At 42.1% G+C, this 121,896-nt stretch overlaps 2 protein-coding genes and 1 pseudogene across 4 annotated transcripts; 2 read left to right on the top strand and 1 right to left on the bottom strand.

Moving 5' to 3' along the window:
• The first annotated feature begins 258 nt into the window (after positions 1-258).
• LOC133126632 (arf-GAP with SH3 domain, ANK repeat and PH domain-containing protein 1-like) lies at positions 259-24,553 on the top strand (annotated as a pseudogene).
• Positions 24,554-25,143: 590 nt separating this feature from the next.
• Positions 25,144-27,807, bottom strand: eef1a1l3 (eukaryotic translation elongation factor 1 alpha 1, like 3). Its single transcript, XM_061237663.1, has 7 exons — positions 27,541-27,807; positions 27,213-27,392; positions 26,780-27,076; positions 26,486-26,636; positions 26,052-26,308; positions 25,728-25,962; positions 25,144-25,462 (listed from the first exon to the last, which is right to left on the bottom strand). Exons 1-7 carry the CDS (start codon positions 27,682-27,684, stop codon positions 25,347-25,349), a joined length of 1,380 nt encoding a protein of 459 aa, XP_061093647.1. The 5' UTR covers positions 27,685-27,807; the 3' UTR covers positions 25,144-25,346.
• An 858-nt stretch (positions 27,808-28,665) lies between these two features.
• On the top strand, positions 28,666-105,818 carry fam49bb (family with sequence similarity 49 member Bb). 3 transcript variants are annotated; one of them, XM_061237665.1, is made up of 13 exons: positions 28,666-28,803; positions 59,961-60,053; positions 64,824-64,864; positions 86,150-86,232; positions 88,947-89,068; positions 89,781-89,886; positions 95,625-95,761; positions 99,811-99,888; positions 102,046-102,162; positions 102,986-103,065; positions 103,896-104,022; positions 104,362-104,432; positions 105,018-105,818. In XM_061237665.1, the coding sequence occupies exons 4-13, from the start codon at positions 86,160-86,162 to the stop codon at positions 105,079-105,081; spliced, it is 975 nt and encodes a 324-aa protein (XP_061093649.1). In that variant the 5' UTR covers positions 28,666-28,803; positions 59,961-60,053; positions 64,824-64,864; positions 86,150-86,159; the 3' UTR covers positions 105,082-105,818. The 3 variants fall into 3 exon arrangements, with proteins under 3 accessions (XP_061093649.1, XP_061093648.1, XP_061093650.1); XM_061237664.1 differs by lacking the exon at positions 28,666-28,803 and adding an exon at positions 36,319-36,461; XM_061237666.1 differs by lacking the exons at positions 28,666-28,803; positions 59,961-60,053; positions 64,824-64,864; ... (1 more) ...; positions 88,947-89,068; positions 89,781-89,886 and adding an exon at positions 90,176-90,198.
• Positions 105,819-121,896: the final 16,078 nt, after the last annotated feature.

Below are 121,896 nucleotides of genomic sequence, written 5' to 3'. Positions count from 1 at the left end.
AAAATGGGATGTAAATGCCTTCAAATTACAAGTGACAGTATGCATTTTAACCAATTATTTAATTTCAAATCGAATGTGTGCAATGTACAGAGCCAAAAGAACAGAAATGGTACCATTGCTCAAATACTTACGGACTGCACTACAGGTGTATCCCTCTCTTTGCCCTCTGGGGCTCGGTATGGCAGATAGAAATCCGGAGGAAATGGATGTAGGCTTCCACTTCGCTGAGGGTCTGGCTGCCTGCCACAGGATATCACCATGACAACGTCAGGCCTAAACCGTGCGCCTGAGAGCCACTTGTCACATCGGCAGATTTCAGAGGGTGAGGGCAGTTAATGGAACGGCGGGTTTCCGAAAAATGTGGTTGCCATTGCGCAGTACTGAAGGAAATTATGTTACTGAAATTTGCATAGATTAATAATACAAAAGCTGTGATATCTGTTTTGATTTCAAAAGTCTCTGAATCACAATGGCCTTAACCTCGTGTTGCTAAGCATCCACTTCCAAGTCCATAAATGCACCATTTTATATGCATTATTTATTTGATTATCATATCCACTTAGTCACGGAGGTGTTGTGCTCTCAAATTCTCACTACCTTGCATGGCCTCAGTCAGAACTTTAACCTTGCTCCTTAAAACCCTAAATCTAAGTCCCCCGACTTCAGACTCCTCCGCTGACAAGTATGGCTGCTCATTATCTCTGAACCACATATTTTTCCTCTTACGGGCGTGCTTGCTACCACCTCGATGGCGTGTGCGAGGGGTTAACAATGCATTCCTTCCTAACCCATCCCTGTCAATCTCTCATCAGGGGGGCCTAGGGCCGGGTCCTCGACAACCTCTTGGAACTAATAACAAGTTCAAGGAGTCTGAATGTGGAGGCTGGAGCAGAGGCCTGTGGGTATTATTCTGATCCCTTCGGCCTCTGTAACTGCGGACAGGACTGGGCCGTAACCGCGGCTACGATCGTTCCTCTGTGTGTCCGCCTGCGTGTAGATGGATCTCGGTGCTGACCAACAGCAAGGAGGAGGCCCTGAACATGGCATTCCGCGGAGAGCAGAGCACCGGGAAGGACAGCCTGGAGGACCTGACCAAAGCTGTCATCGTTGACGTGCTGCGTACGCCTGGCAACGAGGTCTGCTGCGACTGTGGGGCTGCAGGTAGGCCGTCCGTGTATCGGCTGCTTTTGTGTATTTTGAGTGTGTTTACATACATTATGTGTGTGTGTGTGTGTGTGTGGTGGGGGGGGGGTGTATTTACATAGGCATAAAGCGGTATACAAGTTCTTTTAGATACCTCAGGAAGACATCAAATTAGAGCTCTGAGTGGCTAATCATTTCATCAGAATTACATTTCTTTTATCACTTCCTCTTTCACGTGGTGGTGCGGTGAAAGGAAGTGAAAGGACTTTAGCATCTGGCTGCCCTGAGTCAAACAGACCAAGCCACGTCAGCACGTTCGCGTTCTGCCCATCATGCAGCTCACGCGATCCTCCCGGCTGAAATGCAGAAACCCGGCAGGCAACGCGTGCCTCCCCCAAAGCCACCACCTCCCCCAGCCCCGCTCGCATAATCCCTGGAAAAGCCCTCTGTCAGCAGAAAAAAATGCCTGGTGGTGGTGCCGTCAGCTGATTGAGCAAGGTTTAGATACTGGGAGGAAACCTCTGCAGTGAAGCTCTATTCTGAGAAAACAACAACATTACACGACTGTGTTTTATTATTTATTTGACATACGCGTATTCTGGACCTTCTTTTTTTGACAGACACATACTCCAGACCTTCTACCGAGTTTCTGCATTGTACTGCCTGAGTAGCTGGCATACACGGTTGAAGCCACACTATAACAGTCTTAGCCAGGATTTGACCTGCATCATCCGTCCCGTGGGTACCGCATTTCAGGTATTGCGACCCTACACTGCAGTAGATAGGTCCCCCTTGCCTGACCCTATGGATGTATACAGCTGCAGCTGCATTTTCTGCATGTCATTGATTCTCCTATCTTTGGAGATATGACGTAGTGCCTGAATCATGCAACATACAACTTTGCTGTACCTGGGTACATCTGCTTGATCAGAACCTCTGCAGGCAACCAAATAGTTCCAGCCACATGTGCAAACTAAGGACATTTTTTCAAAACCAGTAACATGTCTCCTGTCTGCCTTGTAGCATTTAGAGTTCCAACAAGGAATCTACGTGGTATCAGTCAGTGATTGGTTTAGCATTTTTGATGTTTTGTGCAGTCTTAGGAAGCTCCTGATGAAAAAAAGATACCAGCTCAAATATTATGTGAATACAGAAAGTAAAAGGTCTGATTCTGTGCTTGCTGCTTATGAGTAGAGGCAGCCATGTTTTATGTGCCATCAAATCCGTGAGGCCCCCTAGTGGTGTATCACCTTCATGTAGGCGTGAGTCAGTTTCACACTTTGAGGATGTCAAGCATGTCAACAGTTCTGCCATCAAGGAAAATGTCAGTAGATTAGTAACTTGTTCTCAAATCTTGGAAATGTTATGTTTCCTTCATTTTTCACTTGGAATGTCATGAAAAGGCTCTGTTTTCCGTGATAAAATCCATGTCTGTTGTAAGCATAGTCTGAATTCATGAGTGTTCGTTTTTTCTGTTTGGATTTGGTTATGCTTCAACACTGTGGGTATAGTAGCATATGAGTTGCATACCAACATTTAAGATTTCTTTATATAAGTTAATATTTAAGCACAGTTTAGGTGTTGCAATACAAAACTGAAATTTGGTTAAGGAATCCAACTTACAAACTATAAGTGAAAAGCCAAGAAGGTTCTTGTGCCCTCTTGTGCCTGGAAAGCATATCTGCAATAATGAAATACTGTAGTGCTCATGGTAACACTCATTTTTGACTGTGTATTCCTTCTTGGCGGATTAGTCCTGGAAATATTATGTCACTGACACTGACCTCAACAGGTTCTCCTCACTGTCTGTATCTTTCTGTATTTTCAGATCCAAAATGGCTGTCCACAAATCTGGGAATTTTAACATGCATTGAGTGTTCAGGCATCCACAGGGAAATGGGGGTGCATATTTCACAAATCCAGTCCATGGAGCTAGATAAATTAGGGACTTCTGAACTCTTGGTGAGTTAAAATCCTGCCAGTTTCAAAATGAAATGCGATTATCTTGCCTTTTCTCAGCATTGAGGAATTAGCCTTATTTTGGCCATCTAGATTGATTCTTTCTTGAAATGTCTAAGTGAGCTCACACTTTTCGTTTTTCAATGCTTGCAACTTCAGAAAAACTCAAACCAAGTCATTTGTAATTAGATATTCATGTTTAACAATAATTGTGATGCACTGGTACATTTCAGAAATCCTCAGCTTTACATAACATTATGAATGACTTCAATTATGAATATCTATTTCCTTCTGTCAAATTTAAGTAATTGACTGTTGTTTCTGTGGCATGTTGGCTTGACTCTTTTCGTCTGTTTCCCTTTCAGCTGGCCAAGAATGTAGGAAACAGTAGTTTTAATGATATTATGGAAGGGAACCTACCTTATCCTTCTCCAAAGCCCACTCCATCAAGTGATATGTAAGTCCCTGACATGGCATAGCTTATATTTTATATCATATTTAAATTTTTATATTACAATTATATTTATATGAACTCTTTATAAGAGTTGAGACATTTGGTTTGAGAACACACAGATAATGTGCCTGCATGCCCTTGCTACCTGTGGAGTTGACGCCTCAGCGTCTGATCTGTTCTCTTAACAATGGTGTCACAACCCAATTAGGATAAGGCCTGCTGTCTCACACCACAGTGCAAATGAATGCAAATGTTCTGTCCCAACCCTGCCAACATTTTGAATCTTGCTTGAACATTACTGTGTTGTGTCAGTTAATGTGTGTTTATTACCATTTATACCGCTTGGGCACTGATAGGAAAATAAATGTAAGATGGCTGTGCCACATCACAGAGCTCATAAAATGTGTCCTGCTTCTATAGTAACCAGTACTTCCTGTTTGTGTGCACATTTAGCAGTACTGCTGTCGCTGCACAGATACTCAAATTGCCTACAGTTTACCATTTTCAGATAGCAGCTTCATACAGTCTGTTTAATTCTCAATAATGGAAGTGATATCAGGGCGGCACGGATGGTGCAGTGGGTAGCACTGCCGCCTCACAGCAAGGAGGTCCTAGGTTCGAATCCCCGTCGGCCGGGGCCTCTCTGTGCGGAGTTTGCATGTTCTCCCCGTGTCTGCGCGGGTTTCCTCCGGGTACTCCGGTTTCCTCCCACAGTCCAAAGACATGCAGGTTAGGCCAATTGGAGAGTCTAAATTGCCCGTAGGCATGAGTGTGTGAGTGAATGGTGCGTGTGCCCTGCGATGGACTGGCGACCTGTCCAGGGTGTATTCCTGCCTTTCGCCCAATGTATGCTGGGATAGGCTCCAGCCCCCCTGCGACCCTGATCAGGATAAGCGGGTTCAGATAATGGATTGATGGATGGATGGATGGAAGTGATATCAGTGTTTCATGTGTCCCTAGTATAAATATCAAAAAATGTGCCCATTGTTTTATTCAAAAAAATGGCGAGCTTGCTAAATTTAAAGTATTTCAGTACATTGGTGTGAAAACAAAGCAAATTGTATTCAAGCGTGTTTAGCTGGCATGGTTGACTGCATTCCATCTGTTTGGAGCAATTTTGAATTTAGTTTCTGCAGCACGTCAGATGTTCATTGCTTGATTTTGCGGTTCACTTTCACACTTTCACACCCAACCCCAGTCCAGTGGCACAGTTAATCTTGGCACCATTGTATGCACACATGGAGAAAGTAAATGGTGAAAATATTCTTGTTTGTTTTACAGTATTAACAGGCTTGAATAAGAACTGCTGCCACTTTCAGGTGTCTGACAAGGGAACAAATAGCAACATATGGGCCTTTTATTACATCTTTGCATAGCAATGTAACGTGATGCAAATACATGCTGTAATTCCATGTGATATATACAGTCCAAAAACATCACTGACCCACCACCAAATTTCACTGTGGGTATGACACACATCTCCTTTTATGCATCTCTGTTTCAATGCCAAACCTGCTGATGCTGTATATTATATAATAATGCCAATAATTATGGATCCTTGACTTTGGTTTTTATTTTTTATTTTTTATTGAGTTTATCTCCGTAATCATATTGTATTTTTTGTACATTGCCAGTCAGAGGATCCAATAATTCTGGAGGCCACTGTACGTAAATACTCTTCAACGAACAACTACAAATGAAGAAGTTATCCTTTCTGCTCCAAGGTTGCTTGCTTCAACCAGATTAACCCAGGCTGCCACCTTGTGGATTGGCAGTATACAACCTCAGATAGGGCTAAAATGAGCCGATAAAGGCACATATGGTATGTTAGCAAAGAGCTGCTTTGTCCTGAATCTATTCGAATCGGCTTCGATATTTAACAGGCCAGAGTGAGAGTTTTAGACCCATGACATGAGGTGGGTTCTTCTTAATGTATTGAAATTTTACTTGAGAACTGGCCATAGCTCACTGCCACCTTCGTCTCCACACAGGATGGCAAGGAAGGAGTTCATCAACGCCAAGTACGTGGACCACAAATTTGCCCGTAAGACCTGCACGTCTGCAGCCGCCAAGATGAGCGAGATGTATGAAGCTGTGAAGTCCAGGGACCTACTTGCACTAATCCAGGTCTATGCCGAGGGGGTGGAACTTATAGAGCCACTGCCCGAGACAGGCCAGGTAAGACATTGCCTTGGCCCCACCCCAAAACTAAGAGAGGAAGGGCTGGATATTGAAGAGTATGTGCTCATATTAAGTTGGGGGCTAAAGACGCAGACTCAAGTTGAGCCTGGGTAGATGTTGCAAGATCTGCAGGAATGAATGGAAGGTACACTGAAGTAAATGGTACTGTAGGAGCAGTGCTATTGTGTGGTACAATACAATAGTGGTTAAGGTACATGACCGCGACCTGCAAGGTCGGTGGCTTGATCCCTGGTGTAGCCACAATAAAGCTGCTGTTAGGCCCTTAACCCCACATTGCTCCAGGGGGGATTGTCTCCTGCTTAGTCTAATCAACTGTAAGTCGCTTTGGGTAAAAGCATCAACCAAATAACATGTAATGTAAGTGTGGTGTATTACAAGCTTGATGGCCTTTATAAGATAAGGGTGTTTAATATTTTGTTGTTCTAGAGTTTTTCGTTCAATCAGATAGGGGATGTCATGCAGGTTTGCACAGACAAACACAACCCCTCCTTACGCAAAGTATGTTCTTTTTGGCACGTATGGCACTCAAGAGTAACCACCGTAAAATCCCAAGAGTGTCATAAGGCACTCTCGATCTTATACCTCTTCAACCAATCAAAATGACTGCTATTGTTTTGAGCCCCTATTAAAACCATACTACATTTTCTACATTTTCTAAACCAAAGCCCAAACCCAGCTGTCATGCATACATGCCTGTAGGACACGTGAATATCAGAGGACAGTTTATTTTAGCGCGTGTGTGGGTTGAAGTGGTATAGCCAACATCATATTGCATTTGGTCTGTGTATTCCGCTATTGTACTTTTGTATGATATTGTACGTTTGTAAATAGTTTAATGTTTGTTCGCCTCCTATAATCCAACCCCGCGTCCATGTCGTACGAGGTGGTAACAGACAATTACAGGATCTTGACTTGCTATAGATAAGCCTGTAATTGTACTGGGTAAGGGGGCTCTGGTTAACCTAATTTTGAAATAAAGTACCATTTTAAATGTGGTGCAGGTTGGTTAGAAAGCATTCGTGTGAGTAATCCCTTTTGGATAGCTTTTTGGACACTTTGGGCGTGCTTTATAAAAACATACTCTCATATATGTGAATAAAACACATGTGAAGGTTAATTGTCTTTGTTTTAATAGAAAAAGAAGCTTTTCTGATCGTTCATGAGTCAAAAAGGGATTTTGTATTTGCAAGGATTTGGGGATACTTGAGGATATCTGGGTTCTGTTTTTGGAAAACTCATGCGGAATTTGAATGCCTGTCAATATCTTGACCAAATTCTGTACACATCATGTTGACATCAAGTTTGTACAGAAATATAAAGTAGCTCTGGGTTGGTGCTTGACTTAGAAATTGACATATTCAGTGCTAAACTAGAAAAACATAAGGTGTTTGGTAATTTTGTTGGATTTTTATGTATCTTTTGTGTACACTGTATGTACATGCTCTTCAGAAACCATTCTCAAATTTCTGAATGGTCTAAGCGTCTTAATTAATTAAAGTCTTCAACCGTGTGCATGCAGTAAAAAGTTGCGATATTGACACTTCTACAAAATAGGCGGAAATTGCCCTCTTAGGGGGGGGGGCAAAGTGGAAAGGGTTTACCCTAAATTACTCCGGGGAGATTGGCTCCACTAGACAAGTAACTGATTGTAAAGTGGAAACCTTGAAAGGAACTTTTTGTTAACCCTTTCAGTCCCAAGAGTGCCATATGGCACTGATGTGTAACTGCCGTTAAATCCCAAGAGTGCCATTTGTCACTCTCGACCTATATGTATATGACTGCAATACTTTTGTTTTAAGCCTCTGTTAAAACCATACAAAATGTTTTTTTTCTCAATTTTCTCGACCAAAGCCAAAACTCCTTGGGATTTGGGTGAAGACACTTGATATTGGGATTGGGACTGAAAGGGTTAAATGAAGCCTCTTTAGCTGAAGCAAGTAGATGCCATGATGCCCCTTTCTGCTGGCTGACACTGATTGATCATGTCTCCTCTTGATTTCCCCCTGTAGGAGCCAGGAGAGACGGCACTCCACTTTGCGGTGCGGATTTCAGACCAAACCTCACTTCACCTAGTGGACTTCCTTGTGCAGAACAGGTATGCGGATGGGCACATTTTCATTACACTACGCTAACTCATGCTGAGTAGTGCTTACTTTCCTCCTTCCTTACTATCTACGCGATCTAGGCTGTAGAGGCCGAGCCACACACCCCTTTTCTAATACATATTCGATAAACAACAGGGTTTGTTCTGTTTTTCTATTTTGATGGCTTATTATTATATTAGGGTTTTATTTTGAACACAATAACAGAATTGTCAGCACTGTGAGTGGTCAATTAAGCAGCAGGGGGCGCCAGAGTATGATGTGACAGCCAACTGAACCTTACCTAACCCTAGGTGACACTACCTACCGGCTAGCTTTGACGCTGAGTAGGGTGGGGAGAGGGAATACTGACCACAGCACCTCATAGATAAATTATATTATATATTATAAACTGTTTAACGATTAATGCAAAATTTTGCAACAATTGATATTTTTTGCATAATAAATGTAGTAGCGTTGTGTAGTTAATGTACTGTAATATCAGCATGAAAGAAAAATGAAAAATAATTAGCATTTTTGGTGAGCTAGTAATAATCATTACACCTTCCTGTTTGTATTAGTTCAAACCTGCATAATTCAGCAGTCTAATGTATCTTAATGTTTGTCATTTTCAGCTTGGCCATGTATTTATTTGTTCAGTATTTCTCTACATAAAATGATAATATGCAAATTTCAAACTATTTTATACAAGTCCTATAAAAGTGTAAATATCTCCAAAAATATTTACTGCACACACATGGTTGAAAACTTAAATTAAAGAAGAGGCTTGTACCATTCCTAAATTTGAACAAATTTATGTCAGAGCATGTACATACTGTACAGCGAGAGATACACTGAAATACCCAAAAAATACGAAAAGCCTTAAGTTTTTATAGTTTAGCACTGCATATTTCAATTTCAAATAAAAGGCTGATAAGCATCTAAACTGTTCTCACTAGCAAAGAGTCTTTTTAACAGTCTAGCATCATCGTTTTGCATTTTATTACGTCAAAGTTTTTTGTATTATATAAATATGAGCATTTCTTGGTTCACTTAGGTTTGCATTTTTTAGCAGCAGCATCCATCTTAGTGACAGACTAATTATCTCTCGTATTTGTATACTATTTGTTAGCTTTTCTTGGAGCGATTAACGTCATTCGAGTGTCCAAATTAATTTCCAGGTAGGGAAGTGCAGTACCATCATGTAGATTATGTATTGGAAACTTCACAGCGTTTTAAATTGTACTCAGAAAACGTGTCTATAATGAAGGAACTACAAATTGTGTATCTGTTTGTATTGCCTTTTTCAGGATTGTAATGTGTTTTCTTGAAACTTGAGCAATGAAACTTAATGAAACTTGAGCAAATCCAGGCCTCAACATCAGTATCCTACCCAAAGTTTTAATTTGCATCGAGTGATCACATCAATCACCAACAACGCTATGCAGTGTCACCTCCTGACCCTCTCCGTGCCTTGTTCTGTGCAGCGGCAATCTGGACAAGCAGACAGAGAAGGGGAACACGGCACTGCACTACTGCTGCATGTACGAGAAGCACGAATGCCTAAAGCTGCTTCTCAGGGGCAAGCCGGCAACTGACATCAGTGAGTACCTGGCCACTGGCCATCTCCACATCTCCACCCCTACCATTGGCACTCATCAACGGGACTACATTACATCGGACCTGGGGCTGGGTCAGATAAGTAATTGTTTTGGATTCCAATATTTTTTTATGCTTTACTGAGCTTGTCTGGTGTATTCCTACAGTATGACATACTCTCAAAAAGTGCAAACGCCCGCCATCTGGTCCTATGTGAATCCAAAACAATGACTGATATGATCCAGGTCTGCATTACTGTGCTTTATTTCGCAATGCTTTTAACCAAGGTGACGTACAGAGTGCATACTGAAGGTCATTGGAACAAATACAAACATAGATGAAGTGCAATTCTATCATCAAGTAACAGCCAGTATCCATAGCTATGAACGGTGATTACAAGTAGTGGTGTTGGTAGACTTATATGCATTCTATATATTCTATGTCCTTTGAGAAGTGTGGCCCCATCACTGCTTAGATTTTTTTTAGATAGCCATTGTGAGCCCACATTTAGCCCTACACTGTTGATTGGTTGCCACCTTGTGTTATTTCAGCCAATCTGAATGGAGAGACGGCGCTGGATGTAGCCAGGAGGCTGAGGAGCATTCAGTGTGAAGAACCAGTAAGTATCTTGTGTAATTTCAGGAAATGCAAACCAGTATATCTTTGTAAACATTTCAGTGTATATGTGTTTTTTTTCTTCTTTTTTTTTTTTTCTTCATTTAACATAATGTTAACAAATGCAGGGCAAACCTTAAGCGGATGCCAATACATCTACGGCAGGACTGCCCAACCTTGTTCCTGTAGGTTTTCGTTTCAATCCTAATGTGGCACACCGGAATTGAATAATTAGCAGTGAGATCTCTCGCTGCTGAATGAGGTGTGCTTTTTTAGGGTCGGAATGAAAACCTACAGGACGGTAGATCTCCAGGTACAGGGCTGGGCAGTCCTGATCTGTGCCATGATAAAGATTGTCCCCACTAGGCGGCAGCAGCTGCTATCGAATGCAATGTAGGTCTGTTCAAGCTGCTAAATCTGTCTAATTTTCACTGGCAGCAGTCTGCATGTGACACCTGAACGGTCATGTGATAATAAGAGTCACGCCATGTGCGAGTAATTACCAGGTTCTGCGCCGATTATTAAAGTGCTAATGTCTTGAACACGGTGTCCTTCAGTCTGTTCTGTGATTCCCTTAGGGCTCCCATGAGAGAAACAGGTATCGCTGCTCTGTGATTGCATGTAACATCATACAAATTATCTGGGGTGTATAACGGACATTTTGTCAATTCTGCTGATGTTGTTTGCTTCTCTCCAGCTAGCTTTAATGCAGCTTGCCCAAACATCTTATTTGTCAGCCGGCCATTTCACAGAGTCCAGCTCGCAGTTGAAAACTGTGAAGAAAGTAAAAAGATTTTTATTTTAATGAAAATAATGAAAACATTTTCGGTTTGGTTTCGAGCAGTGTCCCGGTTGACCGGAGTCTAATATGCCCATACCCTCCACACAACCCCACCTCACCCCATAAAGCTTGTGCAGGCAGCAGCCGGGAAGTTCAACCCTCACGTACACGTTTGACGATTGACGAGAGTGATGATGACCTGGACGACAAGGTGAGAGCAACGCTGCTCTGGCCACGCCCTATCGCGGAGCTCACACACGTTACATGACCTGCCCTAAGTAGTGCAGTGTCTCCACCCAAATGCTTAAGGTGGGAGTCAGTTTCTGTGCTGGTAGAGAAGCTACAGTGCCTTCAGAAAGTATTCAGATACCTTCACTTTTTGCACACTTTATTGTGTTGTAGATTTCATTTAAAATGGATAAAATTGCCATTTTTGCCCATACATCTATACTCAATATCCCATAATGATTAAGTGAAGACATAATAAAGTGTGCAAAAAGTGAAGAGGTCTGAATACTTTCTGAAGCCATTGTAGCAGCACTAGATAGTTGACCAGTTCATACCCAGCTAGACCAGCTCCATGACCAGCTTGGCCATGCCGGTTGACCAGCTTATACCCAGCTAGACTCCATTTTCAAGCTGGGCAAGCTGGCATAAATTTAAATTCCACATGCTTTCATTTTTAACTGCACGATCCTGAATTATCTAGATTATTAAATTATGTGCACAGCATTGCAATATAGTCATAAGACAAGCATTTGATTATCTGTGAATTTCCACTTTCAAAATATCCACCCTTTTCATACTATGGATTGGCATTTATGGAATGGGATTCAGTCAATTAAAAGCAGTCAGTAATTATATTTTAATCAGTTAATTGGTTTCTCTTGTAAAGGCATTGCACTTGCATTCTGAGTGGAAACTATCCACACCAACTCATTTGCAGGCCGTTGTAATTTGAACCGTTAAAGAGAATGGGATGCTGATGCACTTACAGTATAAAAAGGAACACAGTGTTTGTGTGTAAAATCTTGCCTGGTGAGAAATACACTTCATTGTGCTAATTTAATTCTGTCTGTGAGCTTTTTATTGTGCTGATACACAATGCTTGTGTCAGCCTTTTCATATCTGATCTGGTTTCTTACTGTACAATAAAGCACTATTCTCTGAAAGCTATAAGAGGTGCAAGTTTTACAATGGAGAAGTGTGGTCATGCCATTTGAATTATTTATTGTACTTCCCCTTGTTTCCTGCCTGATGCTGTACTGACTGACCTCCCTCAAATTCAAATCTCTCTCAGATTTAAACTCAAAATCCTTTATTGGCAGAAAGTACTACATTTGACCAAAGTACCAGTACATCATTGTACATAAACATGAAAGCAACTTAGTAATCAGTGAACAGTCTACCCTTTTGTTTGTTTGACTTCATTCATGCAAGGAGACAGCAGAGAGTCAAGTCAAGTCATCACTTATTTAAAGTGCATTTCACAGTCTCAACCCACTGTACATTTAAAAACATAAAAGACTGTAAAAGATAGCACATAGTGATTGGGCTACAGTTTACAGTAACAACAATAACAGAACAACAACATCAAGTCAAAGGGGGTCATAAGAGAGTGAGGGAAAAATGTTTTTAGTTTACATTAAATATTAACATAAATTGCGTGTAGAATTGATGGTGGAAGAGAGGGTAACACATAGAGATGGGATCCCCTGTCATACACGGCCTGGAACGCTCCACAAATCACGTCGCTAATAACCGTTCTCCCTCTCCTCCCCTTCCCTCCTCTCTCCCCCCTTTGGCGCCCAGCCCCATTAAGAAGGAGCGCTCCCCCCGCCCCCAGAGTTTCTGCCACTCCTCCAGCCTGTCGCCCCAGGAGAAGCTGTCCCTGCCCGGCTTCCTGGGGCAGCGGGACAAGCAGCGTCTCTCCTACAGCGCCTTCACCAACCAGATGTACAGCGTGTCCACCGACTCCCCCACCTCGCCCGTCATCGACGCCCCACCCCTGCCCCCCAGACACATCGGGAAAGGTAGCAGCGCCGAGTCACGGGCGCCCGCTTCTGCCCAAACCCCCGACGAGCGTGTACTTCAAATACCTGTAGTGTGCTCCCGGTCCTCACTCCTGGTCCTGGAGAGCCGCAGGGTGTGCTGGTTTTTGTCATTACTCAGTGAGAGATCTCATTGAGCTGCTAATTATTCAAATCCGGTGTGCCACATTAGGATTGAAACGAAAACCTACAGGAACAGGGTTGGGCAGTCCTGCCATAGATGCATTGGATCCGTTTAAGGTTTGCCATGCATATGTTAACATTATGTTAGATGAAGGGAAAAAAAAAACTAAAACAAAAACCACACATATACAATTGATTGATTAAAGCAGTTAGTTACGCAGTTAGCTCACCTCACCTGGTTTCTTGGGTCTGAATTGGCTGCTGATATTAAGGCGAAAACTAAAACCAGCACACTCTGCGAGTGTCCAGGACCACTGATCTAGTGTGTACTGTGTAGTGTGTGGATGCATGTACTCATGTATAGTGATGAGGTCTGCATTATAGGAGAGCGTATGATGTAGCACCTTGTATAATTACAGTTTTTCTCAGTACAGAATTGGCTGTGTTATAAGGTGATGTAATTATCAGAGAGTTTCATTAGCATTGTGAGAATGGTATGTGATAGCCCGGTAGGTCGTTTTTAGGAAGGGTGTGAACAGCTTGTGTTGGCTTGAAATAGACTGGAAATAGATTGAGGAATTTTAAGAAGTCAGTTGTTCTGTTTCAGTGGACCCAAAAGACTCTTGCTATTATAAGCCCGGTATGGTCTCCTGGAGTTGGGAGTACACACCCAAGAGAAGAAGATCATTTGCCAGAATCAACTAGAGGGTAGGAAAGGGGTATCTTAGCAACTTCACAAACAAGGATTTTCCAGGAAAGGTGGCTGTAGGCAAGCGCAACTGAAGCCATTGTTACAGTAGCTGATGCTTCTAAGAGTAAATACAGGCCCGTGAACATCATAAAGGTTTCCCAACCAAGTCTAGTCATATTATTAAACGCATGAATAAATGAACATCACAAAATAACTTCAGGGCCATATCTCCAGGCAAATCAGCAGAATCATAGAGGCTGAATCCTTTGGTGCTTTTCTTTTTAGATTTGCCTTCCTGTTTAAAGGCTAAAGAGAGCCCATGTGTGAAGCGAATGCTCTTTCACAGTCACTTTTCTCTCTCTCTCTATATATCTTCTTATTCAGTTTCTCTCATCTGCTTCCTCTCCATTCCCAGTACCCCTGTGGTGGTGCCGTTGACCCCTCTCTCCTGCTGAGCTTTCTATTACCTGCATCAGTGAGCACTACTTCCAACATGTGTGGTTTGGGGTTGCCTCTCTGTTAGCATTCAGCGGTAGGTAAATGCTAACAAGCTACAATTTGTCCATTTTAATGAAGGGGTGGTTCTGAGACTGCTGGTAATACTTACACACAGTTTTGTAAGTTCATAAGCTAGTCAGTTTTGCTTGAATGTGAGGTCAACTGCATTAAACCACAAGGCAATAATGAACCGGGAAATTTGAAAATGAGTAGATTGCTAGGTTAATAAAATCTATTTTAAAAAGCACTAAAACTATTTTTACCCGTTCCTCAAAATGTGAAGTTTGTCTATACCCAGCTGAAGTTTTATCAACCGGTTTCAATGGCAAATTATTATTTTCTTTCATCATTACAGGTATTTCTTTCAAACACTTAATTGTTTTGGATTCAATTACTTTTCTGTGCTTGAGTGATCTTGCCTGGTGCAAGCACTTGAGTATTTCATAGGTTCCAATACACCGGCGAAGGGTGGGTCAAATATGTAATTGTTTTGGATTCAAATACTTTCTAACATATTCTGGTCCTCGCACCAGGCAAGATCAATGGAGCACAGAAAAGTATTTGAATCCAAAACAATTACGTATTTGACCCAGGTCTAGTGGATACATGATTTTTTTTTACACTTACGCTTTCCCATTTTTTATCCCCAATTTGGAATGTCCGATCATCTGCGCTCATTGCCTCAACCTCCGCTATCGATTGAAAAGCACTTCACACACTGTGATAGTCAGTACACATTTATCATGAAGACTTGTGGGTCTCCAGCTGACCAGCAGGGGTCACTGGTGTATGGTGAGACACCATTATCTCCACCAACTGAAATTCACCCATCCCTGGATGATGTTTGAGCCAATTGTTTATCACCCTATGGGGCTTCTGTCAGCAAGGCCTGGTTTTGTTAACTCGCTGCGAGACACATCCATGCACTAGAATAGTGCCTTAATAGGAACATGTGAAAAGTGAATACTGGGATTTGGAGGAGTTGATTCAGACCACTATTTTAGTAAAGGTTGGAAGGAGGACACATAGTAATCTGCTGCTCTGGTTCTAGCAGTATTGTGTTAATATTTACTGAAAACTCACACAAATGTGAAACAGAAACAAAGCCTTCAGGTGATCTGAAAGCTGTGCATACCTGTGCATGTTGTTTCACAACATAATAAATCAAATTGAATTAATTGCACTTTTCTTAATAAAAGAATAAATACAAACATTTTAACTTGTAAAATGATTCCAATTCGAGTTGAACTAAGATATGTTTACTAACAGGGACCCCAAACAGTGCCATTCAGCAGTTCATAAAACAATATCTTGTCCAGCACAGCTAATGGGATAATCGAGACAAACCTTAAACAGAGAGCAGTCATGCTCTCTATGCTCCATACTTTCCTTTTGGCTTTGACAGAAACTCAGTGAACATGAATCTTCTGAACGCACAGTACTCTTGGCTGTCTCCAGGATAGCCGAGTACTGCTGATGAAACAAGATTGTAAATTGTACAGTGGCTTGTTGTATTGAGTTTGCTATGCTCAGTGACTGCACGTGATAAAGTAAATAAGTCCAAACGAGCTCAACATAAAAGATGGGGAGTTTGTATTGCTTAATGTCTTTAAAAAGTAAACGCAGTGTTAACAAATTAATTGGCAGAAAAAAGGTATAACAGCTCAATTTAAGTGTTAAATTGCATATATTTTACATTCATATGGTGCAGTCCATAAGTATTTGGACAGTGGTATAATTTATGTTCTTTTAGCTCTGTACTTCAGCACATTGCATTTGAAATGAAACAATGAATTTGAAGTCAAAGTGCAGACGCATTTAATTTGAGGATAATTACATACATCCATCCCTCCATACCTGTAGGAAGGACGCGTTTGAATACACCTGACACATCAGAAACAGCTGAGAAGCCAACTGTTTGATGACTTTTGGTCCCCTAAAATAAGGGAACAATGTATCAAAAAGGGTGCAATTCCTACATGCATCACCTTAATATGGATGTAAATACCCTCAAATTAATGGTGACAGTCTGTACTTTTTGTTTCATTTCAAATCCAATGTGCTGGAGTACAGAGCAACAAGAACAGAAATTGTACCACTGTCCAAATACTTACAGACTGCACTGTATTTTAAAAGACAAGACAAGATTCACCAGTCCCTATCCCATTCGTATCCTACATCTCTCACCTTATTGTAACCAATCAGGTGTTGCCCTGTCCTTGTCAATCATCTGCTTGTTATCTTCCACATCCCAGTGGTCCGCTGTTGTATTTTGTTACTGTCGATGCTGTTGTTCACCCGTGTGACACTGTCCTCACGCTTATCCCTGTGGCATATCCCCCCTTAACCCTGTACCACACCTCTATTTACAGATGAGGTCTGGATCTCACCCCTCCTAGAACACATCCAGGTGGAGCCATCCTGCCTGTCAGTCACTGCATGTCATATCTGTCATTCTTCTAGCTCCCTCCACTGGCCCTTCCTCCACCCTCCCCCTGGGGTCACAGCCCCCTGGGGGCTCTGCCCTGTCTAAGAAGCGGCCACCACCCCCTCCCTCCGGACACACTCGCACCCTGTCTGAACCGCCCTGCCCTCTACCTCTTGGCTCACAGAGTAAAGGTGGGATAACTCAGGGTGAGTCGGGCGGGAATAAGTAATAGAAAATAAAAAATCTGAGAAAAATGTAACTCCGAAAGAACTGTGAGGAAGCTTATGTTCTTCCTGGCCTTTGGCTGTTCAGAGATGAGCAGTTGCTATGGCAACTACAGTAAGCTATTTCCATCGTGGAAACCAGTGGGCTGTTTTTTTTTTTCTGCTCTGGTGCATACAGTAAACCCACCGATGAGTAATGGCCGGAGCCTTTCCTTGTCAATGGTCGCGTCCTACTGTACGTGCATGAGACTTACAGTATATAACGGCACGGAAACCTGGCTCTCGTTTGCTCCTCTCGGCAGAACTGGGAATGTTTATTTCATGCATCCGCAGTTTTAATAAGTAATTGTGTCGGCGTAAAGAATAGAAGTTCACATTGTGCTGTATTGCAAATACATAAAAATAATATATATATTTTAACTGATCAAATTTAAGACTGAGCCAAATCCAGAGGTTGCTAATTGGCTAATATGTGAACACATGGTCACTCATACTAGCTTGGTTGATAATGAAAAATTAAAAGAAAAGAAAATGATAACAAGTCAAACTTGCATTGTGTTTGGCAAAATAATTTGCAAAGCAATTACGAGGCAGTTGATTCGCCTTCACTCTTAAATTTTTATCAGTTTAAAAATAATTACCTGCTAATACCTCTCCCCATCTGGATCTCTCCATTTCCCTCGGGGATACCACACTCACGCCGTCACCCAGTGCAAGGAACCTCGGCGTGGTGATGGACAGCAGACTGTCCCTTTCCGAGAACATTGCGGTGGTGACCCGGTCTTGCAGGTTCTTCCTATACAACATACGGAGAATCCGCCCCTTTCTCACCCCCTACTCGACCCAGCTCCTGGTCCAAGCGATGGTTCTGTCCCGCCTGGACTACTGCAATTCCCTCTTGGCTGGCCTCCCAGCGTCTGCCATCAGACCCCTCCAACTCATCCAGAATGCAGCAGCTCGTCTGGTCTTCAACCTTCCCAAATACTCACACGTCACCCCCCTGCTTACTTCCCTCCACTGGCTGCCTGTCATGGCTCGCATCAAATTCAAAACATTGGTGCTAGCCTTCCAAGCAGTTAAAGGGTCTTCCCCAGCTTATCTGCAAAAAATCATCAGACCCTACACCCCTGCCAGACCTCTTCGTTCAGCCTCCACAGGCCGCTTGGCACCTCCCCCTCTCAGAACCTCCACCTCACGCTCACGACTACTGTCTGTTCTGGCTCCACGGTGGTGGAACGAACTCCCCGTTGAGGTCAGAACTATAGAATCCCTCCCCACCTTCAAGCGCAAGCTGAAGACACACCTCTTCAAACAGCACCTCTCCCCATCCCTCCCTACCTCCCTGTGAACCTTAATTGTTGTCTCTGTGACTTGTGTATCAGTATTTTAGTTGGCTAGGTAAGCAGTGTTTGGATAGTTAACTTTGGTGACTTTTGCTCTGTTTGTTTGTTTGTTCAAAAAAAAAAAAAAAAAAAAAAATGGCCCTTGTCCTTATCTTTGTTGTACAGGTAGCAGTTGAAATTGTACTTACCTCTAGGGTCTTTCAGCGAACTTATCCCTGGTTATGGGTATGCACTTTGTTGTACGTCGCTCTGGATAAGAGCGTCTGCCAAATGCCAATAATGTAATGTAATGTATGTAATCATTCACAATCTAGCAGCACAGTGTGTAGATGGGACTTAAATTCTTCATGGCATGCATAGTTATTTATGACATAATCATGCTAAAAAGGGTAAATAATCCCTGAAAAATGTAATGAAGACAAATGTACAACTTGTTATTTACTAAGGGATTGCAGCTGTAGTTGGAACAAAAACCAGCATACACATAGGTACCCAGGACCGAGTTTGGTCTGTAGTTTGGTGCACACAACAGGGTAATGGGGAAAATTTTGTGCCCGATCCACCCCCTTACAACCATTGTGTCGGGGCTTCCCGACCGCTTATTGCAACTGATTACCAGCCCAGATTATCCTGTAATGTAAGGTGTTTACAGACAGAATCGAAACTTTCCCGGTCTACTCAGTGTCTTCCCGATTTCTAATCTAAATATCAAACATATTCACAGAAAGAATCTGTGAAATCTGCTGTTGTGTGGGGTCTCCCACATTTTCAATATCGGTTAGGATTTTAAAAGTCCTGTAGTGTCCACTGGGCTTTAGCTGTCAGCATCTTGAAAGACAGTTCTTTACAACAGCAGGACTATTACCATTGCGGACTGGAATTGGTTTCCCTGATGTTTTTATTTTTTTATATACAATTCTACCTTCCACCATTTTGTATTTAGATGTTTTCTGATATATCCAAGCTATTTTTTGTTTACTTTGTGAAACCACAGCACACATTCCATTAGGAACCCAGCCTAATGCAGTACTTGCATATATACTAAGCTTTAAAAATGGCCTGATGCAGCCTGGCTTCATCCCTTATATTGATCTGGTGCTTACAGGGAGTGACTCGACTCCAGTCTCTGTGAACAGGACCTCATCTGCAGCAAACAGGTTCGAAGGCATTCTACATCAGCAAAGGTATACAAAACTCCCTGCCCTCTCTGTCTCTCAGGTCACACTTTGGAGACCTGGCAAATCTCTTGATTCTGCAAGGTGTTTGTAGTTGGCTGTACGTTGGGAAATACTATTTTCTTAGCAGAATTTTCCCTTGGTGATTCTTGTTTGCTTCATATGTTTTCAGCACTACTTCTAGTTCCAAAAAATCTACACTTGGTTCAAGGGTCCTTCCCAAACTACCTCAAAAAGGTAGGTCCCAGCTAGCGAGAGTTCTATCGTCATCTGAAACGCTATCAGTAGGGCAATGTTCCCCTCTTCACCTTGAATGGTGCTTCTTATTACATCTCGTTGTATGGCTTACAGCAAGGCTCATCAAATCCGGCCCTTGCATTCCAAATCCAGCCATGGCTTTCTTGTCTCCAGGGTAACTGAACACACCTGAACTGTCTTCACACCTGAATCCCATGTAAAGGAAGGGTGTAAAACCAACAGTTCTCTGCCATGAAGGACCATGTTTTTATGATCCTTGCCATACAGCAAATGTCTATAATAGGAGTGAAGCTCATTTTGGGTGGGAAAAAGATTTTACGATATGGCTGTTAAATACAAATATCTTCACAGTGCTTTTCCTTATTCCTGTTCCTTTGTGGCACTACAGAAGATTGACACCATTCATCACCCCTCTATAGACAAGCCCAGTCAGCCCCTTGAGTTGTTCGAGAAGTCTCCCCAGACTACTGAGACTCCTCACAAGGCTCCACTTCCAGAAAAGCCCTACCCGGTGGAATTACGACCAAAGCCCCAGGCCTCAGACTTGCCCCCAAAGCCGGGAGAATTGCCTTCGAAACCCCAGCTGTCTGACCTTCCCCCGAAACCCCAACTCACCGACCTTCCGCCCAAGCCTCAAATCAAGGACCTCCCGCCTAAGCCCCAACTCTCAGACATTCCTCCTAAACCACCGGTGACCGACCCTGTCCAGAGGCCGCCCTCCGGTGAGGTGACGCCAAAACTGCAGCGCCCCGACACATTAGCCTCCAACCAGCAGGGGGAACTGGTGCCCAAACAGCCCAGTGAGGACACCAATGGCACCCCACCCAGTGCCACTGAGATGCCTGTTCCACTGCCCCGGAAGATCAATACAGTGAGTAGCAGTGACTGCCTCAAGTCTGTTTTGAGGAAGATGCAAAGCATGGACCTATTTCACCTGAAGAGCTACAATTGGTTAGGTTCCCCAGTCCTATTCAAATGGTTAATACTCACAGAACAGGAGAAATTACTAATTGAAACAATGGCATAAACAATGGCGTATTTGTCATCAGCAGGTTTTTAAATTTTCGAGATCAGGGGGTATCCAATCTTATCTGAAAAAGGCCGATGTGGGTGAAAGTGTTTGTGTTAGTCCAGCACTACTACACCTGGTTCTACTTAACAAGGTCTGGATTGAAGACCATGATTGGATAATTAGTTGAATCAGGTGTCATAATAGTGGGCCAAAACAAAACCATTATACCCATAACCCATGACTGGACACCCCTGGCGTGTATATCACAAAGCAGGACTAGTGAATTACTGGATAAGTTCTCAGAACAGCTGTTTTTACTTCAGAACTTATCCAGCTAACTTAGTAGTCCATTTGTGATATACCCCCCAGGCCTAGATGAACCCCTACAGATAAGATCCATTATTATGTTTTTACTATTGTGTTATGTTCTGTGAGCATGGGTGGTCTGACATGGAACATTTATTTTTCTAACTATTAGGGATGAGCAGTACTTTAAAAGATATTAGTGAGCATAAGTTTCCCATTTGTCAGCCTGGTCTTTCTTATCGAATTTCACATGAACGACAGTTATAAATGGTCCCGTAACACAGTACAAGAGCAGAGGTGGAAAGTCTCGGGTAGTAATTCTGATTCTTCCAGCCATGGACTGGACTTCCAGCCAGCTGATTTCGTGATTTAGTTCTATCTCCTTGCTGAAGAGTTGTGTTAACTAGCAAATACAGGTGATTGGAACAAAATGCAGGGGACTTTCTGAACCCAGATTTTCCACATCTGTAAAAGAGCTGGGCGTTTGTGCATTCACCCAGGGGAAGAACAAAGTGAGACGGGTGAAGACCATCTATGACTGCCAGGCGGACAACGACGACGAGCTCACTTTCGTGGAGGGGGAGGTGATCATCGTCATGGGAGAGGAGGACCAGGAGTGGTGGGTAAGTTTGTCGCCATGGCAACCGTTTCTGTGACTACCATCAGCTTCTGTGCGGCGTGGGATTTCCGAGGCGTTTTCTACAGCAGAAACGTACATTGATTATCCCCAAAATAAATAAAAAACGATCTAGAAATTGGGCCTGTGTGCTCTTGTACTGTCCCAAAGAATAGTTTTCCAGAGTGCAAAAAATGTGTGAAACATGTGAAATCGCATGGGCTTGCAGCATTATCAGTCAGGTTTCCCTCACATGATACATACAGTATCTACTCATTTTCGTTGCAGTTGAAGTCACATTCTAGATTTAGTTAGTCCAGCCTGTTAGTCTAGTGATTTACTGATCAAAAGTCCTTTTCACATTTCTTTTCTGTCGCAGATTGGACACATTGAAGGGCACCCGGAGAGAAAGGGGGTGTTCCCCATGTCTTTTGTGCACATTCTGTCTGACTGATTGGAGGACGGACAGGCGTGAGGCCCCCCTCCTTCCTGCACAAGCTCCGCCCCTCTGGCCTCATGCGACAGTGAGGACACTGCCTCTGTACATAGCTACTGTTACAGCCAGAATCTAAATGGACACAAATCAAGGAAGAGCCCTATGTCGGTTCATCTCAGCTTAGGGATGAATTACATATGTATTGTAAATAAACGGTGTTATCCTGCCTTTACCAGTATTATAATAGCCGTGGAACCTGGCACGTCTTACTGGGTTTGCTGTAGCTATCCTCGGAGTCTAGCACTTAACATCTCAGTCTAAGCTGCCACTGTATGTATGCATATATACATTGTATGTACATATGTATGTATATATGTGCACACTTCAGTACATATACATACATGTATGTGTGCATACACATGTGTTTTTACAGTGCTGTGAAAAAGTGTTTACCCCCTTCCTGATTTCCAATTATTACATATTTGTCACGCGGAATTGTTTCAGATCTTTAGATAAAATGTAATATTAGGCAAAGGGAACCTGAAAATGTGTTTTTTTACTTACTATTTCATTTGTTTAATGAAAAGGGTTATCAAACACCCAAATCATCCCTGTGAAAAATGAAACTGGTTGCACCACCTTCCAAAATTTTAATATCAGTCTTTCTCATCTCCGAGATTTCTAGCCCACACTTGTCTGAAGAACTGCGTCAATATAGGTAGGTTTTTGAGCATAAAGCACTCGTTTCAGGTCCTACCACAACACAGACTTTGGCAAAGCCATTTCTGAGGATCTGGGGCTCCACCAAACCACAGTGAGAGCCATCACCCATTAGCCATTATTGAAAACTTAAAGAGGATGCTCAGTGTGACAAATATGCGATAATAGAGGAAATCAGGAAAGAGGGAATACCTTTTCACGGCACTGTACATACAGTTACCTCTGGTGATTTATCCTAAGGCAAACTTGTTCAAATCATATCTGTATTAGCTTAAATGTTTATTGGTGTTATCACCTCTTCTATTCCTGGAAACATTGCAAGATCAGGAGAGTTAACTGCACAAGGAATAGATTATTTAATCAATCCTCACTTCTCTCCCTGTGGAGGACGCACAGAAAAGACAATGCAACAACTTTTAGTTTTTTACTTCGTACAATTGCACGTCCAAGGATGAAATATATATTCATTGAACGGATTCCTAAAACTTGCTTGCTTACCGTTAGAAGAGTTGTAGTTCGGTATCTGTATGTTCCAATGGCAGGCGACAGCAATCAACCTTAATCTGATGGGTGTCCTTCAAGCATCAAGCTTCAAAGGGTCTCCCCAGAGATTGCTAATAGTTTTTTTTCTCATAATCACACCCCATACCTGTAGCAGTAGTGGTGCTGTTCCTTTTAAGTGTCTACATAATTTTGTTTGCAGATGTTTTTATAATTTTTTTAATTGTCAAAACTGGGACCATAACCCAAGGAAACAACTGCTGTCTCCTGGTAGTATGAGTGGGGGATTTACTTGGTACGTTCCACTGGGGTCCCTCCTGACAGAACGAATGAAGGCATGGGACACCTCACCTCCCCCCAACTTATCATGCAGTCTTGGACCAGTCCTTGGGACCATCCCCACCTGCTAGATGCTTGAAGCTATACTTGTATATTCATAAAACACAGGCATTGAGAAAAACACAATCCCAGCATGCAGTCTACTCAAGGTTCAAGACTTTCTTTGTGATATATCAAACTGGAATTATTTTTATGTTTTTAATTTCTCCTAGAAGTGTCAGGAGTGACTGATGAAGGTATTAACATGAACCAAACTCTCATTGTTCCTCATTAGCCATTGTGTTTTGTTTAACAGTGCAGGGAGTAGAGGAATTTACGTTAGATATTAAGTCTTTAATGTATTAAGACAGTGTATTACTATATGAATGCTTCCTGTATGTAGTATATTTAAAGTTCATGGTCAGATACATTGATTTTGGTTCATATGCACCATATGATATGCATACATACAGTCACACATATACACGTGTGTATCTGTGTGTATGTAAATCCAAGTATCGGAAATCATTTTTATGTAGGGTGTAATTTGTCCAGTAGTCGTAACAAGAGCTTGACAGCATACTTTCAGTAAACAAATAAAGAGTAATGCATTTCAATACTTCTGCTCGTAATTCTCTGATTGAGTTTGTGTACATGTTTAAATTTGGCCTACATTGATAGTTAATGACGAGAACAAGAGTGCAATTGTAGTTTAGTGAATATTTATTTCATCCAGAATTTGAAGCAGCCAAGGGGAGAGGATGTGTTGACCTGGTCACCGGTTTCAATGTAAGTCTGTACAAAAAGTGATCTGTTACATGCCTCTGAACATGCTTATAAATGGCATTGCCGTTCCTATTTTTACATATTTAATTGTGAGAAATAACTGGACTTAGATGTAAACCTTAATTTTTTATTTTCCATTCCTTCACCCACCCCAGTTCCTGTGTATTAGTTCTGTCTGAAGTCAGGAGTTCCACCCAATCATTCCATTTTTATTAAAGGTATTACATTGGAAATGCAGCAGTCTCATTTGTTGGCGTTTGAATGGGATTTGATTCCATGCAGTATTGCACAACTTGTTTTAGAGCCTTGATTGGAACAGTTTCAGTTGGTATAGCCACACACATTGTAGAAATACTTTCCCCAAAGTTAAGTGGTGCACTACTGGAACAAAGGATTCATAACATTTATGTAGTGGGCAATTTCATACTAAGCACATTTCCATTCATTGAAGTTAATCGCTACACAAACAAGATTCAGTACATTAGGTCATCCCCAAACAGCCCATAAAGTATTGCCCCATCCTGAATACATAAGAGCACAATCTTTGGATTCTATTAATTTAATAGACTTTTCCCACTTTTACGGTTCACATTAGTCAACTCATGAGCCAAGACTGAGAAGGTTCTGTGTTCTGTGAGCATTTGAGCTTCCAAGGTGAATGGGCTCCAAGCACATTTCAATTTAGCTTTTTCAGACCATGTGTTTTTGTATAACTTTGTATACATTTAGTGCCCTATAGACATGACACCAACTCTAATTCTCAGCTCACAAACTACCCAAAGAAGCAGTGTTTGAGTCAACAATCCAAGAGAAGGACAGCACATTAGTTTTGCACAACTTTTATTCCATGAAGCTTTCAGCATAACATTTCACCAACTGAGCAGTAAATCGGGACCTTTGGAAAAATAGTAAACAAAAAAAAAAAAAAAACAGTGCTTTCTTATGAAGCTGTCCAACACCAACAAAGGTTAACTTAAATTTTTCTGTTAGGCATTCTAGATTGCTGTGCAACATTATACAAGCAGTTCATTTTAGGCTTTGGGCTTTCTGTGCAGTCTTCTTTGGGCATTGATCAGTTTTATCCACGGATTTGATGACACCAACTGCTACGGTCTGCTTCAAGTCCCGGGCAGCAAAGCGTCCTGAGGGAGGCGCAAGAGCATAGGATTAATGGGGCGAACAGGATGCACAATCAGGTTTGTAAAACTGAAAACCCCCATCAAATCCATGTTTTGTCCAGAGCTCAACTGAAAATGCAGCTTAGCAATGACAAGCATAGGCGAGGTTGGATTAGGAGCACAAGGAGTCAAGCCTGACCAAATTGCTTTTGCATTTCACAGTACAATAGGATACAACCTACTAGGTCAGGTTTCCACAAGCAGTGCAGTTAATGGGGTCGGAACTCACCTAAAGGAGGGTAGTTGAAGAAGCTCTCCACACACAAGGGCTTTTTGGGGGTCAGTTTGACTGTAGCAGCATCCCCAGACACCAAGCACTGGGGCCGGTCCTCCAGCTTCTTCCCTGTCCGGCGGTCAATCTTCTCCCTCAGCTCAGCAAAACGGCAGGTGATGTGAGCAGTGTGGCAGTCCAGCACCGGGGAGTAACCAGCCTTGATCATGCCAGGGTGGTTAAGAATGATCACCTGGAATGATTCAACATCAATGATTTAGGACAGTCAAATAGTGTAGCCATCTTAAGTACCTTCTACCATTGAGCAGAATACAAGCTTACCTGGGCAATAAAGCTGGCAACATCCGAGGGAGGGTCATGCTGGGCATTACCTGCCACATCCCCACGTCGCAGATTTTTAACTGCCACGTTCTTTATGTTGAAGCCGATGTTATGCCCCGGCAGAGCAGTCTGGAGACCCTGGTGGTGCATCTCAATGGACTTGACCTCAGCAGTGAGCTTAGCCGGAGAGAAGGTCAAAAGCATGCCAGGCTTCAGCACACCAGTCTCAATCTTCCCCACAGGAACAGTGCCCACACCTGCATTTGGAACAGCAGAAAATCAAATGCAACAGATCATTGAACCATAACCACCCCTCCCCACCCACCCACTTACAGCAGTCTGTCACAAGTGACAATTTTAAAATGGGTTCAATGTCCATACTTTCCATTCCAGAAAATCTCTTCCCTAGAGTTCCAGAGAAAAGAGGGTCTCACCTCCAATCTTGTAAACGTCTTGCAGGGGCAGACGGAGGGGCTTGTTTACAGTCCGTACAGGGGGAGAAATGGAGTCCAGGACCTCCAGCAATGTTCTACCATTTGCATTCCCTTCCCTTCTTTTGATTTTCCACCCTTTGAACCAGGGCATCTATGGATGGGAGGGACAAGGTATTCCCGTGCAATTATGCTTTGAATAGAAAGTACAATGGCAAAGTGAGACTACTTGCATCAATCGAGCGCCTGGAACCTGGGCAAACTACGTTAGTCCTAAAAGTTTCTTTGCAAGCATACCTTAGGAGAAGGAGCCAGCATATTTTCACCGCTCCAGCCAGACACTGGGACGAACGGAACAGCCGTGGGATCATAGCCGATTTTCTTAATGAAAACGGTCACATTACGGACAACCTCATCGAAGCGCTTCTGGCTGTAAGGTGGTTCCGTCACATCCATCTTGTTGACGCAAACGATTATCTGCTTGACCCCAAGCGTGTAGGCCAGCAGGGCATGCTCTCTAGTCTGCCCATTCCTCGAGATTCCCGCTTCGAATTCTCCCTTTGCCGCAGACACCACCAGTAGTGCGGCATCAGCCTGTGAACAAACCAGAGCTAGAACATGGGGCAGTGCATCAACCAACCATGACCTGCAATTGTAGAAAGTCAAACGAATGTGAGCACAATTAGCCCACGTGTCCCTGCAGTTTGTCGCAAACCAAGTAATTACACACCTGTGACGTCCCCGTGATCATGTTCTTTATAAAGTCCCTATGTCCTGGCGCGTCAATGATGGTAATTGAGAACTTGTGCGTGTTGAACTTCAACAGGGATATGTCGATTGTAATCCCACGCTCCCGCTCTGCTTTTAGTTTATCCAGAATCCAGGCAAATTTGAAAGAACTCTTACCCATCTGTTTAAAAACAAAAAGAAATACAGTATTAGCACACCAACTGGCAAACTACGCTTAACTAGCCACTTCGAACGAAGTTAAGCGCACATTTTTTTTCCCCAAACGGATTTGCGCCACCAGACAGTTCTCGAACGGGTAGGCTACTTACCTGTGCTGCAGCCTTCTCAAATTTCTCGATGGTTCTTGGATCCACGCCACCACATTTATAAACGAGGTGACCTGTTGTCGTGGATTTGCCACTATCCACATGGCCAATTATTACTACGTTTATGTGTGTTCTTTCTGAAGGCATTTTTCAATAATATAGGTTCACGCGCTAAACGGCTACCACAAAAAAGATAATGTGTATGCTAGATGGGAGCTTTGAGACCGCAACAATTTTTCCTCTTTCGTTTTTGAAAAAGAATCAAGTGAGCGCTGCAAGACGCTTATAAAGTTTCAAACCAATTAATGAAAGGCGAGCATAGGCTATACCGGTTCCTTTGATTAAACTCCGGTGTACTAATCGCGATGCTCATTAGGGACAGTCTAATAAATACAAAATCATCTCTATTGCCTAGCATAATTAAACGAGCACACTTATCAATGAACTGGAACATTCCCTATTTAGGTTATGCTAAGTTATTTTAACTAGGGGAACACGCACTTCATTCGAATACACGTGCAGCCGCCCCAGATTTAATATTTTAATGACTGGGACACTTTGAGAACGGTGTAATTTTCGATCATCTTACAAAATATACTTTTTTTTTTAAAGATGATACATTCCTTCAGCATGCGGATAAGTGATGCAAAAGACAAAAGAGAAGGCTATTCTAAAATCCGTCTTATATTTGAATCACTGTGGTCTGTCATAGAAAAATCAAAATGGTTATTAATAGAAAAATAAGATGTAGCCGGTGTTGCAAACAGGACAGCCTACTATAGTCTACACAATGCAGCCAACTCCGTTGCTGATAGGCTACTTGCCAGCCACAATATCACTGCTTCTAATATTACATAACGGATTTTATTTGATAGTTCAGGTGTACCATGAAGTATAACGAACCGATCAAATATCACATAGGCCATGCCCGTTAATTCCATAGGCAGGTCATTCTTAGAAAAAAAGATAGGCTATAAACGGAGAAGGAAAGTAACGCTACGCCATATGTCTTATTTACATCCTTATTTACCAGCAATGTTAGCGCGTTTTCTTTCCACTTACGCACGGCATCTAGCTATTCCTTTTATAGTTATCGCCTGCTGAGCCTGAACCTGTCTAACACAATGACGCTTAGACTTGGCCAACCCGGAAACTGCAGACAGCTGAAAGAAGCACCACACCAAAGCTCTCTATTGCCAGCTTGCGTGATATCCACATAGCGGCTGCCTATTTCCATATCTGCTCGGAAAGATTCTAACACCCAAGGTACAGTATGCGGTCTTAATGTTGTTTTATTTTAGGATGGTATTTTTGAATTTCCCTTGTGTATTCCCAGATTCTGCATTACAATCAACCGTGCTAAATGTAATTTGCCTACTGCTAAACTACTGTATGGGAATAATGTATGTAGCCTATGTTATTAGACTGCGGGCTGATCCGTGATAACGGTATTATTTCACACCACACCGCTCCACGCCAAAGAATGATTGCCGAATTTGGAATTTCAGTCGAATTTGAATGTCATCCGCTCTGCATGCCCACTGTTTGCAATTATTTTTAAATAAAAGAAAAGGGCGCAGCATCTCCAGGTGCGCATGATTTCGTCTCCGCTTTCTAGCTTTTAGCTAATGTGTTATACTTCCCATGTAGCAGCCGTACTAGCCGTATGTATTCTCTGCTGCATGCAGCAACAGGCAATAGATTAAAGCTCAAAAGAACTTAATCTTAAAAATGTTGTGTCGCTCCATCTTTTTAAACTTGTAGAGATTACGTCGAGACTCCAGTAATTGGGGAAATGCGAGTAAAATATATATTCTAATGAATGTTAAATATAGCTACGTACTTTAAACAAACGCCTGCTTTTCTCGTGGCATGTCGATGCAGTATTAATTTCCTACACGTCGATTCATTTTCGATTGATTTATTATTATGTAAAAGTAGCCTATAGGACGTTTGATTTCGGCAGTAACCCGAGCACGTGAAGTATATCAAGTGAACCTACAGGTATTGATTAATCATTTGATCTTAGTTTACAGACGAAGTAACGTGTTTGCAACATTTGATTCTAGAACAGATAAAAGTTCAATTCTGGCATATCCTATCGTGCTGCAAATAATACGCCATTTTAAGTCCTGTAAGTTCAGGCATTTTCAAAAATGCAGTTTTTTTGGGGAAAAAACACTCCAATCAACGGAAATGCTGAATAGTATTGCAATGGCGTAAATGTCAGGGTAAATTATAAGGGCTATCGGTCCCAGAAGAGAAATTACCTGTCCATTACTGACTACAACCAAAGTAATTACCCTTTATAAAGGGCAATGTCGGCGAACAGTGCAGACCTGCTTAGTCATCATGGATTGATGTTGTTTTGCATTACAACCCCTTTTACAGAAAACGGGTGTAATGATAATCATTCTATATCTTCTGTCCATATGTTTTCCTTTTCAAATCCAAATGTGACCATAGATTAATTGCAGTGTGAACCTCTTGGTTGTATCTGCTTCTTATAAACTCTGTCTTGATTCCACATGTTGGTATTTTACTCTCCTCCGACTCAGAGAAAGTGAAACAATCAGAGCCTTGCAGATGTGAAATAGCCATGCGGTGTCAGTGCACTGTATTATTCATGTGTCCGCTTTGAGACAAAAAACAAACTGTTAATTGATGGCTTGGTAGAATTTGAATATGGGAAGATGTAAATGTGAAATTTTTCATTTTTCATCTGGGTTCAGATATACCCTGAGTCTTGTTTACCATAGGTTTAGTCTATGCAGGCACACACAGACACACACACACACACGCACACAGTCAGAGCGCATGTTTGATCATAGATTTCAGTGCATTTACACTCATTAAAGGGATAATTGCAAGGTAGTGCATCGTTTGCTAGTAATCAATCCTCAAAATGGGTGTTTCGTTGCTAAGAAATTGAGATTTCAGTGATGAAAGTAGCTGGTGAATAACTCTAGTAATGAAGCTTATCGTTCCACATGCGGGAAGCAGATTTTTCAGGAATGCAGAGATTAAACAATGCTGCTGCCGCTGTCGGCTGGAGAATACTGTGAGAGACACCAACGTGAAGGTACAGCATAGCCTGACTGTGGGAGGAAAACTGGGACACCAGTAAGGGCGTGTGACTATGACGCTAGGGTCCTCACATTGTGCGTAGAAATCATCTATCTAGTATATTCTGTATCGAAACCACCCTTTAGCTCATGAGCAGCACTATTAGGATTGGAGTATATGCCCATTATACCTGGCTAATCCTACTGTATATAGCCATTTTAGTTTTTGTTGTCCAGCAGCTTTGGAAACATAATAGGAGTGATGTAATATCTATAACATCAAGTAGAGCAGTTGTGAGATTAATTTATGTGTGTCAATTAATGCTTGTGAAAATTAACTCTGCTAGTTAAGCCCTGAGTATTATGTGTTGCAAATGTATACTATTTGACCTTGTCCTTTACTGTATTAATGTAGAATGGTAATGAACTAAAAACAGTAAGTAGTGTTATCACCATGCCCAAGCTGTTTCCAAAATCATCGCATATAGAATGAACAACAATTTGATCAATTTGATTAATTTTTCTGCTATCATCTCGATTATCACTCCATATTCACGCTGATTTACAGGGTTTCTATTCCGTCCAAATATTTTGTAATCAAACCATACAGCTGGGTTTTTACTGGTAGTTACAGCATGGTACCTGTTCAAAGTCTCTTCAGTATGTAGCTGTCTGTAGCCACCTCTTTGAGCTACTATGATATCCCCTTATTGCAATTATTACCATAGTGCATTGCAGCATTTCCCAGCTGGCCTCAATCTTTCATACTAGGGAAGCACTCTCATGTCACCTTGACTGTGGAGAACAGGGTATTTGGTTCACAAGCCTAACCAGAAAACATCACTTCCTGTTTAGCACTTCCTGTTCTTGCTTTGAGCTTTGCAGACATGCACCACGTTGCAGAAAGGAAAGAGATTTAATTTCACTTAAAATACAGAGCAGTGACACAGGTTGTAACACCTTCTTCCAAGGCTCTTCTTCCTTCCTTTTTTGGGATGATAACAAGCAAATTACTGCTATGTATGTGTCAATTGGCTTACCTCTGGATGACCATAAACTATCAAACTAATAATAATCTGTAATTAAGTAATATAACAATATGTAAAAAGCAACAGGATTTTTGACAATGTAAAAAGTATTTGTTGTTTTACCCTTTAGCCTATGTGTCGATGCAGTAGCAAATAAAAACTTAGGAGATATCTGTACAAAGAATCGTCAAACATGAAAAGTACTATTATCCTAACTATATAGAATCACTATAATGTCTGTTGGCCATTTGTATTTGTATGCCGGCCCTGGTTAATGGAAATAGTCCCTACTTTTTTACAGACTAGAAACTTCAACCTGGCATCCTACAACTCCCCTGGAACAGGGAAAATTACTGTCATATGCAGTGTCAATGAACTATGACCCTGGGGCTTCTCAGGGTTTTGACTAATGGCCTTTTTTTGGATTAAAGTGCAAGGTGGTGACAAGCATTTGTCATGAGAAATAGCAGCTCAGGTAATTTTGCCTCCATGAATCAGTGAAAAATGAAACTTGACATAACTTTATATTGAATTTATTTTTAGTAATGCTGCCTCTGGTTGTAGTGAATGGTTATTGAAGACTGCCAAAATGTAGTAACCTGGACACAAGTGTCCAGTAAAGGTTGGAGTAGAAGTGAGGAGTATTAGTCTGGACTTAAGTGTGGGACAGCTTGATCCATGTTGCAAGAGTGGCACTTAAGTTCATACTTTTGAATATGGAGCCTTAAGTCGATTCCCTTTGTAAAGTACACTCTCATTCCCACCCATATGAATTATTGAACCTGACTGGAGTAATTATTTGAATAAATAATTGGTGCACTGGCAATAAAGCAGTTGCTAAATGAAAGGTGTTAAATGAAAGGGCCAGTGTGACTTTAAGCAAAATACTATATAATACTATAACACTGCTGTCATTAAATGATTACTTGCTTTCATCATGATGCCACCTTTGACCATTTGTTCTTACTTTTTTACTACTAGTGAAAGTGAAACTATTTCTGCCTTCTAACCATAGCAATTTATCCTTCATAAATTTGGACCCAAAACCAAGATCAAATTGAAGTAATATCTCTTCTGAGCTGTGTGGTGGCAGTGCCAGAAACACTGGTTCAGCAGTTTCCCCTTGTTTTCTGATTCACCCTTCTGTTTGCCTTGTACGGTCTAAACGAATGAAACGCCAAACAAAAGTGACCTTTTCTATGCTGCCTCTTGGACACAGAACAAACATGTTTTGCCACCATACATGGGAGTTTCACACAAACACAGGGCATGCTGTCTCCATCGACACAGATGTTGTCAGCCACGCTTGGCCTTTGTTGCCTCAACCTACCAGTATCATTTTCTGTTGTTGATGGAAAAATACTCTTTTGAGAAAGTTCAGGCTACCTGTGACATCTACAGTCATAATACATGCTGGAGTTTTGTTTGTGAGGTTCAAAATCCTTTGAGTCTCCAGGCGTCAGTTAAGGCTTGTCTCTATGGAAGAGATTGATCAGATCAGTTTTACTGTGATGTAGGAAATAGAGGGTGAACATACCTTAAAGCCCCTCCTCCTTTAGCTTGGAACACCATCTGCAATATGGGAGCAGTTTCTGTGCTACAGAAGATATTATTCCCCACTCCTGTGTTCCCATGGTGAAAACGGCTTATATCCAAAGTACTTTCTAGCCTTGGGTGCCTTCAGTCACCCCCACCCACCACTGCCAGGAAGACATTAATTATGTACTGTTTTTAAGCCAGTCCCCAACTGAGGATGGTAAAATGGGATGATTTTGGTACGGCAATGTTGGCAGGAAAAATAAAGAGACATCAGTTCTTTTTTAAGCATAGTACTGATGCAAACAAACATCTATGCAAATGTTTATGTGGAGATTGCCAAACGATGTGCTGTGCTGCTTCCTGAAGTCAGATCATGAACGGCACAGTGAATCAGTGGACTGATTTTAATTGATATGTAGACGGACTAGGCAGCACGGATGGTGCAGTGGGTAGCACTGCCGCCTCACAGCAAGGAGGTCCTGGGTTCGAATCCCCGTCGGCCGGGGCCTCTCTGTGCGGAGTTTGCATGTTCTCCCCGTGTCTGCGTGGGTTTCCTCTGGGTACTCCGGTTTCCTCCCACAGTCCAAAGACATGCAGGTTAGGCTGATTGGAGAGTCTAAATTGCCCGTGTGTATGAGTGTATGAGTGTGTGAGTGAATGGTGTGTGTGCCCTGCGATGGACTGGCGACCTGTCCAGGGTGTATTCCTGCCTTTCGCCCAATGTATGCTGGGATAGGCTCCAGCCCCCCTGCGACCCTGTTGAGGATAAGCGGGTTCAGATAATGGATGGATGGATGTAGACGGACTATTACCTTGTTTATCTTTAGCCTTTCTCCTTCTCTGTCAAGTGCATTTTCTTCATAAGAATGTTGTTTGAGTTTCAGTGATGCACTATGCTGGCTAAGACTTTTGAGTCAAATAAAATGGAGCATGTGTGTCAAACATAAGAAATACGTATTAACCCTTTTTTAACCCTTTAAGGGGTAAGATCAATTATTAAGGCAGAGGTTGAGTCAACATGTCATTTTTTAATGATAGACAATGGTCTTGACAATGGTCTTGTAACAATGTTTTAATACATTATTGTACCTTTAAGATTCTATTGGTAGTGCAACAATCACTGCTGGTAATTGAGAGCAATGGAGTTCTAGATCACTGATGAAGAATTTTTTAAATATATTTAAGGCTTAACTAAACTGAAAATAACAACATGATACTAACGTTACAGGCTGCCATAACGTATAATGCATGTGCCACAGAAGTTATCTTGTATTTAAAAATTGGCACATCCTACGAGTGAAATCATCACTAAAGAATATGAGCTTTGTAGCTCCTGCTTTGACCAATCTTTAATTAGTAATGTAATCTTCAACAGCAAATCATATTTCAACCATTAAAGGTCAATACAGTTAGTGTAGGCCACGGGTGGGATCAGATTCCTGTGATGAGCTTAAAAGAAATGGTAATGATATCCTATCCTATGCAATTAAAAATGCAGAGCTTCATTTCCAGTAGCTTTTCAGTCTTGGGATGTCACACACATTTGAAGCAGATTCATCCTGCTGCCAAATTATATACAGAAGATCAAGTGCAACAGAAATAGTTTAAATTAAGTGGGAACATATCGGTACATACAAATAAGAGATCATGCATTCAGTACACACACACACACACACTGTGTTGTTTTCGTCCTTTCCCTCCTTCATCATATCTCTCTCTTTTGATGACAAAGAAAGTTTGAATTGTGAATTGACACAGTGAAAATGGAAAAGCCCTCAGTTCACCTGGGGTGAATTGAGTGCTTGGACTGATGCAGTGGAACACGGTACTGTTTAGGCTGGAGATGGGCCTTTTCATTTGTGTCAATCATAGTCCTTGAGGGGTGCAGTGTCTACTGAATTCTGTGGTTCCCTTTCAGCTAGTTTAGGCCTTGCAAACTATGTCCTCTTTAGCCAATCGGTAAAATAAATGCTCTTCTTAATCCTGAAACGCACTGAAAACCAGCAGACACCGTGGCACTCCCAAGATCTCAGTTCCAAATCCCTGACTTACAGTATATCACTGTCACAAATGCAAAGCACGGTTAGAATGAGATATCTGCAGTTATATAAAACATTAAATCAAAACAAATTATCTGTGCTAACCATAAGGTACTATACAGTTGGCTTTCCTATACAGTCAGTGATCTCTCAGAGATGCTTCCCCATCAGTGTTGGTTCTGTTTTGTGCTATATTAGCATGTTGGTTTATGTAGGTCAAGGGCATCAAACTGCACTGTTAGCAAAGACTGTGTTGACAAAACCCAGGAAGTGGCCTTTGCCCTTAGGTGGACCCTACTGCAGGCATCTCGAACACAGTAGACAGAGAACCACAAGACCCTGTTCAAGGATCTGTAAAGCCCCTGTTTAATCACACTGCAAAGTATCCCAGGAAGGAAGGTTGTACAAGTAGATAAATGATTGTCCTACATTTAATTGTCAGTTCTTTCAGAAAAATCACTATTATTTATAGTGGAATGGATCGTAACGTAACGTAGGCTACTTGTATACAAAGATAAACATACTTTACATAGGTTGGCCTATTTCCAATTTCAAAAAGAATTTTGAAAAAAAGTGTCACTTCAGTATGCTATTACAATCATTATCTTCATATCCATTCATCTGCTGATCAGGAATGACCTAAATTATTAAGATCTGTAGTCCTTAAATGCCTTTATTTCCTGTTGCATTTTGATTCAGTGAATGTTTCTGGTTGTCAGCCAGGTTATTTATAAAAAACGCAGACACTAAAGCCACGTAGGCCTGTATCAGCTATGAGCAAACTAGGTAGCCTTGTAAAGGAGTATATGCTTACCATTCATTCTCTGGCGTGGGTAGTAACCTTAGTGCCATGTTGGTTGTTCAAAACATTGATGATGTGGCTTGTGTGATCAAAATAACTTTGCCTGAAATTATGTTTGGCATCTTCCTTTTTGCACGGTTATATAATTCAACACCCACTCTGCGTGTGACTTCGTTTAAAATGCAATTTATGTTGGGTTAATACACAGGCGAAGCGTAAGTAGCTAGTCTAGCCTAAAATAAGCTCTTCTGTGAACTCCGCCCGCTTTAGGACCTGGAGAATTTTACTGTATGACTGAGCGGCGCTGTTGTTGGAAGTGGAAGTACTGTATCTCTGTCCGCATTTACGTTATTCGAGAAGGCGGACGTTGTAACGTTACATGGCTGTCTGAAATAGGAGGTGTAACCGCTATGTAATTAACGGAGATTTCCCAATCGTGCATTTGTATCAGGTAAAGACAAAACTGATCAATGTCTTACAATTGTAATGCTTCCGCTTTTTGTCAGGTCCGCTAAACTCTGGATCAGATAACTGAAAAGGGCAATTATAGCCAAGGGAGGTGCCTGAAGTCTCGGGTACATGTGCTTAGTAATGCTCCGATTCCTTATTCAACTCATTGTATTGGCAAATTAGCTTTCTATCGGGTAATTGCATTGTAGTAGCCTACAACTGGTTCAACAAATAATTTGCCGGTTCCTTGGGTGGCCATATAACTATTGCTCTGGTGGAAAAGGCAGTAAGCTAACTTAGTTAGCCCGGTACTTTATCGAGAAGGGAAGAGTTACTAGATCGCTGCTTTAGGTCGACCTGTTCCTCTATCCTAATTAGATTCAAGTCCGAATGGAATTCTGTTTTGGTGAGCAAAAGACTTCGGCAGCGGATTAGTCATATCGTCTAAGCTTTTTACTGCAGCCTATCGCCAGTTAGAAGCCTTAATTTGCAATACTTAGTTACAATCTATAGTATTTCATACTCACAAGCTGGAGTTGACTTTAACACCCAATAATTGTTAGAACGGACATGACATGCACGGAAATGTATTATCAAACGGTATTGATAAAACCGTAGCGACCGTCATTGCACTACGTCCAGGGTTTATGTCAGATGATCGTATTAAAAATGCAAGATACTAAATTACCTGGAAGCCTGTACGAATATGGCCTGTCCTGGATCAAAGCTACAATATTGGGCATGAAGACCTATTCGCGGTATTCACATGCTGTAGGGGAAACATTATGAACATGACCACAAAGACGCACCATCAAATAAATTAAATAGCCATCAAAGATTACGGCCAGATTAACCCTAGTCTAATACTAAATCAAAATTTCAATGGAGATTATCCATATAAAACCAATACAAAGTTTAGTCCATTAGTACGCTTAATTTGTGTCTGTGAAACTGTCCCCAAAATGTTTATTTGGGCAACCTTGAATGAACGACATGCTGTAGGCCTATCAATTAATTGTATATTGAAAACCATTAGTAAGAGATGCCCATACCCTCTCTGAAGGGACATGTTCCAATCCCTGGTTTTATCTGTTCACCCTCCCTAATAAAGTTTAAGATATGAGGAACAACTCAGAATATAACATTCAGAGCACTGATTTGCCAACATAGCCAAGGAGAGGACAGAAGTAAAGATAGAAAGTTACGAAGCATCTTGATTAATTTAGAGAAACAAATGGGTCATGTGCTTTGGAATATATTAGCGAGATAAGTGTTGTATTTATATTTGCATGAAGTGTCTAGATCAGTAGGCCTACTTGATTGGCTGGAATTAATAAACGGCCATTAAATGTAAGCAGTGTATTATTGAAGTAGCCTACAGCATTTTCCTTTCCAGTTATGTAGGATTGCCCTTTTTTAGTAATGGTGACGGATGGTAGGAAAAACGTTGAGGCCTGTTTTGATAGGTGGAGGTTTACAGTATGTCCAAGGAGGCAGACCGTATGATTCAATGGAATGTTCAGGCCCATGATTTGTGAAAGTGTGGTAGTGACTGTGTCCAGTGAGAAATGGCATTATTTGTGTGAACTAGATTTTGTGCAATGACTTATACTGCATAAGATCTGACCTGAATTTGATGCTGTTGTTGAAAGTTTTTTTTTCTTTTTTTCTTTTTTCTCCAGTCCACTTGCTCTTGTTGATTGCTGCTAGTTGGCTGTAGAGGCAGAGATTACAAATTAGCCCGCTCTATTTTTTTACTGCTACTTGGTTTTGCAGTATAGTGCTGAGTGGGCTTCAGTTTAATGTTGTGCAGTTAAACTAAACTCTTAACATTTCCCATTTTGGTATCAATCAATGTTTGTTTTTGCTTAGCTATGTATTGGTTTTTTTATGTTGCTTGTGCATTGAAACTGTGTAGGCACATGCAGTATATTAAAACACTCGCTTGTGATTTTAGAAATGTATGCCTTTTTTTTTTTTTTTTTTTTTTTTTTGCAGAGCCTGAACATTTTTCACATTCTTTATTTTTCTTGGGTGTAATAAGAAATTTCCAGAATTCCAAGAGTCCATGCTGACTATTCCCGGAAGGGACATCAGTTTTTAGTCCCCAATGTCTACAAAGGGCTGCACTCTCATGGAAGTAGTTGATTACTTCTTGACCTGGCTTGTAGTGTACTTTCACTTCACTTCAAGTGCAATGCTATGCAAATAGTAACTTGGCTAAATACTTTAGTTGCATCTTAGCCTGGAGCCTACAACACATGTTGAAACATGAAAGAGAAATTGGCCTACTTCCACAAGTTTGAGTGCAGGGGTTATGTTTATTGGGTGTTATCTTACAATCTGCACACGATTGTAAATGTTGTTACTTTTGTGCTTGACTGAATTGTTGACATTAGATAGGCTCATTATGAGCACTTGTGGAAAAGCAACTGAGATGCTGATGAAAGAACAACCTTGCCAGCGGCTTCATGGATGTGCATGTTGGCCTTTGAAAGTGAAGCATGCCTGCTATAGGTATGAAATGTGCTTGGCTTGAGCTTTGTCAGGAGAGACTGCAATAGCTCTTAAACACTGACCTCCATCTGGGGCCGTGGTTTACAGAATTCTTCTGCCCCTTCTCACATCCTGTCACCGATTTCTCCATGAAGTGGTGAGGAAGAAGATATACACCTCTCTGAGAAACCCTCTTGACCATCCTTTCTATGGTAGGGCATTTTACTCTCTGCAGACCCCCAAAATAAACAGACCGTGTTTACCATGTTGACACAGGGTCAGCAGGGTTTGATAAGGAGACAGTGCTCACCAATACAGGACTATTGCGCTGCCTCTGCGCAATTCTGCCACCTCAGTGGAAGGCTCTCTGAACTGTTAAGTTGAAATGGTACTGTATCGGCTAAATCATGGATTTTCCACATACACTGATTGGTGTTTTTATAAAGCTAATGTTGTGGGAAACAGTTTGGTGTCTTTGGGAGCTGAATAAAGATCTTGCAATACCATTTAAAAGTAAACCACAGGTAATTCAAGTTACGTGTGAGTCAGCAGCCAGCTGTACTACAAAGGTTAACCAGGTTTATTGGATGTACAGCGATAACGTCTGCAGGAACATTGTTGTCACCCCCATCTTGTGACTGTCTTTATTTGATGATTTCTTGTTTTTCTGTAAACCCTGGGTATATAGAGGGAAACGTGGAATTGTTTGAGGAGACTCGCTAACACGACCTCCTGCGCACCATTCATGTATAGCCATTCATATTTCACATTTCCAAATTGGCATTATATTTCTTCACTGCAGATTCTGTTAAATAAGTTGCATTCATTTTAAAGTGCAACCTCTTCACTCACGGGACATCAGTTAACAGACATACACAACATAGGATACCTGCACTCCATAGTCACTCGCCTATCCACTAGTGCCATCACAAGATGCACAATTGTATCATTGTAGGCTATCCAGGCCAGAGGCCTGATATCGATTGTGCAGACCCACACTATTGGCGGACATTTGCAGTTCCTTTTGTTTAACTGTTAGAACTGTTTAGCAGTTAAACTAATCTTTTTGGAGTCTGATACACAAGAAAACATTTAATTCATCCTGTTCCAGTAGCGCCTGGTAAGACTACTTGCGGTTCCTTCGCCTTTCAGATACGTTGGTGTATTTGGGGAGTTCTACACCACCCGCCTTCACAAAGTCAACAGTTTTGCTGACAATCAATTCCCACCAATTGCCATATGCTCACATAACACAATTGCAAGTGTCATTGAATGCTTCAGCCGAAGCAATGCCTCAAGCATCAAACAGCCCACACAAGCACATGTACTTGGTCTGTAGGCCTAATCTAGAGGCTGATGTATCATTCCAAAGGGATTGGTACACAGTAAGTATGATTATCGATATGATTTATGCAGGCAGGCTGTTGCAATGTGTTCAAGCTGGGCCATAGAGATGACAGATGAGCAGTGCTGCAATTTTAGCACAGGCAATTTTAGTAAATGTCACCAGAAGGAGATGAGCGATTAGCAACAGTTCTGGGAAGTATAGACTATGTACTTAGTGCAATTCTTATGACATTAATTCAGAGGTTAAATTAGCCACAATGTCTAGCTATTAGGAATTTGCTCAATTTTGCTGCCAGTTGCTCAATTATCTGTTGTAGTGTAAAATCATGATTGTGTTTTCCTGTGCTCCCAAAACAAATATATTGCAGCCATACCTCAGCCATTATGGCCGCATTAGTTTCAAAAATAACATCTGACCAGCACTTTCCAAAGTCAAGATTTTTGGCCTGATAAGAATTGAACGCTGGTTGTCATCAGTAAATAGCCATCAGTTTGCTCTGAGCTAGTCTGCAGCAGTTCACATAATTTTCACTACAATATTTTCCATGTAGGGCTTCTTCGCAATGTTTTCAGATAAGTCACTAAAAGACTACTCTGCCCAGTAGGCAACCTCATTTATTCAAAGCACATCAAAGATGTTTGTTGTAACTTGCTTTTTACATCAAATCTATGTTCAGAACATTACTGACTGTACAAAACATTGATTTGCTGAATAATCCCTTTGAGCATTAGCAAGAGTTCATAGTACTGTTAGCAGCTTTAATACTTGGCACCACCTTTCATGATTATAGAAATTCACCGTGTACTCAGGGAATACTCAGTTTGATCTGGAAGTGAACAACAGGCCTTTGGCCCTATAGGACCCTGGACGGAGAAGCAGGCCTGTTTTACAGATATGTTGGTACCATTCTTGTGTTTGGTAGCCTGAATGGTGGTTTTTCTTTTATTTCCCAATGTATCATATTGTGTTTCCTTCTTCTACTTTGTATTTTAATTGCTTCTGCCACTGTCAATTCTTTGCAGTCACACTGTTTCACCAGATGTTCACAGCAGATATTAATTCCAAAATGGCCTTCCTTCTGTGAGAAGGTGGCCAGTAGAAGAGAATAGTCTGTCCTCATCCTGATAAGTATTCCAGCAGTGTAGAATGTTTGTACTGTGTTTCATTGGTTATCCTGTGGAAACGCAGGGTCATGTTGTTGTGTCCTTTTATGGAGAGCACAAAGAGAAGTGCTGGTGGATTCATGGCATTAGACAGCCCTAGATATCCTTTGCTTCCCGTTTTGGTTTTGATCTTGGTGATTTTTTTTGGCCACTTTTTTACAATGTTTCATTTTCCAGGCATTCTATCAACCGGCATTCCAAACTATTGGCAAATTGTTGGACCGTCTTAGAAAACTGGGTATGAAAAAATAAAGAAATAAAAAATCCTCTGGTAAGCTTGAAAAGTTGATTAATGGATATCCATGTGTCGTAGTCATGAAACCATACTTAAAACCCATTCTTTCTTGGTGAACATATGGTTTAAATTCTACCCCTTCTTGAACTGATAATAGTGATAATTTTATAAGAACTATGAGTCAGAATATTTAATGTGATTGTTTATCCCCTGGACAGTTCATATGTTACTGCGAATGCATTCTACAAATTTTTACTGTTACTGTGAGCTTCCAAATGGGGTGGTGTACTACAGTGTGAACAATTTGGAGCAAAAGTTATGTGGCATTAATTGTTGCATCCCCCTAGGAAAGAAGGAAATGGCCAAAAAAGAACCCTTAATGGTTGATTGGTCATCTACTAACAACACAAATCAGTGCTGCTGCCTAGAATGCCGGCCTTTTCGCAGCAAGTCTTTGTCAGACTGTTCACCTGGACTGATTGAAACGCACCGGTTTGGTTTCACTCTGGGTGACTTCCTCCGGTGCCATGACAAGATTGTGATCGAACTGAGCTGAGTTTACCTCAAGGGTGAGAGGGCCGCCACTGTGACTGCCACAGAAGCTGCAATTATGGCTCTGTTGGGAAGTGATGTATCTGGGTACCTGTGGAGCTTGGGAAAAAGAGGATTGGTGGGTGGGGGTGTCAAAGGGCCCTTCAGAAGAGCTCACACACTTTCGTTTTCCTGCTTTGCTTGTGTTTTTGGCTGTACTCTGAATGCAGGAAGCTGCATGTAGGCCTAATATGTGACCAACTGTGTCCTGGATCGTTAGGTTAGGTGTGATTTATTTTTATTTTTTTCTCCCAATTTGGTAGCCAATTGTACCTCGTCTGATTCAATTGGAGGTAGTCGTATTAGATGTAGCGCCCGTACCCCGTCCCTCGGCGGCCCGAATGAGAGCGACACGCCTTCTTCAAGCTGTCTCGTCTCGTGCCCGTTGCCGTGATTCCGAGGCGCCCGAGGTGCTTATTGTGCGGCGATCTAATAACCCTGCCAAGTCCCTCCCTCTGGAGCAGCGAGCCAATTATTGCTGCCCCACATGAGCCGGCCAAACTTGGCTTTTGGCAGGACCGAGAATCGAACCCCGGTCCCCGGTGTGCAACTGCAGCAAACTGCAACCGCAAGTCTGCTGCGTCTTAGCCTGTTGCGCCACCGCGGCTCCCCCAGGTGTGATTTTTTTAAGGAATACTACCCAGGATTTGTAGCTTGAAAATATTGTAAAATAACCATGCTAAAGCATATCTATGGTGCTGTAGCAATCTTTGTCTTTGCGTACCTTTGCCAAATGTGTGCTCCTTTACCTGTGTATTCTATGTCTTTGGTACGTTTCTGGGCGTGGCACGGGGTGAAAACAGGTTTCAGCTGACCATTCATAGCTAGCCATCTACTGCAATGGTGCGGGTGAAAAAGTACAGTAATTCCAGTGATCACTCTTTCAAAAACCAGAATGCGCCCTGGAACTGCTTTTCCTTGCAGGTGACAGTTGTCGGAAAACAGAGATATGAAGATAAAAGGGAAAACGCATTTGAAATATAAAAATGGTGGGTGTGTGGCGCTCCCGACCAAGGATAAAAATCCTTTCATTGCAAACACAGGAGCGCAGCTAGGCTGAAAAATCCTGCATAGTATGCCTTTAACCAGAGGTGTTAAGATGGGTCATGTTCGTAGCCAAGCTGTTGATACCTTTGCCCAAGAAATGTCTTGCGTGACTTATGACGCTGATACTCATTTGCAAACCTTGAGCAAAATGAGAGTGCTGCTCATCGTCTTCCCATCTCAGTCCATACCAGGGATGCCACGGTCGTGCGCCACGGAGGCTGAGCGTATGCTGGTTTTCATTACCACACCAGCTGATTTCACAAATTACTGAAACTTCAACCAGAAATGAGGGAAGTAGGTTAGGTTAGATTGGTTCATAATGAAAACCTGCATACTCTCAGTCCTCCACATGAATTGGCGCCCGTAGTCTGTACATTGTTCTTCAGTTGTACATTTCAACCTGGCCAGCTGGGCAGATGGTGTTTTACACAGCTTCAGCCAGCTGGCTCTTGTTCAGTGCTTCCAAAATGAAGTGCAGCACAATCTAGTTAGGTTTCAGTAGGTGTATAATGGTAGGGAATACTGGCATTCAGATGTCTCTTAACTCATTTATCATTAGGGTGCTAGATGGCACAAGTCCCATGTTAAACCTGGCAGTTGCTTCTACTAGTAGCTGGAGGATATTGTTTGACTACACAGGAAGACATGGGTGGGGCTTTGGCTCTCTCTGGTTTCTCATTTGTGCTGTTGCTGTTCACATTGCTACAGTGCCGGGCAGTGCCAAGTGTAAATCACTCTGGGAATGGCTTTAATGGGATAAAAATGGGAGCCCACATGTTTATTAGTTTTTAATGATTATGTTCAGGGCAGGTATGCATACAGTACTGAAACGCAGGGAGCTTCCTTTTCCAAGTAACTTTGAGATGTTTGCCCCAATATACAAGCACAGTGTATGTACAAGTTTATTCATTTATTGTTTTACTGTTTGCAGAAAGTCTGCAATGAGTCTTCATGTGCAGATCTTGTGTGGTTTAGGGTACTTTGGCGGAAAATACTTTAGGCGAAAAGACTTGAAAATCATTTAAAGAAATGACTAGAAGTAATGTATATGGAAGTACTGTGCTTATCACTAAGGAAATTCATTTCATTAGGCCAGATAAAACAAATACAGTTTCAGATTGCGGACCTCCGCCCCTATGATTTAGCCTCAACGTAAAATGTTTGTGTGCCTCTTTGACAAACCTATAAGCAATGCCCATGGGTTTTAAGAATAAGTGAAGATAAGGCCTAGTATCTAATGCAAACAGGAAAACATTACTTTCATCCCCACACCAAAATAGACGATACAGACCATTGTTGGGAAAATGTAGAACATTATCAAACCCTGACCAGCTAGTGATAACAAGCAGTGCATGTTAAGATACAATATTGATGATGGATGAATTCAGTCCTTCTCAGGAATCTCAGGAGTTTTTCATTTTTTCATTTTTAAATGATAAACGAACCTCAGTTCACCCCATTAATAATAAAAAGCTTCTGGTTGTTAATGACATGGTTTCTGAATTCTTCAGGCTATAAATCATTTTTGGTCTTGACATCTACTCCTATTTTGTGTTGCGCTTCTGAAACTGGAACCACTCCTTATAGAAAATCCATTCATCCAGAGCACTTTCTGAAAGCTATGCTATAATAGTATTTTATCATAGTGCTGTTTATCCTGCTGTCTACTATGGGGACTTCAGTTTTGATATTCTCAACATTTTAAATGATTATTTGTTATGTTTGACTGAGTTTGTTATTTTTCCCAGCATAATGTGTAATGTACAAAACCTGCATCTAATCTGCCATTTTACATCCTCAAACGGCTGTCTAGTGCCAGGAGAAACTTTAAATTCTGTTTATATAATGAGACAGTGAGACTGTGCTTATAAAGCACAGTCTCATTGTTGTAATCTCTCATAATCATTCTCATTATTAGCCTAATATAACAACAAAATGTAGCTAGTAATTTTTCCTGTCTAACAGAATACATGTTACCTAACTGAAGTTACACTTTATGTTATGACAATAGTTTTGTGTTGTTTTGTTGATGCATTTTGAATAGTCCCTCATCTAAAAGGCATACTATGCAGGATATTCATCTTGAAAATATTATCAAACAAACATGCCCAGTCATTACTATGATACACTGGCAACCTGTGTCTGTGTTCACTTACATTACATTATTGGCATTTGGCAGACACTCTTATCCAGAGCGACGTACAGTCTAAGCAGACTAGACTAAGCAGGAGACAATCCTCCCCTGGAGCAATGCAGGGTTAAGGGCCTTGCTCAAGGGCCCAACGGCTGTGCGGATCTTATTGTGGCTACACCGGGATTAGAACCACTGACCTCGCATCTCCCAGTCATTTACCTTAACCACTACGCTACAGGCACTTCTGCCCAATACCTTGCTTGTCTACTTGTATTTGTTATTCTAATATCTCCTTAGGCCTTCTGGGTGTGGCTAGAGGGGGCAAAAGGAGATGATTGGCTACTACAGTTGTGAGCTGGGTTTGTGAGAGATTAGCCTTGGTGGCTAACTATTAATCAAGTGGCTGGCCAGCTTTCAGTAACATTAATTATCTGCCGTGTTATAAGCTAACTAAATTTTTGTATGTTAGCTGGCTGGGTGTGTAACTCGGTCCCACTGTACTGACATCGCTGTTTATATTTTTGGGAGATTATACCAGCGTATTTCTTCTCCTGGGCAGAGGGAGCTCATGCCTAAATCAAAAAAACTCCCAGAGTCAGAAGACTTGAGTTGTCTGATAAAAATAAAAGTGACAATTGTGTGGGCAAGCTAGAGCGCCGTGTGAAATCCACTGGTGTTAGCACTATGCTATTGCTATCAGGGCACGCGGTCATCTGCAAAAGGACTGGCTGGTTTTCAAAATGGGTGTACATTTTTTTGTGAACAAACACAGGAGCTAGGCAAGCTAGAAATTCTTGCATTGCACGCCTTTAACACATGCCTCATTCAGTTAACTTAGTTACTGTATAGGCTACCCTCAAAATCTTCGAGCATCTCACTGTCCATAAACAGAATACACAGCTGTGTTTGTAGACAAGTCCATATCTCCACTATTTTAGGTTCTGTGAAGGATGAGTGTGTCACAGGAGGTAATAAAACTAAGTATACTTATGCAGATCACTCAAGCAGCCATGGAGTGGCTGCTCTTCTATAGTAAATTTTCCCCCACATGTATTGGCACGTTCTGCGGTTGGCTATCCATACTTACTCTTTTTGTATCTTCGCCTTTAGCAGGGAAATGAAGACATGTAAAATTTAATTTGCATAGATGTTTGTCGGTGGGCTATAAATAACTTCTCATTGCATAGATAAATGGTGGAGGAGAGAGTTCTGTTTGAATAGAAGCTGTTGGTCATTTCCTAAGTACAGATAGCCTAGTGTATGCCGTGTAATGGCAGATCCTCTGCAGTAGTGAAGATTTAACTGGTATTCAGTGTACTGTATGGCTCAAAGCAGGTGACTCAAACTATCAAGAGTCAACGCTTACACGGGTGACCGCATTGACACGGAGCTGGATATGTGGGATATCCAGTCTGGAAAGCCTAAGCTGGAACTCTGAACAAAGTCATTACATTACATTACATTATTGGCATTTGGCAGACGCTCTTATCCAGAGCGACGTACAACAAAGTGCATACCCATAACCAGGGATAGGTTCGCTGAAAGACCCTAGAGGTAAGTACAATTTCAACTGCTACCTGTACAAGAAAGATAAGGACAAGGGCCATTTTTTTTTTTTTTTTTTTTTTTTTTTTTTGAAACAAACAGGTCCACAGATATGTTTCTCTCCTCACTCAAGGGTGAAGTTTTTTAAATCAAAAGTAAAACCACTGGCTCACACAACTGTCCAGTATAGAATTGAAATGTAAAGCCAGTATTTGTGTGTACTTATTTATTTTTTATGTATGCTGGAGGCAAATTTACATTACATTACCTTTATTTGGCGGACTGTTTTATCCAAAGCGGCATTCAATAAGTGCATACCGAAGGAATATACACCACTGTGATGTTGAAGTGATTGTACAAATGGGAAAGGGTGGGGATTCTCTAGACTCACTGCAGTGGACTCACCTTGTCCCATTTGTCATAGAAGGAAGGAGGAAGACATGCAACACAGTTTTTCTACCTCCCTCGCTCAACTGAGGGAAGACCTTAAAACTAGCACGCCTATTTTGAGCATGTTATGAGTGGTCGAGGGAGGTCAGTGCTCCTCTTTCAGACATGCTCAGACACAGGGATCAGAAGCCAGGGAAAGAATGTGAAATCTGAACCACTGGGCATGTCAGACCACAGTGACAGACAATGGTTTATTTACTATGGTGAGGGAAACCTAACTGGCTGGGTCAGCGAGACCTTGAGATTTGAGGCAGGCTGTAGGTCACAGTACAGCAAAACCAATCTGGTAGAGTGGTTCTGATGGAAGGAGGCATTGCGTTTTGAAGACAGGGTCAACCTATGTACTGCATGATGTTGGTTGTAATGCACTGTAATACATAAAGTGTATGCTGGGTTCTGCAACTCTTCAAACCAGGAAATCAGCATGTAAAACTGAATTTGAATGTAAAACCCCAGCCTTTATATGTGGCTTTCCCTATCGGTTTTCTCATGTTGTTTGTAGTTCTGCTCCGAGATAAATTTTTTGTGAATTTTTATTTCTGCTCAATTCAATTTACAATAAGCCGGGAAGCACAGCTACGGCAATGGGAAGTGTAAACAGTTTAAGCTAATCCGGGACAGTGATTCTCTCATTGTCACTGCCATTGTGGAGTAGCAGTTTCCTTTTTCATTCTTCCATGGTATTAGAGAGGATGGCATTGTGAGAGGCTTAACACACTTGCTGTTTAATGATGAGGTCACCTGTCTCAGTATCATTTCATTCAGTAAGGTCAGTCCACAGGATCCTGGAATCAGCAATCAAATTAACTTTGTGTTTTCTGAAAAGTACTAAATATCTTTTTTCATAGCCTGCACGTCAGTGACTTAGAATTATAGCATATCAAGAATGAGATGCCTTTCAAGTCTAGGATTAGAATACTCCTAAAACTTCAGACTTTTTAAACTGGTGTCACATTCACAAAATTGACACGGCGTCACACATTTTAGTTTTTATTTTGCAACATCAGTGGTTCTCGAACTTTTTGCTGACCCCCCCCCCCCCCATTCATTGCATAAATGTGCAATGAATGTGCAAAACTGCATCGTTCAATTTACGACTAAACTGAATGTTTTTCTCTCTCCTTCAATTATTAAAAGCTACTACTGAGAGTACTAAAAATATTACTACTAGAGTGTTTTATTTTTGGCCGATTTGTCTTTATTGATCATTGTTTCTTTGATTTTGTCTGGATGCCCTTGAGTATAGATTGATCCATAGTACGGCTATTCAATTATTTCACATAACACAGAATTTTGATTTAATCGGTTCAAAAACCTGTGCACCGATTGATTGATTTGTTTATTTATTAATCGGATTTTGTTTATTTATTAATCGAATTTTGTATCATGCAGTCACCAGATGAGAGCTGTATCTGTTGCAGTATATGCATGCATCATTTTAGGTACTGTGTACTGAAGGTTTTGATGCATTTTGGCTAAAATATGAATAAACGGACATCCCACCTTTCCAAGAATTTGTCACCTGCTTCCTGATACCAGGGAGTGGGCAGAGACCTCCCGGAAATCGCAATCTTCACCACATGCAGAAGATAAGAAATTTGCATTAACCAATCAGAAATTGACAAACTGTAGTGAATTTAAGAATCAAAATACCCCAGACTTAATTTGGAGGGAGAACGAAAGACGAAAGGCAAAATAATTACGTTCATTAACTTTGTAGTCACACCAGTGTGACCTTGTACTCGCACCGCCAATAAAAATGTAGTCGCAGTCTGGAGCCCTGCAAAGAGTTTTTTCTGCACTCTGTATAACTTTCCAAATGATTTCCAAATGATTTAAGTCCTTGAAACCCTACTGTTTCATTCTAGCCAAGGTTTCCAAGGATTGGGTCTCTGTCAGGTGTGACATCTGCCCTGTTCTGAGTCAGCTTTCCTTCACTGCAGAAGTGTCAGTCTTAAAAAGTGCTTTCGTCTTGTAATAAGCCTTAAAATGATGTTTGTCTGGTCTTACTTAGCAAAAAAATAATATAAAGATTTTAAGTCTTAAGAATAAAATATTTCTTGAGATTAGCTTATTTTTTGGTCAGTCTCTTTTGGTGTTGTTGTGGATTTCTTCTCACTCTCCCAATTCGGCACACAAAGGCATTATTTACAATTATAATATATTTCTAATCGTTTAGGAAAGTGAGCTGTGAAGTGTACAGTAGGACCCTCAACGTCAGACAGCTTGCAGTGGTTGTTGGCCGGGTTCTGCATCCGACCGGTTTTGGAACATGACTTGTGTCGCAGCTGAAACCCGAGTACCAGAGTTTGCCACCGTCACCAGAAGCGCATAACTCAGACGGCCTCTTGTCAAAGAGGAGCTCACAGAGGGGGGCTGAATGACGGAAGGGCTTTCGGTCAGAGGTGGGTAATGGATACGGGTGTTTAATGGGGGACACTTTTCCTCAAGGCCTTCCATGTGCACTGTGCTAGAGAAATGTTATTTCTGTTATGCGCCTTATCTCAATCCCCTGCCTTATCTTATAGAAACCGTACACTAGAGTACAGTGCTCTAGGCTGAAAATCACCACTGTGCCTAAGCGTTTATCTGCTTTGAAACTGGAGACTGTATCTCCAAAAAAAAACTGTAAATAATGATTGGTTCTCCCAGGCACTGCAGAAAACTTCCAGAACAAACTCCCAGGATTCAACGTGCTGTCTGATACAAATGGAAGTGTCCTGTTTTGAGAGAGCTTACTCAGTACAGCCTGTACAACCAGAGGTAGCACGAAGTGTTTCCTGTTTTCTTCCATTCCAGCTTCAAATAATGTGTAATTTCCTGGCACTGGCATAGAAACAAATTGCCCATTGAAGAGTAACCGCACTAAATGTATTCAGGATGGGCATGGTTAATCGATGAACCAGTTAACCAAGATCAATTACAGTGCAGGTTGGGAAGGAACATGCTACAGCAAAGATAAAGTTGGGAAGATAAAATCCGACCTTGCAGTTTGGAGTATTGTGTATTATCCAACACTGAAGTCACACCTGCTAATCTCACAAATGGGATCGTTGACAGCTTCTTGTGGTATGTCATGATGCTGGACAATACAGAAATCTGCCCAGCTTCAGGCTGGCTACTTGAAACCAGCATTCGCTTCGAATGTCAGTCTGAAAGACTAACATCTATGGCCATTCAGGATTTGTTGTCAGGGCAACCAACCATGGAAAGTGTTGTGTTCTGTGTTTTGGACTGTAAGCTAGGAAATGTGTAACGGGTAGAGGTTTCACTTTTACCAGTAGGCCAATCAATAAATAGGTGGCAAATCAAAACGATGCAAGTAGCAATGAAAAATGCATCGGAGAAAGACTGATGGAATATGGTTTTATTTCATATGTTATTTTGGTTTCTTTTATAAGGGCACATTCTCTTTCATGAACTGTATATTGCATCGGTGTATACTGGTCATTAGTCCCATAGCCAAGAAAGGAGGCCATCTCCTCCCTCTCCATCTGTCCAGGCACCGGTGATGTCCTGTTGCCAGACCCATCTGACATACTGTAAGCCCCGGTGTCCAGCTAGGAAGAATGTCCGTGCACACTGGTTAGGGGCATTCCTGTTCCTTCCCCTCCTCCCAATTCCCAAAGTCCCAGCGCTCTGGCTCTGGTTCGTGTGTATGCCAAGAGGAGCTTCTTTTCGTCTCCTATTCCCTCCTGCTGCTCCCAAGATCAAAAGAGGTTTTGATCACATCACGTTTTGATCACAAAAAACAAAAAATAAGTCAATCTTAACAATGTTTTTGCTACTCAAAATCTTGTTTCTTTTACTTGTTTGCTAGATGAGACGGAAATATTGTATTGTGGTACAGTAAGACAGTTTCAAGATTTGCCATGGGCATGAGAACATTTCATTTGTCAAGTAAGTAGAGAACAAACAAGATAAGCTCATATTTTCTACTTCAGATAAAAACAAATCTGAAGTCTGATAACAAGACAAAAAAGCACTTGTTCGTTGCCATTGAGGATGCACTGATGCCATTGATTGATTGATGCCATTGATGCCCAGTCATATGTTCTCACTGGATGGAATGTTGTAGTTTGATGCAGTATCATTAGCCTGCCCCCCTCTCTTAATGGAATAGATTCCGCAATGATCACTGGTCCCACGTGACTGTCACTGTTTCCAATACGCCATCTGCTTGCATGTTGTCCTGTATACTGTAGACTACATGGATGGACCCTGATGTAAGATAATCATTCACGATATCTTTTTTTCACACCCACAGCGTAAATGGTGAACAACAAACCGGCTGCTTTTAGTGTTTGATCCTGCTTAATTACCTAGTTTACTACTGTATTTATGTTTGTTAGTGAACTTTGTGTAATTTGTGGTTTATGTGAAAAACCACAAATTACACAAAGGGCTCTCTTGAAAAAGAGATTTTTAATCTCAATGGGAAATTTCTGGTTAAAATAAAGGTTAATAATAATAATAATAATAAATCATTTTCTTCTGTGATATCCTCTGTGAGCTGAGGGACTACCGAACAGAGCAGCACCTCTGTATTGCAGTGCATCAATAGGACAAGCATGAAAGTGCCATTGATCTGACCCAGGGGCAAGCGAGCAAATGTATCTTTGTGCACCATGTCAAATGGCAGCCATTTTATGAGAGCATTGCATTCATCTCGGGTTTGTAGAACAAAAGGGGATTCCACACAACTTAAAACATTGACCAAGTCAATGCTTGCGTTCTCTGATGTTATTACATGGGAGGAAGTTCCAATGTAACTGATGCATGATAGTCATTGCAAAGGAAAGTCCAGATTTTATTCAGTCTCATTTCATGCAATATTACACAACATAAACACCCAAACCAGGGATATACTATACTATAGTAGGCAAAAATATGTATACTATATACTGTACTATAGTCCTTTACACAATACTAAATCTAATACAAGATGTGCCAGTGTAGTTAACCACCATAAAAGATGTGCCATTGTAGTTAATGGTTAATGTTCCAACAGCCCAACAGCAGTTTAGATAAAAAGTGAACTTGGCTTACAGTAATGCTGTCATAGTTACTTTGTTTCCAAGGAACCACTGGTCACTAATTTTAACAATTTAGAGAAATAGTTATTTTTCTCAGATTAAAGTCGAAAACATCCCCTCAGATATACTGCCGAGACGACTCGAGTTGTGCGAGACTGCGCAGATTTGTAGATTTGACTCTACATCCCTATGAAAGCTTCACAAGATCCCTATAATACATTAAAATGTTCAGTGTTAAATCAACGGTTTGAGTATATACGGTCTGAGTCCAGTTGGACTCCTATGTGCATTGATGAAGAGTTGAACGATTACTGTATTAAAGTATTTGAATTGACCATTCAAATACTTTTAAAATATTTTAAATTAAATGTTAAATACTAACTTTATGAAATAAAAAGAGCTTTAAAACGTTCAGTCTATTTTAAAAAGGTTCCGTTGTTATTACAGCAAATCAATTTCATAAATGATCAATTTGGTCATTAAAAATCTGTATAAATTTCTGGTGTGTATATTTATATTCTTTTTTATTTGTTGATTTTGTATTTTTTAAGATCTCCGTTATATAGACTAGGCTGTGGGAGTAAAGAGATTTTCTCTTTGGCAGCCAGCCAGTCATCACTATCGAACTAACCATTTGAACATGGTAATGAGCAAGGGACTTAACTGAATTGAGACAGTTAAAGTTTGCCATTTTAAATGGTTCTTGTTGTAAACATTCTATAATAGGGGCAGTTGCTTCTGAGCTGTCCAAAAACCAAAGCAATGGCTCTGCTTGAATTATGTACATTTGTTGACTGACAGCAAACTGACAGCAAATCGTTGAGCATGGCACAGTCGGCCAACTGCAAGATCATGCGTGGGCGTTTGGTCAGTCACTCGGCAACCCTCCCCCTCCCCTCGATGGTTAATTCATTACCATCTGTTATTGTGATCGAGAGAATCCCAGATCTTAGACCCTTTTATAGGTGCAGCCAAACCCTGTTTCACCTTGTCCTACGACTGACTGACAGTTGCTCTGCTTTCAATTTTGACACCTGTCCACAGACTGTGGGACAGGCGCTGATGAATCGATGGGTGGATGAAGTCGTCAGGCACCACGGTTTAATACCGCATCATCACCTGACGCTATTGGCCCCTGCAGGAGATACAGTGACAGATGGGAGGAAGTTGTTAAGGCATGAGATTCGCTGCTCAGATGCTGTGGTCCAGGTTCAGCCCTGCCCATGCAAAGTCGCCTCCCGTCTTCCGGGGCAGAGACATGACCTACGGGTGCACCAGAACAGAAACGGTCCCACGTTCTCGCCCTTTACCACGCATCCAACACCCAAAACTTTGACGTTGTGACACGCTGTTGCGCAACGCCTCGGCAAGGAAACTTGGTCTGTTGCAATGCATACTGTATGTTTGGCAAGCCTTTTACCATTAAACTTTAATGCAGTGTTGTATGACAGTTATTTATGCCTCATCTTCATTTTTACGAGAGGCTAAGAGAGATATTGCCTTATAATGATGTGTGTGCTATAAAGTGCTGTCAATTTTCAAAATTGCATAATGTAGCTCTTATAGTCTTCCTCTATAAACTTCCCCTGAACATCTGCTTTGACTAAGGAAGAACAAAGAACAGCACAATGCAGGATGTAATGCAATGTGCATGAGCTGGTATTGTAGGTTTTGTATTGTAGGGGGGGTGAATACAATTTGAATACGCTGGTACTGTCTGGCCAGAAATTAACAGCGTAAGTTTGTATTCATGACATCCAGCGGCGCTCAGTGAACTGCGGGTCTGAGTCTCAAATTCAATACGGTGGAAAGGATGCAGTTTTCATTAAAATGGGGGGTAGAAAGTCTATTCCGGTTATTTGATCAGTTGCAAAATTGATTTTGAATCATTATAAATGCAGTCGCATCCCCCCTCCCTTTAACTGCAACCCAATCCGCTGGCATCATAATGCTTGTCTTTGGAGTTACCGCACGATGATAAACAAGCTATGGAAAAACCGGCACCAGTCGCTGAAGGCCTGCCTGTGTGTCGTAGCTATACCTTTGTTTAATATTCCATCCTGGTAAGTGTGTGCCTGTTGCCAGTTTGATAGAAAGTGAAAGTGATGTGACTGTCCAATTTGTGCTCTCTTCATGGATAAAACAGTGCATGAAGGTCACAGGTCAAGTAATCCATTCCCAATCAATGTAGGCTCAGGTTACTGACCATAATACAAAAATAATTCATTGGTAAGAAGCAGTTGCAATGTATTATTCTTGTTCATGAGCATCTCAAATGTCTTTCAGCGCCCTCTCTTCATCTGTGATGACCTTGTTTTCACAGCCTGCAAGCTTTGTACAGGACCTTCACAGGCAATGCACATAACATCTGCCCATCTTTCCTCATCTTTTCATTTTAGAACTAACAAGGGAACCGTGGTGTCTGCTCCTCTTATCTCTAGTCTGCTGCAGGTCTGAGCTGTAGAACAGACACTCACAAATGGAAACTTCCCCTTCTGTTTGTTCGAAGCCACTTCCTGTTCAACTGTGGAGGCCTGCACACAATATGTAATTTTGCATTTTTGGCTGGGCCATTTGGCAGCTCTTCGGTAAGGACTCCTGTGTACTTGGGAGATGCAAATATTTCAACGCCCTGTATCAGAAGAGAGCTTGAGGAAATAATATGTCTTGGTTCAGTGGGGCAATAAATAGCTGTCTTCAATGCTCAGGAGTCGGTTACGTAATGCTCTGTTGAAGGGCAGGCCGAAAAAGGCTAGACTCCCTCGTCCAGATGTGGGCACAGATGTCCACATTAACTGAACGTTGGTGGCGCATGATGGGCATCAGGTAAGGTTATCATTTGAAGTTGAAATTGTACTTCCCTCTAGGGTCTTTCAGCGAACTTATCCCCGGTTATGGGTATGCACTTTGTTGTACGTCGCTCTGGATAAGAGCGTCTGCCAAATGCCAATAATGTAATGTAATGTAATGTAAGGATTTCAGTGTTGCAGGCATTCCGAATGGTAAGCTTGGGGCGCGATAGTTTGCACTAACCTCACTGTCATCACAATGAAATAGTAAGGAAGACCTGTGGCAGAACTACTCTGAACCAGTCTTGGGGTCTGCAGAAATTGCATTCTATTGATAAACTATACACACTTTACCACAAAATGGTGACAAAATCTGTTTTTATTGGTCTGTAAAAAGAGTGAGTAAAATGGGAATCTTGACAATGACTCAGCAAGTATGTCAGTCAATTTAATGATATTTTGCTGAGACTGTGTATGCCAGTGACAAAACCCAACCACAGAGCATCTGGCCGCAACATCGGCAGAAGGGCTCGTTTGAAAGCGATTTGAAACAGACATTTCGAAAGCCATCCTGCTTCCATCTATCATTTACCGATGATCCGTTCTTTTTGCCGTACATTGGCCCTGGCACTCAGTCAAGGACTTCTTCCAGTACAGCACAGTAAAGATACCCTGCATTGCTTCGTGAAGCAAAAGGCTGCAGCGGGCATCGTTAGCACTGCAGCACTCCGTCTTTGCATAAACACTCTGTGGCAGGCAGATAATACGTTGTCAGGATGTGTTGCGGAGGATAGAGGCGTCTCTCTTTCCCAGCACCATTCTAAAGCCAGCCTTCTGGCCTCTGTAGCAGAGAGCTTTTCTAGAGCCACTGCAGTTTTGCTTTTTAAACGACGTATAGCAAGGGAATAATCTCAGGCCTGGAATCATTGAGGTTTGTTCACACATATCTAGAAGACTCTACAGTGGCCTCCATAATATTGGAGACAAATATATTCAACAATTTGAGTACATTATTACATACATAAAGGGCATTTTTATACATGTTGGTTTCACCGTGTAGAAATTACAGCAGTGTTTGTACATAGTACCCCCCATTTCAGGGCACCATAATGTTTGGGACTCAGCATTATCATGTAAATGATAAGTAGTCATGTTCAACTCAATGGGAAAAATATTCAGGAGAAACAATTTTCGTATCTACTGCATATTTGCCAGCAGCATGGTGGCTTGAGGCTCATTTTATTCATTGGACCCTTGATGACTTAAAGCCATTCAGCCAACAAATGTGTTCCAATCTGTATCGGCATTAATATATAGCTGAATCTAGTCCTACCCCCAAATTCCCGTAGAGATCCATTCAAATGCAAAGCATTTCACCAAATGAAATTATTATTATTATTATTTTAAAAAAGTACAGAGGCAAATAAATTAATGATGGGTCTTGAATGATGGGAATGATGTCCCAAACATGGAAGGCACGTTGCACCATAATTCATTGGACAGTGTCAGTTTTTTTATTATTTTGGTTCTGTATCTTAGCACTTTGTGTTTGTGGATGAACCTTTTAGACGGCACCTTTTATACGTGGTCCCCCCATTTTAAGGTTCTACAAGTACTTGTTGAATTGGCTTCACAGATGTGTTTCATTTGGTAGGTGTATTCATTTTTGTCGTTAGTGAATGCGGAAGAGATATTTGTTGGGGTGTGACATGAGGAAGGCAACAGTGTCAATGCAAATAAAGATGGCCGTTCCAAGTCAACAGTTTGGTTCATTATTAACCAGAGAAAAACAACTGGTGAACTCAATTATGTCAAAAGACCCGGTAGACAGAGGAAGGCCACTGTAGTTGATGACCGGAGAATACTCTCTATGGTGAAGAAAACCCCCCTGACAACAGCCCAATAGATCAAAAACACTCTCTTGGATGCAGGTGTTGATGTATCCTTCTATCATACATAGAACACTACACCAGTAGGACCAGGTACGCTACAAGATGCAAACCACTGATAAGCCTGAAGAACAGACAGGTGAGATTACATGAGACATGGTGGAGGGCGTGTTATGGCTTGTACCTGTATGGCTGCCACTGGAACGGGCTCACTTGTCTTCATCAATGAAGTGACTGCAGGCAGAAATGGAAGACGTTGACCTGAAACACAAAAAGTGGAAAATCCTTGACTGGCTGAGCCAATCACCGGATCTGAATCCAACTGAATGTTCAGGGGTTTGCACACAGACAAGCTCAGTAAAGTATAGAAAGGTATTTGAATCAAAACCAATTACGTATTTGACCCAAGTCTGAATACCTGAAGCACATTGATGCGCCTAAAGAGTTGGCCTGTGTTTTGACCAGTTCCAGATGACCAGGCTAAGGGGAACTTCTCTAGATGTGAAACAACGTGACCTGAATTTTACCGCATGCTTTTCTGTAGTACAGTGACTGTTTCACAGCCTTGGTGTGGCTTCTTTAGTCATGACCTCTTGAGCCCCAAGCAACCCTTTTCTGGTTAATTTTTAATTTCAGTTAATGACAGGAGACCTTTATCCCTGTACAATGAGCCCTGCAACTTGGTTATCTTCCTCTCAAGAAGAAAGGGCACGAGGCTTTGACACAATTAAATGAAATGGCAGCTGCCAAATATAATATTCATTAGTCAACTATATCCTTTATAGTCATATACATTTTTTCTTATGTAACAACAAATCTCAACACTCAAAAACGTAAATATTTTTGTGACCGTTCGTTACATTTTACTCTGTACAAAGAAGTGGCACTGTCTCATAATCACCTTGAGCATACAACCAATTGCACTTCTTACTAATTGCAATCCTCTACCTTGATTTGAGGAAAGTATCATGGCATTTAGGTACTGAAATGCCTTTGATGTAATTCTGCTCATTCTTGACCTACTGTATGTGTAAAGCTATGAAAAGCAGCAACCAACTGAGAATATTCGGTTGTCAGCTCCAAACAAAACTACTATGCTTTGTCTCCTGTATTCCAGTGTTAGTTAGAAGTACGTAGAGGTTACACTGAAGCCCCAATTGATTGATAACCGCCGCAGTATTATGTTAGCACATAGACAAGATAGATCTGACCTTTTGATGCACTTGCTACGAACAGGAAATGAATAATGAAAGACGGTACTAAGTACTACTGTCTTGCAGTTTTTAAGCAAGACTGCTTGGATGTGCTTCTCTTGATTTGGTTGGACTTTGAAGGTTCTCTAGCTGATTACTTGCCTGGCAAATATGTATGACCCATGCAAGCTTGTACATGTCTTGTACTAGACCATTTCGGATATATCAAAATTATCTGATCGAAATGGAGTTAAAAGCAGAATTGTTTTACAGAAGATCAGGTCTACCATTAACCTACATTTATAGCAAGCACTGGGTTTGGGGCTACACAAATACAAAATTTAATACAATAGTTGCTGATTTGAGGATGTATTTCATGATGTGAAGGGGCAAACTAAATTTGCTACAGAATCTTTAAAGCCAGCTTTCTCAAAACTGTTTAGCAAAAACACAATATTCAAACATTCAGTCATATCTCCAAAGATATAAGTTGCTCATTTTGTAGCTCTGAGTTTGTACTTTAACATGAGATGAAAAATCGAGAGAATCCCATCTTGAAATATGTATCCAGTATGTATTTTTATCCGGTATGAAGTATGTATCCGGTCACATGGTATGCTTGTGCTTACCTCTTTGTTTTGCATCTTGTGTAAATAAAGTAATTTATATGAGGAACCTACCCATATTGCATTTAAACTGCTGCCCAGAGTGTGCAGACAAATGCATGGAATGAAATGCGAGAAACTGTACCTGACAGCAATTCAGATAATACCCATGAAACACTCCGACATGATTAAATCATGGAATGCATCCCGAGGTTTCCCTGTGGGAAAATGTGCTGGCCGGAATAATGTTTGCTACACAAAGGTGGTTTCATCATTGCCGGCATTGGCCACCTTAATGTGTTTAGCTTGTATCCCTCAAACTTGTTTCAATAACAGGTTTTCCTCGGCTGCAAAATTATTGGCTTATTGATTAATATGTAATGAAGTTATTGGCAGAAGCATTATCATTATTATTTCCAACATTTTCTTTATTAATGAGAAATCAGTGGAATGAATCTTCAAGCCTTAATTTAACCTTAATTTTTCTTAAATACATATATATATATATTATATATATATTTTATATATATATATATATATATTTTATATATATATATATATATATATATATATATATATATATATAAATAATTTACCCAAAAGGCTAGTTTCACAATTATGATGATAAAAATGACAGCCACGTGTCTTTTTCTAGGTTATGTAACACATTTGGAGGGGGTTTTGACCATTCCTCCATCATTAATATCCTTTGGTTTGTGCATATGAATTTAATTTCAAGGGATTTCAGTCTGGAGGCTGCGACGGCCATTGCAGAACTGACATGGGACTCGTCAAGTCAAGTGACCAGGGACTTTCCTCTGGCTTTCAGCAATGTGTCCCTCTAGACAGTATTTTTCTGTTGTCACATTCCAGCAACGAGGAGGGAGCCAGCAGCCAGCCAATAGGAGCCAGCGGTCTCCAGGCCAGACGACATGGCCCTCATGCTTATTCTGTCCCTTGTGATTTTTTTTTCCCCCAGACGCTGACCCCGGCAGGAAGACTGTGCGACCTCGGCCGTCTGCCAGGCTGGGCCCTCCCCCCTCCCCCCGAGACCTGAAGATCTCACCTGCTGGTGAGTGTTGACCCAGCTGTGGCTGTCCTCTGTCATCACCCAGCCCCAAGTCCCCAGTCTCCCAGTCTCCAGGCCAGAACACCCCCATACTCCCCCGTACTCTTTCACTGTGTCAAAGCTGGCTCGCTGGCTAGTTAAACCGTGTAAGCCCCAGGATTACAAAGGTACATTTCAAAAATACATGGCACGGCATCATACTGTACTCCATTTGGCAACATTCAGTGGTAGGTCACATACTGGACTTCCAGAAGCCTGTGGAGTTACGTTGTCTCATTTTGTTGAGATAACGTAACTCCACAGATTTCAAAACAGAAAAACATTTATGTGAAATGGTTACAACAGTGATATCAGATATAGCCTCCTTTCTAACATTTTAATACATGAGAATACTAGTGATTGAATATGTTCTCTCTGTGTTTATTGAAGGAATGGAATTTTTGACTTGTGCGTTATGACATTTTATTGTTATTAAATTGCGACTGTGATGATGACTTCTTGGAATTAAAAAACTTGAGTCACTGGGAGATTGTAAAAATGTCATTATGGTTTATTACAATCAAGGAAATTGGGTTACTTTTGTGCTCAAGGGTAAAAAATGACATCTTCACTTCCAAAGGATCCCAGGTCCCTTGCTGTGTGGTAGAGGCATGAGATATATCCATCTGCTGCACAGACTCCTCAGAGATGGGCCCATATTACTCCCTCTGTCCTTGTGCCCACACACACACACACACACACACACAGGCATGAATGCACACAGACATATGTGTGCACACACACACATACACGCATACACATGCATGCTCACAAGCACACACACGCACACAGTCGCACTCACATAAGCACAGATGCACGCAAACAGATGTGTACAGACTCACGCACACACAGAGTAGGGATTAATAGCTTTATACACTGCTCAGAAAAGAGGGAGTACTCCCAGTTAACACAAAACATTCTTGCAAATTTATAACATTCGCAAAACATTTTAGTAACATTGTGAGAACATTTATTTGAAGCTGGGTCGCATCATAAATACAATCAGCCGATAATTAGCACGATTCATTAATTTATTACTTGCTATTTCCGAGTGGGAGGGTGACATATTGTTTTAATTGCATTTATTTATAATAACATAGGGTTTCTTTACTGGCAACATTTTGATAGCAAATAGTACCTAATCTGCATCATATCAAATAATGCCAATCCGGGGTGTGGCCAACTGTATTCTGTCACAGCAACTTCCTAGTTGTGGTGAGGTACAGACATAGCCTCAGCTTGTGCTCCTGCCAGCAGTCATATTACCTTTGACTTTTTTGTTTGTAATGGCTGAAGCCAAAAAAGCCCACCTTGTTTAGTTCTTAGATGGGAGACCTGTGAAAAGTAAACTGCTACAGGAAGTAGTGTTGGGAGGCCAGTAGGGGGCGGACTGACGCACGGCATGCATTATGAATTTGATGGCACATGTTAGTTTCCCTGACACACCGACCAAGTTTCAGGTTCTGCCCTGTCAAGCTGTCCACCTAATCATCCTTTGGTTTAATTGCCTTAATAATTGCCTGCCTCTACGACTCAGCTGATGTGTGAGGGTGCAAAATGGCTATCGATAATCACAGTCACCTCCCTGCTATAAAATATAGCTATGTCAGCGTGAAAATTGGGCTGGCCAAGCTGGTCATGAAAGTGGTCTAGCTGGGTATGAGCTGTTCAACCATCTAGTGCTGGTGGCTGGTGAGGTGGTAGCTGGTTTACAAACTGCCTGCTGGCTTGGTACTGCATATTAATCGTGGCTTAGTCCCCCTCCTACCCTTCAGTTCTAGATCACAAAAAATGTGCTGTGTAGATGCAGCACAGAAATATTATTTATATTTAGAAACTGGGGAGCCCTGTGCCATTCTTTTGAAAGCATTTAAAATGAGTCATTGCAAAAGAAAAACAACCTACTGTGCCAAGCCTGTTCGACAGTTTAGCTGACAGTCATTGTCACACGGGGCTGACTGCAAATGAAACAATGGGTGGGCTTCCTGCCCTGATTATTTCCAGCGCCCGCGTCGGTTACCGCGCTCGTTCGGTCGGGGTCACCAAGCGAACCAAGTTTGCGTAATAGCGCACAGCATCATGGGTGTTAAACAGGCTTGAGCAACGCGAGCACTTCTCCCTCCCGTTTCCCCAAGCTGAGAGCGCTTATGCAACTCAGGACCGAAGGTCACCGACACGGCTACCGCTAGCGAGGCTAGCCAAGCCGCGGTGCTGGCCCTTCATTTGATTATAAACAATGGCAGCGGTTAAGAGCCTTTTGCAGTGCAGTGTCGCCGTGAAGCGGTTACGGTGGTCACTTGGGGGAGAGACCGGGAGCTCGTCTGAGGAATCCGACTTGATTCAATTCAATGTGTATCACAGGGCTCAGTTTTTCGGAAGTGTGAACAACTGGTAACATGTATACTGAACAAGTTGTCAATCAGGAATTCTTGCATGAAACAGATTTGGAAAGCTCTTGTGAATGTTTTATGAATTAAAATTTGTTTTAATTTTGTCATTAATTTTGTCAACAAAATATTGTATGTTGTAATTTAGTCATAAATCATACAATTGAACAGGGACGCACAATAACATTGTGGGTCAAATTGTCACTGGCTGCAAATAGCTTAAAGTAAACTTATCGTTATAAGCTGAAGAGCTAAGATCATGGCCAATATGGCAGATCGCTACAAGGACACAGCATGTACCAATGATGCTGTAAATTAAGGGGAAATCGTGAGCTGAGATTTAGGTCGAACTAACATTTTTGACAAACATGAGTTAGTATCATAAATATATTGTTTATAATATATTGTTTATAAATACATGTGTGACATTGTATACAAAAAAATGCCAAATTTTAGTATCTGCTTGGAGCCCATTCAATCTAGAATCTTGTAATAGGATCTAATTCTCAGCTCACAAAATGTCATGGTCAGAAATGAGCCTTATCACGGTCATCTCAACCTCTTTATTTTTAGTTTGTTATTTTTGCTTCCCAAAAAGAGAAGCTGTGCAATGCAGAAAGCTCACAGTGTAAGCTCTCTCTTATAAATAAAGTAAGAAAGTTTATGTTGTTATACGCAATGTATAACAACGTAAAATAAGTAAAATGTGTAATAAATTGCCTTCCTCTGTCTGCTTATTCCATGAATGTGGAAATTTGTGTTATAATGTAAAAGAGGGTGTTATCGTTATCCGCCATTATGGCCAGCTAAATATTGGTTATTGATATTGACCCCAGCATTTCCATATCATGCACCCCTAAAATTCACTCAGTGTCAGTGCTGTTGCTGCTTAAATTCAGTTATTTCTTTTAACCCCTCAGATGCAACCTGATCTCCCTTAACAGATGGATGTGACCTGCGCGTTACATCTCCCTTAACAGATGGATGTGACCTGCAGGTTACATCTCCCTTAACAGACGGATGTGACCTGCAGGTTACATCTCCCTTAACAGACGGATGTGACCTGCAGGTTACATCTCCCTTAACAGACGGATGTGACCTGCAGGTTACATCTCCCTTAACAGACAGATGTGACCTGCAGGTTACATCTCCCTTAACAGACGGATGTGACCTGCAGGTTACATCTCCCTTAACAGACGGATGTGACCTGCACAATACATCTTCCTTAACAGACAGATGTGACACCAGCCTTGTATTTGATCATTTCGTTTTTCAAGACACGTGACCATTGAAATGCATTGTAATCGGGTTTAGGACACCTTAGTCCATAATGAGTTCATAGGCTGGGTCAATTCTTTACATGTGCTTCCAGTAATATATCCGCCCTCTGGTCACTGACTTCTGTGGGCACGGTAAGTTTGCAAGGTTAGATCGGAGGTCCCGCCTGTATCAGCGATACAACACGGTTATCGGGGGCGACATGGCTGGGGCAGTAAGAGCAGTCGTCTGGCAGTCGGAAGGTTGCCGGTTCGATCCCCCGCCCGGGCTGTGTCGAAGTGTCCCTGAGCAAGACACCTTACCCCCAAATGCTCCTGACGAGCTGGTCGGGGCCTTGTATGGCAGCCAATCGCCGTCAGTGTGTGAGTTTGTGTATGAATGGGTGAATGGAGAAGCATCAATTGTACAACGCTTTGGATAAAGGCGCTATATAAATGCCTGCCATTTACCATTACGGTCCGAGTCCTTGCCTGGTGTCCTGTGGGTAGGCCTTAATTTAATAAGCCTGACTCCAAGAGTTGTTGGAACATGCTGTCACAACCCGTCCTCCAGACTCCCACAGTGGGCATAGAGGCAGAGTTCCCTGTTTTATTGTGTACAGAAGTAGCATTTCAGATGATTCATTGGACTCCCCACAGCGTGAAGGAAATGGTTGTTAGCTACTTTAGCTAATGTACCTTACTCATTGCTTTCTGAGCAAGCTTCAGTTTGAGGTTGCTTTCGATGAATGCCATATCACATCAGGCAGATTTTCTGTAATCATACAGTATAAAGTGAAATGTGTGTCATCTTTTAAGAATTGCTCACAGCTCAAGAAGTGTTTTCATTTTGGCAAAACTTCTTCTTTTGAAGTAGGTGGGGGGTGGGTGTTCGTCTTCTGAACAAGCAGGGAATGTGGTTACAATTTGGGATTGAAAATGTTTCCTTTCCATGCTTTCCGCTAGCTTTTTGAGACCTAGACCATTTCTGTGTGATTAATGTCCGCTCGAGTTTGGAATGAAACGCTTTGAAAATGCAAGTGGTTTTTCCTGTGTGATCTTCTAAGATGTTTTTTTTTCTTCCCTTTTAGCTTGTGAGCCAAGATTCCGAGGAAAGAAACACTGGTAAAAGGTAAGGGAATGTTTTTTTAAATCTTATTTTAGGACTGGGCATCTCAGGACAGCTTGTCTCCTTGAATTTTGATGTTGACAACATCCCCTATCTGCGCTTATCATTCCTGCATAGAACTATTTCTTATATTTTTCTCAAACCTATTAGCTGTGGAGATATTTGTTCCTGTTTTGAGAGCTCTCTTATATCCCATTCCAGTGATTCTGTCTGGTAAGCATTTCGCTCTTCTCAGCTATTTAAGCTGCACAAACGAGAGTCCAAGCTCTCCTCAGCTCACCCCCTCACCCCCCTTCCCAGGTGGGGGGTGACATGGGAAAAGCCAGCATGCGCAGTTCAGAACCAACTGGTCTTTTGCCCTTGCTATTTTCCCTGTATTTTATCCTGTTTCCATGGAAGTGGCCAGCACACTATTGGTAGGGCATTTCCGCCCTGCTTGTCCGACAAATGTAAAATGTAACCAAGCTGTTGCGAGATCAACAAGTCTTAAATGAAGTGTTCAGTTTTATGAATTATATCTATTTTGAGATTAGTTTTTGAACATTAAAAAAATATATATATATATTAATATATATATATATATCTCTTGTTATGTCATGTTGTATGTTAACTTTGAATGCTGAATTTTCTGCCTGCAGAACAAAATATCCCCTTGGGTACTTATAAAGATACCTTGACCCTTGAACCTTGCAGTGAGCACTGGCAGGAAGCGAAGTTGTGGTTCAACATTACACCTTTTCAGGAGTTCTGTTCACAGAACGAGGGGACATAAATGAAAATTAGCAAAGGGGGTGGTATAAATTCCATGCAGACGTTAGGAAGTATTGTTTCACACAGAGAGAGTGGTCACTGTTTGGAAGAGCTTGCCTGGTCATCTACTGGAAGCAGGAAGGGGGTTTTCAAGACCGTGCTTTCTACGGTGCTAGATACTATCTATCTTTCAGGTAAACTAAGCAATAGGTACACTTTAGTGGTGGGAAAAGAATTGTTGGGCTGAATGGCCTGTTCTTGTGGTTAGACTAAGCTATGTTACGTTATTAAGATATGTGCTCCAACTGGGACGTATTCATCCTGCTGTTTTGGGGCCAGCTTGCAGTGTAGAGATGGAGCAGCTAATGAAAAATGACAATCATACAAATGTCATGCAGCCAGAAACTTCCCATGGCTGAAGATATAAGCCAGGTGTACAGCTGTGCATAGATTTTCACTGGAGAGAGAAAATCTAGATTTTATAGATTGTCCTACCAAAGTTTTAACAGCGTTAATTATAAAAGATGCCCATATTTTTCTCTAGCACTGTGTTTCGCTTTGCAATCTATATTTTACAGTACTGCCTTTGAGCCAGCCTGCAAAGCCGAACTGCCAGTAACCAATACATAAAAAATACACTGGTATAAATAATAATAATAGAAAAAATTATTACTAACATTTTGCAGTTCTCTGTGTGTAATGAATCTTCATTGCCAGATGAGGTTAGATTGTGTTGCTGAACTTATTTTCAGACCTTTACATCAATAGCATCCTGATCTTGTGTCTTCTATTCCCTGAACCCCTTCTTGACATTAGGAGCTTCCAGCTGTTCTGAACGTTTGCTGCTACGCATAGAAATGCAATGTCAGTGCCTCTGAAACCCCTGAATTAGCTACTCTACGCAGTACCCAGGCAGATCAATTACATTCCAGCTCAGGAGCTAACGGCCGGGAATGCTAAACAGAAAGCCGAAAATTGCATAGAAATACACATATACACAACCTCTGGAGGCTAAACATCGCCATACCAGCTGCTTTGAACATCAAAAGCTTCTGTAATATATAAAATATTCTTTATTACACGCAAAGGCTAGCTGAGCCAATTGAAAACATATCCTCAAATTAAAATAATGTCTGAAAACCAGAAAGTGGTATTCTCCAAACTCTTTGAAGAGTAGGTTTTTTTCAGTGTTCTAGAACTCCATTGCTCTGAGTTACCAGTAGTGATAGTTACATCAGCAATACAATGTTCGGTTAGGAACATTGTAATTACATATGTGTGTAATTACATCTTAATGGGTTAAGACTGGTTTATACTCCATCAGCGTGACCGTCATGAAGTATAAACCGAATGTCAGTGCAGCCAGCGATGTCGCTGGTTGCAGTGACATTCTGTTTATACTTCATAAATTAAATATATTTTAAATTAGGTTCATGAACATTCTGCCTTTAACTGTAGGTTCTGGTAGTGTAATATGAGGCAACACCGCCATCTGCTGGTCATGTTTAAAACTAAAATAAGGGCCGTGGCTTCTGAGTACATGAAAATGCATGAATATTGAATTCCATCATACAAAGGGACATAATTTATTAAATTAAACGGTTATTATCATTTAGTCTGTTATGGTGACTTTAACCTTTACTGGCTTGATGTTGCTCGTGTTAGTGTCAGTGTTATGAGCATCGATATTCTGCCATTAACATAGTGTCTCTTTATCCATAGATATGTAATTTATCCTGTGGTTCTTTTTATGCGTTGAAGTCTTATGTAAGTTGTATTTGTGTTAAGGCAATAATAAACCCATAGTAGCTCTGCGTAAAGCAAACCATTGGGGAATGCTGAAAGCTTAATATAAGGATGCTTTATTTAGTTCATTTTGTATCAAAGGGAAAATTGGCTGAAGTGGAGGCGTGGAGCAGTGCTTCTATACACAGACATGTCGCAAGTGAAAGCCCTGTTCTTACCGCATAAGAGCTCGTTGTTAACAGCTGAAACTGGCTCCAAACAAACCCAGGCTCTTTCGTTTGTTCACAGATCGTCGGCGACTTGTATAGAGCCTTGTGTGCGGCGATGAGATCTCAAAAGAGCCCTTGCCGATATATAACGTAGCTGGGAGTGTTACACTGACTGTTTTGTAAAAGAAAAATACGGCCATTTCCTGTGAGTCCATGGAATATGCATCGTATGAATGAACATGTAATGAGCAATAATAAACGTTAGTCTAGCCTGAGAAGGTTTTAGTGGAGTTTTGAGTCCGTGAATAACTGAATCCATCGTGTCTGTTTCACAGAAAGTACAGTATCAATCAGTATTCTCCACCTCGACATCTTTAGTTTAGGTCTTTCAATCTTTGTAAAAAGTCTAATATTGTGAACCTGTAATACCACTTGCTAACATGCTAGTATTACTCTGAACCTAGAAGACTGGCAGAAACTTCCATTTATCATTCTCAGTGTCACAATCCTAATATGATCCCTGACCCAATAGTAGCTCTCTGTCAGTGTCTAGTAATGTTAACATTACTTTGAACCTACACTCAGTGACCACTTTATTAGGTAGACCTGTACACCAACTTACAAATGCAAATATTTAATCAGCCAACCATAAAAGCATGCAGACGTGGTCAAGGGGTTCAGCTGTTTTTCAGACCAAATGTCAGAATGGGGAGGAAATGTGGTCTAATTGACTTGGAATGGTACAAAAAATCCAGTGAGCAGCAGTTCTGCTGGAAAAAAACGCGTTGTTAATGAGAGAGGTCAGAGGAGAAGGGCCAGATTGGTCAAAGCTGAAAGGAAGGTGACAGTAACGCGAATAACCACACATTACAACAGCGGTATGCAGAAGAGCATCTCTGAACATAGAAAACTTCAAACCTCTAAGTGGATAGGTTACAGCAGTAGAAGACAAATAATAAAAATAAGTCTAATAAATATCTAATGAAGTGCTCACTGAGTGTATTGTAACATTGCCAGAAACTTAACGATTCTAACATGGCCCTGTAATGTCACTACAGTAATGTCCTTGTCTTTAGAAACCCGAACATTGGTTCCTTCTGTATGAGGACCATTGACCAGCTTGAAGGCCTTGTACTGTATTATTTTCTTGTTCAGCTATCAACTTCTGTCTCTATGAACAGAAAAAACCTGGATTTGTGCAGGTTTCACAAATCAATAGTTCGTAGTCTTATGAATGGTTGATATTTCTGTAATACTGCCAAATATTTAACCTTTTTCTTTATCTTTGTTTTGAGCTGATTAAGTAAAATTGCCATATTTCTTAGGAGCTATTATACATATCATTCCTGCTTGGCTTATGCCCGTAGGCTAATGTGAGATACAAATATTATTTTCCACATTCAATCGATGCAATTATTACAATTACAATTATGGGGCGACATGGCTCAGGCAGTAAGAGCAGTCGTCTGGCATGGCTCAGGCAGTCAGAGCAGTCATCTGGCAGTCGGAGGGTTGCCGGTTCGATCCCCCGCCCAGGCTGTGTCGAAGTGTTCCTGAGCAAGACACCTAACCCCCAAATGCTCCTGACGAGCTGGTCGGCGCCTTGCATGGCAGCCAATCGCCGTTGGTGTGCGAGTGTGCGTATGAATGGGTGAATGAGAAGCATCAATTGTACAGCGCTTTGGATAAAGGTGCTATATAAATTCCAACCATTTACCATTTACCATTTACCAATTAAATGCTTAATTTGGGCGGCCTGTAGCGTAGTGGTTAAGGTTCAGGACTGGGATACGCAAGGTCGGTGGTTCTAATCCCAGTGTAACCACAATAAGATCCGCACAGCCATTGGGCTCTTGAGCAAGGCCCTTAACCCTGCTTTGCTCCAGGGGAGGATTGTCTCCTGCTTAGTCTAATCAACTGTACATCGCTCTGGATAAGAGCTTATTATAACACTTATTTCATTACTGATATTGATATGCGTTTGTGTAGATGGTTATTATTTTTAAGATGTAATAATCTTCAGTCATCACATCATCATTGCACATATTTGTTACACTGCTCTTCCATGTAGTATATGCAGTCAGTGCCATAGCCACTGGGTGGCGATCTTGGCTTGCATTGTGCATCCCTGAGCCCTTTAGTACAGCGTAGATGGGCTGTTGGATAAATATGGTGGCTTTAGACAGGCCAGGGGCATTTGCCTGACAGTATTTTGGCCTGATTTTTAAAAATTGTCTGGTTTTCAGGGGTAGCTATTGGTAGGCTAGTTAACAGTGGAAGTACTTAAAAATTGAAAAATAAATAAGTCATTTGGTTTCTTTTGCATTCCTTTCACAACTTCCAAGCAACTCTCAATTCGGACAACTATTTACATCGTATTTATAAAGAGTGTATATAACTACGTACACTTATGATGAAATCACATGAGCTTGTGCAGAATACATATCGCAGAAATGCATTCTGGGAAGTGACCTCACAACTGCTTCTCATTGCAGTATGCAGTCTTACCAAACCTGGGGCTCTCGAAAGCAGCGAAATTTCGAACATTTGAAAAAACAGTAGCCGAGGGCATAGTTTATTTCCCCCTAGTACATCCCCCACTGCTTGTGTTCAGTGGCACACCTTGGGCTGGTTGCTTTCCAGGGATCACCACACTGTTTATGACAGAGATGGGCAAGGGGTGTCTTATCTGTTTCTGCTCTTAATAATTTAATTAGTCATTTTTAGCCACATTCCATGATATAAACAGCAGCTGATACATTTCTCTGTTATCTTGTTGTGGTTTTATTGTGGTCTAATTTACGTGTCAATCAGTCATGGTGCATAGCGCTAATTAGCTGATTGAAGGTAACTGGTGGCAGGAAAATGCTGCATACACACCGACCCTCCCATCCCTGAGTTGCCCATCCCTGGTTTAGGATTTAAGCGTCCCTCTCCTTACAGGATACGCATTCCACCGGCATGAATCAGCCACACCCCTTCCCATTCGCGATTGGTCCGCCTCATAGTTGTGGTTTAACGGAGCCCTGTACTGGGCTCTGTTGGGCGGTGCAGTGTGTCACTGAAATGAGTGGATGTGGGGGCTTGGTTGGGTGGTGTAGTGTGTCACTGAAATGAGTGGATGTGGGGGCTTGGTTGGGCGGTGTAGTGTGTCACTGAAATGAGTAGATGTGGGGGCTTGGTTGGGTGGTGTAGTGTGTCACTGAAATTAGTGGATGTGGTGGCTTGGTTGGGCGGTGTAGTGTGTCACTGAAATGAGTAGATGTGGGGGCTTGGTTGGGCGGTGTAGTGTGTCACTGAAATGAGTGGATGTGGGGGCTTGGTTGGGCGGTGTAGTGTGTCACTGAAAGGAGTGGATGTGGGGGCTTGGTTGGGCGGTGTAGTGTGTCACTGAAATGAGTGGATGTGGGGGCTTGGTTGGGCGGTGTAGTGTGTCACTGAAATGAGTGGATGTGGGTTGCCACCATCCAGCAGGGAGCGGGCGTGGCCCTGCTGGCATGGCAACAGCGAGGAGGCAGTCCGCGATGTGAACGACGCATTCTACCTCACTGGCACTGGCATTTACAGCCACCAGTGAGAGCAGACCGGAGACACTATCTTCACACTGACAGCGCAGGGAGAGATGCTGCCGTCAGGGAGGGGAAATGTAGTTCTTTTACAGGGAGCGGTCCTCACACGGCGGGGTTGTAGTCCTGTGAGCTGTAAAAAAAAATTTATTACAGTGCCTGGCTAAGCTCGCATGGCATGTTTTTTTGTTGAAACTCTACTAATAACTAATTTCTATTTTGGAAAAATCCTTTCGGGACAGAATTGCCAATTGTAAATGTTATGTAGTGCTTAGAATGAGTGTTCACTGATGATGTATACAGTATACATTATAATTGTTCAGAAGGTTCAGTTATACAGACTGTAGAAGTTTGTGTGTGAGTGTGGAAAACTATCCAGGATTAAATCAGTGATGTTAATGAGTGCAGAAAGGTATGTATCAGTTTTCTCCCTACTTTTAGTTTTTTACCTCACATTCTTGCTATTAGGTGGTGGTGGCCTGGTGTTTGCCCTTTTCTTTTTGCACCTCTGTTACTCTGTAAAGTGTCTTTGTGACAGTCTTATGTGAAAAGACTGCTGTACAATTAAAATTGAATTGAATTGATCCTAGCAGTAGGGGTTTAACGCATCAAGCCAGCAGTAAAGTGCCTGGGCCTTGTGGCCTACCTGTCACCCTGCACACCTCTGTATTAAGGTCCCCTCAAGGCTCATTTTACAGCACCCTAAACCAGCAGACCGCCGACACTGCCAGCAACCATAAATAGCATGTGTGTGTCTACATTGATGTAAAACATTTATTACTTGTAGCATATTTCTTCAGAGACCATTTTGTCAGGCCCCAGGGTTATTAACTTATATATTGGGTAATTGCAACATTCACCAACCCTGAGCCAGGGGTGTGGCTCTGCACTTGTGAAAGTGGTGCTGCCTGCACTCTCGACCATGTCCACCAGAGGGCGCCAAACTCATTCCAAATAGAGAGATGCCTTGACAGCAAGTTATTTCCCTCCTTTTTTTTACTGCATCACAGCATGCTGTCCAAAAGCCCTGCCCAAACTGAGATTTAGCTAAATGGCCGTATGCTGAGTGTGGCACATAAATCATCCGCCATTTTGTCATGACATTTTATTTCATTTATTTTTTTATACATACGTTTTTCACAGCTTTCTTGGTCTACAATGAACTTTGATATTTATTCCGGAATATTCCAGCTCCGCTACATTGTACCGAGTGCAGAGTGTTAGAACCAGGGAATCATCTAGAAGGAAAAGGTTGCTTGAGTAAACGCTGCGTATCGTAGTGGCCAGAGGCGTTGCGGCCCACGGAAGCATCCAGGAGTCCTCGGCGGTGTCGCCGTGGTTACCCGTGCGCCATGGGACGGCGTGGTACAGTGACCCCAGCTTGTGGCCCTAGTGGCCGACACTGACAATCCATCCCCTGCGGTCACAACGTGTCAAAGCACAGAGTACTTAGCCGTAATAATACAGATTTTGTGTTAAGAAGGTGTTAATATGTCTGGGGGTGCCCAGTCATGTGCCTGGAGGGCCAAGAGTACGCAGGTTTTTAATTCCAACTGATCACTACACCAGCTCATTTCTTCCTCTCTGGTTGAAAGCGTGCTCTTGAAACGTTAGTGAAATCTCCTGATGTAGTGATAGGTTGTAACGAAAAACCTGCATACTCCATCCAAAGCGCATAACTGCTTAACGCTGCAATAATCGAAGAATTCACAGAATCAAATACATTACACCACCCTCATCTGCTATATGATACATCATACGGTACGTCATCTGCGTACCGTTAATGAGCATCCATTGCAGCCGTTGAAACACAATAGTTGCTTTTTCCAATGTCCTGCCATTAATAAATAACGACAAGAAACCGCACAACTGGGCCAGACCATTGAGTAAAATAACCGTGACACGGAGAATGAGAGGGATATACAGCAAAGCCGCTGTGTTGTTTGGGGGAAATCTTCTCAGGAGAGGGCTAAATGGAGGAAGAGGTTACAGTCCCTCTCCCCCACGGGGGAGACCGTGCTCCTGCTGTTAGAATGTGGGGTATGGGGAGGGGGTGGGGCTGCAGAACCCGGAGGGGCAGGGTGCCCACCGAAGCTGAACGCTGGCACAGAGCTCGGGGGCTAAGAGAGACCGTGCCTTCTCTGTGACCTCAAATCCCTCCCTCCCTCCCTCTCCATCGCTTTCCCTTGCTCTCTTTCCCCATTCCCTCTTTCTCTTTTCCTCTCTTTCTCTTTCTTTCCCCCTCTTTCTCACCTCTCTCTTTCTGTATCTCCCTCACTCTCTCTGTCTTTCTCTCCCTCGTTGTCTCTCACTCTATCTCTCCCTCACTCACTCTCATTCTATCTCTCCCTCACTCTGTCTCTCTCTCTCCCTCGCACTCTCTCCCTCATTTTCTGTCTTTCTCTCCCTCACTCTCTCACTCTATCTCTCCCTCACTCACTCTCACTCTATCTCTTCCTCACTCACTCTCACTATCTCTCCCTCACACTCTCTCCCTCATTCTCTCTGTCTTTCTCTTCCTCACTCTCTCACCCTATCACTCCCTCACTCACTCTCACTCTATCTCTCCCTCACTCTCTATCTCTCTCTCTCACTCTATCTCTCTCTCCCTCACTCACTCTCTCTCTCGTATGCGCCCTTTACCCCTGCCTCTAATGCAGTTTTTTTAAGGAGGCCCCTAAATCCCGCAACAAGACTCACTTTTGAGGAAGCTTCCAGAGCCCCATTTCTGACGCATCAGGTTCTGCACACGTTCATCCGACTTAATCACATATGTAGTCCTTTTTTAAACATGCAACAATGTCAGCGGTCATCAGAACTGGCAGTTGCCCAGAACTTTCACTAATGGAAAGCAAAGAGAAACCAGATTTGAGCCGCTTCGGAAATCGCGTGTTCCCACCCACGTCCTGCTGCAGGCAGGGTCAGAGAATTTGGATTGTAGATGCGCTTCATGTGGATCAATACACCCCTCCCATTCAGAATTGGTCCATATATCACTGTATAATTAACGCACATCTCACAGTGTATGCAGAGAGCACAGAGAGCATCTTTTTGTTCTGCACTGCTGTCCTTCGCGATGCTAAACAAATGGGCGTAAATTCATCGTAAAGCCTAAATTTAGTAGCGTGTCCCTCATTTTCAAAACCAGATCCTTTTTATCTATGCAACACTGTCAATAAGAGTAATCAAGGACCTGAAATTTTGACTCACGGAGCATTCACTTAATAGAAAATCCATAATAATAAGCCGGGATAGAATTAATGAAAATAAATTGAGCCCTTTCCGCGGTTCACCGTAGTACAGGCATGTGCTTGAAGCGCGGATCGCCCGCATTCTCCGCCCTAATTCGGCGTCAGGGCTGAACAACGCATTTATTACTGTTCACCTCGAGGTGGTGGGGGGAAGGGGGGCCAAGGAGCTGGGGGGGGGGCCGGAGATGCAGAGCGAACGTGGACCGAAGTGATCGCAGATAGCCGTAGCTGCCCCTCTCTGCGGTTCCCAAACCCGGGCCTCATCTCTGTCCGCTTAAAGACGGGCTATACTGAGGCGGGGAAGGACGAGGGGGCCGGTGGAGGGGGGGGCCTTCGTGCGAGGCCCCGGTTTTCGGAAGCGCACCCCCCGTTCTTTCCCTGTCCGAACGAGGCAGCGTCAAGTGGGCTCCGCCGGGCCCCTGGCCACCCGAGCGGGCTAACGCGATGTGGCGTGTCACCGGACCAATGTAGGTCAAGTTTAAAGCTGCCTGCCTCCTCTGCAGCTGGCAGAATCTCAGCTACTGCGCCAAATCTGAGGTTCGCCTTCGCCCTGCCCTTCTAAACGGAGGGGAGGGGTGTTTTTACCCTGGGTTTGCGCGCTGTAGCACCCTAACGGAGTGCATCTGCACAACCGGTGCACAACTCCACGCGCCGGTTTTTGTTCCAACCGCTTACCTTACTTTTAGTTTTCTGACCGCTCTATAAACACATACCAGATTTGGATGTGGTTGAGCAAATTAAGTAAGTAATTACTTATTATAAGTAATTAAGAGCGGAAGTTGCCACGAAATCCCGAAACGGATCGGCCCTTGCTGCCCGCCCCTGGCATCCCACCCGGCCGCGTACTCGTTTTCCGGATTTTGGGAACGGCGGGCCGGCCTGACACCGTGGGCTGTTTGGGCGTTTCGAAAAGGGGCGTGAGCGTATGTGACCTGTGTGCATTTCTCAAAGCCCCCCTCCCCGCTCCCCTCTCTCCTCTCCACTGCAAAATGTCAACTGGGCGTGGCACAGAAACCTTTACCGCCGATGCTATCGAATTTCCTTTAATATCGAGTCTACATTACCATTTAGAACCATCGATTTAATCATAGCATTAATTTTTCATGTCAAAACAAACCTTTAAAACATTTTTCTTAAATGCCAACCACGTTGGGCGCTCAGTGATATTTTTTTTCTATCATATCCGGATGATTAAATGTTTGGATGAACGCAAAAAAGGCAGGGAAACATTGACAAACCTTTTCTACGGTTTTGAATTTGAGAACCGAGCCCACTTTATTTTTAGATTTCTCTCCAGCTGTTTTTTTTTCCAGAAGCCCGTTTTTGGTGCATTACTCCATTCCTATTCATTTATTCATGCTCTTTAAAGTCTCACTACTATCTGCCCTCTCCTCCCCCAAAGCCGCCCTGCGATTGGCTGCCGGTTTGTTTTCAATTGGCATCAGCTTTTTTTGACTCCATGGATACAGCGGAGGGCCGGGGGGAGCGGGGCCCAGCCAATGGGAGAGCGGCACAGCCAGGTTGTAGTAGAATCCAGCTCTCCCCAGCCTCGCGGATACACACGCCGGCTTCACTTGCGCTCGAGCCGAGCGAAGGGGTGCCAAGCAAAAAAACAAGCCCTCCGTCCTAGTGCTGGACATCTCCGCTGAGAGCTGAACTGTCGCAGAACTGTGGAGGAGAATCACTGCCGCTCTCCTGTTCTTCTCCTGTTTCCTCCACAGTTAAAGAGTTTTGTCTCTTTAAGGCGTGTAATGGTCACAAATGTGATTAGAATGTTCTTAACTAAACATTCCAATGCTGATGTAATAATCACTACTGGTGGTTGGAAGCAATGGAGTTCTAGAACACTGGCGTAGAATTTTGAACAAACATTCCAATGAACTACTCTTCAGAGGGTTAAAGAGCGGGTTATTAGAATTAATTTTGAAGGGGTGTTTTGTCCCTTTAACCCTTTAAGGTGAAATGGTTGCAGATGTGATTAGAATGTTCTTAATAAACATTCCAATGGTGATGTAATAATCACTACTGGTAATTGAAAGCACTGGAGTTCTAGAACACTGGCGTAGAATTTTGAACAAATGTTCCAATGAACTACTCTTCAGAGTTTTAAAGAGCGGGTTATTGGAATGCTTTTTTCAACATTCTAAGTCAGTGTTCTAGAACTGTTGTTTCAATTGCCAGTAGTGATTATTACACCAGAAATATAATATAATATATTATATAGGGAATATAATGGTCACATAATTTGTGATGTCATTAAAGGGTTAATGTTTCTCACTGTGCACATGAACCTTTTTCATTGGCATACATACCACAGCAGCAGTAACTGCATGCATGCTGGGTAGGACAGAATCTCCTGCTGCTACATTTTTTTATTATTATGCTGTTATAGATTTTACTCTCCCTGGGGGTAGAAAAGTAAGAAATAAGCCAAGTGAAAAAACAAAAAAAAAACAAGCTGCTTCTAAATCGCAAATGTATGTACAGTTGTAGTAAAATACAATATGAAAATTTAATAGAGGCATCGGTAAATAGTTATAAAATATTTAGTCAGGCAATTTCAAAAGTTATGTGTGGGGGAAAACGTATGTCTGTATGGAGTATGGCTGTCTAATTTGGCTTCTCGGGCGTATTGTCTGTTTTTTTGGGTCAGTCATATTTGACAGAAACTAAGAAAGCTTGCCGTAAAGCCGCCCTTCCGAAAGGTTAGATGACATAAGGTGAGGTTGCTGAAACGGCCGGCCCAGATTGCGGGACCTCGGGCCGTGGTTACGACACTGGGCGCTGCATCAGATTGCAGCAATCCCTCTCCTCCGAACGACCTAGGGCTGCTAATTAAACCGGCAGGTCTGGGGGGGTCGGGAGGGGGGTTAGGGGGACGTGGGGGGGGGGGGGGGGGACGAGGCCGGTAGCGCTGGATTCGCCGAACCTCCAGATCAGCTCAGCGCTAGCCAGGGAGGTGGCAGCAGAGGACCAGGGAAACGCTCTCGCCTGCGCTGTCAACCTGTCGATCAGCGTATTGGCTGGTAGACAAATTGCGTTGCCCCGGTAGCGTGTAGTGTGTGTGGGGGGGAGGGGGGGTAGCGATTAGCTTACCTACTGAAGGCCGAAGGCCCCCCCTCCTCCATATCGATCACAGCTGACACCGACTGTGCTCAGTCAAGGGGGCATCCCCTGATCAAATGTGGTCAGTTAGTGTTAGCGTTAGCGGTTCCTAAATTGTGCCTCAGGACAGTATATAGTCATGGTATATACAGGTGCATCTCAAAAGATGTGAATATTGTGAAAAAGTTATTTTTTTTCCCTAATTTAATTCAAAAAGTGAAACTTTCATGTATTCTAGGAGGTCAGACATTTTTGTTCTTTTTTTGATTGGTCGTATGTAATTTTAGAATATTTTGAGATACTGGATTTTGGATTTTCATGAGCTGTAAGCCGTAATCATCATGATTAAAACAGGCTTAAAAAGGCTTGAAATATTTTCCTTTATGTGTAATGAATCTAGAATATATGAAAGTTTCACTTTTTGAATTTAATTATCGTTTTCCACAATATTCAAATTTTTTGAGATGTACCTGTATAGTCACAGCCAATAGTCAATGGTAAAGGGTGTTGTTAGGCACAAGGTGTGTGTGGGTGGGAAGTTGGGATCACGTAAATTTGTGGACATTAATTTGGGGTCGCATCAGAAAAAAGTTTGGGAAACACTGAGTTTGTGTTAGCGCATGCGGACGTGGTTGTGTTAGCGCATACGGACGAGGTTGTGTTAGCGCATGCGGACGTGGTTGTGTTAGCGCATGTGGACGTGGTTGTGTTAGCACATGCGGACGAGGTTGTGTTAGCGCATGCGGACGTGGTTGTGTTAGCGCATGTGGACGTGGTTGTGTTAGCGCATGCGGACGTGGTTGTGTTAGCGCATGCGGACGTGGTTGTGTTAGCACATGCGGACGTGGTTGTGTTAGCGCATGTGGACGTGGTTGTGTTAGCGCATGTGGACGTGGTTGTGTTAGCGCATGCGGACGTGGTTGTGTTAGCGCATGCGGACGTGGTTGTGTTAGCGCATGCGGACGTGGTTGTGTTAGCGCATGTGGACATGGTTGTGTTAGCGCATGTGGACGTGGTTGTGTTAGCGCATGCGGACGTGGTTGTGTTAGCGCATGTGGACATGGTTGTGTTAGCGCATGTGGACGTGGTTGTGTTAGCGCATGTGGACGTGGTTGTGTTAGCGCATGCGGACGTGGTTGTGTTAGCGCATGTGGATGTAGTTGTGTTAGCGCATGTGGACGTGGTTGTGTTAGCGCATACGGACGAGGTTGTGTTAGCGCATGTGGACATGGTTGTGTTAGCGCATGTGGACGTGGTTGTGTTAGCGCATGCGGACGTGGTTGTGTTAGCGCATGTGGACGTGGTTGTGTTAGCGCATGCGGACGTGGTTGTGTTAGCGCATGCGGACGTGGTTGTGTTAGCGCATGCGGACGTGGTTGTGTTAGCGCATGTGGACGTGGTTGTGTTAGCGCATGTGGACATGGTCGGTCTCTTGTGTTTTGAGCTGCACCTGGAATTCAGAATGCCCAGGCCAGAGGACATGGACAAGGGTACTAATGACCTCTTTCAGCCAAAGGGAAAGCACTCAAAATAGAGATAAAATATAAGACAGTACAATACTTTATTGCCATATGAACAGAGTTGAGAGGAATTTGTCTTAGTGCAGCTCGTTAAAAACAGTCAGACATAGATACATAATGTACATCGTTTAAAACGCAAACAAAACATTAGCCATCCAAATACAGTACACAGTCCAATGCGCCTGCTTTCTCAGTATGTCGCTTCGAGCTTAATCCTGAATGCCAGTGTCCTACAATATTCCTGTTTTATATCAATTCACAGCCGTGAATGCGCTGCGTTTTGAGAAATATGCTTGTCTATTTCATCGGGATTGATTTTGATTCCTTTTAAGGTGAATCTCACAGACAACGTACTCTAGCACAGATTCCGTTCTATTATCGGTTAATATCGGTCCATTAAAGGGACAGTTCACTTTCTCAGGGTTCTTTATGTTCTTTCTCTTTTATTGTATTTTTTTTTTCATTAGCCCTGGCAGTTTTTTTTAATGTGCAATATAGGATATTTTAGATGCTTACTGCACTTTCTGACGACCAGCCGGTTTTACAGTGGCTGGCACAGGGGCATTTGGGGGCCCGTTGTCTAAAAGAAAGGAAGTACGCTTCCGGTAACTCGAAAGCAGCTTGCCCGGCAACTTTATGTTTCCAGAGGCTGTACATATGGACAGATGGCAAAAACACCAGTCTTTATGTTTCACCAGTACTTTTCCCTTCTATTTTCCTAGGAAATGGTTCCGACTGAAAATACGATTAAACTGACTTTCTGACACTCTGAGGGCATATCGTCACTATACAAGTTTCTTGCTTTTTGACCACAATGCCTCAAGTGCTCCTATACCTGCCGTTCGAAAGGCTGGAGGTTGTCAAACTTCTGAAACTACGGGAAATATCCTCAATAAATCGAGTTACAACAGTCTGCCTCTGAACTCTGACCATAGTTTTGTGTGCAGTACGATGAGCCTTGCCCAGTTCCCGAGTGACACAGTACTCTAGCAAGGTATCTATCCAGCACGTCAGTTTGAATTACACAACATGGGAATATGACCTATATCTGACTTCATATGGTACAGGTTTTCCACTCACCAAGCTTTCCTACAGCTGAGCCAGTGTAGGAAACAAGGTGATTGCACCAGAGTTATCAGCAGGAGCAGGGTGAAAGGTCATTCTCTGACTGACCCCTTTTCCAGCCTCAGCTGGTCCTTCTGTCAGTGTGCCCTTAGGTTATTTTTAGGCTCAGTCACGTTCACTTCATAAAGCAGAAACTGTATGTACAGTGGTCTCCAGAATTATTGGCACCGTTGATGAATATGCCCAAAAATTACCGTGAATTAAAAAATTCTTGTTTGTGACATTGTCAAGCTTTATTTTCTAGCATGTGTAAAGTAGTGTGCATTATTAATGATTAAGTGGAATCGACCAAAGTGAAACCTGTTTACCTGTTTTCATGGGCAATAATTTTTTCCTTTGAAAAGGGTATTTCCCAAAAAAACTGGTTTCACAGTTATTGGCACCCCTGGTTGAATACTTTGTGCAAACACCCCTGGCAAAGATGACAGCCGTGAGTCTTTTTCTATAATTTGTGATACGTTTACAGAACACATTTCCCCCATGCAGAACCTTTCAGAATCATGAATATCCCCTCCAGTTTATACAACAGGTTTTTGGGTTTTGATGGGATTCATGTCTGGAGACTGAGATGGCCATTGCAGAAAATGGATGGGTTTCACTTAACCATGGATTTTGGTGTACGTCATTGACCTGCTAGACAAGCTACCTATGGCCAGATGGTTATTTGGCTTTTCCCATGCTGATGGATGACAAAGAGATTTTGCATGCTTGTTATGCTCTAATTAAACTAAATGAAGTAAAGGTTTATTGCCTATTTCACTTTGTTTGATTTTATTTACAGTAATTATTATGAGTTCATTATCATTTTGACACCTATGACTTTCAGAAAAAATGTTTTATTCCTTCATAAAAAACATTGAAACATGAAAAATTTAATGAAGTATTTTAAGTATCTAGTTTTCCCCTATGTTTGAAAATAACATAGATTATTGTCTGTGTTGTCTTATTATATGCAGCCTTTTTTCTTTTGCCAATAATTCTGGGGTCTACTGTATGTTCTCATGCTGCAGAGATGGGAAACCAGAAACGGAAGAAGCCATTGCCATTGTTAGAAAGAAAAGAAAAAAACCCAGAAAAAAACGAAGTAGTTTGACATTGTACTTTCAATTTGGCTAATACTTTTTGAGAATATTCACAATGTGCTTGCTGTAGTAACTGCTTTCTCAGTTCCAGTGAACCACAACACCACAGCAGTTGTGAAATGTATGCTTGTGCAAGACTTCATGATTTTGAAACCCGATCAACTGGGAAAATGTATTATGAATTCAGATTAAAAGCATGAGGATATATTAATGAGACATGATATGTAAATTATGCATATACAGCATTTTACTATAAATGTGGTTTCAAGTCACAAAAAAGTGCAGAAAAATACATTATGCAAATAGTATTTAAAGTCCAAATGTTTGAATATACATATTTACAGTACTAGTGTTTTATGCTATGGTTTAAACATATGCTTTGTACTAATGTTTAAATGGTTTACATGTGCCTTCGGGAGAGTCCTATACATGTCAAATTGTTGTATTGTAAGAGATATTGTATTGTTGTACTCAGGGTATTCTAGCTGCCAACCGTGGTATGCTAGTTCGTAAGTTGATGTAGTCTTCAAGGATTCTAATTGTATCTGTATGGTCACGCTTGGACTCAGAACCGTACTGTCCTCTAGGGTCACACTTGTTCCTGTGTTCGATCTTCACTTCAGTGCTCTGGATAAGAGCATCTGCTAAATGCTTTGTAATGTAATGTCATGTCAAAGCTAAAGGTCTTTGGTCTTTGGTGCAGGTAGGGAGTGGTGCAATTTTTCGTACCATCAGTCAGGGAGGGAGGGTTTCCATATCTCATTCCCTGTGTATTTGTGTATTGTTTCCTTAAAGTAGGCAATATTTGTTTTGTCTTTCCGGGTACGTTTAGGAAATGTCTTCAAACTGTACCTTTATTTTCTTTAAGTTGGACATCTATTCCTATGTAAACCCGCTTTGTTAAACATGAAAAAAGGTTTGTGTTCAGCCTCCATCAGAAGGCTGCAATTTCCCCCCCTTTCTACCTCCAGATTCAAAAATACTCCTTTGCCGTCAGTGTAATCTGGTTTCCAAGCGAGTGTGCAATTGCCCCGTACACCTTTATTACAGGTGTGTCTTCACACGGGAACCTTTACAGATAGGCATCTGTTGGACACTTGCCAGGTCGATATACTTCAGGCTGCAGTCGCGCTGTTTTGAGAGAAGCTTTTCTCCCAAGGCAGCAGCTTCTAGCATGTGGCCACAAAGGCCCCTTCTCCCATGAAAAAGTGCAGATAAGCAACCGGCTCCCTGCTGAACCCCGTGAGAGGCGCCAACTTGAAAGAGCAGTTTCCACGTATTCTTGTGCTCTCGAGTTAATGGGGTTTCAGGTTTTTCCAGGTATCATAACCAGTTTGCATGCTGTGTTGGGCGCCTACAATCCACACAGGCCTCTTACACCTGATGAGAGATACCATGTCTCACCCCCCACCCCCCACCCCCCACACCCCCCTTCAACAACCACTACCTCCCTTGTCTTTTACCAAGAATAACACCCCTCCCTTTACTTCATGCTATCAGGTTCACACGCATTGATTGTCTGGGTAACGTATTGTCCTGGAATGTTTATTTCCTGGGTCAGGAAACCACTTTCCTCTCAAAGCATATTGGTGTGGTCTTTCCATATTAGATAAAGAATTTTGCCATAGGAGGCAATGTCATGCAATGAAGTCAGTGTTTTCCTTGTGTTGCCATTTTTAATTTTCTTAGTCCCCCTGATAAAACATCTAGTAAAAATGCATGCATATGTATACCATGTTTTTGTGTTTAGGCAACACCTCAAAGTATAATTTTTCAAAAAAAATATAGGCTATTAAAAACACATTCACAGTGGTAAATGTATTCTTCTCTTAGGAGGTTTTTATCTCTTCACTTCACATGGCTTTTCTGAAATGAACTAGTAGCTTGTTTTTATGAATGAATAAAGTGAATTTGAACTTAATTACGATGTTCAGAATGTATTAGCATATCATTTGGTGTAGACTGCTGTCTTGCTTTGAGCCTGTTAATGAGGAAACCAATCATGTCATTTCTGGTAGGAGAGGGATGTTCATGCTATATCATTCACAGTATTGGCTATGAACGCTGTTGGCTCAAATCCCCTCAATACTAGATTAGTCCAAGTCACAGTTTTTTCTGAACCTCATGAGTTTAGATTCCAGTTAAATGTATTTGGCCCTGCTTACACTTCTGTCTCATAGAGTCGACTCATTTTAACAGTTCCAGTTGCTCTTAGCAATCACAATTACTCCAGAAACTTTAAAATAACAGTAGAATAACTGTGCAATTGAAAAAACAGATGCATTTTAGTAACTGCTTAGGTAATGTTTACAAAATATTCCTATCCAGAAGTTTCAATGGGCTATGCCAATGAATTTGAATAATAATAATAAGGTTGAGCCTTTCAAAGCTATACTCGGTAGTTATTGATTCCAAAGGGCATAAATCATTGTACCTTATGTGTCCTGTCTTTGGTGAATATTAAATTTGCACTCGGGCGAGTGATTACTTGTTAAACATCGAACAGCATGTTATGAAATTAATGAATACATTAATATGCTTTGAATTAATTAAACAGTAAATGTTATACAATTACATAATTAGGCCAATGTAAACTAGCCCACAGGGATTTCACAGCCAGCACAGGCTGAAACTGTGAACTGAGTGATAATCCATAATTATGAACAGTAAATGCATTATTAATATGTTTAAATCAAATCAATGGCTTCATTTGTCTTGAAGGCAGAGGTTTCAATAACTGTCCATTGTGGAGAATGTTGTTCAGCTTGATGTATGGTGAGTCTCTCATTTCTTTTCAAAGAAGTGGGCTATGCAATCAATCCTCGGACTGTGTGTGTTTGTAAATCCCCGCCCTGTCAGAAAACAGTCGATGGCTTTAATGACATTGAAGTACCCCAGGTTGTTCCGTGTTCACCCAGTCATCATAGAGAACCCTGCGTCTTTTCACTGCGTTACACCTGGAGAGGAGTCCGGTTTCCGTGGTCGCGCACACAAAGGAGGAATGCTCTGAAAACGTGAAATTTGCAGCAAGATGATAGGCTGGAAATGTGATGGAAGAGAACCTGTAAACACGTTTGAAGGTTTGGATAATTATAGGGTAATTGTACTCTTCAACAAGGCGCTTTATTCTTCAGCAGAAATACCCCAGTAAATAAATACCCCCGGATGTGTAGAAAGATGAATATGCATAAGCAGGTGTAAACTATGTCATTTGCCTGAATGAAGGTGTCTGTAAAGTTCTGACGATTGTGTGTTGTCTATTGTCTCTCAGTGCCTCAAACAGTCTTGGTAAATCGTTTGTACATGATGGAATGCACATGGAAACAATTAGCCTTTCATTGACAGCTGTAGATAAATTCAATGGGCCTAATTTCAGTTCATCATTTTAGCTTGCATGTTTGTATGCATATACCATCGCATTTTTGTTGTGTGCTTTTGCTCACGAGAGTTTTCGCTTTCTTACATTAGAGTAAAGTATCAGTTCTCCTCTAACACAGGTACTGAGCGCAGAACAAATATTTTGACACGATTTTTGATTAATATCTGTATGTTTTGCCAACATCAGAGTACATTTATGGACCAGCTCCCACTGCGGCCTACCAAGCCTAGAGGAAATCTATTTAATTGCTTATTTTTAAATAATTAATTATTAGTATAATGGACTCTCAAGAACCTACGGTTAAAGATGAAAGTCTTCCCTGAATCCTGCCAGACCTTTTTTGTATGAACAAGCAAGGCGGCTCTTGCTAACGGACTCTACTTACAGAGCCTGTCTTGCACATACATCTTCCGAGGGAAACGTCACACCTAGTGTGCCGAGCCCACCTTCCGAATGGAAATCCATCTTCCTTCTTCTCACCCACGCCGAAATGCGCTTTGATGTCGACACGTGAAGGCGGAGCTGTTGCCTCCCCCGTCCTAACCGAGCCGCACCTTTTCGCGCCTTTGAAGACGGGGAGCTTGCGGCATGAAACCTGCCAGACGGAGGCTCCGCAGTCTTTTAACGAGGCTTGGGCGGTGCGGGGAAGAGGCCGAGGGCTTCAAAAATCCCGGCTGGAGAGAAGAAAAATCAAAAGCCAAAGAGAAAGTTGAAGCCGGGCCACCTGCAGAGGACTGCTGTAGTAGGTCAGGTATTTTTAGGTGAAGGAGATGAAGCACCTGAAGGTTCCTGCCTGCAGACTGTTGGTCGTTTCGGAGCTGACCCTCCCCCCTCCTCATTTCGCCTAGCATTTGTCTGCTATTTGTTTTGCTCCTGTAGGTTAATAAAGCAGGGCCTCGTGAGGGGGATATGCGGAGCGTAGAGCTGACCACGACAAGAGAAGGCTTCAAAGCCTTCTCTTTTTTCGTCACGGCACCGGAATATTCCGGAGGCACGGGCGCGGCCTCTGTCGAATGCGACGGGGGCCCGAGCCGCTAATTACACTTCAGCCGCTGGCTGCGTTTGGCACTCCAGTGTATTTTCATACAACATATTTTTAAAAAAAAGTTATCAGCTGGGAATTGAGAAACAAAAAAAGCTTAAAAAAAAAAAAAAAAAGCCACGCTCAGTTGGATTTCTTAATAAAGGGAGTGAGATTCCAGTAAACTAGTCACCGCTGTGAATTTGAGGGGGTGGGGGGGTTGGGGCAACCTCTCGAGACGTTGAGGACATCTGGCGAGCTGGGCCCCTGACAGGAAAACCACACCGCGCCTGCAGTTTACGCATCTGGGTAGGGCCCGGTTGGTGGAGGGCTGATACGGGGGGCCGATACGGGCGCAGGGCGGAAACAGTGAGGGTCGCCGGATACGACCCCCTTCCCTCCCCCTCGGCCTCTTGTCCCCCACTCTTCCATCGATCTATCGCTGCATCCCCAAGCACGCAATCGATGTTTAATGTTTCTCATTTTCATACGAATTTGTATTGAACCTCGATTCTTTTTCTCTCGTCTTCACAGGTACCTTAATATGGGGAACCTTCTGAAAGTATTGACTTGCACAGACCTTGAGCAGGGACCCAACTTTTTCCTTGATTTTGAAAGTAAGATTTATGTTTTTTTATGTATTATTTTTTATGTTTCTTCATTATTTCCAAGGCCCTCCCCAAACCAACTGTGCCCCACATACACAGCCAGTGTAACTCACGCACCTCAGCTCCCAGAATCCTTTGAGCTGCGGTCCTGTAGCTGAGCATATCTATTGCCTCTTCCACAGTTTGTCTGAAAATCTGATCATGCCGGATGTGCATGACAGGGGTTGTGGGGACTATTGCTGGGTTTATGCTGCCATCTTAGTCCTCCAGGCTGCATCCCGCCTGACCCATCCACATTTTCCACACAGTGTGTCTGCTCGTACTCAACACTGTGCCATTACACACTGCATATTCTGACAGAAATATTTTTTGTAATGCTTCATGTGGAAAATTTGATGTGTTTTCTTCAGTATCAATAATTAGAGGGTAACACTCATTTATGGAAGTAAAGTTCACAAAATAACAAAATAATTCAGGAACAATTTATATTGAGAGTGCTGCTTTTTCTTTGGTTTGTATAGGGAAATGACATGTATTTAGCTGATTTTGGCCTTAAAATGGTTTTCTGGAATCGACATGTTAGTTTTAACCACTTTTAACTTTTAACAAGAAAAAAGTATGAAGCAGTGGAGTAAACTGAGGACAATGCACATTATCCTGTGTGGATTTAATGGAACATTCCAGAAATAAATATTTTATTATTATTATTCATCTAATTTCTCCGCAGCATATGCAACATTTTTTTAATGATCTTTATTTTAATGTCTGGTCATAGTCGGACAATAATGTTTGATAAAAGTACTGACCATGAAAAGCTGGTGTATCCCAAGTGTGAAATATCATGCATACATGCGATAATCTGTTAGTTTTCAAAAATTATCTAATACTTCAGCCGTCCTCCCAGTTGTGTTTTAATACTGAAATGTGTAGTGAATTTTTAAGTAGGCTTTAAATTATTCCAAATGTATATTCAGGCTTATTTACCAGTGTACCTTTCACACAAGTGAAAATAGTGTGCAACATGAAGTCAAAGACAGACTCAAACATATGCATGCACGCACACACACACACACACACAAGCTCCATGACTCCTGGATAGATCTGCAAAGGCCACAAAAATATATAATTAATCTTTAGATCATCTCCCTCATTCAACTATATAATACAATGGATAGACTAACGCACAGACACACACTGAAATACACACAGACACAGGCAGATAAACAGGCACACGCACGCACACACACATACACCCTGAATCCTGGATAGATCTGCAACTGTGCCACAAAAATATATCATATTCATCTTCAGATCATCTCCCTCATTCAACTATATAATACGATGGATAGACTAACACACACAGACGCATACTGAAAAAACACGCACACAAATGCACACCCACATGAACACACGCATGCACGCACACACACACACAAATGCACACACACACAGATAAACACACGCACAGATAAACACAGATAAAAACACACACACACTCACTCACACACTCACAGCCAGGACATCGGCCAGCGGCAAGCTTGACTGCACGCAGCAGTACCCGAGACCCTCCCCGCTCTCCCTCGCTGTGGCCGTGGGGCTTGTCTGGAATAGCGCAGAGAGAAGCCGGAGCCGCACCTTCATACATCAGCTGTGCAGCCCGTCTGCTCAGCCCCGTAACCTACACCCGAGCAGCAGCCAGGAGCTCTGCATTCAGGAGAGGGTTCGGAGAGTGGGTGGCAGGGGGGGTATTAGTCCGTCCTGGAAAATATGCCATGGCCTGTAGATAGCTGCCTTCTACTCCTCATGGCTGCCTTTTTCATAATTGAGGGATGGGAGAAGAAACGCAGACATAACACTCTTCGCTTCTCGACGGCCCTGTACCCTCTCCGATATCATGAATCACGGAAAGACCTGAATCGCAACGCAGGGCCACCTTTTAATATAGCCTTTCCTAATCTTAACGATTCAACAAAGTCTTCTCCTGAGCAAGGCATCAAAGAGCCTTTTTGCAATCCTCGCTGCTTAAATCCCCTCATTTCATTAAACAAACTGAGCACTCAATCAAACCGGGAAATGTTAAACTGCCTTTGAAATTGGATTTAAATCAGCAGCCTTAAGAGGTTGAAACCAGGCACGGTCTAGCACAGATCTTTTCTCAAAGGGACGGAGGGTCAAAGTTTCCACATTGGCTAATGGAGACTGCCACATGGGCAACAGCAGAACGAGTGTTGAGAGACTTATTTCTCCTCTCCTCAAGTATTTATGACTGCAGCAAGCTGAGTATAACCCACCTTTGTTTACCCAGCCACCTAGCACCTCCACACTCACAATTCATTTTGATATTTTGCTTGAGCACACCGTGACACTACAGAGAGCCCTGTATTGCTACACTCACCTATACGTATAGCCAGCTGTAGCTCCACCATCATAGCCAAGCCTAGCATGAGCATAGCTTAAAAGAAAACACCAACATTTTGGGAATTATGATTTTTTTCGCACTTACCCAGACTCCTATAGGCTTCAAGTCTTTATGCTAAGCTAACACGTTATGGTAAATTGAGCCAGTGAATGCACAAAATTGAAAATGAAAATGTCTAAGTCTGGGTAAGTTAGAAAAGAGGTATACTTCCAAAAATGTTGGTGTTTTCCTTTAACCTAGCATAGCCTACGGAGCGTACCGGGCTGAGTTTAACCCAGTTTAACGGGTTCCTGCCCATCTTTAGATGCACAGCCCACGGAGCCAGAGAGGGAGGTGTGGGACCAGGTGAACGTGGTGCTGAAGGACGCCCGGGGGATCCTGGACAACCTGCAGGACTACAAGGGGGCAGGAGAGGAGATCCGAGAGGTACGGCCCCAAAAATCACCTCCGCCATTTTGTTCAGTGAATGGCAAAATACATGTATATTTGGGCTACTGAAGAATCCATGGGAACCTATGCTTTATGGGTATTGGTAATGTAGTGAGTTCAATGTAGGTCCATTTGCTTTTGTGATTTCATTTTTACTCTATATATGTTTAGTTTAAGGAAATATAAAGGAAATCTTTGTTATGATTTCTTTTCTGAACACACCATGTGCGATGGACTGAAAAGCACGGAGATAGATTATTCTAATTAAAGTGGCCTTAAAGAAAAGATGTGTAAAGGACAAATGTAAATCTGCCAGCTTATGTATCTTAGACTGTGAGTCACAATTATATGACAAATAGACGTGAAGGTGTGACGCACGGCTTTTGTGAAAGAAATGTTCATACATCGTATTGATTTGGTTTAATTTGAATTATTTGCACAAAAAAACAAAAACATACAAGAACATAAAAGGATAACATTGTACATATGCGGGAATGGATATCTTATAAGAGTCCGCCCCGAAATTATAAACGTATGCATTTTATAAAATATAAGAAAAGGAGAAAAAAAACAGCAAGGAAAAAACCAAACAAACACAAACATTTGTAGCAGATATTAAACATAATACTAATGTAAATATTGCTTAATATATGGTGTTCTGTCACTCGCACCTTTGTTCTGCATTATTGACCTGCCCTTCCCTCGGCAGGCGATCCAGAACCCCAGCGATGAGGGTCTACAGGAGAAGGCCTGGGGCGCGGTGGTGCCACTCGTGGGGAAGCTGAAGAAGTTCTACGAGTTCTCTCAGCGGCTCGGTACATTCTCACTGTTCTCACTCACTGTCCTACGGGTTCTCTCAGCGGCTCGGTACGTTCTCACTGTTCTCACTCACTGTCCTACGGGTTCTCTCAGCGGCTCGGTACGTTCTCAATGTTCTCACTCACTGTTCTACGGGTTCTCTCAGCGGCTCGGTACGTTCTCAATGTTCTCACTCACTGTCCTACGGGTTCTCTCAGCGGCTCGGTACATTCTCAATGTTCTCACTCACTGTTCTACGGGTTCTCTCAGCGGCTCGGTACGTTCTCAATGTTCTCACACACTGTTCTACGGGTTCTCTCAGCGGCTCGGTACGTTCTCAATGTTCTCACACACTGTTCTACGAGTTCCCTCAGCGGCTTGGTATGTTCTTGCCATCCGGCGAACCAGAGCCGGCCCTAAGCTGACCCAGAATCAGAATCACTTCATACATTACATTACATTTTATTTATCAGACAATTTTATTTATTTATCCAAAGCGAGTCAACAAAAAAGTGAATACCAAGGTCGTAGAACAAATAGAACAGGTTGGATAATTTGTGGTACAATTCACATAGGATTGGTTGTGAAGCCATGAATGTCTAGTACACAAGACCCAAGTCTATCAGTAATAAGGTCAGAACTACAGTACAGAAACAAATACAAATTCAAAAGCCAGAGATTAAAGTGCAAAATACAACAAGGGGCTCAAGATACAGACAGGTGAAAAAAACTGACAATAGATTATGGGACTCCCCCAGAGGAGTGACACCAAATACATACATGTAGAGTCTCTACAATGAGTTTGACTTTGTACATATAGTAGGTCTAGACATGCATGGATAATACAGAGCAATATGACAGCATGACTGACACAATGCAGGCAATAAAAAATGTGCAATACACGGGGTGTGCATTGTGGTGCGCAAGCTGCAATTATGCAAGATAATACAATGCGCATAATCAGACATGGTAATTATGAGGTACGTGTGCGGGGAATATAATTCTTAAGTCATGCTTGGAGCGGGGCCTTCCTTGGTAGGTGTCGCTGTTTCCAGTTGCAGACAACACGCGTATACACACACACACACACACACACACACACACACACACAAACACACACTCTTTAATTAGGCAAATGGATGCTCGTCTTGCATTCTCCCCGGCCCTGCCACTCGCATTAAAATGCAGGCCTCATCGTAGCGGGAGGGGAGAACAGAGGGGGACGCTCGTCAGATTGACCCAGGCTGAGGTCAACCGGCACTGCCCACCACACGGACGACTGACCCCGCTCTTCTTAATCCTCTTAATGGCGACAAAACCCAAGTGTACTAACAAAACATTCACCATCCCGCCACAACTGGTTACGTAACAAAGTAGGTCACTTCTTTCCTAGCGTTTCCACACGGCTGCACTAATGCGGCGTAGGGGGGATGGGGGTGTCTTCGCCATGTTTAATGCCCGATGCGCTTCTCGCTAGCCCACTAGCTTTTTCCAGCGATCGGCCACATCGTCTGACTTCTTCAAGGAGGTTTTCTGCCTGACTCCCAACTTTGAATAAATCCTATTATTGGGGATCTCAATGAAACATTGTTGCGTTGTATTCGTATTTGTTTTGTTATAACACCATTTCAGTGGATATCTCTTGCTTTTCAGGACACAGAATATAGTGACCTCTGATTCCCCTCCTATCCTCATTTATATTTGAAGAACCGTTGTAGAACATGCAGTATCTGTCTGGTTCTGAGAACTTCCCTCTTTGAAAGATAGGTCTGGGTGCTTGGGTAGGATGATTCAATTCTAGAAAAATGCCAGAGTGAGTAAAGTCAGCCTCAGTCAGTGGGTCAAGTGTCAAAAAATGTCATCTGTACGAGGAGAGGAAAAAATATTTCTGTTATAATTTGTGTTGTGTTATTCTTATAAAAAGGTACAGGTTGTACAAACGGTACAAATCAGGACTCAGATGAGTCCAGTTTTGACGCAAGCTGTGCTGTTTAGAATGTGACTCACAATAGTGGCACGTGGTAATAAAATATCCATATTTTCTAAATATTTCTACAGGTTGGCGCGGTAAAACCGCTTCTAAATGCACTGCACGTTCTCATGTGAGATGGCAGACAGCCTGTTTTTATGCTCTGCGTGTCAGGTCAGTTCATTTGCTTTTCCCTGGAGCACGGGAACAAATTCAAGCCGATGAAACGGAGGAACTGTTTCACTTGAATTTCTCGATAGTTACAGTATAATGACTGCGCTCAGTACGTGCATCGACGTGTGTGGAAACTAAACCGTCGACTATATATTTTCATCAGCGTATGACTGCACACTGCACGCGGCACAAATTCAGCTTCAGTTTGCTGTCTTGGCTGTTAGATTTCAATGCTTTTTTCTGAGCCAAAAGCGCTTCCTTCGGATTGACAGTTATGTTTGGCTCATGCATTGCAATGCTGGATAAAATTATGCCAGTTTAAATGACAGATGCAGTACATTGATACCTTACAGTTGTATGTGATACGCGTGCTAAATACCAGGATAAACAACGAGTGAGGGGTTTCAATAAAAAGAGTGCGTGCTGAATAAGAAAAATAAAGACGTTTAACCGCATGAAGATGTTACAGGTCCTCCCAGAGAAATAACACTGTACCATAAAAGCTAGAAAGCTGACTTGTGATCAACAGAAAAACACATTTTTTAAATTTTCTGAAATATTTGCTTTGCCGCTGCTGTGTATTTAGCAGAATTAGGTAGGATTTAGAAAATAATTAATGTGCTTTTGTGGCATTTTTGTATAAAAACAGGTTCACTGACAGTGCAACTATTATGCAGTGACTTTAAAAGCAGAAGAAAATTGATCTTTTCTCTGGAATTGTTAATCATATTTGAGCCTCAGAATGCTGTACAAACCAAACTAATATTTTACATCCAACATTCGGAAGATGGGAGCGCAGGCTTGGCCCTGTATTCTCAGGTTACAGTCCTGGCTGTGCCATTAGCATTGGCCAGAAACGGTAGGATGACAATGTTGGCCGTGTACCCCCAGGGTAAGCAGGGTTTAACACTGCCATGGTTGCCAGTGCAGTAATTCCTGCCATCAACATGCCAGGTGCCAACAGGCTAACAGGGCTCATCGGTAAGCGCAGACAAAATCTGCAGACTTTTTGGGGGTTTTCTGTTTTCAGCAAATATGGTCGTGCTACATGTGCTAATTCAAGCTGAGAGGTCTACAGTGTTGCAGGAGGTTAAAAGAAAAATCCATTTTGTCAAACGTTTTTAGCATTGTTAATTCAATTACCAAGAATTCAAAACTTCACACTAAAGTGTGAAAACTTTAAATATTGGGAAATACTAATACATAAAATGTAAAGCTATATATGTCCACTGAACTAGAAAACTGACTGGAAAAAAATGCACATGGAGCCCATAGATCAACCATGAACATATTAAGAATAAATCAATGTGCAAATTGTTCCGATCTGCAACGGGCCGACTGTTTAACACTAGAAAGGAGTCGATGCCATCGTGCATTTGCAAATAAATGCAGTACTGTCCTCTTTCCATTACTTTTTATTTTATGTAATTAAGCTGCTGTGGGGTGCAGAAATCAATGCTGTAATGCTGGACAAGAGGTAGTAAAGCTCTAGGTAGTAAAAAAAACAAAACACTGGCCTTTCTAGTGTTGGAACAACCATTCAACCACTACATATTTGTGTTTCTTTGTTTGGAAGAAGAAACTTACTTTTTAGCCCAGAACATAAAATGAACAAAAATACAATTGTGAATAAAATTATAAGTGAAAAAAGTCATTCTGATAAGATTTTGGTGCAAGCTTTTTGACAGTGTGATCTTGCCTATTGGACCATATGGTTATAAAGTATGGGGTCCACTGAGTAAATTGAGTACACTAAATGGGATAAACTGTACTGTATGCATATAGAAATAGCCTATATTGAAAATGATAAGAAAAACCCCAATAAATGCATTCAGGTCGATTCCACTAAGTGTAGCAGTTCAAAAAGCTCATCAAAAATTTTGACTTCATCTCCACTCAAGTCCACATGAAAAGTAAAGCGTACAAAAGTATGTGAAAACAAAACAATTTGACGCTGGTCTGCGCCTACCCCTGTTCCTTTTTACCATCTGCCTTCCCAAGGTCAGTAGAGTCTCAGGTGTTCAGTGTTCAGGAGTGAAGCACAGATACTGTCATGCACATCGCCACGCTAGCCTGCTCGCCGGTGATAAGATCGAATCAGACTCCTGCTCAGCCCCGCCCCGCGTCTGCATCTCCTTCCTCTCCGTCTGGGCGGAAAAAAGTGTGACGCAGGAGGAACGCCGTCTGCTAGCCGACTCGGGCCTAAAAGCAGCCTGACTGGGAGGTGAAACTGGGAGGTGAAACTGTGCTTCCAGGACAGTTTTGACTGGGAGGTGAAACTGTGCTTCCAGGACAGTTTTTAATCAGTCCTTACTCTAAAATGTCGGATGGCCGGCCGTTACAGGGTGACAAACCTGTTCAATTTGCTGCGCTCGCCCTGCCAGAAAAGTCACTTCGCTGCGTTTTCTGAAATGATGGTAGTACTGCATTGTTGCAGGGTTTAGCCTGAGCTGTCTGGGCTGGCTTAGAGCTGTGTGTGCGTGTGGCCATGTGCATGTGCATGCGCGTGTGTGTGTGTGTGTGTGTGTGTGGATGGCTGGGTGTAAAGGAGCGGAGTTGCAGTGCAGTTTGAAATGCTACCAGCAGAGTATTAGTATGCCATAATTCGATTAGCACGGTCCCTGGGCTAGGGAACCCTGCTCACTCATGTAGCAAATCAGTGTATAACTGTACATCGATATAATTCCAAGCCCATACATACACCCACACACACACTGACACATACAGTCGGCTCCAGCATTATTGGCACCCTGTAAAAAATGCTGTATTTAGTAAACAAAACAGATAATAATCTATACTGTATGTTATCTTGATACAAAGGGGAAAACTGTATACTTTCATTTGAATGCATTTACTCTAATTTTCCACTGTTTGAAAATTATTTGCCGTTGTGAGGTTGAGAAATAAGTCAGAGACATAGGCCAAACAAAAGGCAATTTCCATACACAAAAGGCGATTGAATACGCCTGACTAATCAGAAATAGCTGGGAAGCCTACTTCTACATTTGGTACTCTAAAATGGGGGGACTATGTATGCAGAGGAATGTAATTCTGACACAGATCAACTGATATGGATATAAATACCTTCAAATCAAATTGACAGTCTGCACATTAACCTCATATCCCTTGTTTTACTTCAAATCTAATGTGTTGGAGTACAAAGTCAAAAGAACAGAAATTGTACCACTTGACTCTGTACTGTGTAGGAAAAGTCTGATATTTGTAGGATGCCCCCAACTTACTCAACATTGGCAAACTTGTGTTAAAGGAATTATATCTTTTTTGAGTTAAGGTAGTCCAATCTGTCCCTCTTCTCTTCTGTCACTGACCAAAGACTGCATTGTATTTTTCTGTGTACTGTACACTAAATCCATTTTGTACTGTACACTAAATACATTTTGTGTTTATTTGTATAAAAGGTCCGGTGTACAGAATTGTGTGTTGGCTCAGTATTGTGCAGTATGAAATGCAACAAGCCTGGATGGGCAGGATTTGGGTTGAGCAGCTGAAGGGAACCGCTCTTCCAGAGGTTGGGCTGGGCTGGGCTGGGTCGTTGTGCCCCGGGTGAGGAGGCCCAGCTCTGACCTGGGTGTGTCTCCTCCCCTTCCGCAGAAGCGGCCCTGCACAGTCTCCTGGGAGCCCTCACCAGCACCCGCTACAGCCCCACGGAGCACCTGGAGCGGGAGCAGGCTCTCGCCAAGCAGTTCGCCGAGATCCTGCATTTCACGCTGCGGTTTGATGAGCTCAAGGCAAGTGCCCCTTCTTTCTCTCAGCTCTTTCTCTCTTGTGGGTGTTCCACATTGACCATGGTGAAATACTTAATTGTTTTGGATTCAAGTACTTTTCTACCCTTTAGTGAGCTTGTCTGGTGTATGGTGTATTGGAATATGAAATACTGTATATGTAGGCAGCCTGTAGCCAAGTGGCTAAGGTACAGTACATGACCTGTAGCCTAGTGGCTAAGGTACAGTACATGACCTGTAGCCTAGTGGCTAAGGTACAGTACATGACCTGTAGCCTAGTGGCTAAGGTACAGTGCATGACCTGTAGCCTAGTGGCTAAGCTACAGTGCATGACCTGTAGCCTAGTGGCTAAGGTACAGTGCATGGCCTGTAGCCTAGTGGCTAAGGTACAGTGCATGACCTGTAGCCTAGTGGCTAAGGTATAGTACATGACCTGGGTGCATGAGTGCCTAAGGTAACATATGAAATAAAAATCGAAACACCCGCCTTCTGGTCCCCTTTTCATTAGCTCAATTGTACCAGGCAAAATCAAGCGAGCACAGAAAAGTATTTGAATCCAAAACAATTATGTTTGACCAAGTTCTGGTTCCACAGTCTTGATTCCCTGTTACTCAACTCTCCCTCCATCTCCCCATCCCTCCTTCGAATGCTTTGAATCTTTCACAGTCTCTCGATTTTTCCTGGGCATGTGGCCATATTGAAACTGTGGTGTTGCAAAGAGAGTGGAGTCAGGAGGTTATGGATTGTAAAGTTTTCAGATCCGGGGGTGCAGTGCGGCTGTTGTCACACCCTTTGGAAAAAGATGCTTGATCTGAACTGCTGATACGGGAAAACTTTAAAACAAATGATACTTGCCCCCATGTAAGTCGCTGTCTCAGTTTGTGTGGCAGGAGTCTTTGTGCCAGCCCATTACCCCGGCAAGTGCTGGAACTCTCCTTTAAATGGGGATGAAGGGTCTGCCGAATATGGCGGGGTGCGATAATAAGACTGTGTCAGAGTTGATCAAATGTGCCCTGGCCTGGTTCTCCAGGCCTCGTTAGCGGGGGTGATGAGACAGTGCTCCCTGGCACCACTCCACCCCGGGGCCCATCATTATCTCGCTGCCCAAGTGTCAGCCTCCTTGGCAGGTCCCCCCCTCCGAACCTCGACCACCCCTCGTTGGCCGTGCCCAGCCTCCCCTAGGCGACATTCGGGAAGGGCCTCCAATTAAGGCCCGCCTCACGGGCCCGTGTAGCGTAAACGGCGGAAGGTCAGGGCTACAAGGTAGCACGTCGGCCTCGTTTGTCAAAGCTTCCGCTGATGACCGTGCGGTGTGACCTAGTTCATCTACGCGCTCTTTTTACAAACCCAGTCAGAAGTGAAATCGGTTGTCTGATTCGACACAAGCTCTTAACTGGTGCTGGTTGACCGGGTGGTGCCGGCCATACCGGTCCCTATTGTGGTGGGATCGCTGCGATGCTGCAGGCATTATTAGATGAGTGAGTAAAAGGCGTGTATTTGTAAACAGTCTGGTTTCTTGGTGGTTTGTTGGCAAAACAAATTGGGTGTCACAAGGTGAGCGGCTCCCTGAACTTGGCAGTTTTGTCTAGGCTTAATGATGTCCCATTTGAAGGTTCAAGACATTATAAGCAAAATGAATTCTACCTTTCTAGCCTGTTTTCCTAAATTAGGGAAGCTGATGTCTCTTAAGTCATGTGAATCAAAAGTGTTTCACCTACCACATTACATGCATTCCACTTTTATAAAAAGGGTGGTCTAAAATGAGAAAATTTAGAGATAAGAATTAGCCTGGTGCAGAATTACAAGTGTTACAAGTTTTCTCAATTCCACCTCTTCAGGGTGCAGTTCATGATTTAATAAAAAGGGTATTCAACTGCAATAAGATTTTCCTCCCCTGACTCAAGAATGATGTGGTCTGCTGGGTGGCCACATGTACAGATTATTAACCAGTGAAAATTTGAAAATTGGGCAGCAAAGTGGTTAAGAAGTGGGGCTTGTAAGAGCTTGCTGGATGAAATCCCTAGTGGCGAACTATCTATGTATCCTTCAGTGAGCTAGTGAGCTGTTTTTTCAGGCAATGTATGTAAAATAGTTGTAAGATGTGTAATTTGCTCTGGGAAGGGGAATTGGCTAAGTAAATAACTAATAATCAATTACATTTGATGAAAAAAAAAATATTACTACTATATATTCATGTTTATTAAATTGCTTCCTTTCGAACATGCGTGTCTATTATTCGGTATTGCTTAAGGTAACCATGGAAATGAAGCTATGCATAATGGCAGTATGAATCACTTCTACATGCTACTAGCAGTGTTACAGTAGTCGTGGTCAGGTGGGGTGTCGAGTGAGCAAGTGAGGACGTGCAGGCACACTGTGGTGCTTGTCATAAAGAGGGGTTCCCTGGTGTCCTGGCCAAAGTCCAGGTTTGGTTGTCTAAATCTGTCCATTACATCATGTGCCATGTTTTGATCATGTTCTGTGTTTAATTGGCTAGATTCCCGCTTCATCTTGTTAGATTCTGCTTGTTCTGGTGCAAAATAGCTGCTCTGCGTCAACTGTAGAAATGCCTTGAGATGCATGAAAAGTATTCATGAAAATGACTCTATTATGATTGGTCAATGAGAGGCAATTATTTCTGTGTAATGACCATTGTATTATGGCTGCTGTTGTGTGATCTAAGTGACTTCACAACATTTGTTCAGTCAAAATTTTGGAAATAGTGTGAACAACAAAAATGTAAGCTAGTTTGTTTGAGGTTGCTAGGATAGTCATAGAAATGTGCAAAAATGCTTGATGTGTTTGATTTAATCATCTTTTTACAGCAGATAATTAGTGATAATTACTTATTTGCTATGATTATGTATGGCTAATTCAGTTGTTTCAAAATAAGGCCCTTCAAAGTGATTACGAATCACCCTTTTTGGAGCATATTTTAAAACAATTGATTTGCTTGCTGTATTGCTGTATTCTCTCCTAAACTGAATCATTTTTTATTTAAAAGGTTTATATACCTTAATTTGATTATAACTGCTTGAGCTCATAGCCATAAATTGATTTGACCTGTTCTCATTTAAAATCATGTAAATTTCAGAATGCAATTTTGTATTATTTTAGACAGTGGTTCAGTGATGGAATTCTAAGCTGTTTATGCTGTTGAAGCAAATAACAGCCCTACATTCCTTTCAAATCACTGTGATTCCCTCATTGCATGTCCTCAAATATCTACAGTTTTAGCTTCATATTCGTAACCTAGCAATTCATGTTTACTCGGGTTCAGATCAAGAGACGGTGTCTTGAGAGAGAAAAGGGGTGGAAACGGGAGAAGGAGAGAAAAAGGAAAGGACTGCATAGTGATGCTACAGGAAAAACTCAGGGGTGGTGAGGGTGAGGGGCGAGGGGGGGGGGGGGGGGGGGGCTTCAAAGGAGCGCTGGCTCCCCGTGGGAGACACCGCCTCATTACGGAATCCGTTTTAAACGCGCCGGTCCAGCCACGCCCTCCCAAACCTTTCCGTCTCCCCGCTCGCTCTCTGACCCCGCCCAACAGCTGCAGTCTCCCGCCACGTGCGCCGGGGAATAACGGCCATCTTCCGCGGCCGCCCCTGCCATTAACTCGCTTTAGCGCTGTTTATCCGTCTGTCAAAAAAGAGGGCCGCTTGACTCCTTCGCTGTCGGAGGAGCGAGTGTGCTCAACCGGGCGAGGGTTATGGTGCTCTCGCAGATATAGAACGAAATAAACTCCTCCCCGGTACACAAATCATTTCTTTAAGTGCGCTTTTTTTTTTTTTACGATCCCCTGGTGTTCCCTTCAGCTGGTTCTCCTCCCTGGCTTGTTTTGATATACCCCATCCCCCGCATCGTAACGCTATTCATCCAATTCACCGTTCGCATCATAGCTGCGGGCTGCATCATAGCTGCGGGCTGCATCATAGCTGCGGGCTGCATCCTGCGGTCCGAGCGGGCTTCAGACCACGTAGTGTAGAGCACTGTGTTTACCCATTGTGTTTGGATCCATGCACTTAATGTGCGTAATGTGTGTAATTAACTCCCGGCAGATGACGAATCCAGCCATCCAGAATGACTTCAGCTACTACAGGCGAACCCTGAACCGCATGCGGATCAACAACGTCCCGGTAAGCCTGCTACTCCCTATATACCGATTACACAATTACAGAAAGGGGGCCTTTGCTGGGATAATGTTGTGTCCTTTTTTGTGAAAAGGATTTTAATAGGCTGAAGCACATGGTACAGTCAGAGGATACTAGCTTGCTTTGTGCTGGAGAGATCCCCCCCCCCCCTTCCCCAAGCTGGCAGGGAATCAGAGAGGTAATTGAAGAACAAAGTATCTAATGACCACAGCGCCTCGCTAACTGGTTGCCTGCGACAAGGGGAGTGCTTCCAAAGGAAGACGCCACAGGGTTTTTATCTTTTTATTTATTTACCTCTGTTACACAATTGCTACAACACGGTCCCGCTGTTACGGCTTCACAAGCACTAAACGTAACACAAAGGGGGGGAAGGAGAAATTCGAGGCCCAGCACGGCACAACCAGGCCCCGTAACAGGGGCGTGAAAGCGGGAAGTGCGGACTCATCCTGAGCGCGTCTATATTGACACCCGCTCGTGTGCGGTGGGGTGGAGTCGAGTGGATCAACACCTGACCGAGGGTTATTCGTGTATCCTCCTCCCCTGAGAGGAATGGGAGGCCAGCCGTACCCACAGAGTCCCAAGACAACACCCCACCCGAGCACTAGAGCATGGACCTGGTATTCCCCCTGTAATTCAGCCCGTCAGTCTTCACAAATCTATGTTTGAAATAACTGTATGTTCCCAAGTTTGTTGTTTCACTCATACTAACACTTCTACACTGACTGTATATGATTGTTTTGAAATTGAAATACAGTTGTCAGTTTCTCTGAAACTGAACATTGCATTGTGTTCAGTATAATAATTTGAATTATAATGGAATGAATGTGTAGTAGACTGTGTGTATATGTATATGTATATATTTACTGTATACACTCAGTGGTCACTTTATTAGGTAGACCTGTACACCAGCTTGTTAATGCAAATATTTTATCAGCCAATCATGTGGCAGCAACTCAGTGCATAAAAGCATGCAGACATGGTCAGGAGAGTCAGCTGTTTTTCAGACCTAATGTCAGAACGGGGAAGAAATGTGATCTAAGTGACTTTGACCGTGAAGTGATTGTTGCTGCCAGACAGAGTGGTTTGAGTATTTCAGAAACTGCTGATTGCCTGGGATTTTCACACACACCAAACTAAGTTTGCAGAGAATGGTGGGAAAAACAAAAAACATCCAGTTAGCAGCAGTTCTGTGGGCAGAAATGGGTTGTTAATGAGAGAGGTTAGAGGATAAGGGCCAGATTGGTCAAAGCTCATAGGAAGGTGACAGTAATGCAAATAAGCACACAGTACAACAGTGGTAAGCACAAGAGCATGTCTGAACACATCAGAGGCACGTCATACCTCCAAGTGGATAGGCTACAGCAGCAGAAGACTTAGTAAGTCTAAAGTATGTATATGTGTTCCATTCCTGTTCAGTCAGTAATCGGTTGATCCCATTGCTATCTACACGATCACCTCTGAGTGTAAACAAGGAGTATAAACAATTTCAAACAGAAAAATATGTTTGCCTAATACATTCCAAAGCTGTCTGTTATGCATTCTTTGAATTCAATTAACTGAATTCTGCTGCCATCTTTTTGTGTTCTGTTTCAGGCAAGTGTATTGTTTCTAATATCCTAGTCAGCTGTGATGTTTTATTCCCTAAACTTGAGTATCCCATTAGTCAAATTGACTCTGAGAGTACGCCATCCCTCTTCTGTCTCTGTAAAAGCTATCTCTACCCATCTAAAATTCTCAATGGTTCTTCAGTAATGGATGGCTATTATGCGATTACCTGTTTGGAGCAGCAGAAAGATTGGATTTATGTAAATGTCTTTGTGAAGTGCTATTCTTTTCCGTCTATTGAAATGGAAAAAAAATGTTCCTACTTGAAATGGAATATACTGTAAATATTTAATTACTTTAATCTTCCTATTGTAAACTCTTCACTATGTATTTTAGAACGAGCACACTGTGGTCATGATTACAAATATATTTGCTTAATAATTGCAGTCAGTGATAATACTAATTCATTTATTCACAGTTTTTAGTCATGTTCCCATAACACAATGACATGCTTACAACTGCTATTTTCTGCAGCAATGTATTCGCAGAATTATTTGCCATTAGTACTCTGATTCAAATTGCACATTCTTTTTCCAGGCAGAGGGAGAAAATGAAGTCAACAACGAGCTGGCCAATCGGATGTCGCTGTTCTACGCTGAAGCAACGCCAATGTTGAAGACATTAAGTGATGCCACAACAAAGTTTGTGTCTGAAGTAAGTATTTGATGGCTTGAATTACGCTTTGTATATGCTAGAATTATTACTCAATTATTCAAGAAGCTTGCTTTCCCATTTTATATTTTATGTGTACATTTATATTTCAAAAACACTTTAATGGCAAATTGTCTTCAATGTCTTCAATGTTTTCAATGTTTTGGAAAGGCCATACAACACGTGGCAGCTAATAGAGCTTACTGTTTTCCAGGGTTTTGTCTATGTGACGGCGCAGGGAGACATTTGACTTGAAAATTAAAAAATATAAATATATAATATTATTTTTGTTTTAATTAATATTTAATATTGCTTCTTCTGCATGACAGAATTGCCTCTTCTATTTAAGAACTAATACATTTCAGTTTTGGTTTGGTTCTGCTTGATCGTCATTGAGTCAAGGAATGATGTTTAAATTATGTTTTGTTATACGAAAGGTACAAAACAAAGTCTAGATGATTCTGAAAAATAGTACTGTTTATGTTTGATATGATTTTTGATACGTTTTTGTTTTGTTTTCTCGTATGAGTGTTGTGATATTCTTCATTTGAAAACTAACTTTCAAACTGTGATGCGTGTGATTCAGAAATAAAAGGCAGTGATGCATGTACATGGACAACAGATGGAGGTTGTAAAAAATAAAATAAAATAATAGCTTTTGTTTTTCTAAATGTTGGTCTGCTGTCTATATCGCTGAGTGATGTTTTATGAATCCATGAAGTGGATATAATTTTTTGTACTTCTGTGTTTTGGGTCAATTGTATTTCAATTGTCACTTGTCTTGTCACTTGCCAATCATTACCTGCAATTTTACACTTTGAAACAGAACAAGAACTTGCCCATTGAGAACACGACAGACTGCTTAAGCACAATGGCCAGTGTGTGTAAAGTCATGCTGGAAACACCGTAAGTTGTCCATATTGAAACATACTGAAATATTAATATCTCTTCTGTTTTTACCAGGAGAACATGTGTGACCACTGTGTGCTTTGTGCTGAATACATGAATGCATTCTTGGGGTTCTGGAGGATGCAAAGAATGTTTATCGGAGTACCCTACCTTACCTGCATACATTATACACTCAGTGAGCACTTTATTAGGCATTTATTACTTATAAATGTGTGTTCAGATATGCATTGTGTGTTCATGTATGCTCTTCTGCATACCACTGTTGTAATGTGTGGTTATTTGCCATACTGTCACTTTCTTGTGAGCGTTGACCAGTCTGGCCGTTCTCCTCAGATCTCTTTCATTAGCAAGGTTGTTTTTTGCTTGCCAAACTACTGCTCACTGGATATTTTTGGTTTTTTTGCACCATTCTCTGCAAACTCATGAGACTGTTGTGCGTGAAAATCCCAGGAGATCAGCAGTTACAGGAATACTAAAACCAGCCCGTCTGGAACCAACAATCATGCCACGGTTGAAATCACCCAGATTTCTTCCTCATTCTGAAACTCCTGACCCGTATCTTCATGATTTTATGCAGTGCACTACTGCCACACAATTGGCTGATTAGATAATCACATGATTAAGTAGTGTTCCTAATAGTGCTCAGTGAGTGTATATTGGTTAATATATTGGTATAAATCATTGGTGTAAATAGTTAAGATATGCGTAATTGACCCTGGCTAACTATATGTAATATACAACTTACCGTATACAGTAGTTGTGAGTGTATGGTGCTCATGTTATTGTATTTTATTGTTGAAGTACTGTGTTTCTGTTGCTCTGGACAGGGAGTATCGCAGCCGGTTTGCCAGTGAGGAGACTGTGTCCTTTTGTCTCAATGTGATGGTCGGAGTCATAATTCTCTATGACTATGTACACCCAGTTGGAGCCTTCGCAAAGTCCTCTAAAATCGATGTGAGTCCTTTCATGTTTCTCTAATCCAGTGGTCTCCAACCCTGGTCCTGGAGAGCTACAGGGTCTGCTGGTTTTTGTTGTTACTCTGCACTTAATCAATCAATTGGAGCAGTTTATTACACAGTTAACCCACCTCACCTGGTTACCTGGGAATCAACAGGGCACTGATTTTAAGGTGAAAACAAAAACCAGCATACCCAGTACTTCTCCAGAACCAGGGTTGGAGACCACTGCTGTAATCCTTCTAAAAGCTTGACTAAAGCCTTTTACTCATTTTTTAGTTTTTTTTGGTTTGTGTACTTGTTCTGATGTATATTGTGATTGTATTGTCTTGTTTAGATGAAAGGGTGCATCAAAGTTCTCAGAGATCAGCCTCCAAACAGCGTTGAAGGCCTCATAAATGCTCTCAGGTAAGTAGTCTTCCTTCTGGGGGGATGAAACACTTTAAAGTCTACTGGATTTCTTGTTTTCTTTATTGGTATAAGTAAAGTGTGTGACTGTTTCCTTTTCATTTACATGCTGACCCACTAATACCACTCGGCATAGTGGGTTTTTACAGGCACCTCAGATTGATATCTCAAATACACAAACCCAGGTGCTTTTGTCACTTGGGTTTAAAAGGGCAGTCTTTGTGTTCAGTATATCAAGTCATAATCTCGAGATAAACCTGTCGCCTGGGGGCTCTTCCAGCTGGTCGTGATTAAGCCATCCCTCACAAAATGGACTTCTCATTCAGTGGGCTGTGTTGACAGCTCCCCATGGTCACATGGTCACCCCCTTGGCAACTTCACACTTTCCCGTCTCACACAAACCAGACCTCGGGCTCACCTCCCGACCGTTGAAGGCTACGTGCCAATCAGACCGGGATAACTGTTCATACACTGAGGGGTGTTTGAAAAGTGTCCCAAAGGTTGAGGGTCCGATATTGCAGGGAATGACAGTGAGACCGTTAACATTTAGAAATCTGGCACTAAATGCAATGTTTTCCTATACAGGTACACAACAAAACATTTGAATGACGACTCTACCTCCAAGAACGTTAAGGCCATGCTGCAATAGTACTGATGCTTGGGACGACTGCCTGCTACTCACAGAATTTGGGAGACAGTATTCTCAAATGACAGCGATGCACAGAATGTTTTTAAGAAAAATAATTAGAAAAAAAATTTAAATCTACTGCTTTTCGCCCCTCTTTTATAAAGAAATGTTACTGCTATTATGTAAGTCTTTTCTGTGCCAAAATCATATACAAAAAAAGGTAAATATTGCTGAAATTGTTTTCAATGTTTTGGAAAGGCCATACAACACGTGGCAGCTAATAGAGCTTACTGTTTTCCAGGGTTTTGTCTATGTGACGGCGCAGGGAGACATTTGACTTGAAAATTAAAAAATATAAATATATAATATTATTTTTGTTTTAATTAATATTTAATATTGCTTCTTCTGCATGACAGAATTGCCTCTTCTATTTAAGAACTAATACATTTCAGTTTTGGTTTGGTTCTGCTTGATCGTCATTGAGTCAAGGAATGATGTTTAAATTATGTTTTGTTATACGAAAGGTACAAAACAAAGTCTAGATGATTCTGAAAAATAGTACTGTTTATGTTTGATATGATTTTTGATACGTTTTTGTTTTGTTTTCTCGTATGAGTGTTGTGATATTCTTCATTTGAAAACTAACTTTCAAACTGTGATGCGTGTGATTCAGAAATAAAAGGCAGTGACGCATGTACATGGACAACAGATGGAGGTTGTAAAAAATAAAATAAAATAATAGCTTTTGTTTTTCTAAATGTTGGTCTGCTGTCTATATCGCTGAGTGATGTTTTATGAATCCATGAAGTGGATATAATTTTTTGTACTTCTGTGTTTTGGGTCAATTGTATTTCATTGTACAACACTGGGTGGTATACAAATCTAGTGCCATGTCCTCTAGATTGTCTGGGAACCACCCATCTTTTCAAACTCTCAGAACTGTAAAAACAAAATGAGGTTGCAGTTCTTACTGTTCAACCAGAGTGTTCTACATTATCAGCTATAAAATTACCATAAATTACACAATTCTGTATGAAGTCAGTAATAAATTCCCCATTACTGACTGGTTTACAGTCAGTGCCAGTTTCAATACGTTTATGTCAGCACTAGTTACAATGCACTCAATTCATACATGTAAACCCAGGCCATTAAAGTAATATAAAAACGACTTTTAGTTGTTGGATATTAAGGCACCTCTACTCACGATATCGTTCTTTTGGCCCAAACTAACCAGATGTTTGGGTCCGGAACATCACTGCCTCTGTAATGCCAGTCATGTGAGCCAAAGTGAGTCTTTATTTTGACTTCATTGTTCAAGCCTGTCCATGGTACTTTGGTCATGATCACCTCAAATGAAACACATTTATAGATTGCAGGGCTTGTAGGGAGACCATTTGGTCCACACTTTCTCTTACAGTATGAGAATGCCAGAAGGGGTCACCCTTTCTCTGTTCTTGTCGGACATTTTTGCCTCCACATTTTTAAATGTTCAGCATGTGTTTTTTGCCTAATTTGAAAAGGTTCATTGTCAGCACATATTCACTATGGAAAAGGAACTATAGAACCAAAATGGGAAAATTAGGTGAGCGTGAATGTCAAAATGTGTTGAACCTACTCTACTCCATAGATCATAGTCCTACCATTGACATAGATTCAATCTGACATGAAAATGTTTGTTAATACCATGTAAAACTGGAAACATGAAGACATTCTTTAAACGTATGTTATGAGTTTATCATGTTGAGTTCCTAAATATAAACTTAAACCCAGGGGTGTTGGAGTCATTATTGTGAGAAAAATACTGTATCACAATGCTTGTTCTGTAAATATTCAAAAACAGATGGTTACAACAACTAGGATTTGGTTAGTGTGTGGAGAGCAAAACATTTCCCTAAGAATGCCAAGAAGTCCACAGCATGTTGCTCTCATTTGTCATTTGCCTTTTCAAGGCCATACGAAAGCTTTAACACATGAAGCACGAAAGGACATTTAAAATAGTCACTGGTTCCCCTTTTTCTGAAAATGAACGTGCATACAAACTGCCTGATCTGCAGTTTGATCACTTCTTTTTTTTTTATGGCGGCCACTTCCTTGTTTTTGTGGCAGCTAACGGGATGTAAGAACTACTCAGCCGGCATTTATGTCCAGCTTTCTGTTTAATGTGCCCACGTTTGATTCATTGCCCCTTCCCGTTTAGCATTTTCCTTTTCTTTCCCACATCCCATTACTTCATTTTTTTCAAATATCCGGTGAATTATGAACACCCCTCCCTTTCTCTTTTCTTCCTCGTCCTCAGTACCCCACCCCTCCGTTCCCCACCTCCCTCGCTCCCTTCCCTCCTTTCCCTCTAGTAATCTGAATGCTGAGTAACTGGAACAGCTGGAAGGAAGCCGTCTGACATTCCTGCAGTCTGGTGTAGCCCCAAACACCCCGCTTCCACTCAGCCAGATGGAACACCGTGGTCCCCTCTTCACCCCGACTGGCCCTTGACCGTCAGCTGGTTCATCCTGTACGTCGCTAAAAACCGAGCGGAAAGAATAGGGGCTCTGACTCCGCACTGCTCGGATCTGGAAAGGAAGGCTTAACTGCGGACGCGAGCAAGGCATTCCGCATTCCTCCATCTTTTTCAAAGGTGGAGGCCGTGTTGGTGCTGTAGAAATGGCGAATTCGACATTGTTTTCGCGGCGCTCCTGCATTTCCGTGATCTGTTCCCTGCTGTCCGAGGCTTCCCTTCCCCGTCGGAAAAAACTCGGATGCCGCGTTGCAAACCCCTCTTCTGTAGCTCCGGCTTGAAGGGAGTTCTCAGTTGTTTGTGCAAATCGGTGGTCGATCGGTGTGGACCCTCTAACCTCTCTCTGCAAGAGCGCTGATTATTCCCAGCGCTTTGTGCAGTCGGAAGAGCAGAGTTTTCCTAATGGCCTTTTCGGCTGTTCAGACAGACGTTTCCCACAACACTGGTGCGGTGCCAAGTTGCCCCGGTTTATCCAATTATTACTGCGTTTCCAGGGAACTCGTGTCCTGTTGAGGGCTGCCTGCCAAAGACAACTCCGATGCGTGACCCACAATTTGGAGCAATATCTTGCAATATGGTCGTTATACGACAAAAAATGCACGGCATATGGTCTGCAGATGACCACATGGCGTCCGGATTCGCTTCCTCTGCACGTAAACAAATACACAAAGTCACAGAGGACGCATGCTGCCCCGGGCCCCCGCCCTCCTCCCAGGGACTTCTGGTCCAGACGTGACCATAGGAGCCATGACATAGCACTGTCAGGTTCATCGTCCATCCCCAAAAACAGGGAGGTTTAACAACAGATGTTTGGTTATGGGATCACTGTTGATCTTCCGCCTCCTCATACTAGTGTTTAAGTCGTCATTGTGTTGTCAGCTGTGCATCGCCCCCCATTAATCTTCCCATATGCCTGAGTTAATCCATGGGAAACGTGTTGATTTTAGGTTTTAGGCCTTCTAAATGGCCTATGAAATAATTAACTTACATTACTTTACTGGCATTTAGCGGTTGAAAGTATTGTCTCATGACAGACAACAAGTGCAAGAAGTGTAGACTGGATTCACAACTTGTCAGCTGCCTTAAACAAGGTTACACAAAAACACAACTATCTTAATGAGCCTTACGCTCTATTAAATGTATAAAAGCAAGAGTAGAGTCAAGGTATGGTCGGGTACAGTTGGGTCTACAGGCTACATCTCAGTTATCCTGACTGCCGTGGGAAGCTAATTCTACCCCCAAGGGGCCAGAACAGAAGATGCTGCCCAATACTGAATTTGCCTAATTCACATTATTACCCCTAATCATATGACAAGTATTTTTTTATAAAGAAGTGGTTGATTATGAACCCCAGAAAATGTGTGATGTTATCTATACTAAGGATATATCAAGTCAATCACAATCCTCAGGTTCAGGTGTCCAGAACTGTGGGTCACTGAATTCCTAATTGTTTTTGCAGAGAGATACCTGTAGTACAGTACGTTCTTGGTATAGTTCTCTCCATTTCTCTCCTACTGCATCCTGCAGACATTTTATGACCAGTTCAATTTTCTCATCTTCATGCCTATTGAATGTACTATGTAGTCTAGACGTGCCATTCCGACACGCTTACTCAATCACATGTACTGTACAGTAATATTAAAAAGGAGGCCATACTGGTCACAAGTGGTGGCCTGACACCCTATTAAGTGACTTTACATGTGTTTCCATTTTAATTTTTTCACACCACATTTGTTCCCCCGCCTCGACACCCCCATTCTTTCACACTATTGGAGAACAGCCAAGACACACTGAATCTGTGCTCCACGTCACCTTCTGTCCGCCCTTATGTTGACGAGTTAACCATAGCCATTCTCCGGAGGCGGAAAGTCAAAATGAAAACACGCTATTTCTCATGTCATTGCCTCAGCGCAGGAACTATCCCTCGTAGCGGCTGTTCGCTGTGACTGTGGGAGGGGGAGTGAGCCTCTTGGCAGGGACCCTGGGGGAAGCCGGAAGGCCTCTGAGCCTCCCCTGGGGGCCTTGGGCCTGGTGATGAGCAGGGGCCATGGCTTACAAGCCCTCTCAGTGATGAGGTCAAACAGGAAGTGGCTGGGAGGAAGGGTTTTTCTGAGATACCGGATGCCACGCTTTCACAGGGACATTTTTGGATGATGTCCCGACATTGCTCCTGGTTCCGGCATGTACAGAGCAAGTGACGAGAAGATCCCTTACCCCTCTCTCGTGACTCATGGAAACTTTTGACACTTGGTAGGTGTGGCAGAGTGCACCGTAAAATTGCACAGCCCAGATTAAGGGGTACTAAACGATTGTATGAACAAATTCAACCTCTTCTCCAATCTGTTTGCTGCTAGTAATGGATATTGTGCCTTTTGATGACCTTAATGTTGACCCTGGTCTTTGCAATGTTGAGAAAATGGAATGAGAACTTGGCAAAAGTCAACTTTCCCACTGTGGGCTCGGGTTGTCAGACAGGAAATGGTGGACTGCAGCCGACTACAAATATGGCCTTTTCGGATATGCTGAGAAGGATGGCTCATTCAGAAATAAGAACAACAGATGTATTTTCTTGGCTGCATGTTTGTAGCTATGTTTGTGTGTGACTGCTATAACACGCTCTCAGAAATAAATTGACAGTGGAGGTACATTTTCGTTCTTCTAGGATCAGTTTTCCCAACTGTACCATGAAAGTACAGCAGTTTTCTCTTAGGGTACAAATTCATACTTTTTCTAAGCAAAAACAATACAAATTAATTATTTTTGCTGGCTAGGGGTGCAGTTGTGTGCAGCTATATGGTACCGCCCTAGCGACAAGCATTCGTGCGGTGTGAATCAGCGCAATGGAGAGAAAGGGAGAAAGTGTGGCGTTGATCTGGGTGGGTACCTCTATACTGCAGTAAATCTGTGTGAGACTGAAGGCCAGCGGAGGGAGGGAAAGAGGGAGGAGGAAGAAAGGAGAGTGCTTTTTTTTCCGGATGGGTTCTGCAGTGCCTCAGCATCAAGGTGGGGGTCAGAGACAGAGGGATGGAGAGAGCGCTTTACCAGCACAGCGCTCCTGCAGTATTTAGGTGCTCCCGTGGGAACCGCAGGGCAGGGAAGGCGGGGTGGGGGGTGGTGTGGTCCTGCAGGTTTTCTCAGCAGTACGCTGAGGGTCAGAGCGAGAGAGACTGTCAGAGAGAGGAGTAGAGATGAGACTAATGTACTGTATATCGTCCTGAGGGGGTTTGAGTTAAAGATGAGTGCAGAGAGAAGAGTGGTGTGTGTGTCTTTCGGGTTGGTTCCTGCAGCACCTAAAATACGTCCCAGTACTTCTCTACGGGGGTCAGAGAGCGAGAGGAGACTGGCGTGCGCTACGGTTGGGTGGGTCTTCCAGGTCTGCAGTGCAGCAGTGCTAGACTGTGGGACTAGTCGGCTGTCTCCAATAAACTAGGCATGCTGTGTCATGCTAATAAAGCCAATGAGAGAGAGAGAGGGAGAGAGACAGTTGTAGCTGGGTGGGTCCCCTGCAGTCTCAGTGCTGGGCTGGGGGGTCGGACAGAGGGAGGGAGAGGGAGAGGTGCGGTCGGACGGGAGGGTGGGTCTGCAGCATTTCCGTCGCTGCGGCGGACCGGCGGTCAAACGGAACGCACGCCCCGGGGGCTCTGGGTCGTCAGCGCACCACCGCAGCCTCTCGGCACTGCGGGGAGGAGAGCTGACGACGTGCTCTTTGGCCTTCGCCACTCCGCCTCGCCGAAAGGCTGATCGTCTCTGCGACCTCTCCCCCGTCATCCCTCAGTCGCCCGCTCTTATAACGAGAGGAGACTTTTCTATCCGCGCTTTCCAGAGTGCCAATGATTATTCGGGATTTTCCGTGGCAAGGTGCGAGCGTCGCGGGTGAAAAATTTAAGGGTTTTGGATTTCATTGTTTCGTGAGGAGCTGATTTTTACTGCCTCTGTGTGTTCTTAAGCTCATATGAAAGACATTTTAGCCACATAAGAATTAGATTGTGATTTTGATTTTAGACTATTCTCAAGAGCAGAAAGGCAGAAAGACTAGATGCAAACACGTCACAAGTAGATCAAGGGGCTGCCAATAGATTACGGATGTCATCGATAAATCAGATGGTTCAGCAAATGAGGCTCCTTCTGATCAATCTTTTCTGCATTACAGGCAGAATGGGAAGGATACTACATGATTCCCACCCAACAAAAATTCTGGATCAGTGGACCTTTTTGATTAAGTTGAGTTTCTCAAGTTTTCACTTCTTTTTTCCACGAATGACAAGGTGTCTGGCAAATTATATTTCTCAAATAAAGAGTCTCCCTTATTCTTCTTTGCTGCCAACTGTATTCATAACCGGATTGCCTTTTCACATATTTACTCATCTGTTTGCCCACTGTTTAGCCATTATTTATCCACTTAAATGAGACCACCAGAGAACTGGACGTTTTCGCCCGAAACAGTGTGGTTCGCCCGAAACAGTGTGGATGGGCTAGTTGGTGAATTTGTCAGTGTGAAGTGAGTAGAAAACCAATATCACAGTGCTGTTATGGGATCCTATGCTGTAGACACCAGCATATTTTAGATGAGCCATTACACCAATGAGACTGCAATGCCCCTTATGGAAACAGTTGGGCTGTTAGCACTGATGTTCTGTCCAAGAATCCCAGTCTTCTTTTCCTCTTCTGTCCAAGATACAAGTCTGATCATCGGACTGACTTGGACACTATTTAATAATTGGACACTGCAGCAGCAGGCCTGAGCAAGGCACTTTTTGGAATTTCCTTAATTTAATTCCTTCACTGCCCACCAGGATTAACTTAAATTCTTTAATAGCTTTTCATTCACTCCTCTATTCATTTACTCCAGAGTGCAGCTTCTTTCATATTTTCAATCTGTGAAGAAGCCCTTGGGGTGGGCTCGGAAATAGAAGGTTCTGTGACCTTCCGCAAAGCCATCTTGGATTCCCAGGAACTCCAGTATGGGTGAACACACCAGCAAGCACAAGTTTCCCCCTCCCTCCACTCCCCCTGGGCATACATCATTCTGCTAGATCCGGGGGGAGCCCGCCTAAATTATCCTTGTTTTTGGTCACACTCCGCGGTCCTGAACATCTCTTTCATATGGTCCCATTAATCACTCCGACCAAGAGGCTTTAAGAACTGGACTTGGACGGTCACAACAGACCCTCTCCCAGAGGCTCACACGGAGAAGGTGTAATACTGTACGCTGGCAAGACCTTAAGGTCAGGAGGTGACACTCCTGTGGAAGATGAAAGGGATTCTTGTGTGACTCTTGGAAAACCTCACGCATACTGTCCTCTACATGACTTCCTTAAAAGGCAGCTTGGGTGGTTCTATGAAAAAATGAAACCAAGGGAATTTGCTTGGATGGTACAAGCATTTATAAACCTGCCTTTTGAGAACTCACTGTGCTGACTTTGTGTGCTAAACTAAACACTTTCCTTACAGTTTATTTTTTTATTTCAGAATTTAAAAAGGACTTTAAGGCTTCAGGAAGCAGATTTGTCTACATTTTTACATTCTTCGGGATCATCAATTACACTGAAACGAAATACAGTACGGACAGTACGGACTACAAATTATTCACAAGATAGAACTCTATGTGCTAGCTACAGTGACAAATTATGCAGTATTTATCTGGCTTCTCACGTTTTACGGGAAGTCGTTGCTTTCATGGTATAAAAATAATTATTACTAAAATAAGGTCTCATGTCAATTTGGTCGTTTTCTGTTGTGCTTGAATAGAGATATGCCATTATTTACTCATTGCATGCTTTGAAATCGACTTCCCTGGAGTCTTTTTCTGAGAATAGAAGAAGGTGAACCATGCCATGCAGAAATATGGATATCTTCCTGCTGTAATGAAATAATGTTTTATGAGAACTGATAGTTTTTCAAGGAAAGAGAGTGAAGGAGCTACTTATTTTTAATCTTAAATGTGGTGTCACCTTGTGGATTATAGGTAGGCTATAGCTACTGTAACATGAACTTTTTTATCCCTCTATAAACTTTAAGTTGTGAAGTAAAACCTGCCAGAACCACATCATACGAGGGTGACGGAACTGCTCCAAACCTGTATAATTCACAAGCTTCAGACTGGTGGCCCTGTGCTTTTTTTGTGTGTTCATATATCACCCGGCAGTTGGTTGTAATGTGACTTTGTAGTAGACCTCTCAGAAATACAGGTACATTTCTGTTCTTTAATGAACAAATTTCCCAAATGTACTCTGAAAGTACAATCATTTTCTACTTGGGTCCTAATAAGTGCCTTTTACAAGCAAAAGGTTACACATTAATTATGTAATGCTGACTAATGGTACTATTTCATGTACCTATAGGGTACCACCCAAGTGACGAGCATGTATAGCTTTTTGGGCACTTTTCTTTTTTGGGCATGTTTTTTGTCCCCAGATATTTTTAACCCGTTGTGAAACGTTTTAAAGAATCAGTGGCATGATATGACACTACTGCCAGCTCTTCAGCGATGCATGAACCCCTCCGTTTTGAGTGGGGGTTCAATCCCCTACCGTGACACCTTCTGACCTGTGATCCCTTCTCTGTCCATTACCCTCTCTGCTTTCTCCCTCTCTGAATTCAATAAAATTGCAAATGGAGGGAGAACTATCTTCTTAAAAAATAATGAGTGGCGGGCAGAGAATTTCACTTTATTTTTTGTTAACGGCCTGTTTTCACTGTTTTTGTATCAGAGATGTGTACAGATGTGTACAGAAAGTCTCTCTGGAGAACTACAGAGGTAATAAGAGTGTGATTAGTTCCTTCAGCTGGGGACCTTTGGTCTTCATCTTGGTGGGTTAATCATATCTCTTGTCGTGTGGTGTGGCCCTGGTTTTAAACTCCTACTCCTGTTACAGTGGTGCCAGTGATTCGGATAATATGACTGATGTCTATCAGTTGATTGAGTTGCAAAGGGAGTTCTGAGAGGGAGAATGTAGGCATGGCCACAGACTCAAAACTCACAGTAGACCGACTTCCGTTGCACAAGATTGCAATCAGCACCTAATGCTTGAATGAAAGTACTATCTATTTAGCTTAATATGTTTGTATGTAAAGTATGTTCAGTATGATAAATATAATATAAAAAGGAAATTATGTGACATGTAAAGGCAGTTTCATGGTTCTCTATCCACTAGGCACCACATCATGCACAGCAACAGGCAAGCATGTGCGAGCAGAGAGAAGCAACACACCCTATTTTAGAATGTAAACTACATTTTCACAAATGAGATTGCACACAAAAAAAGAGAAACTAATCGATCAAAGTTCGGTTTGATTAATCAGTGCAGTGGTAGTAATAAGATTCCCAATTTCTCTCTGGGAGATTAGGGGATAAGATAATGCACTTGCAGAGAGACCTGTGTGGTTGAGAAGATCAGCCTGCTTTGAATCCAGGCTCCTGATTAAATTGAGATTACACCTAAAAATACCTTGCTGTGTGGGACTGTTCCCACTATCCTGGGTGCCTGCAGTCTGGCCCATGTCCCATTTTCCACACCTGCCTCTGGCGTGCCATCCACATGAGAGTAATGGCATTTGCTACCCTGCTGTCAGCTATGCCAGCTTGACCAGCTTGAAAATTGAGCTGCTCAAGCTGCTCATAACCTGGTAAACCTGGATATGAGCTGGTCAACCAGCATGCCCAAGCTGGTCACAAACAGCTACTAGCTGTTTCACAAACATAGCTTGAGCTGGTCAACCAGCTAAACCATGTTGAGCTGAGAGCTGGTCTGAACTGGTTCAAAACCTAGCTTAAGCTGTTTCTGCAGCAGGCTTCGTATGTGAGTGAAAAACACATAAGCAACTCCCACTGGATTTTTAAACTTAGTAGATCACGTAATTGCTTTTCCGCTATAGTTTATGTGGAGCATTTCACTGAACACAAGGACCAATGAACACAGCTCATGTTAAGAAATGGAGATCATTATTTTTATGGTCAAGAAGTCACAAGTTGATTCCGTGTCCCTCAATTTTCTCTTTCATTTTGGCCTGATAATATGCCAGTACAAACTGTAAATCAGCTTTCTTGCACATGTTCTCTGGCCCAAAACATTATGTGCAGGATTATAATTTTTTAAATCTTACATAAACAGGAACCTTTCATATTTCAGATTGCGTGATAATATTATGTCACTACATGTACCAACACTGGAACTCATGTGACTGAATTCCGTTGATGTTGTACTTTCTGATTTAAAAAAAAACTGTTGTTGGTGTCTGTTTAAACCACAGCCCCTTTACACACCCATTTATCTCAGAAGTGAAGTGTGCTCCCTTTTCTAGGAATGACTGCTCTGACCCTCAGAGATCATGACCAAAGCCCACTTCCTCTTTTTTTGTTGAATGAATGAATCAAGAAGTCGAGTGAGGCAACATTGGTCAAACATCACAGGTCTGCTAAAAAATATTGTTCATGCCTAAGAAACTATAATGTAATAGTGGTTAGCTAATTAATTCATTAATACCTTCAGCCAGACATAGTATTTACATAATATTATGATGATTAACTGTAACAAGTACAGTCGATAGGAGGAAAACATCCCTAAATGTAATTCCTCTAATGATCAGCATTGATCTTTCTGAATAACTCAAGTCTGTTTGCCAGAAACAAAATGCCACTGTAAGTGACAGCAATCTTCTAGCTGTGGAATGCATGGTTATAATACTGTACCCATGGGTTTGGATTAAATCAGCATTTAGCCTTTCTTCACAATCAGTTTGGCGAGTTCAATGACCACTAAAATCCACTTGCCAAGCTGAGTCTGTGAAGAAAAAGTATAAAGCGTGCATTTATTTTAAAGTCCAAATTATGATTTGTTTGCCATTCACTCTCAGTTATAGTTCCATGTTGTATAAACTCGCATTTAACAACTAATTAGCCACAACCTAATTTAACTCACCTTCCTCCAGCATGACCTGGATCTTAATTATAAGTCATTAATAACTGCATTCATTAATGAGTAATCATTAAATGGGAAAGGACTAGTTAAGAAATGAAGCACTTTCTGAAGAATGTCATGAATTTGAAGAAGCCATATCTAATTCACTGGGCACTATTAGGAACACGTACTATTACTACTTATTCATGCGATTATCTAATCAGCCAATTGTGTGGCAGCAGTGAAATGCATGAAATCATGGATATGGGTCAGGAGCTTCAGTTAATGTTCACATCAACCATCCGAATGGGGAAAAATGTGATCACAGTTATTTTGACGGTGGAATGATTGTTGGTGCCAGACGGGCTGGTGTGAGTATTTCTCTGCTGCTGAGATTTTCACACACGACAGTGTCCAGAGTTTACTCAGAATGGTGCAAAACAAAAAAACATCCAGGGAATGGCAGTTCTGTGGACGGAAATGCCTTTTCGATGAGAGAGGTCAACAGAGAATGGCCAGACTGGTTTGAGCTGACAGAAAGACTACAGTAACACAGAAAATGTCATTAAGTCAAGATAAAGTATTTCAAGGAATCAGCATTTTCAGTTACAGCAATACTTGTCCCTGTTGAAGAAAAAAAAACAGCTCAAGCTAGGTTTTGAAACAGCTGGTAGCTGATTGACCAGTAAGGACCAACTCCCAGCTTGACATGGTTTAGCTAGTTGACCAGCTCATACCTAGCTGGACCAGCTTTATGACCAGCTTGGCCATGCAGGTTGACCAGCTTATGACCAGCTTCGCCATGCTGGTTGACCAGCTCATACCCAGTTAGACCAGCTTATGACCAGCTTGACCAGCTCAATCTTCAAGTTTGTCAAGCTGGCTGGATGTGTCTAGAATGTTACTAAGGTCTGAGGTTTTAAAAACATCTCAAATGAAACCAGAAGAGGAAGGACAGCATAATGTACAGTATTACTCGATAAGGCTCCTTTCACCTCAAAATAACCTCCCACTCACAGTTCACACTAGCCACTCCTCGATCATTGAGTAAATGACAAACTACCATGTTGATCTTTGCCTCTTTGATTTAGGAGAAATGTAAACCCAATTTCTACTCCTATCATCCAAAAACTTTCAACGTAAACAGATAATTCCCAACGTTCACTACACCACAAGATGTTAATTTCCAGAAACTGTTGGTGTGGAAAGTTCCTTTTGTTCAAAACATTTTAATCTAATCGCCTCACCTCACTGCTCTTGGAAGAAATGCAATGTGGGCTGCCGATTTTCTCCAATCTGGCTGACCCAGACATTTCCTGCCATGCCTGCAGCTTGAATGTCGATGGTGGCAACCAGTTGTCCACCTCAATGTCCTGGAAATGTATCAGTGGGTGGCAAAAATGGCCTGTTGGGAGTTGGGAAAGAAGCAATTAATTCCCATTGGCTTATCTGAAAGCCATTTTCCAGGGAGAGTCTTCCAACCACAATCTTTAGGCCACAGGGCCATTCCCAAACAAATAAACCCAGGTTATGCCTTCAACACCTTGTTGATTTGAACCTTTCTTACAAGAACACAATTTTGGACATAAATTAAGCTCAGGGATTCTTTGTTTAAGGTGTCTCTGTCACAGTGAGAATGGAGTATTGCAACTCAACAGCCAGCTTGAACATAACTGGGCCACCATTTTACAGCCTAATCTGCATTCCATATTTCTACAAGTATACGTTTTTTCGGTTACAATTTGGATGGTTAAATCTTGTCCCAAGGGCCAATCCATCATTGCATTCTCCTCTGTCCTCTTCTTCAGTGAAGCATGTGCAGCTACTGTAGCTGCTGCTACTTCCCATTGCGAGGCCCTCCTCCTCAGCTGGAAAGCCATCACACTGGGGAAGTACACTTCATGAGCAGCTGATGCAGGTAGACTGCAGGTGCCTAATTGATCAGAGCAGGCACTGGATAATGGCGAGACATGCAAAATAATTCCATCATACACCCCTCCCCCAGGTTGAAGCTATGGACAATTACGTGTTGCTCTGTGTGCCTTTTGACCAGTTTGCACTGGCACAGGATTCTATTCCAGACCGATGGGCACAACCCTACACTGAAACTTAATCTTGGCAGGATTATTATCCAAGCAGCTCCTAAAGCTAGTGTTTTTCATTTAAGTCATTTAAAGTGATATTTAATGTTAAATTATTCCTCGGCATAACTATTGTCATTTGTTCCGAGGTATTTAACAATGTTTGGTGTCATTTTTATTCATTTTCTTAGCAGACATCCAGGGAAATTCATGTAGTGGTTCCCAACCGTGATCCTGGTGAACCACAGGACCAACTGTTCTTTTGTTTTCACCTTAAAATCAGTAATCATTTCAGTCCCAAAAACCAGTAACCGTGTACTCATCTGTTATGATTGGTAAATTAAGTAAAGTAGAATAATAAACCCCAGTAGACCCTCTAGCCCTCCAGGACTAGAGAGATGGACATTCACAGGAAAAAAACACATCATACACAAAGATAAAATAAAAATAACAGTTATATAACTTGCATCCTTTTATCAGGGAAAGGGTGGTCAAGGTCACAGGCAAAAGTTTGTACACAGAAAGGCAATCAGATCGAGCAAGGTAGTCTTGAAGAACACCTTTGTGCAACACTGGTTTCCTGACCACAATTGGTTGCCACATTCAGCATAGGTTGGCTGATTGCTAAGATACAAGCACAGTGTATCTCCACCCCTGAACCCAACTCATAATCACCAATCCATTATACTACATAGTACTTAAATAGCTGCATTAATAGATCTCCCGGGAAGTACAATGTAATTCCAGCCTTCTGAGTGAAACTTACACCAACAAAATGAATTTGCTTGGAATTGCTTGCAAAGCCTGTCATTGACAAATGATTGCCCGACCACGAAAGGAAGAAGAGACGTTTGCTGAAAAGATGACCCCTGCAGTAGAGTGGCTTATCAAAGCAGAGCCCTGTCTTTGTCAGTGAACAGAGATGTGGGCTTGGCCACGCCGTGTCTCATTCAGGGAGTAGAGCTTCCCACTGAATGAACCCTTTCAAGCAGTGAAAGCAATTTAAGGATTTTGGGATCCTTCATTCCTTTTGTGACCCTGCATATCTACAGACAGACACCTTCCTCATTCACATACACGGGCGCCCAAACTGAAGTGGCCCCGTGACTCCACAGCACCCGCACTCCTGACTAATTAAAAGTATGATTTCAAGTATGATCGATTCTGAAAGGAGAACAAGACAGCATTTCTCACTGTCTTCATATTTAGATTTAGGAACTGAGAAAAGTTCTGAATTTTAGATTTGGAAGGGTTTTTTAACACCTCCACACACAAAAAAAATTATCTGACCATAAATATATGTTTCAATTCAAACAGTAATATTAGTTCAATTTCTTACAACTGACACTGCATTAAAAAATTGTCTGGTTGATACTCCAGTCCATATCCATACCTATAGGATTCCAGATTATCATGCATACTGCTTACAAAGTTTTTTGCGCTTTTTTTCAAAAGAGAACTACTAAAGCGAAAGTAAAGTGAAGCATTTTGCAGGTAAATGCCGTATTGCAATATGTATGCCCTTGATAGCTGATTTGATATGTTGATTGACTGTCAGTTGATTCTCAGTCACACATGCTTGACTAAGGTAATTATATATTTTCAGATATCAACAGATTGGGAAAAATAAAGAAAGAGATGACATTGTATCAACCATTTATTTCAGGTCTTTGTTAGAGTTCAACAGTGGTTGCTGCAATGTCTTAAGTTTCTTTATTTTTCAATGTGTTGGCAAACATACAAAAACATCAAATGACCTTTTCCTTTAGAGGTTCCTTTGGGTTTCAAGCAACCTCAGTTGAGCCCGTAATCATTTAAAGAACATGTCTCTCTTCAGCTGTGGTTTTCTACCCTTGTGGCCTCACCCTGGAGGTGCCCTGCAGCATGTATTCATGGTATGGGAAGCCAGTGAAGGTTCTCCAGGGAGGCCCATGTACAGGTTACTTCCCTAGAGAAAAAGCCACCAGTGGCTCATATCTCTACCAACCATGACCCAAATACTGAAACAATGGGAAAGATATAGCCTGTAAAAGTTTAAAATGGTGCCTATGGGTCTGGTTTAAATCAGCATTTGCCCTTAACTTCATCTTAGATTTACCCTAAAAGCAAGAGTTTGGAAATCACCAAAATTAAATTAAATTTTATAACAAAATTATGAACACGTATTGATTTAATCCAGGCTACTCTACCAGCTGGGATACTCCACTTTTGGCTGAATGCCTACATTATTTCCATTCCAGACATTTTTGTCTGTTACCTGCTTTTGTTATCAGTACCACTGAGTATAATGTTTTAATATGGTTCAGCTTCAGACTATGTTCGTTGTTTGTTATAAACTTAATCACAATCACAATATTCTCAATGTCTATGTCTGGAATATTTTTCCTGTTCTCCAAAAGCAGTTTAGGAAATGTGTTTTAGACAAATAGCTCTTAACCTTACTTCGTGTAAGACAAATTTGCCACAGGAAACCCTCCAGTTCTAATTAGTACTCCCCCATCTGTATTGTTATTGACATTAAGATTAGTAGTAGTACCATGTTCTGCTTCCTTCTATCTTTTTCTGTCCAATTTACAAGAATTTGTCCAATATTCCTTTAGGCTACTAATAATGTATTGGTGTTCAGTGACAAGACTACTGTGACATCCATTGTCTTTACAGGAATTCTCAAGCAATTTACAAGCAAGAAGATCTAAATTACTGTGTGAATTGGCATAGGACATTTGTAGAATTAAAGAAACTAAGGGGGAACATAATATGTCTCCCAATGACTCGTCTGCATTCTTTTGACGAATCAAGATTTAAAAGAATTTCCATTCCAAGAATCATTCCAAGCACCTGCTAATTTCAAAAGAGATGTGTTGCATTGAAAGACACTGGCAGTTGCTACATTGTGGCTCATTTGTAATAAAGACTGAATTACTTCATAAAAGGAAACTCACTTACTGATGTGTGAATTATAACTTAATTCAAACAGAGATGTAAAATGTATTGCATTTATTTCATTTAAATATATGGTTGCTTTTGGTTGCTGTCTTCTGGTTCATTTGTAATAAAGACTGAATTCATTCATAATTTTAGATTCACATTAACTGATCTCTGAACTTCGTCCGCCTGAGATTTGATTTGATTTGATTTGATTTGTATCTTGACCATTGGACCAAGTTTCCTCAGCAAGTTTGCTTTAACAAGCTTTTGATGTTGTGAATGTAGGGTGCAAAAAGAAATAATACTGTATATAGTATATATAGTAATAGTATAGTAATATAGTAATATATGCCGTATCTGTCATCTCCTGACGGAGAAAGTCACCCAGCTCCTAGACCAGGCACTCGTCATTTCCCGT

The sequence above is a fragment of the Conger conger genome, chromosome 4 (assembly GCF_963514075.1).
Source record: "Conger conger chromosome 4, fConCon1.1, whole genome shotgun sequence".
In the NCBI taxonomy this organism is placed as follows: Eukaryota; Metazoa; Chordata; class Actinopteri; order Anguilliformes; family Congridae; genus Conger; species Conger conger.
The sequence above is the reverse complement of the archived record's forward strand: the minus strand, read 5'-3'. Positions and strand labels throughout refer to the sequence as shown.

What these genes read in the sequence shown, in the direction of transcription:
- fam49bb (XM_061237665.1), top strand. Translation starts at nt 86,160, where the DNA reads ATGGGGAACCTTCTGAAAGTATTGACTTGCACAGACCTTGAGCAGGGA. An exon ending in TGCGGTTTGATGAGCTCAAG is followed by an intron (nt 95,762 to 99,810) that starts GCAAGTGCCCCT and finishes AACTCCCGGCAG; the next exon opens with ATGACGAATCCAGCCATCCA. An exon ending in GGCCTCATAAATGCTCTCAG is followed by an intron (nt 104,433 to 105,017) that starts GTAAGTAGTCTT and finishes TTTCCTATACAG; the next exon opens with GTACACAACAAAACATTTGA.
- eef1a1l3 (XM_061237663.1), bottom strand. Translation starts at nt 27,684, where the DNA reads ATGCCTTCAGAAAGAACACACATAAACGTAGTAATAATTGGCCATGTG. An exon ending in TTGAGAAGGCTGCAGCACAG is followed by an intron (nt 27,393 to 27,540) that starts GTAAGTAGCCTA and finishes GTTTTTAAACAG; the next exon opens with ATGGGTAAGAGTTCTTTCAA. An exon ending in TTGCCAGCTTTATTGCCCAG is followed by an intron (nt 25,963 to 26,051) that starts GTAAGCTTGTAT and finishes GAATCATTCCAG; the next exon opens with GTGATCATTCTTAACCACCC.